The sequence below is a fragment of the Sceloporus occidentalis genome, unplaced genomic scaffold (genome assembly GCF_023333645.1).
Source record: "Sceloporus occidentalis isolate IW3139 unplaced genomic scaffold, rSceOcc1.0.p SCAF_10, whole genome shotgun sequence".
NCBI lineage: Eukaryota > Metazoa > Chordata > Lepidosauria > Squamata > Phrynosomatidae > Sceloporus > Sceloporus occidentalis.
This window is the reverse complement of record NW_028316990.1, coordinates 6,303,433-6,447,611: the sequence shown is the minus strand read 5'-3', so window position 1 is coordinate 6,447,611 and position 144,179 is coordinate 6,303,433. Positions and strand designations below refer to the sequence as shown.

At 42.0% G+C, this 144,179-nt stretch overlaps 3 protein-coding genes across 4 annotated transcripts; all 3 read right to left on the bottom strand.

Annotated features, from left to right (window-relative positions):
- Window positions 1-33,560: 33,560 nt before the first annotated feature.
- Window positions 33,561-79,002, bottom strand: LOC149305773 (cysteine-rich secretory protein LCCL domain-containing 2-like). Its single transcript, XM_089539814.1, has 15 exons — window positions 78,856-79,002; window positions 67,530-67,855; window positions 60,441-60,559; window positions 57,801-57,933; window positions 57,276-57,391; window positions 55,400-55,500; window positions 52,976-53,104; window positions 52,245-52,305; window positions 49,739-49,805; window positions 49,493-49,623; window positions 48,249-48,292; window positions 45,980-46,052; window positions 45,042-45,117; window positions 39,520-39,653; window positions 33,561-38,199 (listed from the first exon to the last, which is right to left on the bottom strand). The coding sequence occupies exons 2-15, from the start codon at window positions 67,776-67,778 to the stop codon at window positions 38,145-38,147; spliced, it is 1,488 nt and encodes a 495-aa protein (XP_089395940.1). The 5' UTR covers window positions 67,779-67,855; window positions 78,856-79,002; the 3' UTR covers window positions 33,561-38,144.
- A 10,668-nt stretch (window positions 79,003-89,670) lies between these two features.
- On the bottom strand, window positions 89,671-124,591 carry USP10 (ubiquitin specific peptidase 10). 2 transcript variants are annotated; one of them, XM_089539483.1, is made up of 14 exons: window positions 124,411-124,591; window positions 109,196-109,264; window positions 108,626-108,686; window positions 106,761-107,780; window positions 103,081-103,172; window positions 102,677-102,786; window positions 101,382-101,437; window positions 99,766-99,869; window positions 99,061-99,160; window positions 98,230-98,410; window positions 94,821-94,986; window positions 92,951-93,095; window positions 91,884-91,949; window positions 89,671-90,797 (listed from the first exon to the last, which is right to left on the bottom strand). In XM_089539483.1, exons 1-14 carry the CDS (start codon window positions 124,429-124,431, stop codon window positions 90,610-90,612), a joined length of 2,379 nt encoding a protein of 792 aa, XP_089395609.1. In that variant the 5' UTR covers window positions 124,432-124,591; the 3' UTR covers window positions 89,671-90,609. The 2 variants fall into 2 exon arrangements, with proteins under 2 accessions (XP_089395609.1, XP_089395608.1); XM_089539482.1 differs by lacking the exon at window positions 124,411-124,591 and adding an exon at window positions 116,346-116,381.
- A 1,673-nt stretch (window positions 124,592-126,264) lies between these two features.
- On the bottom strand, window positions 126,265-137,239 carry LOC149305771 (kelch-like protein 36). Its single transcript, XM_089540267.1, has 5 exons — window positions 137,169-137,239; window positions 134,919-134,991; window positions 132,369-133,442; window positions 130,473-130,630; window positions 126,265-128,646 (listed from the first exon to the last, which is right to left on the bottom strand). The coding sequence occupies exons 1-5, from the start codon at window positions 137,234-137,236 to the stop codon at window positions 128,091-128,093; spliced, it is 1,929 nt and encodes a 642-aa protein (XP_089396393.1). The 5' UTR covers window positions 137,237-137,239; the 3' UTR covers window positions 126,265-128,090.
- Between the last annotated feature and the right edge of the window lie 6,940 nt (window positions 137,240-144,179).

Genomic DNA, 144,179 nt, shown 5'->3' with positions numbered 1-144,179 from the left:
TGCTCCCTCCTCAATATGACATCTCTTCAAAAATTTAAACAGAGCTATCATATCACCTGTTAACTTTCTCTTCTCCAGGCTAAACATCCCCAGCTCTCTAAGTCTCTCCTCATAAGGCATGGTTTCCAGACCCTTCACCATTTTTGTTGCTCTCCTTTGGACACGCTCCAAAGTGTATCTACACTTAAATCATGAAACAAAGACCTGAATCTACAAACAGACAGATGGAGAGACAGACAGATAAACATAAAACTTCGAGCAAATTATTTGGACTAACAATTTGAATCCTTGGCCACGGCTAGAGAAGACCCATTTAAACCTATGGGATTAAAGTTTGCTATCTCTAATTTCCCCATTGCTTTGAAGAGATTCTGGTCATGGCTAAGTCTGGATCCAACCTATTAGGATTTTTTTCCTTTCTTTTTAAAATGTATCTTTAAAAACACATATAACAAAACAAACATTTAACATACTACACCTGAGACACAAAGCATCCAGTGCAAAAATGACTACCATTTACCTAACACTAATATACAAACAACAAAACAAGCATACAGACAATTTTGACATCCTTGTCTCTGTCCTCTTCCCGTTCTCTGTTTATACCCCAGATATGGTCATTTCTTATTTTGGCTCCATAAAGTACACCTTCCTAACATTCAAAAATGTATTTTAAAAACTTATTCCAAGCCAATTATAAAGTTTAAACCTATTAGTGTCTAAAATTTTCTGATCGTCTCATTTTAAAAAGCATTTACCATTTCTTAAATCGAAGACATTGGCTTGAATTCTGCTTTTAGTCCCAATTTTATTAAAAACTTAAATGTTTCAATAATCTTATTATGAAATTGTTGCTTTTTAATTGACTCTATCTAGAAGCTCTGAAAGAAAGCAACATACAAATGAAATAGATCAATAAATCACAACCTCATTTGATCAGTGAGATTTACTCAAGCATTGACTCGCCATCCATCCATCATTCAATGGGTCTACTCTCAATGGGCCACGGTTCTGCACATTTACGTTTCTCATAATCCTATTCAAAGGGGAGATTTAACAACCAAATATATGCTTCCAATATATCTGTTTTCTTGAAGATCGCCTTAATCGTAAACGTATAACAGGTGGCTGGGTGAAACGGAAAGATTAAGCATCGCCCCAGAAATGGCTTTCCCGTTGCATGAAAGGTAAACCGGCTCTCCGAAAACCATCTGGAAGGGATTTAGTCTTTTCTGAGCTCCTATTGTTGATCCCGAAGCCGTTGTAACTGTATCTACTTCTAATGTGGTTTAGGAAAGACTCCGGGCTCAGTAATGAAAAAGGAATTGTCCCCATAGTAACCACTTAGTATCATGAGACCCCCGGAACCAAGGGGATTTTTTTGGCAACGAACGCCATTTCCTTTGAAACCGTACTCTTTGGGTTGCGGCAAAAGCGTCTCGTTCCAAGGGGGCTTTCCAGAAGGATATAGCAGTCTCTGTACTAGTTGATCTGTGTGCTTTAAAGAGAAAGGTTGTGTTTGTGTGTGTGTGGTTTGCTTAGTAATGCATTTCCCAATAGTTTGAGCAACCACAATCCCATGTTTCCTAGAAATGCAATGTGCCATGCAGCAATAGACTAGCAAGGCTAAGAAAATTCTTCTGTTTTGGGGTGGTCTGTACTGCCCCATAGTTTATTTAGCCGCAGCATTGTTCCCAGTAGGAAATTCATCCAAATTTAGAAGAAAGAAAACTAGAAATCACATGCCATTGGTTACGTTGGGTTAAACATTTACCCCCGGTATATTCATTGGATGTTCAAGTATTACACCTAACATCTGTCTCTGTCCCTCGTGGTACCTATCAATCAAACCATTATCTATATGTTTGGTTTCACTGTCTTCAAACTGTTTATGCAGTACTTCCTTTTATTTGGGTTGGAATTATAAGTTAGGAGCCATTTCCAAATTGTTTACATCCCAAAACAGGTAATTTGTCATGACCTTGGCTCTCAATATTTTAGTACTATAATTTTCCAATTCCTGAGCATAGTAAAATTCCAATTTAAATCTACCCTCCACACCGCCAATGACATTTTCCTTCTAAATCTCTAGCATTGCAAAGAGCGAGACAATGAAAATCATGGACACCTAGGACTTTATCAGACGGGGGGGGGGGGGGGGGATCAGGGGTTTAAATGGTGAGAATTGCAATAAAATTGTGCAATTGCAATTAGTTTTCATACACATCGCGATTAAAGAGCCATTATCCCAAGATTAAAGAGGCAATAAACAGCAACAAATCATTTGCCCCTGAATGGGGTGTACCACACGCGACGGATGCAGAAACTGGATTTAAACTGAAAAAAACCCTGCAAAACAGGTTTTTCAGATGATGTTCATGGTTAACCTAAAGAGAAAGTGGAAAATACCTGCAAAAGCAGGTTGTTTTTCAGACAACGTTAGCGTTAATGAGAATTAAAGTGACATTAACCCGAACGGAAACCAGACAAAACCCGTTCCTTTTTTATCTTTGGAAAATCCCGAACGTAAAAAGGGGTGGGTTCTGTCTACTTTCTGTTTTGGTTAATGTCACATTAACCACGCCGTGTGTGAAAAACTACTCACTTTTGTGGGTTTTGTCTGGTTTTTAAATCCCATTTCTGCACTGGATTTTTGCAGTTTGCCCCCATGTGATAAACACCAATGATTTGTTGCTATTTATTGCCTGTTTATTCCCGGGATGATGGCACTTTAATCGTGACATCGTGTGAAAATGTTAATGCCAATTATGAGATTTTCACACAATTCTCACTGTTTAAACCCCTGATTTTCCCTTGTGATAAAGTCCCTAGAAGTCTTCTGTTTTGCTGTGTTTGCATTCCTTGGTATCTTTGGCTGTGTCTACACTGCAGAATGAATGCAGTTTGACACCGCTTTCATTGCTATGGTTGCATGCTATGGGATTCTGAGGTTTGTAGTTTGGTACCACAACAAACTACAAATCCTAGGAATGCATAGCATGGATCCATAGCAATTAAAGAGATGACGAGTTGCATTTATTCCGCAATGTGGCAGCATCCTTGGCCTGAGAGAACACCTCTCTAGGAAATTCTAGTTGTCCAGTGCAATTCTATGGCCAACATCCATTGGAAGCTGAAGATAACGTTGTACAGTCTGCCCTTCTCTTACACGGGGGATCTGTTCCAGACCCCTCTGCATAAGAGAAAAATGTAGATGCTCAAGCCCCATTCAAACAAATGGGGCTTGTGCCCGTGGCGGCGTGGCGGTGGCATGCAGGGTGTATGCCATGGGAGCGTGCCCCATTCATGTGAATGGGATGTGCTGCCCCTTGCGCCCCGTGCATTCCCATGCGGCTTTGAGCATATACTCAAAGCCATGTATAGCACACCCACATATAATGCAGGCGCACTGTACTGAAGGACCTACAAATGCTAGAGAAGTGTTCTCTCTAGGAATCTCTAGGTCTTCCAGTGCAACCACTGGCGAACGTCGGCGATAGAGTTACACTGGAGGACCTAGAGATTCCTAGAGATAACCTATGACTCCAATAACCAAATGTGCAAAAGTCAAAGCCACAAAGGTGGAGGGTTGTGGTGATTTTAATGGTTCCGTTGCTTCATTTGTTTTCAGTGGTTTTCAGTTAGCTGCCTTACATGATAGCTTTTAGCACAAAGGTGGAATAAAAATGCGATAAATAAATTCCATTGTGGAGATATATGCCTTCATATAAAGAAATTGACACACACAGTGTCATCTGTGACCTCTGTACACTATACACTTGTCCATTTACAACAAGAGCAGAGACATCTAGTGGTTGGAAAATACAATGTAAATGCATTGTCACATCCACAGTGTGATCCGTTGTGTGCCTTCAAGTCATTTCTGACTTATAGTGACCCTAAGGGGAACCTATTGTAGGGTTTTCTTGGCAAGACTAGTCCAAAGGAGGCTTGACTTGTGACTTCCCAAAAGTGAGTTTCCATGGCTAAGCAGGGATTTGAACCCTGGTCTCCAGAATCCTAGGCTAAAACCGCACTCCAGAAATAATGCAGTTTGGCCCTGCTTTAACCATCATGTCTCCATCCTATGGAATCCTGGGATTTGAAGTCTGCTATGGCACCAGAGTGCTCTGATAGGGAAGGCTAAATATCTCACCAAAAATCCCATGGAGCCATGGCAGTTAAAGTGGTGTCAAACTGAATTATTTTTGCAATGCAGATGCATTCCTAGTCCAACACTCAAACCGCTACACCATGCTGGCTCTCCACCTCAATCCTAGTGAACGCTATTTGGTATTGATGTAGAAGCTGACTGCTGGATTGCCACCTATATGGATATACAGGATTATATATAAGGTCAAGAGGTGACATGACAGCCCTGTTTAAATATTTCAAGGAATCCGTCCGTGATACCTTTATTGGCCAACCGAAATTCACAATATACTTGTTGCAAGCTTTCAAAGCTCCGTGGGCTTCTTCCTCCGGCAAGATGTTACATCTTGCCTGGTGAAGAAGTCCAAGGAGCTTCAAAAGCTTGCAACAAGTATATTGTGCATTTAGGTTGGCCAATAAAGGTATCACTGATAGATGATTGCTTGTATTTGTTAAATGGACAACACAGCTACCCTGAATGTTATTTGGAGGAATGTCCTATTGAGGATGAAGCAAGCTTGCTTTCTGCTGCTCCAAAGACTTGGGCATGGAGCAATGGATTCAAGCTACAGGAAAAGAGATTCCACCTAAATATTAGGAAGACGTTCCTGATGGTAAGAGCTGTTCAACAGTAGAAGACACTGCCTTAGAGTATGGTAGATCCTTCTCCTTTGGAGGTTTTTAAACAGAGGCTGGATGGCCATCTGTCATAGTGAGTGCTTGGATTGTGTCTTTTGCATGGCAGGAGGTTGGATTGGATGACACTTGGGGTCTGCGCCGACTCTAGGATTCTGTTATTCTGTCTATGATTCTATGAATTCTGGTAGCTGGGGCTGTTTTTTCACCTTGATTTTTCTTCTATGTTCTGCTGTGGCCCATTTTAGGACTATTGTATATACAACCAAAAAACCTGGGTCAATGTAAGTTATATACATACATACATACATACATACATGGAGCCATACACTTTCTCTGAATAGACTGGTAAAAGGCAAGAGCTTAGTCCATCCTTGGAACACCAAAAAGAAGCATGGATCCTCTCTTCTCTCTCATCCATCCAGCCTTTAGGATGAGCGCAAACAGTTATGTCTGCCAGAATTTTACAAGTGCTTTGGCAACATTTTTCTTTGCATCATCCTTTACCTCCTCTGCTACATGCTCCTAAGTTTTACTCTCGATTTATCCACTGGCCATATCAAAATCCATAATTTTGGCCCAAAACCTGCCCCTGACTTATACATGCGGTCGACTTATAGTCGGATATATACGGTAATCTGTGACCATACTAAAGTTGACTAGTTGAAAAATCTGTGGCCATTTTACGACTCTGGATTCCCCAGACGCTTTTGTTTTGCCTATGAAAGTGTTTGTTTGTGCTTGCCTCTTATAAAAGAAGAGCTTCCAGGACACCAGAGTTCCCTTTCTCTCCTCCAGTGATATGAGATGCAGTGAACCAGAAACTGCAGCTGAATCACACAAGGCCTCTTGTGTGATTGCCAGACAACCTCTTCTCTCGCGCCGTCTACAAATGTCCATTGGCTCGCTGTCAAGATTCATATCCTGGCTCTTTAGCACCAGTTATCCGCTCCTCACCTTTGCTTTGGGCGAGAAGAAAAAAAAAACATATACAGCTATGAAAATATTTTGGTTTGCATAAGATGACTTGCCGCCAACAATGGAATGATACAATCCATTTGTCTTCGAGGCCTTTTATCATTGTGTCAGCTTTGTGTTGCAACTCCTGGTTGGGTTGCTTCATGGAAGCCGCCTTGCTACCAACGAATGGCAAACGTGGGTGCTGCCATCTCTTGGGCATCGGAGGAATTATTGGCTGACTATAAGTCACAATATATATCACAATTGTATGTCACAATAAATCAAGACCTGGGATTGCGTCCAAATATTGCCAATGCTTTCTATAGCTCATACCTTTTCATGAGGTAAGCTGATTTAGGGCCTGAACAGACAGGCCAAAATAAAGCTGCTTTGGGTGACTTTGGAGGTATGCTGTTTAAATGATGCATGCATCCTAAGAGGCTGGAAACCGCACCAAAGCCATGCTCCAGTCCTAAGGACTGGAGCGCAACTTTGGCATAGTTTCCAGCCTCTTAGGATGCATGCATCATCTAAACAGTATACCTCCAAAGTGACCCGAAGCAGCTTTATTTTGGCCTGTCTGTTCAGGCCCATTATATGACATCTTGGCCGTATTCTGTCCCTTGAGTGTGGTCTCCGCATGCAGAAATTTCACCTGTTTTCACCACAAGAGACAAAATGAGACAAAATAGCTAATATATATGTGAAAACATTGAGAGGTAGCTGTGTTGGCCATTTAACAAATGCAAACAAAACTCCATCAGTGATACCTTTATTGGCCAACCAAGATGCAAAATATCCTTGTTGCAAGCCAACAAGGATATTGTGCATTTCATTTGGCCAATAAAGGTATCACTGATGGATTTTTGTTATGATATATGATATATGTAGTTGAAGAAGGTCTGAATTTCAGATTATAATACTGGCATGGGGATGTTATCATGGGATGAGATGTCTATCACTGTTAGGGGTGTACTTCTCTAAATTTCTTCTTGAAGGTGCAATTACCAATAATAATAATAATAATAATAATAATAATGATATCATGCCAAGAAAACCCTCTGATATAGTCACCTTAGGGTCACCATAAGTCACAAATGACTTGAAGGCACACAATGGCAGTGTTGCCAACAAGCCTTGAAGATATTCCCCAGAATGTTTTACCAAAATCCAAAATCCCCAGAATTCCCCAATATTTACCAGAATATTGAGTCAAAATCCCCAGAAAGAAATTAATTAAATCCCCCAGATTCCAGGGAATTCCCTGGAAATTGGCAACGCTGCACAATGGTTGCATCTGTACTGCAGAAATAATCTAGTTTGACACCATTTTGACTACTATACAATGCTATTATGGGAATTGTAGTTTGTTGCGGCACCAGAGGCCTTTGGCAGGGAAGGCTAAATCTCTGAAGATGGCAGCCACAGATGCTGGCGAAACGTCAGGAATAGACTCTTCTAGAACATGGCCACATAGCCTGAAAAACCCACAAAAAAACTATTTAGACGTCTTTCAAGGAGGAGGAAGAGACTTGAAAGGACTCAGTCCATTATTATAACTTACTGGACAGTTTCCAGTATGGCTGCAAGACAAAAAGATTCATGGAGCTAGGACAGCTGCGCAACGCTGCTTGCGCCTGGCAGCTCCATCCCTGGGCCATTTGTGCATTTGATTCTGGTTCTGCCTGGAGGTTCTTCAAGTTTCTGTACTTTTGTAACATAGGGCTGAGGATTAAGAGACTTCCGGATGTACTTCTCTTCAGTGAAAGAGCTGCAGGAATGACGCAGGCTGCTTCTCCTTTTATTTTTATGACTTGTCCTGCCAACCCATGGAAACAGATGCCAGGCTTCCTCCTTTGCTGAGTTCCTTTTGGGACTTTCCATGGGAAGGGCCCCACCAGAGTAGAGAATAGAAGATTGTTTTTTAAAAACACGTATCTCTGTTTCAAATCAACCAGCCTTTCTCTAATAGAAGTCTAATGTGTTAGTGATTCCACGCAAGGTGTGGAAACACAACTGGTGTTCCTGGCAAACAATGAAAGAGAAATCAGATGAGATCAAATAGATCAGGAAAGAGAAAATCACCAACATCCTGTAACTTGGGTTCCATAGTGCAAATCCCTGCATATATTCCGCACCACGATTGATCCCTGTGTTACTTGTGCTATGAAACCTTTGTATGGAATGGCACACACACACACACACCACTCTCTTCCATGCCAGCATTCTCTGAATGCTGGCATATATATATATATACTGTGCACACACATATATATACTGTGTAACCCCTTTCCAGATCCTTAGGAGTCACACTGTACACACACACACACACACACACACACACACACACACACCACTCTCTTCCATGCCAGCATTCTCTGAAGAGGCCAGCCACAGATCCTGCCAAAACACCAGTAATAAACTCTTCTAGAACATAGTCACATAGCCCCCAAACCCCACAAAAAAGATGGGTGTTGGCCATGAAAGCCTTTGACTTCATAGTGATACCTTTATTGGCCAACTGAAATGCACCAAATACTTGTTGCAAGTTTTCGAAGCTCCACTGGCTTCTTCATCAGGCAAGATATTACAAATCAAACAGGAGAAAAATTGGAGATGTTCGTAAGATGCCTGCATTCTGCTGTTTCTGCCCTTAGTTAAGATAGTATGGGGAGGGCATCTTTTGCAAGCCTTGACTTATTTATTGCCAAGGATGCTCCAGTATCCGGCAATCTTGGGACATTCCCCAGACCCATTTCAAGATGATGCTTTTGCTAACTAGTCAAAGCCAAGAAATTCATTTCCATGTACAAAATTTGACCGACCATGGAGCATTTCACAAGCCATGGCCACATCTGTTGTTTGACCTTTTGTTGCTGAGTCCAGCTTTCCTTTAGTATTAACAAAGCCATTGAGGAACAGGGTATTATATCAGGGGGAAAGGAAACATCATTTTGAGAGGAGGGAAAATACTGCATCAGATCTCACTTACAACGTTTCTCTGTTTAAAAACACAAAGAAATAAACACCTTTTTATTCAGTAAAACCACAGAGCCTCCAACACAATTGGTTCAGTTTTTCCGAGAGACTGGTTTCTTTTGTTAACTTGGAGAGCAATCAAAGGACAAGAGGCTGCTGACAAATTTGTATATGTCTCTCTTCTTCTTCTTCTCTCAATCCGTTATTCTTTCTTTTTCCATCCCTCACTTCTCTCTCCAGTTTTTAAAAGCTTGATTGTATCTTGGAATCTAAGTGGAGAGGATGCTTTCTCCCCCATTTTTATCATCTTTCCTCTTATAGAGTAGTGTTTCTACTCACTTTTCAGTTAAGCAACATAGGATGGTTTATATACATCTATATATGTTAAATTAGTTTAACCTAAGTATTTTATATTTTACATGATATTTTATATATGATATTTTATATATTATATATTTTATAGTTGTTTCTCCAGCATTTCATACATATATCCTAGTCATCTGGTATAAAATATCACCACTAATTCTCTGTAAGTCTATCTAGTTTTCCATGTCCAACAATGCTATATCATGGAATGACTGGTGGCTCTTTTATGCCCATTTCTTTTAATAATAATAACAATAATAATAATAATAATAATAATAATTGGAAAACAAAATAAAATAAGTGCCTAACATTCAAAGAGGATGTTTCCATATGATCCTCATGACTGGTGATTCTCAGATCCTAAGAAAATTCATAGCCAAGACTATGGGTGCATCTACACTGTAGAAATTATGCAGTTTGCCACCACTTTAACGGCCATGGTTCCATCTCACTGAATCTTGGGATTTGTAGTTTTGTGTGGCAGGCACCAGCACTCTTTGGCAAAGGAAGCAGAAGACCTTGTAAAACTGCAAACCCCAGGACTCCAGGGGATGGAGGTACAACACTTAAGTTGGTATCAAACTGCATTATTTCTGCGGTGTACTACTGGAGCACATCAGCAACTGAATCTGGGATCCTCTTCAGGGCAAAGTACATGAGCTTTTTCATAAATGAAATGCTGTATGTACTCATGTATAAGTCTAGAAATCTTAGTAAAAAAAAAATGACCCAAAAATCCGGAGTCGACTTATCAATGGGTCAGTGTAAGTATTGCATTTTAATTCATATTAAAAAATGAGCTATCCCCTGGTGAAAGGCAAGAGTGATATCTGTCCTGGAAGCACTGACCCTCCTCTACTTTCTCATCCATCCAAGTTTAGTGTGAGCTTGCTGGAATCTTGTAAATTCTTTGGCGTTCTTTTCCTTGCTCCATCCTTTAGATCCATTGTTACATGCCTTTAGGTTTTACCCTTGACTTATCCATGAGTCATATCAAAATCCATCATTTTGGGTCCCAAAGCCTGCTCTCGACTTATACATGAGGTTGACTTATAGTTGTGTATATATAGTACTAATAGGAAGAGGACTATCATTCCTAGCACTTTGGGCTGCTTCCACACTGGGCAGCAATGTGGAATAGCTGTGCACTTTTCAGTGCTGTTTAAGCACCCAGGGAAACATGATCTCCCTCAAACAGAAGGACCTCTTTGAGGGATGACATCTGGAACTCATGCAGTGAATTAGGGGAAAGAAACACCTTTGCATCTCTTGTGTTATAAAGGGACCATCTGGAGTGACCACAGGCTTTTACAAAATATAAGCTACATCCATTATGGCAGGAAACATCAACAGCTAGGTAACTTAAGAGAGACTCGTAAAGCATTATCTTCATTATTTTGCTGTTCCAAGTTAGAAGAACCAGAGACGGAGTGAACATTTATCTTCCCTTTAATCTCATCTCTAAGCATAAAGGTTCACGCTTTGGAGTGTTTCCGTCTCCAGACTTGGCTGAGCCAAGCACCTTACTCTCTTGAGCTTGGGAGGTTATTTTTTCATGCAAATGGATTAAAAATGCTATTGTTCCTTTTCCTGCTGGAACTTTTCCTGCGGAGGATTAAACCTCAACACGGATGTATTAAACCACGGATTCAGCTTTGAGGATTCTTTTATGGAGGTTGACATGAACAGAACGGAAAAGGACACTGATATCCGATTCTCATTCAGCAGATAAATATCCACCCCTGCTAAGTTGTGTTTTGGTCAACCTGTTATATGACGAATGGGTTGTTACAGGAATAACAAAGAGGTAGTGGCAGCTTAAGGCCTAACACATTGTAATTGGCAAAAGCATGGTTGGTTTTGTTTTCCTGTGTGGTTTGCAGCCCATTTTATCAGATGCGTGTTGCCTCACTTCACAAAACATAGCCCTGTGACTCTAACATCATCACTCTTCTTCTCCTGCATGAGTTTAAACATCTTTTCCTGCTAAAGAAGACATTGAAGCTTGGAAAGATTGCATGGTGTATTTTGTGCATTTGCTTGGCCAACAAAGGCCGTGCTGTTTTGCATTTGGATTTTGTTGCGTTTCACTCCCCAATATTTACACTTGAGTGGGAAGGGGATGTGGTGGGTTTGTAACAAAAAGGGTGCAAACATCTTAATAGTGATCATCGAACAGCCAGCCTTTGGGAAGTAACCTAAGCAGATTCACACATACATTGTGATGAAAAGCTTGGGTCTAATCCAAGCATCAGAGACAGAGTTTAAACTTTGCATGAACTTTTGTGGGATGGTAGTCCACAGGAACAGGCAGAATGTAAAAATAACAACGAAATTGTCTAAATCATAGTCATTTAGCAAAGAAAAAATGGTGTGCTATTCTGACATTCCTGAACAGATGAGCTGTCGTTTTTGTTCTTGTGTGCTTTCAAATCATTTCTGACTTATGACAACCCTAAGTCATGAGGTTTCTTTGGCAAGATTTGGTGAGAGAGGGTTTGTTCTTGCTTTTCTCGGAGGCTGAGAGAGTGTGACTTGCCCAAGGTAACCCAATGGGTTCCCATGACCAAGTAGAGACTCTAACCTTCCAAGACCTGCCAGTATCCCTGCTATCAACATCCTTGCTCAGGTCTTACAAAGTTAGGGTTCCTTCTTTGAGTCTATCCATCTGGAAGTTAATCTTCTGCTTTTCCTACTGCCTTCTCCTTTGCCTTTTTTAAAACGAGTCAAGTCTCTTCATGATACGTCCAAAATATGACCATCTCAGTTTAGTCATCTTGGCTTCGAGGGAGAGTTCAGGCTAGATTTGCGCTCATATGCATTGATGTTGGTCTTAGTGGAACTTCCCACCTGCACAACAGAAGAGCCAACCATAGATTTCACATGATCCAACGTCACTCCCTGTCTCCATTTTGTGAGGGACTACAGAGGAAAATGGAGATATTTGGGCTTGCTGGGGAAGGGCTGCAGAAGAATTGGCCTCTGGGCCCCATGCAGTTGCCCATCTGAGATGTAAAGGAACAACACTGCATGCCACATTGGCATGGCTCCTTTTCGGAGGCTCTCAACCTTTGATCCTCCAGCTGTTTTGAACTTCAGTACCCAGAAGTCTTTGCCAGCATGATCAATGATGAGGGAATCTGGGAGATGAAGCCAAAAGCATCTGGACGACCAGAGGTTGAGAACCACTGCTTTACATGGACATTCCCAGAGCAATGGGGAATCACACCACAGAGAAGTGGACTCCCCACACATCCAAGTCTGAGCATCAGTGTGGTTTTTGGAGAAGTTTAATGAGATCACTGCGATGGAAACTGAACTACTCATCCTTGGGAGAAACCATGTGCTGAGCAACCAGCTTAGTCTGCACCAGTCATCATGTGGGTTTAATCATCTAAAAGCAACGTTGAGCTCAAAAGGCCATAATCTTCCCCTAAGTGTTCTGAGTCATGCGGCTGAACATCATCCATGGTGAACTATGGGGCCTCTTTCTTGTAACGTAAGCAGTGGAGGCTCACAAGAGAATCCCAGGGAAAATGAGAGAAGCCTCTACAGACTAGGAATATTTCATTTAAATCATCTGTCATGTTTATGGAGAAATTATGACACCAAGGAATTATCGAATGCACATTTTCCAGGAGCGACGATGAGTTTTCCCCCCCTAGCAGTTTCTCAATACTTCTTGTTCAAGAACCATACTGTTTGGTGCCTTTAAAAAAAAGTAGTATATCTCTTTCTCTCTTCTCATTCTAGTTCTTTCTGGACTGTTCTCTCTTCTCTCCATTTCCCTCCTAGAAGACGGATTATTGTATAGAAGAGAGACAATACATCCAATCCATGAAGGCCGCAGGGTTCTGTGAGTTGCAGTATCATTTTTCCAGGATGTGACCTCAAATCATTTCTGACCTATGGAAACCCTAAGGTTTCCTATCATGGTGTTTTCTTGGCAGGATTTGTTCAGAGGGGGTTGTTTGCCTTCCTCTGAGAGAGTGTGACCTGCCCAAAGACACCCAATGGGTTTCCATGGTTTGAGTGGGGATTCGAACCCAGGTTTCATGGTGTTCTGGTCCAACACTCATGACACTGGCTCTCTTAACTGTATATCATGCAATTCTCCAAATGCTATAGCCAGTTCTTAGAAAGCTTGGTTTTCCCTGGAGACTATGGTGCTGAATGGACAGCTCAGCTTTGCCTTCAGTCTGGCAACTGCAACTCTTACATGAGTGAATAGTCATGTATTTTGTCATCTTCAGTGAGTCTTTTCAGCAGAAAAGAGAATATGAACAGTTTTGCAAAAAACTCAGCTCATACCAATGTGCAGCCCTGGCTAGCTGCTAATAACCCTGATGTTGTCATGTAACCAGTCTGACTTGGATATATGACGATTCTGACTCCGTATAAAATAAATCTAATTTAGAATGAGAGAAATGAGTCTTCAGGATTGGTCTTACTCTGAACCAGTTTCGGTTTGTCCTTCGAGGCATCATGATATAGTCAGACTGGCTACATAATACACTTGTCCCTCTATATTCACTAGGGTTAGGGGCATAAGACCACCGTGTATATGGAAAAACTGCAAATAACAAAAACACCATGTTTTTACCTGAGAGGACACCTCTCTAGGAATCTCTAGGTCCTCCAGGACAACTCTTCGGTCAACATCAGCCAGACATTGACCATAGAACTGCGCCAGAGGAGCTACAAAGGCCTAGTAGAGCATTCTCTCTAGGAATCTCTAGGTCTTTCAGTGCAACTTTTAGTTAAAGTTGACCACAGAGTTGCACTGGAGGACCTAGATATTCCTAGAGATAACATATTAATCAAATCCACGAATAATCAAATCCGCAAATACCAAATCTGCAAATACTGTTATTTCTCTAACTGAGCCAGCACAGTCTAGAGGTTTGAGCATCCGACTCCAACTCCGGACGGAGCAGGGTCTGATTCTCCATTTGGCGATGGAAGCCCACCAAATGGCCTTGGGCAAGTCACACACTCTCAGCCCCAGAAAACCCCATGACAGGTTTGCCTGAGGGTTGCCCTAAGTCAGAAACACACAACAACAACAACAACAACAATGCTGTCTTGCAGCCAAGATTCAGCTGCTAGTCTGGTCTGGTTTGAGCCATCCAGTGATAGCGGGTGCCATCTTGCTCTTTGCCTTAAAGAGAAAAATAACTTTCTCCTGAACACCCTCTTAAAAAATGTGATTTATGAATTTATACTGCAATAATTACCAATCTCTTGCAATCAGGCCATATTTTATGTAAATATACATCACAGTAGATCTTGAATACTTCTCTTTTTCTTTCTCTATTTCTCTATCTCTCTTTCTTTCTTTTGTTACTAATGTTGATGCAAGTATGTGGTTTGGGGTTTGGTCGGGTTTTTTTTTACCATGGTTGGAAGGTGGAAAAAATTAACTGAATCGCCCATATAGATTTCTAAGAAAAGATTCGGAAGGCTCCAAGATGCTGCCGTCAGAGTCCTCAAAAAGATCATTTCAGCTTCTGCCAGACCACCGTGAATAAAGTGCTATTGAAAGAACAGAATTCCCCAACCCACCTCTTGCATTCTGCCAGTTGGAGTGGATCAGATATTCCCGGAACATGTCTAGGATTCAAAGGAAATATAGAAATGTGTTTTTTAACCTCGGTGCTATTGCAGAGAGACATTTCTCCACATCATGGGTTTCCTTTCCAGCAGCTAGAAGAATTCAATTCAACAGCTGCTCCCCTGGAAACAAAGGACTTAACTGAAGCTGAGTTCACACATGCATGATCCATGTTTGCTAGCTTCAAGAAAGGATTTGCGTGTCTACAGTAGCCATGCCTGACCAAATTTTACAGAGCTTCCCTGATGTCTTTGAAAGCTGAGTCAAACCATTTGTCCATGTAGCCCAACATTGTCAACATACATAAGACACAGGTTGTCAGCCATGTTGCTCAAATGGTGCTGAGGATGCCAGCCACAGATGCTGGCGAAACATTAGCATGTCTATTTAGCCCAAAACCCTACCAAAAACCCTATGGATCCTGGCCATGAAAGCCTTTGACTTCACATAACCCATTAGTTTGTCTTCATGGCCATCCAACCTCAGCACACTTCTCCAGCACCGCATCTCAAACTCATAGGGTCGCCATAAGTCAAGGCTGACTTGAAGGCGGTTAGCATACACTCTTCATGCCAGAGACTTGGGCACAATAACAGGCATGGTGCTCCTGTCCTCCTTGTGGGATTCCTAGGGGCATCTAGCTGGCTACTGAGGAGAAGAGAATGCTGAACTAAACAGATCGGGTTGAAACGCCAACATGATCCCCAGGCTGCATATGGCCCTCAGGCTGTATTTGTAGCCTCCAGAGTCACTCACCAGCCTTTACCACTGAAATCAGTGGCAGATTTGCCCCAGAATTTGGCATCAAACAACCCTGGTGAAGAAGGAAGGGGGAAATATGTAGAAGCAAGCATTGCTTGTAGCAATCTGTCACCAAAAGTTGGCAACCTAGAGGAAAGTTCCATGGCTATTTTCAATGGCTTGTTGTGGTTTCTCTCCCTGCAGATAATGGTAATGGTGGGTGAATTTGGGGAGAGCAAATTAGCTCCCAGATTCATAACATTGCGCACCCCATGACAGATCTCTGGACTTCATCCAAGCAAGTTCTTTCATGATGTGAATTCCAGTGGCTGAGATGAGCCATGAATCATGAAAGGCCATTCACAAGGCTTCCATTTCTCCATCAGCAAGAGGCAATGTTATTCCAAATCATCCAAGCACATATCTGTCATGATTTATCAAGGGAGCAATGATGGTGGGGAGTTGTCCCATGGCCAAGACTTTTGAACTGGTTGATTCAAAGTCCTTGTCATAGGTTGGTGTCCTTCATCCTACAGGTGTTTGTGAGGATGCTACATATTTGCACTTCTGTGCTCTGTCATGAGAGGAGGACATTGTAAAACCACTTGGAAAAGAATATTCCCCCATGGAGACACTGGAAATGAAAAATCAACATGTTCCTCTTTACTTGCTAACAGCTGTGCTAACCATCTGCAGCATTATTGGGAAGGTTTAGAATTGCCATTCCAAACTGTGCACTCATGGAAAGAAGGGGGGCATTTTCTGCAAGTATTCATATATTTTGGTAATATTTTTTTTAAAAGTTGGAAAATAATAAATATTGCAAAGCAAAATAATTGCATTTGATTTTGCAAATAAATGTAGAAACCTCAGAGGGAGAAAGGAAGGGCATTTATCATCACTGCACAAAGCCTTTTGCAAAAAGTAATGTTGTTTCCTTTGCAGCACAGACATAGTACATCAGAGACAAAGCCTGGAAAAGTTACTTAAGGAGGATCTTGTCCTAGATCCTTTTGTTAGTCCTGACTAGAGTGAGTTGTTAACTGCCTTCAAGTCGACTTTGACAAACTGCGAACAGTGGGATAGGAAGCAGGAGAAAGAGAAGGAGTAGGAAAATCTATTGGTTAGTTCCAACTAGAGTAAATCTATTGAAGTAATTGCTGAATGGTGAGTCAACACATAGATAAATCCCATTGATCTAATAGGTCTACTTTAGTTGGGGCTAGCTAACAGGATGCCATTCATTATTATTATTATTATTATTATTAGTCTGCAAAAATTAAACTTGGCACAAAATTTTCAAAATATGAACAGCTAAAAAGAGATGCAGTATTTAAATATCCAAACAACATACAAATATTGCCAGATCAAGGCAGAAACCATTCTTGGCCATTTCATTCTATTCTAGAAACCATTATAAAAATCATTCTAGAGCAGAATGAAATGGAAAATAATTCTGTTGCCACTGAGATTCTTGTAGAAGGTATCCCTTTAACATCTGCCAAGATGTATTGAGAGAAGAAAGGTGTGCCTTACCTTTGAAAGTCCCATGAACAGCCATAGTTGTGGAAGTGGATGGGCACGTGCATGCAGTGCTTTTGCACATGGCTCTGCTGCTGCACATGGCAGCACCTAAACATTTGTTGGTGCATTTGTTTGCACATTGACATCTTGGTTCAGTTGTGCAACCTTACCATTCAACAGCACAAGAGTTGCATAGCACAAGTAACACTTAATTCCACATGTGGGGATATATGTTATAGCACCGGATGTAGGATCTCAGCCTATCTGTCTCAATCCGAAATGAGCAAAGCGTGGGAAAATAATTCAGGTAGGATTCTGAGAAATTCAACACAGTTAAGACTGAGAAATTTTTCTATCTCTAATCCAGAGTTTTGGCTGATTGGCATTTATTTGTTCAGGAGGTCCGCCTGGGCTGCATCTGCATTAGAATCAATGTACTTTGACACTGCTTTTACTGCCATGGAATCCTGAAATTTGTAGTTTGTTGTGGCACCAGAGCTGTCTGACTCTATATCTCACCAAACTACAGTTCCCAGAATTCCATAGCATTATGCCATGGTTGATAAAGCAATGTCAAGCTGCATCATTTCTGCAGTGCATATGCAGCCATAATCTTCCACCAACCTATTCCTGATCCACTCAGTTATCAAATGGGAAATGTATTTTGGTGTCTATCCATGCCACCAAGCATCCCGACCTTAGGTTTTAGTCAATCCAATTATTGATGCTTTATCAGGTTCCTAGCAGCCGTTTGTTTTCATCAGCAACGGATGGTTGTGTAATCCATCACAATCTGACACCGTCAAGCCTGCTGAGGCCCATTATTCAACTTTATGAACATAGTCCCTCTTAACATTTTGTTCACAAAAGCACGTGCATGACTTTCCTCTCCCTCCGCGCCCCACTCCTTTCCACACAAGAACAACATTCAGAAGAACAAAAAGAGAACTTTGAGCAGATGTTGAGGAGAAACGCTCGGAGCCAATAATACAGAAATTACGCAAATGCCATAAATCCAGCAAGAAACGAGGCATAAAATGCACTGTTAAGAAAACATCATTGAAGCTATAACCGACCTGAATTTATGGGTGGTTACTTCTGCAAATGATTAAATGCATGAATCTTACATCAAATGCTACCCAAAGCTGTATATCCATGCAGAGTGCGGCCGTAAAACCTCTCGCTCTGTGTATATATTTCACAGATTGAAAGAGTTTGCATGTGAAAACAAGGGATTTTTCCCCCCAGAACTGCCACAGAAAGAAATATACATGAGTGGAGAGGACATCTGAAAATGGGGGGAAAGGACACCCTGTAAAATAAATAAAGTGACAGAACATTTGCAAGGTTTCTGTGGAAGAGCTGCTAATGAAACCTCTGGCTGACTTGCACAGGCTGGAAGGCCGCATTGGTGTTTTATGGCAAATTAAACTCTATGGCCGAAATCCAAGCTGTGTGTACATACAAAACAGCCGGACCTGCGCATGGGTTTTGTTTGTTGTTGTGTGCCTTCAAGTTATTTCCGACTTACGGCGACCCTAAGGCGAACCTCTCATGGAGTTTTCTCTGCACTGTGGGTGCAGTGCTAAAATACTACCCAAAACCTTTTTAAAATTATTATTCAGAAGCATGTGAATACAGACACATAGGACATCTCCTCCACTGCTCTCTCCCCATATCTAATTGCAGAGAAAAAATGCTTTTTGTTAGGTCAGACTAGGTCCAGGTTGCTCTTCAAGATCTACAGCAGATACAGGGCAACCTCAGAAATAGGAACGTCAAGGTTTGATATATACAATCAGCCCTCCATATCTACGGATTCAACCATCCATGCCTTAAAAGTATTCCCATAAGACATAAATTCTGGAAAGCAAATCTTGATATTGCTATTTTATATAAGGATACCATTTCATTACACCATCGTATTTAATGGGACTTGGGCATCTACAAATTTTGGTATCCACAGGAGGTCCTGGAACTGAACCTCAGCAGATAGCAAGGGCCCACTGTAATAAGTGCCTCTTGGCTGCTTCTAAACTGTCATGAGCTGAACTACTTTGTGTCTTTTCTGCTGCTGTTACTCATTATTTCCTTTATTCCTGAAATTTATTATTTCCTTTATTCCTTTATTATTTCCTTTAGGTACATCCATTCCTCACCTGGAACACTGTATCCAGTTCTGGGCACCACTGTTCAAGAAGGATATCAACAAGCTGGAATGGGAAGTCGAAGGCTTTCATGGCCGGCAGCCATAGATTTTTGTGGGTTTTTCAGGCTATGTTGCCATGTTCTAGAAGAGTTTATTCCTGACGTTTCACCTGCATCTGTGGCTGGCATCCATCTCACAAAAAAACTAAGCTGCAATGTGTCCAGAGGAAGGAGACCAAGATGATCTGGACATTGCAGCCTTCTGAAGAACAAGTGAGGGAGCTGGATATGTTTAATTTGGAGAAATCTGAGAGATGGCGTGACAGCCTCCTTTTAATATTTGAAGGGATGATATGTAGAAGATGTAGTAAGCATGATTTCTTCTGCTCCAGAGACTAGAACATGGACTAATGGATGCAAAGTACTGTACAAGGGAGGAGATTTCACCTAAATTTTGTTGCTCAGTGCCTTCAAATAATTTCTGACTTATGGTGAACCTAAAGTGAACTTATCACAGGGTTGTCTTGGCTGAGAGCCTGTGACTTGCCCAAGGTTACCCAGTGCCTAAACATTGCCAAGAACCTTTTTACTGTAAGGGCTGTGTAACACTGAGATAAACTGCCTCAGAAGGTGGTGGACTGTCCCTCTTTGGAGATCTTTAAACTGAGATTGAATGGGCATTTTTCCAGAACGTTTTAGTTGTCTGTCCCTTCATGGAAGGGCTTCGACTTGACAGCCTTTGTGTCCGCTTCCATCTCTAAGGAAATTATCGGATGGGGGATGAAACGTCCTTGTCCCGTCCTTTTCCCGTTCTCGTAGCCTGATCGCAAGAAGGTTTTAATATGATGTCGCGCTCATGTGGGCTTTATCCCATCCAGAAAGCACATTTGACCACAACCGCATGAAAGACTTTGGAACGACATCGCATGGATCCCATCATTTTCCCATCACTGAAGCATTTTGCATTAACAGGAGTTTGCATGAATGCAATGCCACTTCACTGGCAGGACAATAGCACTACAATCTGAAAGCCTTTTGTAGATTGCAGTCAAAGATGGGATAAGGATGGGGGAGCAATCCTATCTGTATCCCATCCCCATGCGATAATCTCCTAAGATTCTGTGATTCTGTAAAGAAAAAGATGAAAATGTGCTCTCCCTTCTGTTCACTCCCGCCTCCAAAGATATAAAGAAGGAAGTCAAAGGCAAGAGAAAGAGAGAGGTGCCTGCTCTTCCAACAGTCTGCAAAAAGCAATCCCTCCTTTTCACTTCATAGTACAGTCGCCCTGCTCCATTTGATCTGTTATGGCCAGCATGGAAGCTTCTTCACAAAGTGGTCTCTTTTGCTTGATCAAACTCCGTGTGGCCTCCAGGCTTTATTTTTCATACAGCAGATAATAATAATAATAATCCTGCCATCCGTCATTTGCAATTGCTTTTACATGACAGATCTCTCCCTCGCTGGGCGTCAGTGGTTTGGCGCAAAGCCTTGCAGAACACATTCTTGTGCACAACCGCATTCCCACTGGAGCAATTCCTAATTTTAGCAGATGGACAGAATGTACCACTTTGCTGTCCAATTCAATATTTTGGGCAAAAACCGGTGCCCGAATTTTATCCTGAACTGAATGGAGGGAACCCCCTTTTCTCCTTCCCAACCCACTTTTCTCATTTTTAAAATTTTGGGCAAGAATGGGAATCTTTTCAGGTGCTGTTGGGCTGCACCTTCCAATGGCCTTATTCAAGATAGTGCAGGATGCTGGGAGCTGCAATCCAATGACATTAGGAAGGATGCATGGCTTCCACCTGAGCTTTACAGACATAGGAAACTGTCTTGAACATTCAGGATGAGCAGAGCTGACAAGAAAGGCTGCAGTGTGTAGCACACAAACCTTACAATGGTCTCCTCCAGTCTGTGTATATGTATCAGAAGGGTCCAGTATTTATTTGGCTCTGTAGTTCTTGGGAATTTTTTAAAAATATACCCAAATAAAATTGGATTGGACCTAGACTGTCTTCTGGAAATCCCCAGCACCAGCTGCAGCATTTCATTCCCACCATCAAGTGAGTTTCCTTTTTAATTCTGAGACTTATGACAACAATGAAAAGTCTCCTTCTCTTCCTCTCATTTCTTCTTTTTAATTTTTCTTAGAGTTGCAGCAGATGTTGCACAACTGTTCAGTTGCTACTTGCATTCACAAGTCCACTTACGAAGATCTAAGGGCTGCATATGCACTGCAGAAATAATCCAGTCTGACACCACTTCGACTGCCATGGCTCAATACTATGAAATTCTGGGAACTGCCAGTTTGCGAGACATTTAGCCTTCTCTGTCAGAGAGCTCTGACTCTACAAGAAACTACAAATCCCAGAATTCTATAGCATTGAGCCATGGCAATTAGAGTCGTGTCCAAATGGATTATTTCTGCAGTGCGGATGCAGCTTAAGTCCCATACTGCATTCCAGCTATTTTTGGTAATATTTGATGGGGATTTTGTTTTTTGCTTTTTAAATGTAAGTGATAGGAGAATAGCATAAAATATGGAAAATTCAGGTCAAAAGGATATACCTTTAAAAGTAACTTTAACAAGTAATGAAAAACACAATGGCTAGCAATGGATTATAGGTAGGATCTATTGCACCACTCAGGGTCAGCATCATGGTTCATCATAAATGGCCATTTTGTTCCTCTGTGCTTGTTTTCCATGACTTTTAAAGACAGAAGCAACATGTCCCTTGATGCTGTTTTTGTCCCTTGGCTTTTCTTTCCATCGACTGATCTTTCCAGATTCCTGTTGTGCAACTGGGTTTGATTTCAGAACATTATAAAACCAATTTCCTTCTTTTGGGGGACTTGCTCTTTGCTGTGTCAAGGCTCAGCCGTGACAAAGCAAATTGAAAACAAAGTTGTTGTTGACGGATTATTTGTTGTAAAAAAAAAAATGGGTGATGACTCTTTATTTATCTTAAAGTCATCTCTATGAAATGAGATGATACAACAGATGAGTGAAAGAAGGTCAGTGTTGTGCAAATAACTATCTTCTTTGTCATGAGTCACAGAAATCCAGCTAACAATACACCAAAACAAGTCGCTCTTCAGGACTGTAACAAAAGGATATATATATACTGTATTTCCTTTTATTGTAACCCACTTTAATCCATAGGGAAAGGCGGGCTAAAAATAAAGATGATGATGATGATGATGATGATGATGATGATGATGATGATGATGAATCATCATGGAATGAAACTTCAAGAGGTAACTGATATGGAAAACAATAATAAAATACTAAGAATATTCACCTCAGTTTTTAGAATCTGGGGTTCATCTTCATATGGCTCTTTGTTCCATGTGTCCTTCATGTTGTCATCTCTTTTATATAACTCTTCTCTGTCTTGTATCCAACGTCTTTTTATTCCTTCCTGGTCTTGAATTGTGTTACTGATATTGTCATAGACCATCCCTGATCTTGGTTTGAACTTTCCTTTAATTTCTCGGATCTTGTGGAATAGGTCTCTCGCTCTTCCCTTTTTGTTGTTGTCTTCTGTTTCTTTGCATTGGTTTTTGTAATGCTGAGGATCCCATGGATATCCAAAAAGACAAACAAATGGGTCCTAGAGCAGATCAAGCCAGAAATCTCCCTAGAAGCCAAGATGACAAAACTTAGACTGTCACACTTTGGACACATCATGAGAAGGCATGGAAAAAAACAATAATGTTGGGAAAGGTAGAAGGAAGTAAAAAGAGAGGAAGGCCACTTGCTAGATGGATGGACATTATGAAAGAGACCACGAATATGGGTTTACAGGAGTTGGGCAGAGAAGTAAAGGACAGGGGGTCCTGGAGATGTCTCATCCATAGGGTCACCATGGATTGAGATTGACCCGAAGGCAGTTAACAACAACAAATTTGGATGTTGGGAGACCAGAGTTTGAATCCCCTCTCAATCCTGGAATCCCACTTGGTGACCTTGGACAAGTCACATTCTCTCAGCTTCAGAGGAAGGCAAGGGCAAGCCGCTTCTGAACAAACTCTGCCAAGAAAATCCCACAATAGGTCTGCTTTAGGGTTGCCATAAATCAGAAATAATAATAATAATAATAATAATAATAATAATAATAATTTATATATGCCTTCAAGAAATGACTTGAAGACGCACAGCAAAAAACGAGGAGGGCCTATATTCCTAAATGTGGTTAAATGCACTCTTTTTTAACTTATTAAAGTGTGCTACTTTCTCAAAGATGGTTAAGTGTGCTGCCTCCTTAAATGTGATTAAGTGTGCTATATTGTTAGCCATGATTAAGTGTGCTACTTTCTTAAACCATGTCAAGTGCGTTACTTTCGTAAACCTAGTCAAGTGTGTTACTTTCTTAAACCTAGTTAGGTGTGCTTCATTCTTAAATGTGGGCATGGGACAGAACATCCAAAAAGGATGCCTGGCGCCTAGTTTTGGTCCGTGGGGAAGCCGCAGCCTCCAAACCGCAGGACTTCCCTGCGGACCAAAAAGAACCCGTGAAAAGCGGATTCTTCTTGCAACGCCATTATGACATTGCAGTGCGCCAATGGCACACCCGTGATGTCATAATGGTGCTGCAACATGTGGACGCTATGCATCCGGCACATAACGATGACGGCGTCCATCTGTACAGGGTGCTGCCATTTTGACGCCCTCGTCACGTGCGAGGGGTGAGGGGCATCTAGAAGCGCCGTCCTTCGCACGTGACCAGGGCATCCTTTCGCATCCATCTGTACTGGGCCGTGGTTAAGCGAGCTATATTCTTAACCATGATTGAGTGTGTTACATTCATATAACATACCATATATACTCGACTGTACCTCAATCTCATATATAAGTCGAGGGGAGGTTTTGGAGCCAAAATTATGGAATTTGATATGACCCATGGATAAGTTGAGGGTAAAATTTAGGAGCATGTGACAAAGGATCTAAAGGATGAAGCAAGGGAAACAATGCCAAACAACTTACAAAATTTCAGCAAGCACATGCTTCCAGGACAGATTATGGTCTTGCTTTTCACCAGGGCATGGTTCCTTTTTAAATAAGAATTAAAGTACAGTACTTGCATTGATCCATGGATAAGTCGAGTCAGGTTTTTGAGGTCAACTTTTTGACTAAAATTTCTAGACTTATGCATGAGTATATAAAGTAGTTACTACTTTCTTAAACATGGTTAAGTGTGCCACGTTCTTAACTATGGCTAAGTTTACTTCTTTCTTAAGGTTAAGCATGCTACATTCTTTGAAATGTTTAATGTGCCCTATTCCTTTACATACAAGCCATCCTGATCGCAGCTTGAACTCAGCTTTGACATTGACTCCTGGAAGCTGAAAGAGTATACATACAAACTAGAAGTAAAATAAATTAAAATACCCAATTATTCTATATGTGGACAAATAACCATGTGTCTCCCCTGGATGTGAACCCTCATGCTCCCTGCTTCTACTCTTTGTCCCTGCGAAATGTCAAGCTCCAAGCAATGCTCCCAACCTGTGGATTCCCGAACACCTGTTTGTCGGTATTAATCTGATCCCGGTTTTAAAGACATGCATTTTCTATGTGCCTTGGGCTATACACTGGCCTATGTTTCAGAGCTAGATGGCCCTGGCTTCGGAGGGACAATGCAACCAAAGCTGGCAGGTGCAAGAAAAAGACACCTGAGGGGGAAAAAAATAAGATTTCAGAAATATTGGAAAACAAATCCTTGGAGCTTAAACCCAGCTCTGCAGGCAGCTGGAAGGGAGCACAAAGGAAGCTGAAGAATCCAGAGATCTTAGCGGAGCAGCTGTGCAAAGAAAGGTGAGTGAGTGACTGAGCAGACCTTAAGGAAGAGTGTAAGTAGCAGAAGGATATACTTGACCTGAGAATATATGTGCCACATCATCCCGTATCTCGATAGGCTATTTCCATGCCTCCATCAGTGATTTGGAAAGCTATTTTCTAAATCACAAATCTCAGGATCCCCAGGCGTCATGGCCACTTGGCACACAGGTTTAGGATTTCTGGGACCTGGAATCCAGAAAAATAACTTTTTTGCAAATTCTACACCAACACTTTCTGTAGCAGAAAGTAATGCAAATAAGCCAAATTACATATCATTGAAATAGTCACATATTCTTCCGCTTACCCATGCTGCCTTCTATGCTTTCCCCCTTGAACAAATTGGCAGAATTTGTTCAATGGGGATTTGCCTTTGCCTTCTTCTGAGAGTGAGAGAGGGTGAATTGGTCACCCAATGGGTTTCTATGGCTGAGCAATGATTTGAACCCTGGTCTACCAGTGTCGTAATAATAATAATAATAATAATAATAATAATAATAATACAGTGGACCCTTACCTTACCTCATGCAGGGGATCCGTTCCAGAACACCTCCCCCCCGCGTAAGCTAAAAAACGTGTATGCTTGAGCCCCATTCAATATAATGGGGCTCGTCCTCACAGTGCAGCAGAGCGTGTGCACCAAGGGCACGTGTGCCATTCATTCCTTTGTTGCGTGGGTTCAGCGCAAGCTGAAAGCCACATATAGTGTGCCTGTGTATGGCGTGGGTGCACTGTAATATGTATTTATATCCTGCACCCCCAAGTGATCAAAGCGGCTTACACTAAAATAAACCAATAAAATACAATATCAATACAATATCATTGTAATAATATTATAACCCTACCCCTCCCTACCCCTCCCATCAGTAATAATAAAATACAATTAAATTATCAATTATTAAAATAAGCATTAATAATTAAATAATTAACAATTGTTGACAATAACCAGAGCAGAGGAAACTAGGTGTTCGTCAACAACCAGTCACAGATTGTTGGGGTATTGATCTTACACTTAGTCCAACGCTCAAACCCCTACATCAATTTGGCTCTGGAAAAGACAAGATTCATTAGAAAAGACAATATTACTTGTTAAGATGGAAGGCATCAGGAAAAGAGGAAGACTACATTCCAGATGAATAGATTCAATCGAGAAAGCCATGGCCCCAAATTTGCAAGGCCTGTTGATGACTGTATGACCTGGAAGTCTCTCATTCATGGGGCCAAAGTTGACTTGAGGGCAAATAACAACAATTATTACTATTACTATTACTATTACTATTATTTTCTTATATCCCGCCTTTCTCCCAGTATAGGGACTCAAGGTGACAAATGTGTCCAGCTATAGGAAAATAGCTTTACACTTTGCTGCTGTTCCACATTCTTCCACCAGCCAGGAATGGATGGGAGATTATTGTGAATATGTCTCTTAGCTACATCTCCTGGTGCAGGATCACAGTCTATGTTTAAGAAGCTACAGCTGTCTTCAACCAAAATATTAACAGAGAATCCTTTGGAGATATATATATATATATATATATATATATAATTTCTTCTGCCACAACTGGCCTGACTGTCAGTTTGCATACCAAACACAGCTTAGGAATTTGGTTGAAATGCAACTATTATTGAAAGCATCCCGTAACACGGCCCTGTGCCAAAAGCAATGCCACAAAATACTTTATAAGTTTTACACACGCACACATACACACATAAAGTAAACTGGGAGCAGAAGAAGGTTAGGCTTCTTTAGCCGGAATAATCAACAAAGCTGGTGTGATGTGAAGTCGAAGGCTTTCATGGCCGGCATCCATAGTTTTTTGTGGTTATGTGCCCATGTTCTAGAAGGGTTTGCTCCTGGTGTGACTCATTTGAGCGGAGCTGGGGGATTCCTCTTTAACTGGAAAAAAATAAACATGGTGGGAAATACTTTAAATATTAAAAAAGGGGGACTGCCAAATTATACGTAACCCTCCATGATATTTCACGCTTTGTCAGCTCTGCAAATAATATTTGCACCGGGGTTTTTTTATGGGTGTATTTCTAGAAGACACTAGCCAACTGAGGGAGACACACAAACACATCTCTTTTCTATTCAACTCCACAAAAATGTGGAACTCTTCTGTTATTGAACCCCTTTGCTGCCCTTTTAAGAAAAGAAAAAAAAAAGCACTGACCTTCTACAAATATCACCTAAGCTAATATTGGAAGTCAACATTCACTAACACGCACACACACACACAAACACAACCTTCAAAAAAAGATGTATGATGCCAGATCTAATTTGACAAACCTGGGGAAAAGATCATGTTCAGACATGTTCAGAAAAATCAGGGACAAAGCTATGATCAGTTATTTATTTTAATGATTTCATTTGAGTACACCTATTTATTGAATAGGACTTCTTAGTCACCCTTTACATCATTTCAATCCATTTTGGATAAATCTGCTCTAATTGAGGCTAAACTGGATTTAACACTATGGATCCATTCCCACTTACAGCTAAATCGGTGTGCAATCCGAATCGATGGATCGATTCAACAGCGGAGCGTAGTTCCCACCACTTTTGCCCCAATCTCTTTTCTTACCTTTAAAATAATCCATTTGTCGTTCCCATTCATGATTGAATCAATTCAAAATGATTCTGTTCCAGCCGGCCGAAATTTAAATCGATTCCGATCTGCATATGGTTCACGCTTGCGCTGATTCGATTTATCGAAAAAGAAGCGGGGGGGAATCAGCATCAAAAAGACGCGGGTTAAATGGGTCTAGCGCATGGCCCCCACTTTCCGAATCACTTCAGTGATTCAGTTTAAGTAGGCACCAGGGTTGTCTGAACCAGTTCAATCCAAGTCACGATCCAGTTTAAAAGGTAGTGGGAATGAGGCCTTAGGGTTTCGTTTTAACATTTACACATATCTGCAACTCTGGCTGTCAACCACGCATAAAACTTTAAATGGCTTGGATTCGGTTGTTTCCCCTAAAATGTGCAGTGGCATGGGCTGGACAGTGTGGTATAGTGGTTTGAGCATTGGGCTATGACCAGGGTTCGAACCCCAGCTCAGTCATGAAAACCCACTGGATGACATTTCATTTGTCAACAGTCTCTTCCTCCTTGTGTTCCAATGGAGACAATCCATTTCACCTGAACTCCATTGGCCTGCAAGGGTGACACAGAGAGCACACTATGTGCTCCAGAGTTCCCTGGTAGGGTTTATTTGTCTGGAAAGAAGAGATCTCTTTTAGCTGTCCAAACACAGTCACACCCTGGGCCTTGTCCCAGCGCACATTGGTTTATCATATACTGGAGGTAGAGGTCAGGAAACTTACAGATATGAAAGATTGGAGGAGATCGCTCGACAACCCACATTCATCTTTTCCCTAGCACTTCTTGTCCTCTTGAGATTTTGGGAAAGCAAAGAATTATCCTTCCAGAGCCAATATGCTGCAGCGGTTGATAACGTCAAAGACTGCAGACGAATACGCCCGTTCTTCATTTCTTAATCCTGTCCACTCTTTCAGGACAGAACATGCCACAAGAGGTTGTTCGTAGCCGGACAGGCGCATGGATGATGTATCATTCCACACCAGAGCTTTACGTCAATGTACTTTAAAAGGGGAAACCCCCGCCGGCTGGAATTTCATCCAGGAACTATTTCCAAGAATAGCATCTTTCTCGACATGTTTGACCATCTACTGTCCTGAAGTTGCTGTTCCAACCTCTGTGTCCCAACAGACTTTGGGATCATTAATCTGGCCTAGCAGAGAAATGAAAACTCACCAAGCTCCAAAAAAGGCTGATAACCACATCATTCTTGAATGGATCATATGTTTAAAAACCTAAAAAGCTTTTTAAGAGTGGGGAACTTATGTCAACCCAAGCAACCACAATTGCTAATTCCAACTAGTAGGCACACTGAACAAGTGGGATTTCCATATGAGTTGTCTTGCCATCCATCCAGCAATTGATTCAATAAGTCTACGCCAGTTGGGACAAGCAACTGGATGTAGGCCTTACACATCAAATGCCTTCTTCAAAAGGCAACAGTCCTCCATCTCAAATCCAGCACTGAAATCTGGTCATGGCCACCTATTGCCATAATGAAAGCAGGGATGGCAAACTGGCAAGTCGTCATCTGTTCTCAATAGTCACCCCATTTGTCCTGCTTGATTCCCACATTTCTAGTCCTAGAAATCCAGATGAGAGAACATTGAACTGAAGACATGGCATGGTGCCTTCGCCAGAAGCTCTACTGGTTCCTGTCCTCAATTCACTCCAACCCTTTTTTAATTTTCCGGAGCTCACTGACGTCAATGTCCATCCAGGATCATGCAGAACTGCCCTTCTCTTTGTCTACCTACCAACTATGCCCTTAGGATCTGTGACAAGGTCTGCCAAATTTGATAAATGCCTTTAGCAAAAGGGAAGAGGAAGAGAAGGAGGACCAGATGGATCCTTTTTTAAAAAATGGAGAGGCCCAGCCTTGGGCACTCTGTTGGAAAGGGCAAAAGAAGGTCAAGTTGTACTGGCTGGCAGTGGACTGTACTTGTCAAATGAGTTTTGAAGGAGCCAGAAGCTGCGTTATCATGAAAAGTCACGCAATAGATTTCTGCCTTGGTCTAAGAAGAGTTTATGGGGTCGTTCCAAAATGATGTTTTGGCAAGGAAAGCCTAATTGGAAAGCATAAGTAATAACTAATGTGTTGGCAGTGGATTCCATGAGGCTTTCTCCTTCTCCATCTGCCTCTCCCAAGCTCTTCTCCTCTTCCTCCTCTACCTCTTTCTTTCCCTCCTACTCTTTCTCTTATGTTGCTATGGCTAAGTAGGCAGTGTACTGGAAGTATCCTACTATGAATGTTAAAGTCTGGAATTCCCATTAAACCTAAAGATGATATAAGAAGGATCATGTTGGGTCAGATCAAGGGCTTACGTAGGTTTCTGTGGCTGGCATCTTCAGAGAATAAAGGATGATGCTGGCGCAATGTCAGGAATAAACTCTGCTAGAACATGGCCCCATAGTAAAAAAAAACAACCACTAAAAACTATGGATGCTGGCCATGAAAGCCTTCGATTTCACATTATTATTATTAACATTACCCTTCTGTTTATACATGGGCTAACAAGCTGTTTCTGGAAGATCTCCAGCAGAATGGGAGGTCAACTGCATCCTCCATATCATGCTCCTCAGGAACGGATAGAAACAGGTATCCTGCCTCTGAGAACTGATGGTGATTTGTAGTCATCTCGACTTGGAGACATTGACTCTATCCTCCAGGAATATATCCACTTTTCATTTATGGCCATCAGGGCTGGGAGAAGTGAAATCCACAGTTTAACTCTGTGCTATGTTGGTAGCCCAACGTTGTGCCATTCAACTCAAGGGACATGTTACATGCTCAGAGCATAGCTACACATGTGGAAATTTAGGGGGTGCGATCTTGGCCATGATAAGTTATGGAATCCTAGAATCCTAGAACTGGATTCTATTGCGGGGGTCATCTAGTTCAATTCCCTACCATGCAGGAATGCAAAGCTACAGCACTTCTGAAAGATGCCCATACAAATTCAGTTTAAAGACCTCCAAAGGAAATCAGAGGAACAGTTCTTAAAGTAAAGAAGTTTAGGTGGGATTTCTTTTCTTGTAATTTGCATCCATTGAATCCAGGTTAATTTTACATAACCTGTGCTACCATCATGATGAGGAAGAGTATGCATAAACTTCTTAGACGTTTCTTTACTGCATTTCATTTTATAAGCCAGATATTTGAGGGGGGGGGGGGAACGTACTTTTATTTAGAATCTGCCGTTTATGATTTGCTAATATTTAGCTTCAGGGAATCACACATTTAATTGGGAATGACCACTCCTCTACTGTATTTCATTTCATAAGTCAGATATTTAAAAAATGTATTCCTGTTTAGAATCCCCCATTTATTATTTGCTAATATTTAGCTTCGGGGAATCGCGTGTTTATTTGGGGATGACCTTTTTATAAACGTAGTCCTGTCTCCCCAGCGGCAGTCCTGAAGGCAGCTCTTTTCTGCCACAGTCAAGGGAACCCTCACTGGACAATCCTCCTTAGTTTCTCTTTAAACAGACCTTTTTTGAAGCCAACGCTTTAAATGGAGCAGCCTTCAAAACTGACAGCCCCATTTGCTCTGGGGTTCTGCTAGTGCTAATTTTAAAATCCTGGATCAAAATGCAAAAAGGGGGGCAGGAAAAAAAACCCAGAGGTTTTACCAGCAGGTCTGCCGTCCTTGAATGCCACCTTCTGAGAATACGGCCACACAAACACCTTTCCTTTATTTATAGAGATCGTATGTTATATAAACATTTTGGCACATTTTCCGTTTGATAAATAAAGCGATCTATACATCTGTTAAACTGGAAGATTTTGGATGATGAATTTTTTAGATGAGTGTAATGTTGGGATACAGGGGCTGCAAAAGGAACGGTAGGGGGCTGCCGTTTTATTAGGCTCCTTTGAGACCGACAACTCCTGCCGTTGCCAGTTTTAAAAGGCGTTGTGCGGCTATTCCATTTCTGTCTCCTTGACTGTGCATTTGTGTCAAGGAAAAGAAATATGAAAGAAGTATAGGAAGGTTAGGAATGGAAACAGCAGCAGCCAGACCTCTTGTAAAATTCCATGACTGAAGAAAGGCAATTGCACAATAAAAGTGTTGTCCGGAACACTTGTTAATGTTTGTTCCTATGCAATTATGAAACTTTCAAGCCATGCAAGATGCTTTGGTCAAGAGGAATCAAAAGTACTCCTGCTCCCAGAGCAAAATTGTATTATTAAGCCTCATCTGGAATCCTGCATTCAGTTCTAGTGAGGATGATAAGAGGTGCTGAATGTCTTCATTTGTCCAAATTGCCTTACAAGGATAACACCTTCTAGTTCTTCTAAGGAGAGATTGCCTTAGCTTACTTCCCACCTGGATCCTTCTGTCTTTCTCACTTTGCTTCCCTGCCCCAACAGGCCTGTTGCATACAATCGTGCTGCTGGAAGACAAAGAAGTAAAGGCAGAGGATAACACAGTGACTGCATGTATTCTTAACTAAGTCCTTCTTGGAATTTGAAACACAAATTAGGAGAAATGATCCCCTGAACTCCAGACAAGGTGCATGAGAAGAGAACATAGTGTCAGCGCTAGGCTGTTGCAATCTCAAAGGAAATGAATGCATGCCTTACACCTGTCATGCCTTCTGAAAATATGTTTGCAAAGGGTTATGATATCTCTGGGAAATTTGTGGATACATGAATAACCAGAGTGCTGTTACATGCTAATTTTCTTCTAGATCAGTGGTTCTCAACCTTTGGCCTTCCAGATGTTTTGGACATCAGTTCCCATAGGGCTCGGCAGATGAGCAGCTCCATGCTGGCCATCTTTGCCCCGCATCATTGCCATAGCTACCAAACAGCACAGCAATAATGCGCTGCAGGAAAGAAGCTGCCTAGAGTGGCTTCTTTTTTGCTGTGCCATAAGTGCCAAATGGCACCACCATGATGCCACTTTCTGCGAGTGACATGTGCACACTGCACGGCACATGCGTTATCATGGTGCCACCCATGTGGATGATGTTATGCCATGATGGCGGCGTCCTCGTGGACTAGGGCTGCTGGGCATGTAAATGCCCATCCTCATCTAGCCCTATTTCTCCGGGAGGATGCTGCTAATCACCTGTCTGTACCAGGGCCATAATTCCTGACTAATGGCCAAATTGGCTGAAGCTTCTGGAATCTGAAGTCCAAAGCAAATGGAGGACCGAAGGTAAAGAACCACTGTTCTATATGAAACACTCACAAACCCTGAAACTGCCCAAAGCCCTCCTACTACAAAAATCCCAGCCCCAAATAGCTTTGTTGTTTTTAACAGCTACCAAGTTGACTTTGGCCTATGGTGACCCTATGAACAAAGGACCTCCAAGCTGCCCTATCCTCAACCGCTTAGGTCTTGTAGACTCAGGGCCACATCCTCTTTGGTTATGTCTATCCATCTGTAATGTGGTCCTCCTCTCTTCCTACCTTTCCAAGCATTATCATCTTTTCTAAGTGAGTCCTGCCTTCTCATGATGTGGCCAAAGTACGATAGCCTCAATTTAGTCATCTTGGCTTCTAGAGCGATTTCATGCTTCATTTTTTCTAGGACCCATTTGTTTCTCTTTTTAGCAGTCCATGGTATTCGTAGAACTCTTCTCCATCACTGCATCTCAAATGACTTGATTTCCTTCCTATCAGCTTTCTTCACTGTCCAACTTTCACAACCATAGATAGAAATCGGGAACTACTATGGCTTGGACCGTCCTAACTTTAGTATTCGGTGATATATCTTTGTACTTCAAGATCTTGTCTCGTACCTTCATAGGTGCCTTTCCTCCAAGTCCTAGTCTTGTTCTGAAATCTTGACTGCAATCTCCGCTTTGATTCGTGATTTAACACAGAAAATCTTGAACTATTTCAGAAACCAAAATCAGAAGTGGCATCACATCCCTTGCTTACTGGTTTCGTGCAGAAGGCTTTTGACCCTTAAAGCCTTCTGAACAAAACCACTGAGGCAGATCTAGCCCAAGCCAACAAACAAACGAATGATAGGCTGAAAGTCAGGTTTCATTCTCAGAGTTTTTATTTCCACAAATGTCATAAATCAAAAATAGCAAGAAACTGGGCTTCTTGTTTTTGTTTTTGGTATTGCTATTTTGCCGGAGGGCGAAAGGAAAAATCAGATTGGAAACCCAGAAACCCAGCCAATGAAGGAAAATACGATCATGCAAAGCTAAAACAAAGCCATTTACAGTCAACTTTCTTTTTACAGAGCAAGTAGTAAAAAATACATCATTTTTCATAGAAAAAAAACAAAGCAAATATACAAAAACTGCAGGCTCTTGCTGCCCACACATAAGGTCTACGCAGTTTACTATAGGCTTAAGAAAGAGTAACCTGAAAGGAGAATGGCTGTTCTTGGCGCTAATGGTTTCATATTGGAATGCACCCACTAGGATATTCTTGATAAAATGATGGCTGTCTCTCCATTTACCCCTTTCCTATATATAATAAAAAAATGAAACAAAGGGATGTATTGTGGTTTTATATTAATTGGCTGGGGAGGTAATGACTTCTGCTAAGCCCAAATGCACTACTGGTGCCACAAAAGACTCTATGGAGTTTATCACACAGGACAGACCCCATGCAGAAATGGGATTTAAAAATCTGGGAAAAATCCGCAAAAATGGGTTGATTGTCAGACATGTCAGGCTTAATAAGCAACAACGCAACATTAACCCGGATGGAAACTTGGCAAAGCCCACTCCTTTTTACTTTTGGGGATTTTCCAAAAGTAAAAAGGAGTGGGTTTCATCTACTTTCTGTTCGGGTTAATGTTGCGTTAATGCTCATTAACCCTTATGTCATGTGAAAATCAACCCACTTTTGCAGGTTTTGTCCACCTTTTGTTTGGGTTTACCCTGACATCGTCTGAAAATCTACCCGCTTTTACATTTTCCCCCCCAGTTTAAGCATGGGATCTGTCCCGTGTGATAAACTACTATTTCATGTTTGTATTCCAAACAATTTAGGGATCCAGTTTCAAAAAAGAAATAAATACATCTGAAATCCTTTAGCACACCCTTAAAGGCCTCACTGTATACCACAATGGCACCATCACCATGGACCAAAGTTTGTTGACCCCTGGTCTTTGGTAAGGTCCTTCTGTGGCATCATACCACCCAGATGCATCCAATCGCATTTGGTTTTACAAGCTAAGCAGCATCAGGCCTGGTTGGTATTTGGATGAGAGACCACTGAGCAAGACCAGGGATGTGCAAATAGGCAAGGATCCTGCCTGAAACTCCGGAAAGCCATGGTACACCGTCCAACTTTTCCTGATTTGGTGGGGCAAGTCCCAATTAATCCTCTGCCATCCCACTTTTCCAGCTGCCTTTAAAATGTCCCAGTTTCTCTCTCCCCTTGCCCTCAGCTTACTACAATTGCTGCAAAAGTGCAAAAGTAGTTTGCACTCAACTAACTCAGTAGAAGGTAGAGAAGAGTAGGGGCCATTATCTTGCCCTTCCCAGTAGGCTCATGCAAAAGCAAACTTCTGCAGGATCTCCAACCTTATCTATCTTTCCTCATCAATAATTTTTCCCATCGGACCACACTCTGATGTTTCTCAGCCACATATATCCCACTCTTCATCTGTGAAGTGTTGGAGAGTATGCCATGGCTTCCAGTCAGAGCTGACCATACTAGGACTGAAGGTTTGATTCACTGTTAACACAACTTCCTGCATTTCTATGCTTAGCGACTTCCACTAAAAAGTCCAAGTTACTTAGGAAATGAATCAATTCCTTTGGGATAATTCCTTGAGCAAAATGAAGGTGGGCAGAAGACTGTCCATCCCAAAGTAGCACCATTGGAGCATGCAGCATGGCTGACAATTTGTCCCTTATGTCCATAACAAAACTTATCTCAGACAATTTGATCACTGGGATGGGAAAATGCATGTCTGGGTTTTTAAAAAAGACAAACCAACAATGACAACAACAACATTTTACACTGTAAAGCATCCATTTCAATAAATAGCAATTTCATGTTCAAATCCTAGCGTTTTGTCGTTTTGTAATGTGGCTTGAAATCAGAGTTTGGTATTGAACAAAAATATATCCAGACTTGCCCTGAAACAGATGCATACGCAAGCTCTTTGGATCTCAGTTATGGAAAGATTTCTCAAGGTTTCATAAGGAAAATGGAATGATAAAATTGTAGAAATCAAAAGCAGAGGTTGGTAAACTCCAGAGGTCCAGGGCCACAATGAGTCACACACAGACACACAAAACTGGAAGTTGCTGAGGGTACACATCTGGTCTTGAAAACAGGCTTGGAGGAAGAGGAAAAAACAAGGTACATGGGAAACCTGAGCCTTGCTTCTACAGCAAAATCATTGCTTCTCAAGGCTTCCAGGACTGGGAATATACCGTATATCAGTAATGGTGAACCTTTTAGAGGCCGAGTGCCCAAACTGCAACCCAAAACCCACTTATTTATTGCAAAGTGCTATGTCCCTCTGGCTTTCTAGTAGCAAACTCTGTGTTGGGGTGACAGCACATGTGCCCACAGAGAGGGCTCTGAGTGCCACCTCTGGCACACGTGCCATAGGTTTGCTATCACTGCCATATATCTACTCGTCTATAAGCTTAAAAATGTATGCCCCAAAATTGACCCCAAGATCCCAGGTCACCTTATTTATGGGTCACTATAGTAATGTGATAGCAGCTCTTTCAGATTTCCCCATGCAGTGCAGAGAGGAGTTTATTTCTCTCTGGAGCCAAGCAGAAAGAGTCCTGGGCGATTGATTGATATTACTGTTTGTTCAAAAGCCCATCGAAGCTGAAATGATGAAGCAAAAAGACTCAATGAGAGTTTCTCTTGCCATACACACACAAATACACACACTAAGGGAGCTTCCAAGTTTTACCCTTGACCTATCCACGGCTCATGGCAAAATCCATAATTTTGGCCGCAAAACCTGACCTCAACTTATACATGAGGTCGACTTATGGCTGAGTATATACGGTATATGTTTTAATTATATAGGTGACATCAATGTCTTGATGCCTAGAAGCATCTTTGGAGCTGTAAAAAAGCCTCAATGGGTTTTGTTTCACCCAGATCTGGACAAAACCCTGGAATAACTGGAGCAGGGGTTCACAGTTGGGGTGTAAAATATAATTTCAGGGGGTGCGACAAAGAGCGGCTTGTATCCTTGATAGATGACTTACAAGTGAAAACTCAGGTTTTTTCCTGAATATATTTATTTATTTATTATTTTCTTAATTTTATTGGAGTCCAATTGCTCAATTTAGATTTTGCATGTTACACTCTTGAGTTAAAAGCTTGTCTTTGTAAGTTGAATTTGTTCACCCAACGTATTGTATGTGGTTCAATTTGTGGTTCAAAAATGAGGAATCAGACTGCCTTTGAATGTGATATTACTTTTGTAATATGGGGGTGGGAACAATAATCAAATATTTCCTATGGTGCGGGCAATAGAAAAGGTTGAGAACCATTGAACAGGACTATTGGACATTGATCATTACAGAGGCACTTGGGACCTGCATTTCAGATAGACTACATCCAGGAAAACCAAGCCGCTTCAAGAGTTCTCTGTAACATGGATGCTGTGGTTAACTCCAACATAGATAGCCAGACAGATAAGCCCTAGTTCTGTACAAACAAAAAAGGCCAAGCAAAACACCTTTTACGTGTACAATAAAATAAAGACCAACATTTAAAGACCACTGCATAGCTAGGTTATGATCAGCTCCGCTGAATAAAATAAATTGCATTACATTGTAAGTTATATCAGGCTCTCTAATGTACTACTGAGCAAAATGTGCCCAAACAGAATCCCAGTTCCTCGATTTCTTGTGAACCAGATCCTCACCTTCCTAACTTTCTGCAGTTGTTTGGCCAGCAAACACAACCATCCCACATTTTCTGTTCAAGGTAAATCCCTTGTTTCCAGAGACGATGCCCTTTTATAAAATAGTTTCCTTTTCAACAACTTCCTAGTTAGTCCCTTTCTGAGGTCCACAAAATGTCTGCCCATATTGCTTCGGCATTACGCTCAATGGCCTAAACCCATCCAGCTGTGGACTTCCCAGAGCAACTTGGATTCACACAGAGAGACAAACAAAAAAGACATTTCTGAAATGCTGAGATGGTTTACTTTTCCAAAGGAGCTGCCTCGGAGTTGACTTTATCACTTACCTACCTACCTATCCCACCTAACACCATTCACATCTCTACCTTCAGAAACAATGCACTGCTATCTTTGGACAAATGTGAGAGACCTGTCTTTGGGAAATCATAGCTGTTTGCCAGGAGGAGGACAAGGACAAGGTGTCAAATGCCTCTCACGCACACACAGTGCGGACCAACAACCTTCGCCGAATGACCCCAAGCATTTGATAGCAAAAGAAAACCTAATAAAACATGATGCCAGTGACACATGGATAGTCCAAACACAATTCCTGCAGCCATCTTTTTTTCCCCTCCCTTGCTTTCAAGAGGTTTAACTAATAGGGCTTTGTCGTACTACATGCCAGGACAAAAGTCATCTGGTCCCGTCGCTTAGGTACAGTGCAGCATGTTCCTCCTGACAGAAGGGCTCATTTCTTCTTGGAGATCTATTGCTTCACAGCAAAGATTCGGAAGGCTTTCCCTTCTCTTGGAGTCTTTAAGCTGGAAAGGAAGAAGAAGGAAAAAAATATAAGTCATGGGAAAGAATGGTGACTTAAAATCATGGAGACGCTCTAGCTGGAGATCCTGCATTGAGCAGGAGGTTGGACTTGTTAGCCAACAGGATTCCTTCCAACTCTATAATTCGATGGGTGCATCTACACTGTAGGAATAATGCAGGTTGACACCACTCTAAGTGCTGTGTGGAATCCTGGGATTTGCAGTTTTACAAGGTTCTCTGCCAAAGTGTGCTGGTGTCTCACAAAACTACAGATCCCAGGATTCTGTAGGCTGGTGTCATGGCAGTTAAAGTGGTGTCAAACTTCATTGTGTCTACAGTGCCGATGCACCCTCTATGAGCAATTTCACCATCTATCTGGAAACGGATGCATTGAAAAGAGTCCTGTGTTTCAACGCATGGGATTTCTCCCTCTTCAGTAGTTGTCCTGCAAGATCCCTCTTCCTCCCATTTCTGTCTGCAGCAAAGCCAAGAACCAAAAATAAATAAATATATATATCTGCAATCCAGGGACTTTCTGTTCCTACAACAAAAAACCAGCTATCTTGGGATATTCCCAGCAGCTTTTTCCGCCTGAGAAAGGATGCAGGCAAGGTTCACATAGAACTGAAAAGAAAAGAGCAATACGGTACAGGCAATACTTTCACCAGAAGGTCTCATGGGACCAGTGTTTTTTTCAGCAGAGGTCTTGGGCAATGCTTAGTGGCACGATGAGAACGGACTCCAAGGGAAGTAGGGCTCACTTGCCACTTACTGAAGTCAGATGATGGGATTCGCATTCCCATCTAGAAGAGTGTCACCTGTAAGACCACTGCATCCAGGGTCTAATGGTGATTTAACTACACTACTGTGTGAGACGTTATGCCTGATATGTTAGAAATCCAAGGGACTCTTCAAAACTAACAGAGCATTATAGAGAATGTACACACCTACGAAGGTACATCTCATTCTATTGTAGGTATGTCAAAGCAGAAGAACCTGGTAATGTTTTGCAACTCCGTCAGGAATGGAATCCTAATGATGAAGAGGAAGGCATCACTTGGATTCCAGAGAACTGCCACTAACGCTGACGGAAATGTCCCCATGAGATGATCTATGCATCTACAAGTCCTTCGTCTCACCAACAATCTTCTCAGATGGAGCCACAGATGGAACGTGTCCCAATGACCCTACTTTCTCTACATTGGAAATCACCAAGATGGTGCACTCCAGACCTGCTGGACTACAACTTCCAAAAACTCAGAAACCACATCTGTTGTGACAGAGAAAATAAGAGGCAAAGAATCTTTTGAAGACCGTCCTACCTTTCAGATCGAATCCCATTCTTCAAAGAACCGCTGTAGTATTTCTTCTTGTCCACAGGCATCACATCCACATAACCCCCTTCAGTCTCTGTAAGGACCCCTGCATGCACAGCTGTTTTGCAAATACTGGAGTTCTGAAACAACGAAGAACAGTTGCCATTACCAAGGGTGCTAGAGGTTCCTACAACAATCCCATCTTCCCTTTCCAGATGTAGTGAACAAAAGGAAGTCTTTGCATGCTCAGAGGCCCATATTATGACTCTGTTATTGCTGGATGCAGCCCAAGGTTGAGGCCCAGCATTCAAAGCCAGCATCAGGCCCCAGTCCTGGTCCAAAATGATTGCCCAAGTCTGTTTGTATGAGAAATGACTGAACTTTTTGTAATGTACCAATCTGGCAAAGCATTTCTAAAGTGGATGACAAATCATCTCAAAGACAAAACCAGAATACTCTGTGGGTTCTTTCATCCCAGTTTATCCTAGATCCTATTAAATTTTCCTGAAATGACAAATCTGAGTTTACAGCTACACAACAGCCCTTGATGGATGACTCTGTCCCCAGACTATTCAGGAAACACACAATTGTCCAGAACACCAAGGCTGCAGAGAAACCCAGGCGTGGGTTCCTAGTGGCTTTATGGACACACAGTTTCAGAGAAACAAAGAAAAATGACACATCTACTCTATTTCCAAGCTACTTGCAAGAGAGAAGGGGAAAAACACCACCATTTCACTTTCCCCATCTTCAGATTCCCAAGGGCAGTAGCATTACAGAGGCAAGGTATTTAACCTGCCATCATAGTGTAAGGAGATAGATAGATAGATAGATAGATAGATAGATAGATAGATAGATAGATAGAGATAGATAGTGTAAGGATATATATACTGTATCATATATACCATATATACAGAGTAAGGATATATATATATACCTTGCCTCTATAATGCTACTGCCCTTGGAAATCTGAAGAAGGGGAAAGAGAAATGGTGGTGTTTTTTCCCCTTCTCTCTTGCAAGTAGCTTTCTACACACACACACACACACACTTACAAACAAGTGCATATTGTAGACCCTGTTCTCTCCTCTCTCTCCCACCCGAGCCATAAAAGGCAGGTTCTCCGTGGTTTCCTTTTTCATTTATCACTGCCTCTGTGTTGGCAGCTTGCACAATTTCAATTGCCAGTGTGATTTCTTGAGTTTCTATATATGGTCAAGGGAGCGACACTGCGAGCGAAGATATGCGCTGCATTTCCCGTAGTGTGCAACAGCAAAGCTTCTAGAAATTGGCTCATTAAAAAAAACAACAGCCTGCGCTCAAGGAACTCAAGACAAATCATGCTGTAACACCCCTTCCAGCCAAAAGAAAGCCTGCCTTTCCAACGTTTCTTCTAGACTACGCTACTCCTGCCGGGTGAAATCCATCAGCAGATGCTGCAGCAGTTTGCTTTTGCCTAAGCCTGCTGGGAAGGGTGAGATGTCTTCCCTCTCCCTCCTGCTAAGTAAACTAAGCGCAAAATATAGTTGTACTTTGGACTCAGTTTTCAGGGAATGAAGAAAGCTAAGGACAAAGTGGGAGGAGGAGAGAGAAACGCAGCTGAAAAAATGAGATGACAGAGGACTGCGCAGGATTATCCTCTCCGAATCGGGACAGTTGGAGGGTATGCATGGCTCGCCACAACCCTGCCGCAACCTCAGCCCATTTTATGTTCCCAGCCTCTCATTTTTTCCCCATCTTCCAGCAGAAGCCTCTTATCTTTGTTAGCAATTTGCAGAGCCATTTCGAGAGGATCAGCCCAGGAAAAAAGGAGCGGAAGGAATTTCCTCCCTCCACTTAAAAGGAGGGCAATTATACAACAGGACTGCCAAGCAGCAGATGTTCTTAACAACCAGGGTCACAATGCTTGGCCTTCCTCAACTGGATCCGAGGACATATTAAGATGGTCTCCAGGGCAGGATTCCCTTTGTGTGTATGTGTGTATAATTGTATAATTTTTGTGTTGCGGAGCCTGGAGCCTGGAGGTGTTTACTAGGCCAAGAGGATCCCTCCCTAGGTCCCAGAAGCATACTATTATTGCTCTTATTAATATATATTATTTCTACAGTGTAGATGCACTCCTAGACAAGCTAGACTCACTCTGCGCCTTCTCTGCCAAATAATGCTGGTGCATCACCAAACTATAAATCCCAGGACTCTGTAGGATGGAGCCATGGCAGTTAAAGTGGTGTCAAACTGCACTGTTTCTGCAGTGCAGATGCGGCCACAGTCCAGCTCTGTCCACATAAAAGCCAACTCAAGACAGCTCACTGGCTCCTTTCTGAAACGTTGACGGAAACCAGTAGCAGACGGAGTGCCAAAGGTTGTGCATTTGTTCCATTGCGAGGGCCAATAGATTGTGTCCTTCATTGCTGGCATTTGGAAAGACGCTGGTTAAGGCACAGAGGCAAAGAAGAGATTACTAGGACCACCAGAGCTGAGGTTTCCTCCCTTCGTAAGCAGATTCTGATGACTTTGTGCAGCTGCCCAAAAGAAAGTAAATAAGATTGCTAGGGATCCCTTATTTTATAAGAGATGTCTCCTCTTTAAGGCCAAAAAGCTTGTCCCTTCTGGAGCTGGTAGGTGTCATTTATTATGAGAGATGTCCCCTATTTGAGGGTTGGAAAACTCTTTCACACACACACACACACAGAGAGAGAGAGAGAGAGAGAGAGACTGAGAACAAGATGCCAAAAAATCCCATATTTGGTCTGTGGGTCAAGACAGAGACATGTGCATCATATAATTTAGGAATTTGCACACTGTATTAATATTACCAAGAAATACACGACACAGTGAACAAATGCTTTCATTTGATATTTCAGAAGAAAGCAGATTTCTTAATAGCTACTTCCTAATTGTCGATGCTGCATGTTATGTATTTTGTCAGTCCCTTAGGGATGCTTTGAAATCCTGGCAACACTAGGAGCAACTCACTGCAAATGTGTATCTTCAAATCACCTGCTGGTTTATGGCAACCCTATGAATTTCTGAGGGTTTTCTTATGCAAGGGATATGCAGAGGAGGTTTTGCCAATCCCTTCCTTTGAAATAAAGCCTACAGCACCAGATTTTCATTAGCTATCTCCCCTCCAAGTAACAAGCAAGGCTTCCAAGATCAAATGGGATCTGGTGCCTTTAGGGTCTTTAGGCCCATATATCATAGGAGGAGGTTAATTTGGCATTTGTTATTTCTTTTCGACAGAGAGAAAATGTAATGTTTGGTGTCTTCTGCAAAAAATCTGTTTTCTTCTGAAATATCAAATGAAAGCATTGAGCTTAGTTCACTGCGTCATGTATTTCTCTGTAATATTAACACAGTGTCCGCATTCATAAATTATATGATGCACATGCCTCTGTCTCGATGGGGGACCCACACACCAAATATGGGATTTTTTGGATCTCTCTCTCTCTCTCTCTCTCTATATATATATATATATATATATATACAGTATATATATATGCATGCGCACACACATACATACACAGGCCCAGTTCCAAAGGCTAGTCCTAACTGAAGTAGACCCATTGGATTAAAGGTGTTTATGTAAACCCTGGCTCACCATTCAGCATTTGATGTATCTGAGGAAGTAGACTGACATCTAGGAAAGCTCATGCTGCCAATTTCTTTCTTTCAGTTAGTCTCAAAGGTGCTACAAGATCTCTCTACCTACTGGGTCTAAGTACAAGGGTGGGAATCATATAGCCCTCCAGACGTTGACTGCATTTCTCAGCATTTCTCTTCATCTATGATGGTAGGGCTACTGGGACTTGTAGTTTTGTAGGGACTTGTAGGAAATTCTGAGATTTGTGAGATATTTAGCCTTCTCTGTCAGAGAGCACTGGTGCCACAACAAACTACAAATCCCAGACTCCCATAGCATTGAACCATGGCAGTTAAAGCGGTGTCAAACTGCATTATTTCTGCAATGCCGATGCAACCAGAGTTAGCACATACACAAATCTGTATCCTCTTCCTTTTCGGTGATGGATCACTGCCCACCACCAGAGCTCCTAAAATCTTCTTACCCTTCCACTAGATTTTAAAACGCTTCCTTACTTAATGGAAAACCGAGCCGGATAAGATCTCTAGCACACAAGGAAATAGGGTGTGTGCATTTATATATTTTAATAGGGATTTCTTTTCTTCCATCTCCTTCTCCCTGTCTATTTTAGAAACCATTGCCCACCACGCCTCATTCCCTGCGGGGCTTCCAGAATGATATTTCTATGCTGGAAACAACTTCTATGTTGCATTCTGGTCCATCTGGCTTTGATGATAAGCTTTTGCCGCTCTGAACTGTTTTGCTTCCTCAGTGCGCTCAGTGCTTTCCAAAGGTCTGAGAAGCAGCTCCGACATGTTTGCGGTCTCATTATTTTGCCATTGATTCCAAGCACCTTGGCGCTTGGGGTTTTTTTCGAGAGGGTTTGCAAAACTACCGTGACCTCATTCCTTGCAAACATACCTTTCCCAAGACCTCAATGTGGAAAGCACTAAAATAACCCTGGCGATTTCTATGGGATGAAAAGCGAGCTATTTTTTTTCCATACAAGCCCCACAGGCCAGAATTTGTAGGTCTCGATCTCTACGGATGAAAGCACAGCAAACTGGGTGCACTAACTAAAAAAACTCCTCCTCTTTACAGGGATTGAGGAATGGCTGATGCAAAACCAGCTCCTATTTTGTCTAGTCTTTGATCTTTATGCATTGTGATGGTATACCAGAAGTAGGCAACTGTGTTATGTCTCGGGGTCAATTTTCTGCCCCAGAGACCTTTCAGGGACCACATGGACTGGAACAATGCAAAACATGGGGAGAGAATCAAAACCAGCATTGGCTGGAAGTCCACTGCTGGTTTTGGCAATCTTTTAACTAAACTGCAGAAGGTTCTGCATTCTGCAATCTGGCCAAAAGGAGATATCCCTATAGTTTTTGGTGGGTTTTTCAGGCTATGTGGCCATGTTCTAGAAGAGTTTGTTTCTGACGTTACGCCAGCATCTTTCTCTGAAGATGCCAGCCAGGGATGCTGGCGAAATGTCAGAAACAAACTCTTCTAGTACATGGTCACATAGCCCCCCAAAAAACCACAAATAACTATGGATGCCAGCCATGAAAGCCTTGGATTTCACATTGGAGATATCACTCTTTACGGCAACAATTATAGGAATCGGGAGGGATCCAGAGCCACAAAGGCAGTTTTGGAGGACCACACATGGCTCCAGGGCTTCTATGCCCATCCCCTTGCTGTGTACTTTAGGAGAGCCACTGGCTTACATATTGGATACTATTTGTGCCATGAGCAATTTGGAAAAGCCCCTAATTTCTTGTCTAGAATATAATCCCCCAGCCAAATAGCATGGCCACTGCTCAGGTTTAAGCTGACTCTTCAGTTTCACAGTCTGCAGAAGGAACATGCCACAGTCTTGGAATAAGCAGGGAGTAACAACACCACAGCAGCCCTGCTGTTTCCAATTCCAAGAATTACTCACATCTGCATAAACATTGGTCCCATATACAGGCGCCCAGTAGGATGGCTCATCCTTGCAATAAGCTGGACAGTATGACCTAAAAGGCAAGAAACACAATGAAATGGATGTAGAATTCAAAGATATAGCCGTGTTAGTCTGTAGAATCAGTACGTAGGGAGTTCTTGCAGCACCTTTGAGACTAACTGTTACAAGATCTTGCTACATACTGAAATGGATCTGTTACACTGCTTCTCATGCAAACCCTGGCTACTCATGGTCCATAAAGGTAAGAACATCTTTCTTAGATCAGACCATGAGTCAATAACAGGTGATGATCTGACGGGACTCATTGGCCACTGAAGTGTATATATCCTTCCCGACAAAGGTGGCCAAGCACTTTGCTTTTAAGTGGGATGGCAGAGCCACTGTGGGTTTTAACTTGAACTCTAAAGGACCCCTGCAAGATGCTGAACCCTGTCCCAAAAATATGTGTATCTCCTCAGCTCGCTCCTCTTATGGTCGGACTAAAACCTGGAATGGATTCACCACCCCACTGACATGGAAGTCACTAACTACCACTGCTTCCTAGTAAACATATCGGAAACAATAGGAGTCAGAGTGGTTCAATCAGTCCTGTACAAACACTGCAGATGCTGGATCACTAGCAGCCCCAGCTGATGTTAATAGAGCTAGCCAATCATTTGTTAGCCAGTCAGCAACTGTATTCTTGTCCACTGTGGACTGAAACATCCCCTGTCTTCATTCTTGCATCCCAAGGGTTACCAGTAAAGGAGCAGCTGTGGTTGGTCATTCCCACTAGGGAACCACTTTTCTCACAAAATGTTGTTGTGTTTGTTGCTCAGCTATCCCATCCATCATCCTGTATGATTTCAAATGAGTTCCTTCCAGGAGGAATGCCAAGCAATTTCTTACCCGCCCAGTAAAACCCAATGCCATACCTTGGGCAATGAGTGGCTGGCTTCTTGAATGGACAGAGTTCCTCTACTGTCGTGTAGCAATCCAGTGTCTGCACTGTGGAAAGAAATGCATCAGAGTGAGCTGGGAAACCCATGGGATGGAAGAAGACACTCAAAACAGACTCCCTCTCCCCACCTTCACATAACCAGTGTGTTTAGCAGGGAACTGTACTCCAAAAAAAGTAATTTTTCCAAGCTCTGGTCTGGATATAGATGCTGGTTCGGCAGATTCACTCCAAAAACTAGCTAACCCTTCTCTTCCAAAGCTTTGCCCCAAAGAGACATTTCAAGACATTTCTTCCTCCCCTCCCAAAAAAAGATCTGTCAAATCACAAAATGATGTTTTCATTTAAAATGGGGCCGATTCCAGGCTTTTTGAGCTGGCCTCTCTCTGCCCTCCCAGTGTCCTTCCTGGCAGCTTTTAAATCAAATCCCAAATTTCAAAAGCTCTCCATGGCATGGCTTCTGAAACTTTCCGCTTTGACTTCCTAATGCCTTTTGTTCGAGCAAACAGAGGTCTGGCAAAGAAGCAGTGTTTTGCCTGGATCGCAGCAGAAATTAGATTGGAAATGGCTCCTTTTGGGGGACAATATCGGTCCTGTTTTATTTTTGGAGATGTCTTGCTTCGCTCCTCTTGTAAGCAGAAAGATTGTTTTTAGAAGCATATAAAAGCTCTCTGTGGATGAAAGGTGCTGGTGGGGGGCACAAGAAGAAGAAGTCATTTAACTTGAAACTAAATTGGAGGATACATTTTGGACCAACCTAAGTGAAAGTGTTTCTTTTTCTTTTTAAGACTGGGTTGTCTCTTTGAGCTTGATGGCTTTTTGGAAGGACAGACAAGGAGGAAGGAAACTCAAACTGTTTAGGTAACCTAAAACCCTGCTACTTTGATTTAGATGACAATTTTAACATACAACATTCAGGCAATGTTTATGGCATGCCTTTAAAACATCTCTCCAAGGAGTTTGTCACACTGGGGCTAATTCAGCATTAAAGAGAGGTTAAAGCACATTCGAAGCATCCCGCAAAGAAAGCAAAAATGGCAAGTATGATTATCACACGCAATTGTGCAAATAAAGTGATATTGAAAATGCATCGTCGTTGAAACCCCATAAGTAAAAAGATGTGCATTAATGCTTCTTTGTGAGCATTTTAATGGTGAGTTTTGTGTGACGTTGTGTGAAATCATTTCGCGTAATTACGCTATTTTTCCAGGATATTCACGGGATAAACTCCCAGTCTACTTCCTGTGATAAAGTCCCAAGACTGGACCTTCCTGAACCCATTTTACAGATGGAGAACTGACTCAGTCAGTCAGAAAAACATTAAATGGCGAAGGACTATATAAAACTGGTGTAACACTGCTAAAACCAGGTTCCTAGAGGAATAAGGTGGTTCAGAGTTGCCAGAGGTCTAGGAAAAGTGACCAGGCTTCCCAGCTCTTACAAAATTTGTGGTTAAAGGGAGGGAAAGTCTGAAGAAAGTAAGGTAAGCAGAGATTTGCTTCCTCCTTTCCTTAAGAACCAAGATAGGGAAACTTTCAGCAGTCTGGTGACCATATTTGCTCTCATGTTGGACCTGGAATGCCAATGGTGGAAGATGACCAAAGACAAAAGTGAAAACATCTAAGGCCACCTTCTTTACTTTCTCCTCCTCCCAACTTGCTCTATCTTCCATTCTTCCCCACCTCCTTCTAGTTTAGCCTCTTGTCTTTTCTTGCCTTCCTTCTCCCTCTCCTTCTCTCTCTCTCTCCACTTCCTAAAAACAAGAACTGTTTGACAGCAGAACAGACTGTGTGTGTTCTGGATGGAACCCAAGGAACTGATTCCATCATTACAATATATGTGTCCAAGAGGCCTGTCCATGCCGTAGGTTATGAAAGAGATCCTTTAAGTGATGCATTTCTTGAAGAGCAGGACAAAGGTCCTTTTTGTTCTTTTCACTACAGCACCCAGAAATTCCTAGGGTTTTTTGTGGGTTTTTCAGACTATGAAGCCATGTTCTAGAAGAGTTTATTCCTGACGTTTCACCAGCATCTCTGGCTGGCATCTTTGCCAGCCACAGATGCTGGTGAAACATCAGGAATAAACTTTTCTAGAACATGGCCTCATAGCCCGAAAAACCCACAAAAAACACTGGATCTTGGCTGTGAAAGCCTTCGACTTCACAACTCACAGAAGGTTTTTTGGAACTTCTCCAAACTGTTTTTTTTTCCAATTATTATTCAACTTGTGGGGCTGGAAGGACTTACCTGTGACTTTTGAAACAACGAAGGAATTGGAAGGCTTGAATTTACTGTGAAATATAAAACAAAGAAAGCATTAATTCTCTGTTTTAAATAAAGGACATGCAATCTGTCTATCTATCATCTATCTATCATCTGTCTATCTATCCATCCATCCATTCTCATGCACCAGAGTAGAATGAGGAACAGTATTTTAGAAACTGTCACAGGTAAGACAAAGGACTGAGAATATTTTCTTAATCCGTGCAACTTTTAATTGAAAGGGATTTTGTTGTTGTTTATTAATTATTTTATGAGTGTTCGTAAGTTGCTTTGTCTCAGTCTTTTGTTTCCAAAGTGGCTTAACAGGGCAAACGCCCACACTTTATAGTTATAAAAGTCTGATACCATGCCATGGCTCCTTCCTACAGAATCTGGGGATGTGTAGTTTGCTGTGGCATTCACATTTCTCTGCCACAGAGCTCTCATGCTGTCATTTGGAGGAGTGTACTTGGCAATTCTAAGTACCTCACCAAACTACAAATCCCAGGATTCTGTAGGGGGAAGCCATGGTATATAAAGTAATAGTTACAAGGAGTATGGGCATATCGACAGCCTCATTCCCACTACATTTTAAATCGGATCGTGAATCGGTTTGAACTGGTTCAAATGACCCTGGTTCCCATTTAATCCGAATCCCTGAAGCGATTCTGAGAGGGGGGCCATGCACTAGAACCATTTAACCCGCGTCTTTTTGACGCTGATTTTGTCCGCTTCTTTTTCAATAAATCAAATCTGTGCAAGTGAGAACCACATGAGGATTGGAATCAATTTAAATTTCTCTTTCGAACGGCTGGAACAGAATCATTTTGAATCAATTCATCCATGAATGGGAACCACAAATGGATTATTTTAGAGGGAAATAATGCGACCGGGGCAAATGTAGCGGGAACCATGCTCCGCTGTCAAATTGATCCATTGATTCAGATCGCCCACTGATTTATTTGTAAGTGGGAATGGGGCCCATACTGTTTGTGGATTTCCAAGAAACACCTTCCCAGTCAATTTTGAAAACACTGGATTAGAGGAACCTTTCATCTCACCCAGTGAGGTTCTTAAACTCTTGGTCAAAAAGTCTTCAAAGTAGGAAGCAAAACAAAAATCAAACGGACATCAATAGATCAACTGGGAGACCTGATCCTGGCCATTATCTGAATGCACATAAGACCAAATAACCCAAATAAATGCACCTTCCCAGGGGAGGAAATTACCTTAATGATTCGACTCCATTTCTTGTCGACTTGATAAAGAAATCCGATCTTCCCTTCCTAGTGATATCAACCAGGCCTCCTCGGTTATCCAGCACCCCAGAATGAATGGCAGCCCGACATATACTGGATGACTGTAAGGAACATGTTAAAAAAAAGTTTAATCCAGTTACTTCTAATTAAATTCCTTGCTAATAATTAATTTGTTTTGTTTCGATTTGTTATAAACAGTATGCTTTTATTACTTACACTCTCGTAGTTAAAGGTCCCAAACACTTTTGCCTTGTTGTTCAGACAGCCAGCAGGGCAGAGGTATCTAAGCAAAAGAAATATTTTTGTCGATTAGTGAGGTATTGGGATGGAAGATATTTGTGTGGTATTGACAGAGACTAGACCGATTCATCCTAAGTCTTTCCCTGGCTTATCACTCCAGCAAATGGATCTGAGGAAGTGGACATAAGACTACGAAAGTTCATGCTGCCAACTTCTTTCTTTCAGTTAGTCTCAAAGGTGCTACAATATAGTTTTTTGTGGGTTTTTCAGGCTATGTGGCCATGTTCTAGAAGAGTTTATTCCTGATGCTTCGCCAGCCTCTGTGGCTGGCATCTTCAGAGAATGTTCTCTGCATTCAGCATTCTCTGAGGATGCCAGCCACAGATGCTGGCAAAACGTCAGGAATAAACTCTTCTAGAACATGGCCACAGAGCCTGAAAAACCCACAAAAGACTATGGATGCCAGCCATGAAAGCCTTCTAATATTCTAAGCTATGCTTTCAACCAAACAGGTCAATGATTGTATACCATCCGGACTGCTGACCAAGTCAACGCCGCCTTAATTTCTATGACTTTGCAATACGAAAGGCACCAGATCACTCACAGAAATTCTTACATTACGTTAGTAAATGCCATGTTTTCCCCACAGATATGTCTGTTGGATTCTAGGACACAGTTTTGTTTGTGCATGTTACTTGTCATTAAGGCAACTATGTCCTTATGAACGAAAGAACCTCCAAAAGCCTTGGTTGTCAACTGCCCTGCTTAGGTCTTGCAGATTCATGCTTCTATGATTGAATAAATCCACCTTGTAGTATGGTCTTCCTCTTTTCCTATTGCTTTCCGCTTTACTGAACATCATTGCATTTTCCAATGAGGCATAGTCTTAAGGTGCACCAAAGGTGCATTCATCCTATTAAAGTAAAACAAGTCTGGTGCCTGGAAGGGAATCCTGGATATATCACCCTGAACCTCTATACTACCCCATATAAATGAAATATACACACTCGATCACAGATGTCCCCAGGCTTATGTTGGCTGGAGAAGATGGCTGTTGTAATCCAGTCGTTCCCGTACATTGGTCTTCCAAATGTTTTGGACTTTAGCTCCCAGAATTCCTGAATGCTGGTCAAGCTGGGTAGGGCTTCTGGGAGTTGAAGACCAAAAGACCTAGAGGACCAAAGTTTGGGAATCACTGCAATAACCCAACACCGATGGACGGCACCAGCTTGGGACTGGCTATTCTAGAACAAGAGTGGTGACCTTGAAGCCTGTAAGTGGTTCTTGGACTACATTTCCCATCATCCCTGACATAGGCCAAGCTGGCTGGTTCTGATGGGATGTTGAGCCCAAAAACACCTGGAATGGGAGACAGGTTCTCTGTCCCTGTTCAAGAACCTTCTGTACAGTAGACCCTTGAGTCAACTATCTGACACAGAGAAGGGCTAAATTATGGAAAATCACCCCGTTGGGTCATCAAACCCGGCAAAAGAGAGATGTTTTACAAGCATCTAAAGCACCACAGACTTGCTCGCCTCCTTTAAGCTGCCCACGTTTCATAAAAGAATTTTCTTTTTAGAAAAGCAACACAGTGGTAGAAAATTAAGAAAAACAAATACCACGCCTGCTCTGCATTTCCAAACAGCCTTCTCTTTAAGAAGCTGTCCAATGTTTGATTTGGGTTTGGCCGGCTTCTCTTCCTCCCCCTTAAGCACCCCACCACCAGCACCGCAAAGTGATCAACTGTACTCTTAATTTCAGCTAAAAAGCCATTGCACGCAGGCTGGGAGGAGGCATCCGATGGTCCAGCTGAGATGAGTAAACATTGGAGGAGTGGGATGCTGAAAGGTCATTGCCAGCCTTAGCCAAACATGGCCAGAACATTGTGGGTTATCATGGATGGTCACCCTTTGGGGCATAAATTCAGCTGGATCCCCACATACACAAACCTTCTATACCAAACCGGGGAGCATCATTTATAGAAAGGGGCCCCTGGGAAGGCTGGCTTCAAAACCAAGGGGCTTCTACTTGGCCATTGGATCCATAGAAACATAACAAAATTGGCCTGGCACTAGCAAATAGACAGAGATGTCACCAAAGCTGGGGCCTTCTATTTTCATAGGACCTTATCACACTAGATAAATCCCGCTCAGAAACGGGATTTAAAAGTAGAAAAGAAAACACCCGCAAACGCGGAAGGTTTTTCAGATGATGTTTCTTCCAAATAGCAATAACGCAAAAATAAAGCCAATGGGAAGTGGACAGAAATGATACCTTTTTACTTTCAGGAACTTCCCAAAAGTTTCCATTCGCTTTATTTTCGGGTTATTGATGTTTGGTGCAAACGTGTCTGAAAAACCTCCTGCATTTTGTGGGTTTTTTCCTGCTTTTAAAATCTCGTTCTGATTTGTCTAGTGTGATAAGTCTCATAGAGAATTAGGGGCAGGTGGGAAGAAGGAACCGAGGGAGCAAAATTACTTACCTGTTACATGTCGACCCTTTGCATTTATCCCTCATTTTGGTATCACACTTGATCACTTGTGCTAGAAAAAGGAGAAAAGGCAGAACCATGAGCGGAGGTTGGCCATGAAATGCATCAGGGGAAGGGGAAGATATGCTGTTCATGAAATCTGGAAACATTAAAACGTTTAGAACCTTTACGGTCCAGGTTTTATTCTGCAAGAAAAATATATGCGGATTTTTGAGTGCAGAAAATGGCATTTTCTGTGCAAAACAACAACAACAATGTAAAGAGATTTTGTAGCGCCTTTGAGACTAACTGAAAGAAAGCTGAAAGTCTGAAAGGCGCTACAAGCTCTTTACGTATTGATTCTACAGACTAACACGACTATGTCTTTGAAAAACGACCCTAGGGTAAGAAATGACATTTTTGTTCAGAAAATGGTGTTTTCTGCACAGGAAATTCATTTCCTTCATAGAAAAATACTTTTTTTCCATGCAAAAGAACACAGATCTTTTTTTGTAGACAGAAATCCCGACCTGCAAGCAGTCTTGAAAAACTGCACAGCGAAATGAAACGTACCAAGATTTCCATCCCTATTCTAAGCATTTTTAACTTGCATTTTCTACCCGACCACATTCTCGTGTCATTTCCCCATCACAAATGAAGAGAGCTACCCATGCCATAAAATTCCCCAACGTGTTAAAATTGAAACTGCTTTCAGTCTCAGGAGACAAAGTTGCTTTTCTTACTCATGTAAGTCGCTGTCGTTGGCTTCTTCTTTTCCTTCACAGGTTTCATGGGTTGAGGTTTCACCCGCTCTTGTGGCATTTCCACTTCGTTCGTCTCCTCTCTCTCAGGCTTCTGAACATTTGTGCCGTCTTCATATTTTTTCCAAAGGGTGACAAAGAAGAAGCATTTTAGTATTTCAGGTCAGTGGCAAGGAAGGTACAGTAAGTGGTGAAGGATGGATGGCATGCTTTCATTTGCTTTAGGGGGACTGGGCACACAAGTTCACTTCTAGTTTAAAGCTTAAAATACAAAGTCAACAGAGAGTGGGCCATTCTCAGCTCAGGTTGGCAATAGCAAACAAGACCTGAATGTGACAAATCTCAGAATTGCCCTCCTGAATTAGATCAAGGACTATAATCAAGTCCAATATTTGGTTTCTGGGGGCAGGATGTTAAATGCTCTTTTGAAAACGTATTACAGTAGGCACTTGTTATCCGCTGGGGGTTTGGTTTCAGGACCCCCGTGGATAACAAAATCCATGGATGCTCAAGTCTCATTAAATACAATGGCACAGTAAAATGGTGTCCCTTATATAAAATGGAGAATTTATACTTTTGGGGGGGAATATTTTCAAGCTGTGGATGCTTGAATCCATGGATAAAAATCCATGGATAAGGAGGGCCAACTGTACAATCCCCTTCCTTATTCTTTCTCTTCAGCATTTGTTACAAAGTGATATACTAACCCTGAACATGGAAGTTTCATTTAGCATTCATAGCTCATAACGTTTTTCTGATCCAGGAGCAACTAGGGCATGCCATGTCAGTGGCGCTGTGAATCCACTCTAGGTTTCAATGGCTGCATCTGCATTGTAGAAACAATCCAGGTTGACATCACTTTAATTGCCATGGCCCAGTGCTACAGAATTCTTGGAACTGTAGCATTGATGTGGCCATGGAAACCCAGATTCACAATGCAGTCTGCACTGCAGAAATAATGCAGTTTGACGCTACTTTAACTGCCATGGCTCAATGCTATGGGACTCTGGGAACTGTAGTTTTATGAGACATTTAGGCAGAGAGCTCTGGTGCCACATCAAACTACAATTCCCAGAATTCCATAGCATGGAGTCATGGCAGTTAAAGTGGTGTCAAACTGGATTATCTCAGCAGTGTGGTGCAGCCAATGAGGTCTTTAAAAGAGCTATCCAGCAGATTCTGAAACAGATTCATCACCCCAATGATAGCAAAGCCATCAGCTGCTGCGGAACCAATCTAACTATTTCCTAGTAGAAGAGTCCCTCAAAACACCCTTCATTCTTAGTATGGATGGTTCCTCCATAAATACCTAAAGATGGAGAAAACATTATATATATAATTACTGGGGGGGGGGGGGGGGAGGAATGGATTTCCTAAGTTGGGAAAACAATTTAGAATAGAAGGGAACATTTTGCAAAATTTTCTCCCAGTATTCAAACAGCCCAAATTGTTGTAGCAAAACTGTCCCGGGGAGAAAAAACACGTGCAAAACCTTGTTTTCTATGCAGAAAGTGGCTTTCCTACACAGAAAAAAACCCTGTTTTCTGCACAAGAAACCATTTCCTCCAAAGCATACAGGTTTGTTTTTTAAATTTTGTTTTGTTTTTGTAAGAATAGTTCCTCTGCAACATCTTGGGACTAGCAAGATTGCCAAAGTGACAACTGGAGAACACTCCAGTCCCTTTAAGGATTGCATAGAAGAGGAAATGTTAATCGTTGTTGTTGTTGTTATTTGTATCCTGCTATTTGGGATACAAAATTGGGACTCAAAGCAATGATGCAGCCAGGTAACAAGCAACAACTGTTGAAATTCCACCTACTACATGGCCATGAACGGGACATAAGCCCTCTTCAATTTTCACCCTGACAACCTTACAAAAGGATTATTGATTTTTCTCATTGCAGGACAAAAGAGTCAAGGGCCTCATTCCCACTTACAAAAAAAAGTGGTTTATGATCCGAATCGATGGATTGATTTGACAGCGGAGCGTGGTTCCCACTCCATTTGCCCCGATCACATTCCCTACCCCCGGTAAAATAACCCACTTGTGGTTCACATTCACGAATGAATCGGTTCAAGATGGACCCTCTCCAATCGGCTGAAGGGCAAATTTAAATCGATTCCGATCCACACTTGCGGTTCACACTTGTGCAGAATCAATTTATTCCAAAAGATGCAGAAAACATCAGCGTCAAAAAGACGTGGGTTAAATGGGTCTAGCGTGCGGCCCCCCTCTCCGAATCATTTCAGCAAATCAATTCAGGTAGGAACCAGGGTCATTTAAACCGGTCCAAAGCGATTTGAGATCCGGTTTAAAAGGTAGTAGGAATGAGGCCAAGGATTGACATCCTAAGTGTGCTCTCCAGTAAGGAAGAAGGCCTGGATCACAGGTTACTCAGACATACCTTTGTAACAGAGGTTGTTCTGGCAGCCTCCTCCATAGCTAGGCGGGCATTCGGAACAAGGCCTGCCATTCTTATACGGAGCTTCTCCAATCCAATTGCCTCTGAAAAATCGTGTAGGGAAAATGTTCTATATTTTGCTTCTGAAACATCCACTGTTCAGCGCATAACACAGAGTCACTTCACTGAACTGTTCTAGGCCCAGTGCCTGAATCGTCGCCCTCCAAGCAGAGCAAAGCTGAATATCCCTGCTATATTTACACTTTGATAAATTACTGTAAATATGGGAAAAGACGACTCGTGCCCCAAATGTATATTTCTGTAGCCTTCCAGCAATCGCTTGGTGGATGAAAGAAGCGAAGCAAACTTCTTCCCATTTTGGGATACTTTCATAGCCAAGTAGTTGCCTGGACTAGGTTTGGCCACCGGATCCTTCTGTCTGTCTGAAATATCAGCATGCAAAGGGATCTTGTAGCACCTTTGACTGTGTGGGAAAAAATGGTAGTATAAGCTTTCACAGACTTGGTCTAGTCCATGCATCTGAAGGAGTAGACTGAACCTATGAAAGCTTATGCTACAACTTCTTTTGTACAGTTAGTCTCAAAGGTGCTAGAAGATCCTTTTACTTAAAGTCATCCAGGTGGCTGGTTTTCTAGGTGTTTCCTTCTCAGCAACATGTTCCATTTTCCCAATCTGGAGAGATCCCAAAGAGTTTTCCAAAGAGATCCAGATATATTAGCCGTGATGTTTTGTCCAGAGAATTTGCCAGCATCTGGGAACATTCACCTCACACAGTGCTTTCCAGATGCTAACCACTCATTCTTAATGGGCACAAATCACTCGGCACCAAATTTATCTTCTCGGTCGAGGAGAGGCCTACGTTTTTGGCCTTAACTGACCGGGAACATGCTTGTTTTCAAAACATTCCCAAGTAGCAAAGGACCTGCCATTCTGAGACAAACATGTCTCAAACCTGCTCTGCCAAGCAAGACCTTTGAAAAACAAGACCACCAAAGTAGACCCATTGGATGAAGAAGTTTGAAATTTAGGGGAGGAAAGCACCAGTGGGATCCAAATCAGGATCTTTCCCCTATATGAAAAGTGCATCTTACTGGGGGCCACATTTCAGCGATGAGAGGACAAAAGTCAAATGGTTCATAAATACTGGTATATAGTCCATATTTGCAGGGGATATGTTCCCGAATTTACTGCAGAGAGTGAGAACCGTACATAATGGTGAATACTATATATCTGTTGGAAGGTACCATAGAGTCATGCTGGAGGACCTGCACATGCCTACAGAGACCTCACACTAGAAAACATCCACATGTCTAGAAAGATGGTCTTTCTAAACATATGGAGGTTCTCCAGTGCCACTCAATGGTCAACATCAATTGGAGGTTCCCCATAGGGTTGTGCTGGAGGACCTCCACATGCCTACAGAGACCATAGAGTCACACTGGAAAACCTCCACATGTCTAGAGAGATGGTCTTTCTAAGCCTATGGAGGTTCTCCAGTGCCACTCCATGGTCAACGTCTACTGGAGGTTCACCATAGGGTTGTACTGGAGGGCCTCCACATGCCTAGAGCAATCTTTTTTTCTGGACATGAATAAGTGAAACTACAGTTCTCAATCCTGCAGAAATGGCAGTTGAGCTGTATTTTGATTTAAAGCTCTTATTGTCAGTAACTATGAAGGGTACTCGTAATGGGTATGAAACACATATGGCTTATGGACCATGTGTCACCCACCTCATGCTTTAGATACCACCCACTTGGTCTTTGTGGCTATCACCACTAGTACAAACACAGCCTCTGCTGATAGCAGCTGAGACAGCAAGACACACAGATGACATCTTCTTGGCCTGGCATACTTACTTGGGAGAATAGTTGCAGACGAGATAAACAGCATTCTCCCAGATCTGTCCCCAGACATCCATCCTCTGGCAGACATTCACGGCACAGCCAACCTTATTTGTCGTGGCCCAGACTATCTGGAAAGGGCAACAATTAATTAATTCTCAAATGCACCAAAAAGACTCTTTACCTGCAGCAGAAGAAAACAGGTAGGAGGCCAGTCTAACCTCCCTTGGAAAGTAGTTCTGCAGCCACAGACCATCCACCAAAAAGAACTTCTCCTGTGTCTCCATCAAACCTGACTGATGAGACATAGAGGAACAGCTCCTTTGCAAATGTGAATGCCTGGACAGGCTCATATTGGAAGAGACCCTTTAAACTGCCTAGATCCAAAATGTACAAGCTTGCTTCCATGCAAGATCCATTTCCTTCCAAATCTATGATCGCTTCACAGCTGTTCACATCTAGCAGACATGTACAAAGACAGCAAGGCAGGTAACTGCAAAGTCTGCAACTCAAAACTCTGCAAACTAAGGTTTTCCTTACCTGTGTGTAATGTGTGCACATGGGTCCTGTGCATCTGTCTGGACACCAGGGGTTGCATTCATGAGGATACGGATAGGTATAGTCTTTCACTTCATCATACCAAGACTGGACATGGAAAGATGGAGGGCGATACCTAAGCAAAGCAGAGACATTGTCTGGTTCATGGCACAACTCTACAGTCAGCTTCCAGCAGATTTGTACTGGAAGATCTAGAGTTTCCTAGAGAAAACATATTGATCAAATCTGCAAATAATCAGATTTGCAGAAGGCAAAGCCACGAATGTGGAGGGATGAGTATCAGTAACCATAAAAAAGAAAGGTACTGACATTTCAGCTTTTACTTTTTGCTTTGAAAAATAAGCAAGTCCCTAGTCCTCATGAATCCCAAGGGCGACTTAAAAAACTAAGACTCAGGCCTCCTAAAATCTAAGCATTCATTTTTTGAAAAATTAAGTCCTAAATAACGTAAAGGTTTGTTCAAGTTGTGGAAGCAACACCTAGTCCTTCTAAACATAGAGATCTACTTATAAGTGTGCTGGCAAGGTCCTAGCCCTCATGAATGCAATATCTGCACCAAAGTGTGTGAGCAAAACCAGAGGAACGTAACTGAATGGAATTCCAAATCTGGAGAAAGAGAGATCTTGCTCTTCTCAGCCAAAACTTGAGTAAATTATGCAAATTATTTTAACACATGGTTGAAGCATTGTGCAAAATGGAAATAAAAAATCCATGCCAATGCACAGCATTCATATTCAACACAGAATCTGGTGGCTGTGCTACAACATTCTTTGAGCCCATCTTTTTCACATTAACTTAGGCATAACAAAGTTACCTAACAATAAAACAGGATTGCTACAGGGCTGTGTGCTTTCACTACTAAGATGTGTTTTCTACGCAAGGCCAGGAGCTTGTAACTTTCCCCTTTTAATTAAGAAACTAAAAGTAGCCATGCAGTTGCTTTGGAACAGGAAAGAAAAACAATAGATAAGTCTTACTTTCTTTCCTGTTCAGGAAGCAACTGAATAGCTACTTTTGGTTACTTATTAAGATAGTGACTAGGAATCCTAATCAACTATAATGCTGGTTAATAATTGGGGATTGTTGGATAACTAACCACAGCTAATTACTTTTTGAAAAATAACTTGCTGAGCTATGCTTATTCACCTTTGAGGTTGGCGAGGAATAAGCACTCTTTGCAAACTCAGAGGCTCTCGCTTTTCCAGCCAGCTCACAGGTGTAAAACAAAAAACAACAACGCTTGGGCACATTGTAGTGTTGGAGATATAAATCCTGGACTGAAAATGTGTATGGGACCTCGGCCAAAACTCCAATTAAGGCGCATGGGCAGCCAGTTCTTGCCATTGAGGGCTGGCAAAAACACCCAGCTGGATAAACAAGCATCATTTCTTACTCTGGCTAGAGAGTTCAGATGAAGCCTTCCCTTAAGATTATGTAAAGTAAACCCGTTCTTAACTCGCGTATGTGCTCCTAAATGGAGCTTGGGCGTCAGGCACTTTGTTTTGCGGGTGGCGAGGAAAATCTAACCATATGGAGAAAGACAGTAAGATATATGTGGAGGATTAAGGAGCAGAGTAACGTCGACATTGCATTTGGTAGCCAAATATGGGTTTTCGGCACCGTGCCAGAGCTTCTGTTTTATTACTAAGAATGCATACCCTTCCAATGTTTCGCAAATTAAAATGCGGGTGTCCAGGTGACATCAGAAAGTAGTCAACATGGCAAATGTTATTAAGAGGGAAGACCAGACAAGCTTGGAGATGTGGACGCAGTTTACTTTTGCTTGAGCCGACTGGGAAGAACAAGAGTCTGACCCCGCTCCTATCGTCTCTGAGTGAAGTGAATGCAAACTACATTTGCAGTTTGCGCTCAGTTTGCAGGAACTGAAGGATGCTGGAGACAAAAGGGAGGGAGTGGGAAGATGAGAGGGAAGCTAGGACATTTTAAAAGCAGCTGAAAAAAGTGGGATGACAGAGGATGAATTGGGACTGTCCTTGGTTGATCAGGACATTAGGAGGGCATGACGTTCTGCAGTCACATTGGGCAGGTGCATCTAAATAGCTTACTGTATAAACTCATGTATAGGTCTAGAAATTTTAGTCAAAAAAGTGACCCCAAAAATCTGAGTCGGACTATCCATGGGTCAATGTAAGTAATGTACTTTAACTCTCATATATATATATATATATATATATATATGAGAGAGAAAAAGAACCATCCCCTGGTGCAAGAGAATAATCCTGGAAGCACTGACTTCCCTCTATTGTCTCATCAGCCCAGCTTTTAATATGAGCACAAACTGTTGCTCCTCCTGTAATTCTGCAAGTTCTTTGGTATTGTTTTCCTTGGGTTCATCCTTTGCATCCTTTGTTACAGGGCCCTAAATTTTACCCTTGACTTATCCATGGGTCATATAAAAAATCCATAATGTTTGCCCTCGACTTGTACATGAGGTCGACTTATAGTCGAGTATATATGGTACCTTTCCAAGGTCTGGTTTTGATCAGGTATGTTTCAGGAAGAGCTCTATCACCCAACAATTTCTAAATCCAGATCCCATCCCAGAAAAAGATTCCCTGGAAGTCATGCTGGCTTCCACCACGTTGCTCCCCCAGCTCATACCTGCCCCAGTGAACCCCCAGGTTTTGGCCAATAGACATCAGAAGGCTTTGAGGTCCATGATCCCAAATGCATTGGTGGGCCCAGGACTCGGCCGATCTCTCCAGCTCATCGTCCCACGTCTGGAAGAGAAGAAAACGGAAGAGTTACAGTCCATGCCACTCCAACATCGCTGTGTCCACAGCGAAGAAAGCAAACCTTGATTTGGTTATTTTATATAAGGGATACCATTTTAACATGTCATTATATTTCATGGGACTTGAGCATCCATGCATTCTGGTATCCATGGGAAGTCCTGCAACCAAACCCCAAATGCCCACTGTACTAGATGATTGATTGATTGATTGATTGATTGATTTTAAAGTATTTGTACTCCAGCCTCTATCCAGAGATATTGTATTGGTACAACTGTTTGTTAATGCAATGTTTAATATAATTTTAATAGCGCTATGTTGTTATGTAGGGGACAGGGATATAATTCAGATTTATTGTTTTGTTTTGTGAATTTTTATGTATTTTGTTGTATCATCGTATTTTTATAATTGTTTGTTAATGCAATGTTTAATATAATTTTAATAGCGCTATGTTAATGGATGTAAGGGATAGGGAGAGGGATTTAATTCAGATTTATTGTATTGCTTTGTGAATTGTTATGTATTTCATTTTGTACTTATTGTAACCCGCCTTGATTCCTTTGGGAAAAGGCAGGATACAAATAAATAAATAAATAAATAAATAAATAAATAAATAAAATTATTTCAAGGCAGGGTATAATAAAACCAATCTGATAAATTGAAACCAGCATGCATAATACAAACGATTTCAAAAGGTTAAAAATGGATTAAGCAATTTAACAAAGCACAATCTGTGGGTGATTTTCATGCCATTCCCATCATACCAAAACTCTTCCAAATGCAAACATTTGCACAAAAATACTACCACACTTTTCTTTGTTGGGCATATCCATCCCCATCAAAATGACTAATGGACATTTTGGCTGTGATCTCGACGAAAGGAGGGTAGTTTCTCATGCTGTCTGGGGTGAGGAGAGCATCCCATGGCAGGATTGGAGGGAAAGTTAACCTTGACCATAATGGATTGTGGTCAGAGTGCTGAAGAATTGGAAGCATGTCTTGGGATTTTGCGCATTGGCTCAAGACTAGAGTTTTCCTTATAACGCAATATCACTCAAGAGCAAGGTTTTCCATGGTGTTGTGTAAACACCATGTGCTCTCAGCTCTGTATTGCCAGCGTCTGTCCATATGTGTGTTGGCAGTGTTGTTTAGTCGAGATGATTGTGATAATGATGATAAACCTGAGATCTTTCTGTTCATAAGCAAAGTATTATTACCATTATTATTATTATTATTATTATTAATATCCCGCCCTTCTCCCAAGACTGGGGCTCAGGGTGTCTTGCACCATTAAAAAACACAGAATACTGTTAAAAACATACAAGAGCAATACTTTAAAAGCATCTCGCAAAGTAGCCAAACTGATAGGGGGGGAAAATGAATATTGGGAAAAGGAGGAAGCAGGGAACAGATGAGAAGATTGTCTTCAAAAGAAGAAAAAAGGAAAGGCCCCCGAATCATAGGAGTTTATCATGCGAAGGAGATCGGGAGTTTTTCCTATGAATATCCTGGAAAAATCACATAATTACACGAAACAATTTCACACAACGTCGCACAAAACCTACTTTTGGGATTTCAGCAACAATGCATTTCTGATATCACTTTATTTGCGCAATTGCGTGGGATAATCATTTGTGCAATTGCTCTCCATTTTTGCTTTATTTGCAGCATGCTTTCAATGCACTTTAATCCCCCTTTAATGCCAAAATTAGCCCCAGTGTGATAAACTCCATAGAGAATTAATGGAAGAGTTCAGGGATTAGCAAGATATTTTTCCTAATGATGGTTGAGCAGAAACATCACAGCGAGTGTTTATTTTACAGAGTACAGACTTGGGCACCAACAAACTCAGACTGAGAGGAAACACCACAGACATAGGCATGTTTTCCCTTTCGACAAAAGTGCGTGTTTATTGTGCCTATTCACACAATGACATGTGTTAACATGCCGATAAAATTGGGGACGGAATTTGTCATGCATCCTTTTCAAACAGCTTTTAGTTGTTGCTGTATGTCTTCAAGTCATTTCAGATTTACAGACACTAGAAGATCAATAATAATAATAATAATAATAATAATAATAATAATAATAATTTATTTCTATCCCGCCTCTCCAGTAGGATCGAGGCGGCTTACAACAATAATAAAATTTATACAATATAAAATACATATAGATGAGCTATCAGAGGGGGTTCTGGGCAAGATTTCTCAGAGGAGGTTTGCCATTGCCTTCCTCTGAGGCAGAGAGAGTGTGCCTTATCCAAGGTAAACCAGTGGGTTTCCATGGCTTAATGGGAATTTGGACCCAGGCCTCCCAGAGTCCTAGCACAACACTCAAACCATTGCACTGAATCTTTTCCAACTGTTTTTAGACTGAACTTTAAATCAGGACAGAGCTGGCTCAAGGAGCCTATGAGTTATCATCCTTTTCCACATTCAGGTCTGTTGCGCGGCTTGACTGGCAACCTTGAGTGGAACGCAGGTCATCTAAGTCCACCCACGCTTGGGTGGCACAGCTCTGCATGCCCAAATCATAGCATGGAGCGAGAGGGAAAGTGCAAAACGGAGCCAAGAACACACGTTCTCGCAACTTGCTTCACATTAGCACCGGCTCCAGCTTGGAAACATTCAAGCAAAAGAAGAAAACCATTTTCTAATCGTCTCTCAAGAGCCATCCCTGATCTTAAAAGCATCCAACTCAGGGGATGCGAGGTGACCTCCCATGTCACACTGGAAAAAAGGAAACAAAAGGACCTCAGAGCACCATTTGTATCCGGAAGGTGTGCACGCCGTGATTTCCAAGCCCTATTAGGTAAATATGATCCGATGAAAGGCAGATTATGAGCCGTTCCCAGGAGAGCCGTTTAATGCTAGGTCTGTGAGGTTCTTTTATAAGTCCCACGGCTCCCCAAAAAAAGAAGACGAAGAAGAAAAGAAAAACACAGATGAGACAAGCGCATTGAGCAAAGCCAAACATGAAGCAGTAGCCATGCTGGACAAGTAAATAGACTTTGGCCAGGAGAGGCTCATGGCAGCTGCGGCGAGAGGCACAGGGGCACTGAAGGCCAAGGAAAATACATCCAGGTTCTTTGCTTAGGGTTGTGTTTACTTTCAAAGTACAAGAGGGCCATTTGCCACCCGGGCAAGTTTTTGGAACAGCTTGTCTGTCCGCCAGTTTCAGAAGATCTGATCCTCAGGAGCTAAGGAGGCAGGTCCTTACGAATAGGAGCTGCCCAAGATTTCAAGCAGCTGCCATTGGTGTTATTTGAAACTACAACTCCCACAGGTCCCTCGCTAGCATGGCCGGGGATTTGGAGCTGTAGTTCAAAGAGCCAGTGTAGTGCAATGGTTTGAGTGTTGGACCAGGACACTAGAGTCCAGGGTTCGATTCCCAGCTTGGTCATGAAACTCACTGGATGGTCTTGGGTAAATCACATACATGGGAGCGCATCACCATTATAACCAATGGGGCTTGAATAGCTGTGATATTTCTGATTCATGGAGGAGGGGGTCCAGAACAGATCCCCCACGAATCGGGAGGGACGAATGTAGTTTTTAATCTGTTGTTGTTTTGTGCCTTCCAGTCATTTCCGATAAGGCTTATGGTGATCATGGGGTGTCCTTGGCAAGTTTCTTCAGAAAGAGTTTGAGGCTGCCATCCTCTTAGGCTGAGAGAGTGTGACTTTCCCAAGGTCACCCAATGGGTTTCCATGGCCGAGCTGGGAATCGAACCCAGCTCTCTGCAGTCATAGTTGGTACTGTTATACCAATACTGTACTGCACTGTTATGTGTGTACATAATCTGTACTGATTTTAAATATGTGGTATGTCACCTTGAGTGCCATAACTGGCAGAAAATCAGGATATATTGTATATATTCATGTATCAGTCTAGAAATTTAGCTCAATTTATCCGCAGGTCTATGTATCTTAACTCTTCTTTAAAAGAAGGAACCATCCCCTGGTGTAAAGCAAGAGTATAATCTGTCCTGGAAGCACTGACACCTTCTGCTCTCTCATCCATCTTGCCTTAGGAGTAAGTACAAGTTATGTCTGCTGGAATTTTGTAAGTTCTTTGACACTGTTTCCCTTTGCTTCATCCTTAAGATCCTTTGCTATATGCCCCTACGTTTTGCCCTCAACTTATCCATGGGTCATGTCAAAATCCATAATTTTGGCCCCCAAACTTGTCCTCGACTTATACATGAGGTCAACTTATAGTCGAGTATATAGGATAAATGAACATCCTCATCATGCAAAATAACCAAGAACAGTCCCCCCCCCCCCCAAGCTTTACCACCCAAAATTGCTCCCCAGTATCCTTTCAAATGCATTTCTGTTTTGGTAGATAGGCATTGGCACCTAGGATAGCACGTCTCAGCTTCACACCAAAACCCAAAGTGGATTGATCGCTCCACCAACATGGGCACCAACACCACCTGTTCTTGCTAGGATCCATTCATGCAAGAAGATCATCCTCCGCACACTTTTTTTGGTCACCTTCTCACAGACGTTAGGCTTCACATTCACTGACCCTTAATTCGTATTTATTGGTCTGCAGAAAACTGGCCCTCAGTCAAGAGCACGTTCCATGAAAAGCCATGAGATTTCCACATAAATATGCTAGGATCTTTAAAAAGGGAAGGAAAAAAGAGAGAGCAGGGACAGCAAATGCTAACTTCTCAGAAAGGATTTATAAGTCCTTCTCTTGTTGACAGAACCAGGATGACAAATAGCAAAGGACTGGGAACAGTGAGAAGCTAGATATGTTTCTGTCCCCTCTTCTCCTTGCTTCTCTCTTTTAAGGTGCTGTTTTTCAGGAAAGTAAGGATTCTGGTTCTCCTTCTCCTACACCTCCAGTATATGGAGAAATAGTCTATAATATACCTTTTTTTCTTGCTCAGATTTCTCAAATCATAGCGATCAGTTTTGCCAACTTACCTCTCCAATTGTCTGATCAAAGCGAACAATGGCAACGCTTGGAAAGGTGACTTTGGGGGGCTGTAATTCCCAGAATCCCCGAGGCAGTATGGGGATTGTGGGGATTGTTGTCCCAAAGGTCACTTTTCCAAGCTCCAAGTGAACCTAAGTGGCAAAATAGTGCCTTTGATATGCACAAATACCCCATTTCAGGCCAACGGGATGCTTCCATCTCCATTGTTATGAGTTTTGCCTAGTAAGCTCAGTTCAGAGTCACGTTGGCTCCCAGTGACATGATAGTCATATTTAAATATTTGAAAGGATGTCATACGGAAGAAGGCAAAGTTTGTTTTCTGCTGCTCTAGAGACTAGGAGAGGGAGCAATGGATTCAAGCTACAGGAAAAGAGATTCCACCTAAATCCTAGGAAGAACGTCCTGATGGTAAGAAACATTGACAGTGCAATGAGATGCCTTGGAGAGTGGCAGAGTCTCCATCTTTGGAGGCTTTTAAACAGAGGCTGGATGGTCATCTGTCGGGGTGCTTTGATTATGTATTCCTGGTGGCAAAAAGGGGATGGACTGGATGACCCTTGGGGGTCTCTTCCAACTCTAGGATTCTAAGAAGTGAAAGAGAGGACTTTAGATGTGAATCCCAAGAGAGCCCTGCCTCCTTATCTACAAGTCCTTGCCCTTGCTTCCATGTTTGAGTTGTATGAGGTGGCAACAGAATCCCAGGAATGGACTGGTTTTGTGTGAGGGGTGTGTGTGTGTGTGTGTGTGTGTGTGTATATATATATATATATATATATATAGAGAGAGAGAGAGAGAGAGAGAGAGAGAGAGAGAGATGTGTTGAGTAAATAATTCAAATATGCAAAGGGCAGCCCTGGGCTGACCTGACCTACTAAGAGTTCCTTTCCAGCTGCCATGACTCAAGAAACTGCAACGTGAGCTGAATTTGCTGCAGGAAATCACTGAAAAGAACCACTGGAATTTGTCCTGGAATTTGTTATAAAGCTCATAAAGAAGGCAAAAGGAGGGCCATGTCTCAGGAGGGAATCCAGAGGGATGGCACCCAAAATGGAAGCCCCCATGCTATCTGCCCCCCCCCCCCCAACTTACAGGATGCAAAAAAATGTAGAAAGGTTCTGTTTCTATTGCTATGTATCTTCTCCAAGGGCCAATTGAGGTTGTATGGGACGTGAAAGAGATGTAAAGCCAACTGAGACCATGCGTGCATCTACATTGTCAAAATGATGTGGTTTGACATCACTTTCACTGTCAGGGCTAAATCCTACAGAATCCTGGGAGCTGTCATTTTGTGAGGCACCGCACATTTTGGCAGAGAAGGCTAAAGGGTTTGTAAGGATGGAGCTACAGCACTTAAAGTGGTGTCACACTGCATTATTTCTACAGTGTAGATGCAGGGTTTGATTCCCAGCTCAGCCATGAAACCCACTGGGTAATCTTGGGCATGTTTCCAATTTAGGGCAACCCTAGATCTGTTCAGAGGAGGTTTGCCATTGACTTCCCCTGAGGCTGAGAGAGTGTGACTTGCCCAGCCGTTTTGATGGCTGAGCTGAGAATCAAAGCCTAGTCTCCAGAGTCATAATCCAACACCCAAATCATGATACCATGCCTGCTCTGGTTTGATTGTTTTAACCATCCTTTGGAACGGCCTTTTCTCATTTTGACTGTACGTTTTAAATTGTTGCTGTTGGCAGTTCAGTTCCATTTTAACTTGGTCCTTTGAAGGTTTCAGCTTCGTTGTATCTTAATTTCTAAGCCGCCTTGAGCCCCAGTTTTGTGGGGAAATGGAAAGCAACTGAAGTGAATGACAATACAGTTAATAATAGATATCTAGATACAACAGGTTTCAGTATGTGGTCCAATCCGGGGGGGGGGGGGGGGGAATGCACAGGCCAAAGTTGGAAAAGTAAAATCACAGGGACATATTGCAAATTATAATACAACACAATGGCAGTGGAGGAATAAGTCAAAGGCCAAGCCAAAGACTTGACTCACTATTTTGGACTCACCATGTATTCCATGTTGGATGCTGATGGATAGACTTGGCCTCTCAGCTTGTTATGAAGGGCCAAGATCTCTTCTTTGTCCGATAGGGAAATAGCTCTCCTGGTCCTGGAGTGAGGTTGCTCATCTCGGTATCGGTTGAGGATTTTTTCCAAATGGGTGGCATTGGGCAACAAAAAGGAATGGATTCCCTGGATGAGAAACAGGAGCCCAAACGGTACAACAGTCCAAGCCAGAGTGGGATTTTGAGCCATTCTGTCCTCTGGTGAAATTGGATGAGAGCAAACACTCCGTTTTAAGGGATCTTCCTCTAAAGATTCGCTCTACAAATCTAGAGAATATAAAAAGAAAAAACATGGTTATCCTAAATCCCAGTCCTCTAAGCTCAGGTTGCATCTGCACTGCAGAACTAATGCAGTTTGGCACTGTTTTAACTGCCATGGCTCCATGCTATAAAACTCTGGGGTTTGTAGTATTGTGAGATTATTTAGCCTTCTCGGTCAGAGTTCTGGTGCCACAACAAACCACAAATCCCAGGGTCCCATAGCAGTGAGCCAAGTGGTGTCAAACTGCATTATTTCTGCAGTGCAGATGCAGTCCTACTGACAAATAAGTGCATTATATATAACTCTGTTTAAGTTCTGTCCCAGATGCTATAGACTATAAGACTCGATCTCTCAGAGAGGTGGAGGGAAAAAAACTATTATTATTATTATTATTATTATTATTATTATTATTATTATTAATAATTCCTGGGATTCCTAAACACTGCCTATGCTGGCTGAGCATTCTGGATGTTGGAGTCCATGAACATCTTCTGGAGATCCAAGGCAACTTCAGCCTTCAAAGATTTTGCAAAGGCCTGTAATATGAGATCCTCAAGGCTTTAAGTCACCCCAAACTCACTATGTTTCAAGCAGGTATGGATGGGAGACATGAAATTGCAAAGCACCACTATGGATGCAGCAGCAGGAGTTATTATTATATTTATTTGCATCGCACTTTCCCCCAAAAAAGTTGGAATTCAAAGTGACTCTAATACTAAAGAGTTCCCAGATTGCAAGGCTGAAAAGGTCAGCTATGAGCTGTTTCTGCCTGGCAGAAAACAGAAGCTTTGCTCCTTGCCAGCTCCCAAGAGCTTTTGCTGTTTATATAAAGCGTCACCAGAAATACTGCAGCAATTGGAACAAGGCTATTTATACGCCAGCTTTTCTGGGGAAAGCAGCCTAGTTAGAAAAGCACTGGACCGATTCCCTAATATTGCCAGTGGGGAGGCGAGGAAAAACTTGGTATTGGGTTTTACTTTAATTTTTTAAGTTGGCAATGGACATGAGAAACAGAGCCTTCTTGGTAATGGTTCCTTGCTTGCTGAATTATTTTGCAACATTATTAGGGCCCTAAAGATTTCCATGTTCACCTAGGCTTACGCTCAGGCTACGATTTTATCACTGTAGAAATAATGCCGTTTGACACCACTTTAAGTACTGTAACTCCATCCTACAGAATCCTGGGATTTGTAGTTTGGTGAAGCACCAGCACTCTTTGGCAGAGAAGGCTGAAGATCTTGGAAAACTACAGATTCCAGGATTCCATATGATGGAGCAACATCACTTAAAGTGGTGCCAAATTGCATTACTTCTACAGTGTAGACGCACCTATAGGGCAATATTGCAGGAATGGCCAAAGTGCTGTTCTATTGTTTTATATGTTTTATTGTTCAGATATACTCTACCTTTGGAAAGCCCATCTGGGGGGGAAAGCACTTTTAAACCTTTTAAATAAATACTAATAAAACAATGAATCACACAGTGTTTGAGATTTGTTCGGTTGATTCTTTGTTGAATATGTGGTCAGTCAAATATGGGGGATATAGAGGGGATGTTTAATACAAGGATGGGGTTCGGTACACATACATTTTTGTACTAGCAAGGCCATGCCTGGCGTTACACTCTAAAAAAAGGAATTTTCTCAAAACATTGGAGTGCATCACACAGTGGGTATATATAGACACGCATGCCAATAGCCATGCCAACCTGGGCCATGTTGGCAGCATTAGTCCAAAAAAAAGACATTTTCCAAAACTTGGGGTTTAATCTCACCATTTTCCAGTGAGCTGAATGAGCGAGGCACTTGTATCTATACAAGGCAAGCATTTGCAAGAAACATTACAGTCTCAAGGCAACAGAGAAAGATCACTTTTAGAGAGGAGCGCAGAACGGGAAAGGTGGAGAGGGCTTTTCATTGTTTGTCATTGAACCTTTCCAAGGGATGTGGCAATGTGAGGCATCCCCTCCATGCATCCTCTCCACATCCAACAGCCAAAGAGGAACCCAGGAGGGACCAATATGGCATCATCTATTCTTCCTTCTTTCTCTAAACTATGCATCCATCAGCTGCCTGGACGATGACCTCAGAATCCAGCAGACAAATATTGCCTTAACCTTGTTCTCGGCTCCCTTCCCCGGCCTTTCTCTCATGCTCAGGGGCCTCCATGCCACCGCCTTTCGAGCAAGAGGCCGCCTTGGTGTGGCTAACCTCAAGCTGTTACTTTTGTAGACTGTCTGACCCACTTGAAGGGGGAAACAATCCCGACTTTCAGAGGCTTCTCCGAAGGGGGTTATAAATAGATGCGCTTCTTCTCTCTGGCCTCCACAATGCGGCCCTTTTAGCCCATGCCATTTTTCCTAACTGTGGCCTGCTTTTCAGGGACGGTGCACATGGAAGCAGACGCTGCTTCTTCGCCTATAGACAGGCTCTCAGCCAGAGCTGCCCATGCGCGGGTTTTTGACTTGCTTTTTTGCCAATGGGGAAAACAGGCCTCTCTATGCTTCTTCCCTCCTTCCCTTTCTGGAAACAGTACAGATGCAGAGGAATCCATGCGCTAGTCTGATGCTGGCACTGAGAAGGCATGGAAGTGGTGGCAAAATGGGATTCCATCCCCAGATGCTCCAACTGTCCCAGTTTGGAAGGGACCGTCCCAGTGAAACCTCAATATCCTCACTTCTTCACCTGCTTTGAAAACATCCAGATTTCTCGGTCCTCCATCCGCTTTCTCCCGCTTCAGCTACAGACCCCAGATTTCTGTAGCATGGAGCCATGGCAGTTAAAGTGATGTCAAACTGGATTATTTCTGCAATGCAGATGCAACCTCTATTGCCAGATATTGAAGCTAGGGCAAAGATTAAGAAGGAAGTGGGAAGGGGATGGGGAAGGTGGCATATTTTTAAAGCAGCTGCAAAACTGGGATGACAGAGGATTTATCAGGGCTGCCCCTGCCAAACTGGGAGACAGTCGAAAAGGGTATGTGTCTTGGGAGCGCTGAGTGACTTGCAGTTTCCTGCATGAGCCATTGCCAAGATCCATGAAGTGCCTCCCTGAAAGAAGAGGCCTTCAATAAAAATCAGTGCAAGAGGAGATGTAAACATCAGGCTTGGCCAAAGCTGTCCAGAAGATTCCTCCTGATGCTCCATTCCCTCCCCACCTCCCCAAAAAACGATCCAGCTTCCTGTTACTGGATGTGGCCAAAGCCAGATGTTTTGGCCTCAAGATGATTTAAACGAATAAATGTGATGACACGCCAAAGCAAGCGCAGATACGGTCAGCCAGCCTCGCATTCTTTGGCAGAACGCTGCAGAATCCAAAGGATCAGGGGATCAAACTGAGGTTGCAGCCTGGTTCTTGGCCTTGCTAGCAAAGACCCCCCAATTTCTGCTGCAAAGTGAGAGGTGGGTTGTTACCAGCTGCTGGTCTGTTTCAAGGAACCGTTCAACGTGATGGCTATGACCTATAAACCCTCATGCGTTCCCAGTCCATGCTATCTGAAGGACTTCCCATACGGTCCTTCCCATATGATCCCAGAGAGATGTGCCTCCTCTATCTCATTGCGTTCATGGCAAATTTTGCTCCACAACAATTAAAATGAGATGAGTAATGATTTGCACCAAGGATTAATAAAATAACTATCATGTCCCCTCTCAACCTTCTCTTCTCCAGGCAAACCATACCCAACTCCCTAAGTCTCTCCTCATAAGGCATGGTTTCCAGACCCTTCACCATTTTGGTTGCCCTCCTCTAGACACACTTCAGCTTGTCAACATCCTTTTTGAATTGTGGTGCCCAGAACTGGATGCAGGATTCCATATATTCTGCTCTGAGAAAGTTGAAGAGAATGGAAGAAAAGCCTTTGGTAAGACCAAAGGTCTATTTGAGTCAGCATCTCTTCTGACCTAGTTGTAGAAAACAAGTATGCCATGACACAACATTCTCATTTTTGTTCCCCAGCAGCTGGTATTCACATGCTTCTGGTATATATTTGATGGCATATACAGTCATCCTAGCTAGTAGCCACTGATGGGCCCATCCTCCACCAATTTCTCCAAACTTATTTTAAAGTTATCTCCATTGGGGACTACTACAACATCCTTTGGCCATGAATTCCATAGGCACCATGGATTTCCTTTTGTCTCTCCTAACTCTCCCAACTACTCAGCTTTATTGGATGGACCCCTAAGTTCAATTATTATGAAGAAAAGCCAGTAGCGCCAATATCGCTGACAGTGAAACCGTGCCAGGTTTTACTCTGAATTTTACAAGAGCCATCCAATGCACCAAATCTATTCGGTGGGAGAGTTCCAACTTTAAAGGAGGTATGAAAAGGTGCAACTGTAGTGTAGAAATAATGCAGTCAGACATCAGTTTATCTGCAATGGAATCCTGAGATCTGTAGTTTGATGAGACACCAGCACACTTTGGCAGAGACAGCAAATCCCAGGATCCTAAAGGATGGAGCTGCAGCACTTTCTGGTGTTGACCTACATCATTACTACAGTGTATATTAGTGCTTCCCAAACTTTGATCCTATAAGTGTTTTGTACTTCAACTCCCAGAAGCCTCAGCTGGCTTGGCTAACAGTCAGGGATTCTGGGAGCTGAAGTCTAAAACATCCAGAGTACCAAAATGGAGCCCGAGAAGTCAAAGGTATATCCCTGTTAGTCTGTAGAATCAGTATGTAGAGGGATTTTGTAGCACCTTTGAGACTAACTGAAAGAAAGACGTTGGTAGCATGAAGTTGCGTAGACTTAAATCTACTTCCTCAGACGCATAAAGAATGCATCTGAGGAAGTAGACTTTAGTCTACGGAAGCTCGTGCTACCAACTTCTATCGTTCAGTTAGTCCCTAAGATATACATAATAGGTTCAGCCATCTTGGACAGGTTTTTTAAAATATGGATCCAAACCCAGAACAGATTCACCGTCTCCCACAGACATCACAGCCACTGCTGAGAGAGGGAACCAAGCCACCTTGAATCCTATTTTGGGAGAAAGGTGAGATACAAATCCAATAAATAAACCATGGATATAGATTCATATGTCTATAGTGTACCCCTCTATTTTCCTCCCCCAGACTAAAAGAGCTAAGAGTGAAATAAAGAGATCCATGCTTGCTCATGCTCCACTTCTTTTCCAGACCTGGGCACACATACAGATACTTAAACTATCTCCTTATCCCCATCTCCGGCACACAAGGAACCGTCTGCTCTTTACGCTGCCTAAGCTAACAACAGCGTCTAGCTTTTGCTTCCAGCTGGGAACTTGGCCACTACTTTTCCGTCTTGTGATAAAGCAGCAGATGACGCTGCTGGTCTCTCTCTCTCGGCTCAGACATTTCAAGATGCTCCAGTGCAGAGAAGAGGCAACCACAATGTCCCACTTTTTAGGCAGACTTTGGATCATTAAGGCCCAGCGGGGTGTCCTTTGAACAATACGGTGACACAGATAGACGCGCATGCATGCACACCCTGAGTCTATGTCTTTTCTTTCACAGCTGGATTCTCTCTCAAGGGCTTGAGGCACCAAGAAAGGTCCCTTCCTCCAAAAGTGGCTGATTTGCAAAGGGATTTATAGGCATCTGTAGTCCAAAATCCTCCTAAGATTTAGATGGTGTTGTAGCACTGACTGCGTGCCAATGACTGTCTGAAGAAATTCCTTCTGTAGGGAAGCCGTTCTGCTGTGCCTCTGCTATCTTCTACTGAGGGATCTTGTAGCACCTTTGAGATTAGCTGTTTGTTGTTATGTGTTGTCAAGTCGTTTCCAACTTATGGTGACCCTAAGGCAGAACTATCATAGGGTTTTCTGGGCAAGTTTCTTCAGAGTGGGTTTGCCATTGCCATCCTCGGAGGCTGAGAGAGTGTGACTTGCCCAAGATCACCCAGTGGGTTTACACGGCTGTGCCAGAATTTAAATCCTGGTCTCCAGAGACATAGTTTAATGCCCCATGCTGAGATCGATTCCCTTATCTCTGAGACTAACAGTGTAGACACATCCTAGGACTCTGGGAGACCAGAGTTTGAATCCCCACTCCACCATGCACCTTGGACAAGTCACACTCTCTCAGCCTCAGAGGAAGACAACGGCAAACCCCCTCTAAACAAACTTTGCCAAGAAAACTCTGTAACAGGGTTATACTGTAAATCAGAAATTATTGGAACAAGAAGCCCCAAAAGTAACTTTTCCTCGCTCAAGTTATTACTTTTAGGGTAGTCAAATGCAATAGGATGCGGCGTGGTATGAGCCAGCACTCAAACCATGTGATATGCCCCCTCTGCCACTTTATGTAGAAAAGCAACTAGTAAGCAACTAATAAGCTACAAAATGAAAAATGCAAATCCTCAGCAAATTATAACTGCTGTATAATTTGGGTTATATAGTTGTTGGGAGGGAAGGGAATACATTGCAAACAACCTCTTATCTGTCACTTTCCAACACTCAGCCTAAACTCTGATTTTTAGTCCTGACTAAAGGCAACCTATTGAATCAATAGGTCTAGAGTAGTCCTCTTGAATCAATGGCAACTTAAGAAGGCCAGTCTTTTCTCGTTGGGACTAACAACCGATTCTGGGCCGTAGCCCTTGAGATGCCGTCCAAAAATCCCAACGAAGATTGTATTTGAGTTGGAAGGGAGTTCTTGGGATGTGCCTTCAGCTGCTTTGAAAGGAACTTGCTGTCATCTGGGCAGCTGAGTAAACTTTGCTTTTGTTTCAGGCAAGAGGGAGGGAGAGGGGAGGAAGGGAGAGTGACCTCCTTTTGAATCTGGCTTGTGTGCTACAGATGCTGCTTAAACACCTGGGATGGCTCAGAAATCCATGAGTCCACAGAAAGAGGGCTTTGGGGAGGGGGGGAAATCCTCCTGGTGCAGACACAGGAGAAGATGCGGAAAAATCTGGAGGGGTGGAACAAAAGGGAAATCCTTTGGAGGTCCAGCCGATGTTGGAGTTAGTTTTCGGTTTGGAAAGAGGACACCAGAATAGACATCTGGGAGCACGAGAGAAAGACTGGGCAACCAAACAGCTCTGACAAACAGCCTTGTATCAAGTTGCATGTACAGTTCTGGTTAAGCCTCAGTCCGCAAGACCAAAATCAGGCTCATTGCAAGCAAGAAAAGTTTGCAATGAGCCATCAATCTGTGGATAGGCGCAGCACATTCAATGTGTGAAGGGTTTGCTAAGTTGCACAGCCATCAAAATGGCACATTGGGGAGGGTCATGAGTAGAGTTTGGAAACTTTTGTAAAATGGTATCTCCCAGCATCCATCCCCAGCACAGCCAGACATGTCCAGCAACTTGAATTCACTAGATTGCCCAGAAATATGTGGCCCTGGAGATGCATATGGTCCATGGGCTGTTTTTGTGGCCCTCAGATTTCCCCCCTTGCACTTTTTAATCCTGGAAAACAATTCAGGTTCAGGTCTGGAAGTGCACAGTACTTCCTACCACTTCTGGATGGTGGTGATGGTGGGCAGCCATTGTAGGGGAACCAGGGGGCATCCCAGGGGCACCAAATTCTTCACAAACATCCCAGATATGCTGAATTATCCCACCCCATTTGCTTTGACTCTAAAAGCCTGGCTTTGCATAGGGCAACTTCTTCTTTTACTAGGCTGCATTTATATTGCAGAATTAATAGAGTTTGACAGTGCTTTAACTGTTATGGCTTCATCCTCTAGATCTGTAGCTTGTTGTGGCACCAGAGTTCTCTGCCAGAGTAGGCTAAACAGCACACTAAACTACAAATCCCAGAATTCCACAGCATCACGCCCTGGCAGTATCAAATGGCATTAATTCTGCAATGTCTCGGAAAAGGGAATGCCACCCTGTACAAAGCCAGATCTGTAGATGCAGCCATAGTATTATCCATACAAGTCAAATGCAACCATGAAGAAAGGAACTGATTCTTATCTATGCCCACTTTCTTGGCATGCTTCAACACCTACCAATTATTCGCCCTGCTGCTCAAGAGGGAAGGGTTCGGCTGCACTTGCAATCCAAAAGTGTGATGAGTTAATCCCACAGACATCACGCGGCACATGATGTGCTCCGATCTCAGCCTTCAGTCTTGTTTCATGTTAATCGGCCCATATAATCTAATAATAATCTTTGAAATGGAAGTTGATCATCCATTTTACTAATGGCTTAAACTAAAGGCATGCATTATCTCCCAAGTGCAGAGTGGGACTTAAGTGTGCATGAGATACCGCAAGGAAGGACTGATTTCACAATATTATGTCTGCCTTTGCCTTTAGCAATCGCACAGTTCGGATGTCGAACAATGTGTTCTCCAGCTGCTCCGTAGTGTTAACCATGCTCCTGCCACAGATGTTTCACACAGATGTCATGAAAGCTGCTATTTCCTCAGGAGTTTGTCCCATTGAACTTTTATGACTGGAGTTAAACCTGGAGAGGACTGGAGAGCACTCCTATGCATCTCTACTAAAAAATTAATCCCTAGTAAATTAAATGGTAGTCCTTCTTAAGAGCAGGAGGGACTGTGGCCCTTAAACCACAGCCATTAACAGAAGGGCTGAGTAAACTGGGGAGTGTTAATACATGCCCCCATTCACAGAATGAACCCAAAGGGTGCAAGAGAAATACATTTGAACTAGGCTCCCTGCCAGAGATCATGGACTATGCACCCCATCAGCCCCAGACAGCTTGCTGAGTGGTCTGGGGATTATGGGACTTGTTTATTTTTTAGACACATCTGGAGCGATCAATGCCGAGAACACTGTTGGGTAATTTCAGCTGCTCTTCACCCACCTTTTTGGGCATGTTTTCTATTGCATTTATCCAGCAATGTGGCCCTGCTAAGTGACCATTTGAAATTTCGTCCCATATTTTTGCAGCACTACTTGATGTCTCTGCTACAGTCTGGTATTTGAACAGTTCCCATCCCATTTCATTTCCCTATTCGGCTACAGTGCTCTCTTATTTCAGAAAACATTGCTCCTTGTCAAGATTGTGGTGCGCGCACACACCCCTTCTCTCTCTTTTTCTTGGAAAAGGAACGCAAGTGCCATTGCATCTACAAATGATGAACTCTAAGGGATGCAAGATTGCTTCTTAGGACATATTCAAGAAGTTTGTGAAGGAGCTGGGAGTGATCAGGTCAGAAACAACCTTGCCCTCTAGCTACGAAACAGGCATTTGCAGGAGAAATTGTCAAGGTGTCTGGGATGAACAGTTGAAACTGTGCAAAGGACTACGAAAGGAGGAGAAGAGAAGTCCTAGACCGAGACAATGAAGTGGAAAACAGATGAACGCTGCACAAGTGCAAAGTCAGCTTGTAAAAGTGGAGTTAGGAAAAGAGGTGGAATGATCATTAATGGGAGAAACAGAGCAAGACCAGCTTACCCTCCAGTTGTCCGGATTTAACCAAGATGGTTCTGATTAAACCTCTATCCTTCCACTTTTCCAGCTGCTTTTAAAAAGTCCCAGTTTCTCTCTCCTCCTCTCACTTCTCCCCTTTTGTTCTCAGATTACTTCCATTCCTGCAAACTATGTTCAAAAGTAGTTTGCACTTGGTTAACTCAGCGAGGGAGGAGATGAGAGGAAGGAGGTCAAATCTTGCTCTTCCCAGTAGCCTCAGGCAAAAGCAAACTGCTGCAGCTTCTCCTAGTTTGTATTCCCCCCCCCCCTTTCATTACTAACTTAATCACTACTAATGATGTTCATTACTAACATCGACATCTTCTTCACACTCTGATGTTGTTTGGCTCTAAGTGTGCCAGTATTCGTCTGTGAAATATTGGATAGTATGGGCAAAGTCAGTAAGTAAGAGTAAGATCATTAGTGCCAAGTTTTCAGGCATTCCCATGGAAAGCAAACAGCGATCAAAGACAAGCAAGAGAAGCAGAACGAGAGCAACAACAACAACAAAAATATTGTGACACTTTAAAAGACTAACAAGTTTTGTTCAGAATAAGGCTGTGATGCATCTGCTCTGAAACAGGCTGAAGTCCACAATAGCTGGTGCCAAGGAAAACTGGTCAGCCTTCAAGGATGCCACAAGACACTTGGACAGTTTGCTCCAACAAGGCTAATTGCCCGCCTGCAAGCCGTCTCACAATTTCTACTTTTCAGAACAAATTAGACAATAAAAACAATATAGCTCCGATATGGACAAGAGCCAAACTTGGGATAGGGATCTTGTATCAGATGGAATGGGTTAGATTCCTCATCCTTTTGCAACTTGATGCTATGCAATTGGGCAAGTTGGCCATGCTCCTGTTCACACAGAGCTTGCATTTGCAGGGTGAGGAGTAAGGGGACAGCCCTACTTTTAATCAAAGCAAATCAATCAATAACCAAATCAATCAATCAATCAATAATGAGGCCACTTTGTCATTTAGAAAAAAACATACACGCAAATACTGTAGACAGAAAGTGGCGCGGCAGAAATGTATCGTTCACACTGCTGGTCATTATGCGCTTTGACATCAACTTGACATCCAATTGTGCAATTATTGGAAGTGATAATTATTCATGCAATTATTCCTGCCTTATTTGTGGAATGCTTTCAATGTGCTTTAATCTCACTTTAATGCCAAAATTAGCCCCAGTGTGATAAACTCCCTCATCTGTTCCTCAATTCGAACCACTAAACCATGCTGGCTTTGTGCTTCCAAATACTGTAGTTAATTCAGTCTCAGGGTCATTGCTGGGCCATTTGATTCTAGCATGATATCTAGACCAGCTGTATCTATGTATTCCTCAAGAAAGAAAGAAAGAAAGAAAGAAAGAAAGAAAGAAAGAAAAAGACAGGTCAAATAGTATGGCTTCATCTAAAATAAATCTCTCCTATCTCTTCAGGTTGATGAGAGTCAATGAGTTTCCTTTCCAGAGGGAAAACAAATGCCAAAAAGAACCCTTTCCTATAGGATAGGAAAGTCATCTTGCAAAATGGGTGGGAAGCAGTTGGAATCTCTCTCTTTCTATATTACATCCAGATATATATCCCCATCTCTCACCTAAAGATAGACCAAGACAGTGCACTTACCCTTGCCAAGGGATGGGAGAGAGATCCTGGTGCTGCACTCCTTTGAATGCTCCTGGTATCGAAGAAAGAAAGATCTGTCCTGAATTTCAAAACTGGGAAGCAGGAGAAGAGAGAAAGAGAAGGGGAAGGAAAAAGGATCTGCCTCCTTCTCCCCAGATTCTCAGAGCAGCTATGGCAGAACAGTATCTGGTCTGTTGCCTTTATAGCATCCTCTCTCCTCCCCTTTGCTTGCTTGCCCAGCCCTTTGGAGTAGATTGGAGGAGCTCCTTGCATGAAATTTCCCTGGAAGCTGCCTTTTATTTAACCACTATTGATGCTTGGGTTTGGGATGGGTTTATTTCCAAGAAGAGAAGAGAGAGAGAAAAGTTGATCTGGAGTCGTAGTTAAAGAGTTTGAATGCAATACTCTGCCACACTTTTCTTTAACAAAACATTGAAATGTGGAAGAAGAATCAGATTTCTTAGTGGCTGGCAGCCTTCTTGCCTTTCCCTCCAAAGGTGTCAGTTGCCATCATCATCATCATCATCATCATCATCATCATCATCATCATCATCATCATCATCATCATACCTCTCTGTCCATGACAATCGAGGCGGCTTACAGATTAAAAGATGCATAAAACCCTCATATCCCAGTAGTTACTACCTTCCCCATAAACATCAAATTAAACCATTAACTGTTAAAACATACATTAAAATAAACAACACCATCATATTTAAAGAAACTATATGGCAGCAAATCAATGGAAGTAGACTAACATTGGGAGTCCTGGGAAACTGAACAGGGTCCAAAACACATTGCCAAAATAATCCAGTTCGAGACCACTTTAACTGCCCTGACTCAGTGCTAAGGAATACTGGGAGCTATAGTTTATTGTAGCACCAGAGCTCTCTCTGACAGAGAAGGCTCAATGTCTCACAAAACTGCAGCTCCCAGAATCCCCTAGGATTGAGCCAGGACAATTAAAGCGGTCTCAAACTGGATTATTTCTGCAGTGTGCTTTGGATGTTGGGGAAATGATGGAAGGAAGAAGAATGACAAAGGAGACCATCGTCCTCTTAAAAAAAAAAATGTTGTTGCCCCGTCATGCAATTTTCTTTCAGCCCTCACCAAACTTTGTCGCTTCACCAAACTACAAACTACAAATCCCAGGATTCTGTAGGATGGAGCCACGGCGGTTGAAATGGTGTCAAACTGCTTTATTTCTACAGTGTGGTAGCCACCCAAGCGATCAGCAAAATGCTCCCAGAATCCCTAGCATCTTGGTTAATATTCTAGTTTGTTGTGGCACCAATGCTCTCAGAGGCGGCTAAATATCTCAACAAAACTACAGATCCCAGGATTCTGTTGGAGAGAGAGTCATGGCTATCAAAGCAGTGTCAAAACTGCATTAATTCTGCAGCACTGATGCAGCCTTGCAGAGCGAATGCTTGTTGCCTTTATTTGCTACACCTTTTGCTGCTTGTTGTTATTATTGTAGGATGTTTTGCTTTTGGGACAGTGTTGCAGGACTGAGCTGCAACAAAACTGAGCAGGTTGTTCTTATTGGAAAGGTGGTATATCAATGCTTTTAAAAAGAACAGAAGAACAGAATAAGCAGATAGATTTGTATACCCACTCTCTTGTCTGGATCCCTTTTTCTCCTGGATCATGATCCATTTGTTACAATGCAATGACACAATTCTGCAAGCTCCCCCTTCCAGAAATGGGCCAATATTATAATGAATCGTGAAAGAAATGAATCACGAAAGAGGGGCATGATGAAATAATTCCGAAAACAGGCACTGAGGGTTTATTGCATGCCCAGCAGCTGTTCCTGTTGAAAGTGCAAATATAATGCTCAGCCAATGTACTATATAGAAGAACATTAGAGGGAGCTCTGATTCTACACCAAAGGGCTATCCGGCTTCAGCTCCGGATGAGTGAGGATTTCATTTCCTTTTCCGTTTTTTATTAGTATTTATGGAAATTCAAACGTGTGCGAGAGAGAGAGAGAGAGAGAGAGAGAGAGAGAGAGCAACGAGGACAGACTTACTCATCCCTAACTTAAAACATACATTTATAATGCCGGCGATCCTCGTGGCGATTTATGCATGCAGAGGTTGCCCTGTGTGCAAATGGCTGGGCATGCAGTCCAATGTAAAATGTTTGCATTCAGTTCAGGGTTGCAATTGTGCCTGTTGTGCCTCTGGATACGCAGATGTGGCTACGCATCCAGTTGCACAGTATTGCTACTGAACACAAGGTTTGTGTGGTACAGTTACTCTGCATGGAGAGATTTCAACAATCCTGATTTGGCAAACAGTAACTATTGTGAAGTCGAAGGCTTTCACAGCTGGCATCCATAGTTTTTGTGGTTTTTTGGGGGGCTATGTGGCTATGTTCTAGAAGAGTTTATTCCTGACGTTTTGCCAGCATCTGTGGCTGGCATCTTCAGAAAAAAAACATAAAAAAGGATTAACTATTGTATATGGTCTTGGCCAAGAATGTAATTTTATCATTATCTATGCAACTAGGTAACACTGCATTGGAGCTAAGATTTTGAAGAGTTGTGTAGTCATTCGACACTGTCTACAAACTCCATGCATTCTAGACTTTATGAGAACTGGTTACAGTAAACTTAGGGAAATACCGCATGGCCAGGAATATTAAAAGCAAAGGAAGTTCATCATGGATGGGATTTTCTAAAAAGTGAAATACTAAAGACACAATTTCAAATGCATCACTTGGACTACAGTATCCAGTTCTGGGCATCCCAATTCAAGAAGCATGTTAGACGCTGGAGCGTGTCCAAGGAGGGCGACTAAAATGGTGAAGGGTTTAGAAACCATGCTTTATGAGGAGAGACTTAGGGAGCTGGGGATGTTTAGCCTGGGGAAGAAAAGGTTAAGAGGAGATATGATAGACCTGTTTAAGTATTTGAAGGGAAGTCATATTGAGGAGGGAGCAAGCTTGTTTTCTGCTGCTTCAGAGACTAGGACCTGGAGCAATGGATGCAAACTAATGGAAAAGAGATTCCACCTCAACATTAGGAGGAACTTCCTAATGGTGAGAGCTGCTTGACAAAGGAAGGCCCTCTGTCAAAGAATTGTGATGTCTCTTTCTTTGGAGGTCTTTAAACAGAGGCTGGATGGCCATCTGTCGGGTGTGCTTGGATTGTGTCTTCCAACTCCATGATTCTATTATTCTGGATTCTATGTGATTCTATGATATTTTTCAACCTATCTGTTCAATTTGTATGCCGAACATATTATAAGAAAAACAGAAGAAGACGCAGTGAAAATAGAAGGAAGAAATATCAACAATCTAAGATATGCAGATGACACCATAATACTAGCAGAAAACCTCAAAGACTTGGAACCACTACTAAGAAAGATCAAAGAAGAAAGCGCAAAGGCAGGCTGAATGTTGAACATAAAGAAAACAAAAATACTGACCACCGAGGACCTTCACAAGTTCAACCTAGACAAGGAAGAAATAGAAATAGTAAAGGAGTTCTCCTACCTGGGATCAAACATGGATAGAAATGAGGACTGCAGTTAGGAAATCAGAAGACTAAGAATGGGGCTATGAAAGAACCAGAAAAGATTCTAAAATGCAAAGACTTACAACTGAGCACAGAAGGTAGAATCATACAAGCCACTGTATTTCCTATTACCATGGATGGATGTGAGAGCTGGAGAGTCAAGAAAGAAGATAGGAGGAAAACCAACTCCTTGGAGAGAAGAGTGCTGAGGATCCCATGGACAGCCAAAAGGACAAACAAATGGGTCCTAGAGCAGATCAAGCCAGAAACCTCCCTGGAAGAAGCCAAGATGACCAAACTGAGGCTGTCATACTTCGGACCCATCATGAGGAGGAAGGACTCCTTGGAAAAGACAATAATGCAGGGAAAGGTGTAGGGAAGGAGGCAGAGAAGCCACAAGCCAGATGGATGGACTCTGTTAAGGAGGTCACTATGGGTTTTATGGGGTTGCAAGAATTAAGCAGAGCAGTGGAGGACAGTGGGTCTTGGAGATGTCTCATCCATAGGGGCACCATGAGTCGAGGTCGACTTGAGGGCAGTTAACAACAAATGATATTCTAAAGCAATGCTGCTCCCCATATGAACCCGCACATGCTTTGAGATGTTCAGGAGGGGCCCTTTTTTCTGGGAGAACCCACCAAGCAGACCTTCTCCTGTGTTCCTACTGCATGCATTTGTAAGAGTGATAGGATCAAGAGAAGGGTTTCCCTTAAAGATCTCAAAGTTCAGACAGAGGCTGCATGATGACTGCAGAAATAGCCCAGTTTGACATCACTTCAACTCCATGGCTCAATGCTATGGAGTTCTGGGAATTGTAGTTTGGGCACCAGAGCTGTCTGACAGAGAAGCTCTGAGGAAAAACAACAAATCTCAGAATCCCATAGCCATATTGAGTCATATCAATGGAACTGGGTTATCTCCGCAGCGTGGATGCTGTCAGAGACAACTGAGAGGAAGATATTCATCAGATAATCTTGACCTAAGCCATGTAGGGCTTTATAGGCCATAAAAATGAGGAAAACAGACAAGCCTTCAGAGAACTCTGGCCTCCTAAACATGAGCCATTGAACTTGAATGACTGTCAGAGGATTTCAAAGAAGACAGCAGTGGATTTTTTCCCCCAGCAAAGGAGCTGAGTCAGAAGATGGTTGGCCCTGAAAATAATTTCAGGACGCCTATTTTTAAGAAATTAAAAAATTGGAATAAAATAAATAGGCTACTAGCAGACCCTGTAATTAATGCACTGTAAAATGTGCTCCATAATCTGCTTTTTGGACAGAGCTCTGAAGCCACACCAAGCTTTGATGTGAGACCTTAGCAAAGGGACACAGAGAAATCTGGGTTGGAAGGGTGTGTCTCTATGAAAGCAGATCCAAGGGACAGAACAAGCCAAGGACATTATATGAATCCAAGAAAAATCTCCCTCTCTTGAACTTCAGGATGGGGAAAAATAAGAACAGTGTTATTAACACAGGAAGAGACAGTCAGGAATCCAGAGCCATGAACAGAAGTGAATAAAACCATAGACTGCTAAAATGATGGCACCAATGATGTCCATCATGAGGAACAAAACCTGAGATCTAATAGTCATTCATGATGATGCCGATTGATTTGGGGTGACCAGATACCATAACCACAAAGGAGGACAAGATAAATGTAGCACATTTAAAAAAAATGTAGGGCATCACAAAATAAGGCTAAAGACACTCTTTGGTCCAAGACACACTGCAGAAATAATCCAGTTTGAGGCCACTTTAACTGCCCTGGCTTAGTGCTAAGGAATCCTGGGAACGGTGGTTTATTGTGGCACCAGATGTCTCTGACTGAGAAGACTAACAAAACTATGTTTCCCCGAATTTACTAGCCTTAAGCCAGGGCAGTTAAAGTGGTCTCAGACTGGATTGTTTCTGCAGTGTGTTTGGGACAATAGAAATATAAATTCTTGCATCTTAGGCTCAGAATGGAGGACATTTTGCAATTCCTCCTGGACAGAAGGCTGAAAGAGAGGATGTCTGGTCAACCTGAATTGATCTCAGTTTGCATTTTGTGTTGCACATTTCCCTTCCTTGTGTTACATGAAGTGGATCCTTTCACAAAAGGGGGATCTCACTGCATGCTGGAAGCAAACATGAGAGAAAGAGAAACACTCTCTGGCTCAGGGTCCTCCTATTTCCAACAGCTGAGCTTCCAGGAGTGCTTCAAACCAGTTGTTATCAGCCCAAACCCCAATGTGTGCATATCTGTAATGTTTGGCTGACATCCGGACAGACCGTTACGGCCATGTTCTCTAAAGGCAACACGCAGTTTGTTCCTTGTCGTGGAATGTGGTGCTGTGGAGCCCACGCAAGAGAAACTACAACTGTGGTTAGGTTATAATGATAGGATGTTGCTCAACTGAGTTGGCTAAGCCCTGGCAGGGACCAAAATGGATGCTTGGCAATCAGCTGGCACATTGCACATCCCTGTGGTGTGAAAACAACACTGAAAATTGAACCAATTTAAGTCACTCACACACTCAAGTTATCCTAAAAGCATTTCGACATTTGTTTCCAAAACCATAATTAAATCCCAGCGGCATTCTTTTACAAAGAGAGTGTTTTAAAACAAAAATCTTAATATCATGCCAATGTGATGTCCAGTTGCACGGTGGCGAACCCGTCCAATTAGTTAAGGAGCGTCAATTCACAGAAGTTTGTTGTGAAGTTTTCTCTTTTAGGCAGGATGTTTCATTTCTAAACACGTAACTCCTTTCCTCTTTCACAATTTCCTCCTAATTTAACACATCTCCAAAGAACTGAGTAACACCTCTTTCACAGGCAGGGAAGGGGCGCCTTGTAAAAACAAAACCAGCAATTAAAATGCAGAGGGCTAATGGAAACCAGGTTGGCAATGAAGAGGACAGGGCTTGCACAAATGATTTAAAAGCCATAACTTGCCGTTTCTTAACTTTGCTCATCACGAGAAGAAAAGCTTTCAGAGAATCCTTAATGAATGTATTCCAGAAACAGCTGTGCTTTGGACAGATGCTTTTCAGCAGTGGCTATAAAACACAAGATCAAAGATGCAGTCCAAAAATGGAGTCCAAGATTGTTGTCAAGGCCGGATTATCAATGGGACAATTATCGCAGTTGCTCCAGGGCCTCAAGTAGCCAAGGACCCCATACAGATGTTGCATGCATGCATCCCCAAGCATCTTGTGTTGTGATGTTGACAAGAGAGAATTGCTCCTCAGAAGAGGACTCAGACCTCTCTTGCCCTGCCTTTCCGAAAGGTTAGCAACACTTTGTTGTTGTGTGCCTTCAAGTCATTTCTGACGTATGGCAACCCTAAGGCAAACCTATCATTTCTGAAGTTTCTTCAGAAGGGGGTTGCCACTGTCATCTTCTGAGGCTGAGAGAGTGTGGCTCACCCAAGCTCGCCCAGTGAGCTTCATGGCCAAGTGGGAAGTGAACTCTGGATTCCAGAATCATATAGTCCAACACTCAAACCATTAAGCCATGCTGGCTCTCTTGGTAACATTACCCAACATCAAAAGTGTATTTGCTCCCCAGATGGAAAATAGGTACAGGTTGGTGCCCATTGTCCAGCTGGGGAGCAAATGAACTTTGGTGTCACTGAGATACTGGCTTTGGTCAAAGGGTGTCAGGAGCTGCATCACTCAGCTTGTCTGCCATGGTGTGAAATGTTAACTTAAAAGGGTATAGCTTTGTTGTTGCTAGCTTGAGTCGATTTCAACTCATGGCGACCCTGTGGATGAGACATTTCCAAGATCCCCTATCTTCCATTACTCTGCTTAGGTCCTGCAAACCCATGCCCATGATCCCTCTGATCCATCCATCCGGCACATATTTTCCCCTCCTCCTTCTCCCCTCTACCTTTCTTAGTATTATTGTTTTTTCCTAGAGGTCCATGTCTTCTCATTATGTGGCCAAAGTACAACAGCCTCAATGTGATAATCTTGGCTTCCAAGGAGAGCTCTGATCGGTCCAAGGACTCATTGGTTTGTCTTTTTGGCTGTCCATGGTATCCTAAACACTCTTCTTCAGCACAAAAGTTTTCTCCGGTCTGCTTCCTTCACTGTCCAGCTCTCACATCCATACACAGCAATAGGGAATACAATGGCCTGAATGATTCTGACTTTAGTGCTCAGTTGTATGCCTTTACTCTTCAGGATCTTTTCTAGTTCTTTCATAGCTGCCCTTCCCATTCCTCATCTTATTTGACTGCAGCCACCTCACTCACTTTACCTGCTTGATACTTGCTGGTGCAGGGAGCTATTGGTATCCGTTGCCATTTGATACAAGGGATATCATTTCATTATGCCATTGCATCTAATGGGACTTGGGTTTCCACAGATTTTGGTGTCTGCAGGGGGTCCTGGAATCAAACCCTAGCAGATACCAAGTGCCCACTGTATTGGCACCCTGTTTCTGTAGTTCTCTACCAACCAGGTGGATTCAGGAATGGTAGTCCACTTGGCCAACGCATAGTTTTCTCTTTGTGGTCCTTAGCTGAGGACACTAAAATCTCACTTCATCTTTTTCTTTTCAACACCAGCTGACAAACTATACGGCATGCTCAGTCCACTCCACTCTTTAATCATCTCTTATTTTATTGCTCTGTCCTACATATTGTGATCCAGAATGTCAAAACTGTAGCTCTGTGGTTTTATTATGAGATGATTCCTGAAGACCATCAGCCTCTAAATAGTGGTGGGTAGAACACAGGTCTTCAGATATACTGCTGAACTGCAGTTCCTATTGTCTCTGGACATCACAGTCAATGATGGGCCGTTCTGGGAGAAGAAGTTTGACCACATTTGTTCTAAATATTCCAAAGATGTTGTCCTCTGTGGATCTGGAACACCCTTGCTCTAGAAATGTAAGCAAGCTAAAAAGAATACCTTCTTTCAGCAGCTGTTAAGACATTTCAACATGGGCCTTTGAGATAAACAGAGACTTTAAGTGGATTTAAAACATCTTGATCTGAAGCATTGTTTACCCACATCCCAAGCTTTAAAAGGACAGAATGAGCTAAACTTAAAAGCAAAACAAAACACACACATACCACCAAAGGGATTGTGTGCTCTGTCCCCAGAGAACAAAATCTCAACAGGAAGATGGGGAAAAGCTACGGACCACAAAGCAGAAACTATATGTTGGCCAAGTGGACTACCACTCCTGAATCCATCTGGCTGGCAGATTCTGGTAACTGTAGTCTAAGGAACAATTTGGCCTAGGATTAATCTAGCTAAGACTAAACCTGCCTACATTCTAAATCTTCACATTAAAAAATCCCAAAATTTCTCCAAGGATACCGTCCGTAACTCCAGATGGGAATCATGAGGTCATTCAGACTGCAACTCCCATCATCTTAAAATAACTTAATGAAGTTAAGACACTAAACCCTAGGGAGGATTCACTGACCCTCTGAAACCAGAACAAGCCCCAAATGTCGCAATATGGCAGGACTCAATGAAGCCATGCTACACCCACCTTATAAATAAAACTAGAGATTATTTTCATTCAAGTTGTGTTATATTGTAATATAAACCCAGAAGCTAGAAAAATGGTTCCTTCTGGATTACATCCCCAGAATCCCCAATAGCCATGCTGACTGGGGAATTCTGAGAGCCATAGTCCAAAAAAGTAAATTTCCAAAGCACTAGGCAAACATCTGTATCCCATGATACACTGTTATGATTTTTAAAACATTGAACATGACAGAGGTAAAGGGAAAATGGTAAGAAGCCTTTTCAAAGCACTGCATAGCTACAGTCAATGGCTACTCGGGTTCATGGATTTAGGGACCCTTCCTTGGCACTGGGATTTGGGATAGCAAGACAAAACAAAAAAAACCAAAAAGTGTCAACGCAGCTCAGATGTGTAAGAATCTTGACGTGGCCCTCGCTCAATGATACTGTATACCTGTCAATTATCTCACTTGTGGACTAGAATCATCCTAGTTACACGCCAAATGATGCTTTAAGCAGAAGGAAGGTGGGATGTGGCTCACAGAAAAGTGCATGTGTGGAATCCTAAGAGATGCCAGCTTGGCACTGAGTGGCAAATCCTTTCCCCTCCCCTGTCAAAAAACACAGGGATCTACAGGATCATATAACTATTTTAGAATATACTTAGGCTCATGAAAGCACTGAGAGAGATGTGGCAACTTTATAAACTCTTTCCAGAAGTTACTGCACTACACTATACATGCATACACACTCACAGCAGCAGTGTTCCTTTATGGCACATAGACAAAAGAACAAAAAGACCAACTTTCTTGGTATGCAAATACCTTGTTTGCCCTGACTGGATTTCATTTATACAGCTGTCTCTCCACAATTGTGGCTTTAATATATTATTCTCTAGGAATCTCTGAGTCCTCCAGCACAATTCTGCTGGAAGTTGACCATAGGAGTTGTGCTGAAGAATCTAAACATTGCCAAAGAAAACATCTCTCCAAGCTTTTGTAAGTCCTCCAGTATGATTCTATCATCAACACCAGGCAGATGTTGACCAGAGTTGCACTGGAGGACCTAGAGAGGTGTACTCTTAGGTAATAATAGTGTTTTTTATTTATGGTATTTCCACATTCATAGAGGTCTTTCACCCCTAACCCACTATACTTGCCACAAGTGATCATGTACAAGTCCTGTTGAATCAAACCAAAGGTCCACACAATGTCCAGTATCCTGTTGCTCTCTGTGACTACCTTAAGACTTCTGGAGAAATCCACAAAGCCCCTCTCTCCCCATTGTGTTCCCCAGGACTTAAAACTCAGCAGCCTAGTATCTCTTAACAGATTCACTATTTTTACTAGATGTGTTTCTGCCTACCCATTTTCCCATTCCAGTAAGAAGTAGAAAAGTCATTTCTCTATACCTTTCATGGATCTTAGCCTCAATGTCTAACCTTCATAGTGGTGGAGTCTCCAACCCTTCTCTTGTTCATGACTCTCCCTAAATAGTTTGGGATCTTGACTTTTGAAGGAGTGCCTTGCTCTACAATCTTTGCCTGATCAAGACCTGCAGGGAAAGACGTTTCGGCGTTTCATGAGGCTGGACTAGTGTCAGCATTGCCCTTATTTTGAAACCATGTTTAAACTGTTTGCTCACATGAGTATTTGGGGCCTATAGTGCAATCAACATCTTGATTTTCCATTTCTCAAGACTGCAGGTTTATTTTAAAACACTCCCACTTGAGATTGCTGATATGGATTTAGAAATGTTTTAATAACTGTTAAGTATGAACCGACCTAACCAAAGAATACTCTCAGAGCTTTAAAACCAACTTTGTGACTTTTTTTTTATTGATGGGCGACAACTTTATACTCCTAGATATCACTAGACTGTGTACACTTAGGAACTCAACATTATAGGAGAGCAGACAGCAAAATTAAACAAAGCAGACTGAAAGAAATATCAACCTTCATCATTTTGCCCATATTTTTTTTGTTTTAAAATCCCATGTACACAGAAGCATAAATGCAGTTTTGAAATCTCTTAATAGCAATAAAGTTACAATCACCCATCTATATAGACTAACATTTTAACTCCAAGTATTTTGATCTGCAATGTGTACTTAAGCAGTTTCTCATCGCACAATTATTAAAATGTGTATCTCTTCCTATCAGGAACCAGCAACTCTGTATATTATACTTTTTTGTAGAGTATTTTTTTTTAAATGAGGACCATTTTTCCTTGATAGACAGTGGCTCATTTTTACCATTTATCCAAAAAAAAGAAAGTAAAAAGGGAAAAACTAACGGGGAAGTTAGGTAGAGGGATTTTTTTTAGTTTTTTCATTTAAGTAAAATCTACAGAAATCTACAATTCTGTTGCTGGTGCAGGGCTGTTTCTACTATGCAATTAGAAAGTGGGAATCAGCTGTAAATCCTATTTTAATCTCTTAGGATTCAGCATTAGCACAAAAAAAAAAGAAAAAAAAAGAAATTACTCTCTGTGTGTATGTGTGTGTGATTTGTGAGACCAAGTCTTTCAAACCCAAAAGACTTCATTCAGCAAAGTCAATAAGCCAACACAACCCGGGCTGCTTACAAACCCCAAAAAGAAAGCCATCCCTTTCACTCTATCCCACAGTTGCAAGAAGGAGGGGGAGGATTCACTCGGAAGAGCATGGAGGGAAGGAGAGTTAAGGGTTAGAGAGAGTTGGCGTTCTAGAAAGCAGGTAATCTGGCAAACACAGCAGAAAAAAAAAGAGGAGGTTTCAAAGCAGGTCAACTCGGCGGTAGTACAGGAGGTAGGCTGTGCGCTCGGCAGACGGCTTCACCACCTGGTACTGCGTGATCACTTTGACAGCTTGGTCATCTATGCGCAGCCAGCCATTGAGGCCAATCTGGAAGACGTCTGTAGTGTAATGTCCACCAGTCGCACTGTTTCCATGATGATAGACAACTGCCAAGACACACAGAGAAAAAGGAATGGACTGATGAACAGGAAAGCAAAACCAGAGCAGCAAGTTCGGACAGAGGATGGGTTTGCCCAAAGCATGGACTTCAGGCAGAGGAGGTGAAAAAAGTCACATTTGTGCTGCAATATGGAGAAAGAAACAGCAGGAGAAGTTCCTGATTTAAATCCAGCTCAAGTAAGAGAAATTCCCATCTCTTCCTCAGAATCTGCACTTGCAAGGACTTGAGTAAAGAGTGGTGTCTCCTCTTTCTTATGCAGCTTTAGAAAATGCCAGATCTCTGCTGGATTCTCCCACCCACCAAGCCAGACTTCATTATACAGTGGTGCCTCGGGTTACGAAATTAATTCGTTCCGCTGTCAATTTCGTAACCCGAAAAGCCTTCGTAAGCCGAATTGCCATAGGCGCTAATGGGGAAAAGCCGCGATTCCGTGTAAAATAGCGCCGAAAAGCACCAAAAGTTTTTTCGTAACCCGAAAAAACTTTCGTAACCCGGAACAATGTTTTCCAATGGGATTTTTTCGTATCCCGAAAATTTCGTAACCTGGGTATTTCGTATCCCGAGGTACCACTGTAACTAAGTTAGTCTGGACAGCTTGAATAGGAAATGGATGCTGGCATTTATATAGAATTTATTTAATCACATTTGTGAAGGGACTGACATGCAACTGTATGCTCTATAAATAGAGACCCTACTTTTCTCCATCACCCCAATATTTTCTAAGCCATTGTCCAACATGACCATTAATAATGTCATTCCTGAGACAAATTCTGAATTCCACAAGGCTGATTCCTTATTTTGCTACCATCACTGTGGAGTTTTGTGTTGTCTGGGAATGACTCTGGAGAGGATGGAATTCTTGGAATCATTGTTCCATAGATGATAGCTTACACCAGAGAAGGCAATGGTTCCCCAAACCCTTTGAAGCACCGCAGCTGTACATCCCTGGCTTATACAATAAGGGACCACTTTTATATTTTTGCTATATATGATGGATTTGAAGGAAATTGAAGTGTTTTAAGAATAGTAGGTGCTTTTAAACCCATGTATCCGAGATGAAGGGAGCACATACCTGCAAAGAGCCGGTAGGTTCTTTGGCCTTTAAAAATTTTACTTTTGACACCCGCAGACAACAACTCTGAAAAAAGACATAACATTTTAATGAATTATTTCTTTTAGTATTACCATGTTACTTCCTCTCCACTATAAATGTAAGCAACCAAAGAAAAAGCACCCAGTAGAAGGAACAAGAGAACTATTGAAAGCTGAATCTGCTGACAATATTCTATGCTTCTGAAATGGCTCAGGATGTATAGCCACCATTCCTGGGGATGCATGGGCTTGTCTTTGATCTCTGTCCATGTCTAAGCTTGGACTGAATCCTTGCCCAAGATTTGGGTGTTACAGGTATAAGAGTAACATTTGTTGTTTTTGCGTGCCTTCAAGACATTTCTGACTTATGGCAACCCTAAGGAGTTGTGTCCATAATATCATGGGGGTTTTCTTGGCAGGATTTATTCAGAGGAGGTTTGCCATTGTCTTCCCCTGAGGCTGAGAGCATGTGACTTGCCCAAGGTCATTCAGTGGGTTTTATGGTCAAACTGGGAATCAAATTCATGTCCCCAGAATTGTAGTCCAACCCTCAAACCACTGCACTATGCTGACTCTCCACCACAAGAGTAATAGTACACAGTAACTTTGATACTACACACTTGGGATAAAAGAATTTAGATCTGTTTGTTTTTTAAAAAAAATACCAATTATGTCAAAATATTGAAAAAAATCAATATCCATGATTTCAGGATGGGCATTTTTTTAAAAAAAGATGTCAGACTTGTCAAAATGGCAAGGCTGACCACAAAACATTTAGTGACATTCCAGTGAAGAACTGTATAAATTCTGATTTAAGACTAACTGTGGAACTAAGTGTGGAAATCCTTTTGTGAGAAATATGCTGAGAGAGACTAATCATGTGATGAGAGTTGGTAGTTACCAACTTTTAAAAATGTATTTTATGTCATTGTGCGTTACCTGACTAGCCCTGCAAGCGTACACAGATCTCAACGTAAGATCTCTTTTAAACAGAACCCCTGTGACATAAAGCACTATTAAAGGCAATGCTTTGTTCAGAAGATTCACCTTTACTTATTTCCAGGTCAACAGGATATTCAATATTTTTAATGAGTTTCTGGCACCCCCCAGTTTTCTCATAGACGAATCGCTTGAGGTGTAGGACAAGAACTGGAGGGAGTTCTTCTAGTGTCACTCTTCGGCTGATCTCCACCTAACAGAGAGAAAGCAGAATTTTAAACTGAACCACCATCTCTACTAGACTTCAACTAGTACTGAATGAGTCTGACTGGCAGATATCCATCTTCCATTCTTAACTACTGCAGAGTTAACAAATGCTGGAACTCCACCACAAAAGGGAAAGAAATTATGTTAAGCCAATACATGCAATAACATCTTGAATATCCATCCATCCATCATAGTAATGAATATTTTCAGTATCTCTGGTTTCATAGTAATGACAGTTTTCAGTATATTGATCACTGTACCGATGCCATTTCTTCCTAACCTTGGTCCAAAACTGGCCTTCAATTCAGTCTTGAACTCTGGTTCTGTACTATACCTAGGAAATTATGTACATGAGCTAAGGATACATACTAATGGATGTTCCGAAGTATAAGAGATCAAGGACTACGTTCATAATCATTTTAGGGCAAACTTTTAAAAATGAAGTTTGAGATGTCTGTACTCTTCCCAGACTAGACACTGAAATATAAACCAGACCAGACTAGCACCTCAAGTGAACACCCATTTCTTCTAGAAGCCATAATTGAACATTTGGGTTGTCAAGTAAAGAGGAGACTAAAACCTTATATGTACCCAAAACCAAAAGTGAGTGGCTAGCCAAACAAAATCCATGTGGTGAAGCCAGGGAGTTTGTACTGCAAGTTTTCCTCCCATACAAGGACGCTTCTCAGACAACCAAAAAGCATATTCTACCACCTTCACTCCCACACAATGTATCAGACATAAAATCCAGACGGGCTAAGTTTGCCTACACATAATTTTTCATGGCAACACATTCTTAGTCTTTCCTCCAGGTTGCACTCCCCACTCCCACTTATAAATATCTAAGCCATCTCTTTTCTATCATATGGTACACCACTGTTTACAAAGATTTCTTGTACTTCCTGCATTATGAGTGGTTATAATTTGATTTTTGATTATATCTATGGACGAACTGATGATTACTACTGGCAATATATTCAAGTCTTTTAACCCTTGTGAAACAAGCACTGCCCTGATTTGCATTACATGAAGTTTAAGAATCAGTTTTCAATACAACAATATGCTAAGGCAATGAGCCCCATTGATGAAAATATCTTATTAGGGTGATTTTTTTTTTGGGGGGGGGGAATACTTTGAGTCAACTGAATCAGCAACATTTAAAATAAAACCATGAGGACAGAAAAATTGCTACAACACCAAAACCTCTACTCTCCTATCAAAGCTGCCAGGTAAAGGGAGCAGAAACGTATTAGAAAGGATAAACAGCCTGTTTTCCAACTCTCTAAGGCACACTGCCCCATAAATTGTCCTGATTAGGAATACTTTCAACTGGTGATGAGGTTAGAGATGGAATTCCTTAAATGTGAAATTTCAGGTTCTCTATAGACAGTGAACAAATGCTGTTTTTGTATCATGCGTGTTTTGTGGGGCTGCAGTGCAGTCAGTGCAGGAACATGTTTTGTTTGCAGAAAGTCCAAAGCCCAATACCTGGCACTTCGAGTTTAAAGTAACTCAACTAACACGGCTAAGAATCTTCTCCCTGATGTTTTGAAGAGCTGCTGCTAGACAAAGTAGAAAATACAGAGCCAGTAGGACCAAAGGAACAAGGCAGCCTCATAGATCTGAGTCTGTTGCTTGACAAAACACCCACACCATAGTTAGGTGTAGCATCTGACTGCATAAGTTTATAACCAGCTAGAAAAGAACATACCTCTTGCTTAGTCTTTGTGGTATAACCCTGGACCGACTCTCTCGCCACCAAGCTTTCCAGTGCATCCTGAACTGTGCGTATCTTATCAGACTGGATATCCAACTGCAGAGTGAAAAATGGCTGCAGAGTTGCAGATTCCTTTGAACTCTGTTGGTAAACCACCGATCTAAAGAAATGAGGAAGAGTTAAAAATTGTGTTTGTGAAAACTGTTCAATAATGTGACTCCAGCAAGGACCGTCGGCCAGCACACTTTCACACACCTCACAGTGCAGCCCCATAAAAAGCATGCCTCGTGGTCAAAGTGAGCAGCAAAGTTGCAACTGGATATGTCTAGGCACAACAATTTACCTTTTAAATAGGTGGTAAGGCTTTCGCATTTAACATCAAAATTATCATTTTTTTGGAAACCAGGAGTAGATTTCTAGCAGCTTTTTTTGTTTTACTTTTCAATGTGGTACCTAGTTGCCCAGCCTACTTTTAACCGTAATTAGGAGGGAATGGAAACTATCTACACACACAAATCTGTCTCTCACATCTAATTGATTTTCTGTTTTATTGTCCATTAGAAGATTTCAGCATATTCAGATCCTTAGCAAAGCTTGTGCTGAACTTGTTGAGGTTTTCCATTAAATGTTCAAAGTGAAATGAGGAATAAAAAACTAGTTTCCTTGAAGTTTAATGGCCTTGACATTCGGCTTCTCCTCAAGATTCTCTCTCTCTCACACACAAACACATACACACCTCTTTACACAGTAGCATCTTTATTTCAGCGTAAGAATTGGCTCTTTCTTGAGTTATATGAAGCCTCCATAATGGCAAGATTGATGGTTGCAAGGTACAAGCTGCTCCACCCACTCTGTTACATTACTGCCATGTCTGCCACAGTTTCCCCACAGAGAACTGGCAAGGGACTTATCCAGATGAAGTACTCTTTTACTGTACTTGAACAGCAGTAGGAGTGACTGTTCTGAGTCAGTAACCACTCTTGACACAGCTAATGTTTCAGATTAGCATTCTGCAGGGGCATTTTCCTCAACAGTCAAATGAGGGAGAAGAAGGGAGAGGGAATCAGAAGTACATTATCCACTTTCTCTTCACCATGCATGATGCCATAAACCTCTCCTCCCTCTCTTTCACTCTATATGAAAAACTAAAAACAACACACATATCCATCACAGCAGAACCCAAAACTGTCTTCTTAGGGCAGCCTTTCCCATTCTGCTGCACCCCAGAAGTTTTGGGCTAAAACTCTTATCAACTCTCAGCTAGTATGGCCAGTGGCCATGAATGCGGAAGGTTCTTTCATAATATCTGAAGAACAGTAGGTTGGGGAATTCCACCTTGATGATAATCTCCACAGGAACAGTATTAAGCACAAAAATGTTGGACACGTTCTGGCATGAAAAATTCACATACATTCATGCTTACATTTTAGAAGTTTTGCATTTGTTTCTCTTTGCAAGGCACAAGTGAGCCAGAAATCATGAATGAAGACCAAAACACTCAACATAACAATATCTAAAGATGCCAACAACTTCAATGGGAGGGAGAAAGAGTTAAACCAGCTATTTCTAAGGCTTGGTTAGCTACTACTAGACAATTCCTATCTCTGACAGTGGCCTCACAAGAGAAAGCTACCCAACGTGGGATCTTGTTTCTGCGGTGACCTACTTTGTACAGTGAGTAGGACAGGCGTGGCAGAAAGCAGACAACACATGTGGGACTAGAGCTTTGTGGTTCTTGCATTCAGCAGGACATTCTGGGTTTTGTTCAAAAAGAAAACAGGAATCCCTCAGTATCATCTTGCTTCCTTTGGATGTCAAGAGAGAATGCTACACTCGACATGAATAATTGCTACCAGATTAAACATACAAAGTGGAGGTCTCAAAATATATCAAACTGGTTCTTTTGAGGCCCATCAGCTCCCAAATATCCAGACACACAATACTTCAAAGGCAATGAAGGCACTAGCTGATATTTATCTTACAGCAATCTCCTTATATCAGCTTTATGGAAGTACTTTTACAATCAACAAAACGCTACAACTGAACGTTCACTTCCTTCAACACTGCATTATGGTTTATCAAATAGAATCTGTTTCTTTTCTTACTCTGGGGAAAGAGGCATGTCTCTAAAAACAAAAATCAGTTCCTGCTCCATGTGGCCCAGCCATGACCCAAATTACAAGAAAGTTTCAAGTTTAACTGCTATAGTTCAGCAGCTGTGGTTCTGTGCATTTTTGTTTGGAATTTATTTTCTACGCCACATATTTTATTTTGTTGAATTCTATATAAAGTGCCCAGAGCATAAGCCTGAAGGGTGGTTCAATTTTGTTAAAAAATAAGTGTTTGTCTATGTATAAATTGATCAAGTCACAGTTGGAAGCCCAACATAGCTCTGCTTGAGTGTGGCCCAAGAAATTGCAACTTGGGGACAGAAGATTCCTAGATCTCTTAAATAAAACACAACTACAGTCTGTATGCGGTCATTAGCACCAGCTAAAGCAGACACACTGAATCAATGGGAGTTCACATCAGTGCTGACTCACCAAGTTTCCACCAATTCAACAAGTTAGTTGTAGTTAATAATTCGATTTCCGGCTTGTTTTCATTTATATTAACATGGACTCAGCCTGTGTTATCCCTTATCAGAAATTCCAAAATCCAAAACTACTTTAAATAAAGTTGAACCACTCTTCAGGCTTAAGCTACAACACAAGTAGCACAGAGCACATCTGTACTGTATTTGCATGGCTGGAGACATGAGGATCTGTGAAATGGTAGGAATCCACGTCTCCCATCATTTCACATATTCTGTTTGTCTCTATCTTCCTTGTGTCCCATTATGTATAAGCAGATATTCCAAAATCCCATAAAATCCAAAACACAAAACAAGCATGACAGATAAGGGATCCTCTGTAGTTATAACCACTCAAGCACTGCTTAAAAATACAACTTAAGAGTTTTACTAAGAATAGTGGAACAGTTCAACAGCTTGCTTTTACAGCAGACAGTTCTAACAATTCACATTCTAATAATGGGTCAAACTCATCAGTTGTTTATTTTAAGCCCTATAGTGTAGTGGTCTGAGCATCGGACTATGACTCTCGAGACCTGGGTTTGAACCCACCATTCAGCCATGGAAACCCACTGGGTGACCTTAGGCAAGCCACATTCTCTCTGCAAAGCCAAATCCCCTCTGCATACATCTTTCCAAGAAAATCCTACTAGTTACCGTAAGGAAGGCAAACAACAATATTAACCTGGCTTTCCAATTCTACTGAACTAGTTAAGGAGGTAAGATAGGAAACGGAAATAAAAACTAAGAAAAATGCATGTCTGTCCATTTCCCTCCCACTTAAATATCCCCACTTCACGTTCTACTAAATATAATTAAAATGTAGTATACCTTATGTGACCACCAAATATATCTGTAATTGGAGTCTGGACAAAATCCGCCTGCCGAGTAACAGAGGACTTGTTGCGTGGTCCCACTTGCTCCCATTCATCCTCACTGCCTTCACCTTGCTTCTCCTGTTCCTCCTCTTCATTTAAAGGCTGAGTCTCTGGGCCATTGGAAACTGCAAGTTCTTAGAAGAGGAAAGCATACATTTGTTCACACTTGCACATGGTCTCTATAAGATATTGGGGATGGGTTGTTTTTGTGTTGACAGCAATCTAAATGGTCAGGAAGCATTTCCTGAAAAAAGGAAGCACTGAAAAAAGGAAGCCTATCATTAAAGTCAGCTGTCAATATTTCTACCTAGCTCTCAGGCCACTATTCTTTCCTACCTTAATGCTAAAATATACACTTAACAACAGCCATAGTACTTAAACATTGCTTGCCACTAGTCATAGTTTGTTCCTCAACTCAGACATGGAAACTATGTTTTATCTTAACCAAGTAGTGGAGCTAAGGAACACTAATGAAAACCATTTGCAAGTTTTGCAAAAGCAAACAAATAAACAAAAAAGGGTGAAGAAGGGGGAGCTTGTCTTAATTAAAATTTGTAGTACAAACAGTGCTTAAATACAGTTAATGCAAACCACAATTTGCAAACCTATGCCGAACTATTATTTTACAAGATGGCTCAAAGCCAAATTATTAACCTTCATTTGTTCACTGAGACATAATAAACCATAATGATTGGAAAGAACAAACCATGCTTAAGTATCCTGCCTATTCAGGGTCTATACTTAAATAGATTTAAGCTCTTTAATTTGTTTTTTAAGAACTTACTTTCACCGTGTGGAGACAGCAATTTCTTTAGGATCAGCATTTCCTCATGTAGGCCATTTAGAATAAATCCCAAATATTCTTCAGCATCTTCTTGTCTCCCCTGAATAAATAGCAAGCTGTTATTATTCATGATCTGAAGAGTGATTCAAAGGCACACAGCACAACAAAGTTCAATTAAGTTTACAATTCAGCTTTGTATTCTTTTTTAATAACCTCTGTGAGACCTTAGTACAAGATCACTCCTATGGGAGCATCCTGTTGAACATGTGAAATTAAGCTAGAAAGAGGACAGGCACCTAGCCCCTTCCCCTTCATCCTGCAAAGCTCCTGCACACACAAGCTCCACTTCTGACCTGTGTATGTTCAGCGTACTGGTTAGCAGTGCAATTCTGTACAGTTTAGTTAACCTTTAAAATCTTCCCTAAAACTACAGCCCTAGAAAGATAGGGCTCTCTGCCAAGGAGAAGCCTGAAAACACATGCAGTTGAACATCCTCAGAATCTCCCTTTGGAGCTTCACATTAAACAAATTAGGTCTTAAATTTTCTCTTGCAAGGATAGGAATGAAGGGTGAAGGGCTAATGAGTACAGTTTACCCGCTCATCCCCCCAAGTATGCCTATTTTGAATGTCTGCAGAGGGTTCTTGTACAGGGCTGCTTCCATCCTATACCAAGGAACAAGTGTCTTAATACAGCTGTACCTCACCTTTTCGGAAAGACTTGACTTGATAACTGTCAACAATCTATAAATATACGTAGGTTCAAATGCAGCTCCTGGCCTGATGTCTCTTGCAATTTTATCACCTAAAGCTGCAAGAAAAATAAACAAAAAGTTGGACCAAAGGAATTAGTTTAAGCAAAATCAATTTTTAAAACTTTTGAAGCTTCCTTTCTGAGTTAATGACTAGAAAAATGTAGTGTTCGTATTCCGAGTAGCCATTGTTTTATTTCCTTTACCAAACCTAAAAAGCGGGAATAGAGGTGTGAAGGTCAAGGAGGGGGACAGAATTTTCCCAATTTTTTTAAGTTTAAAAGAAATATATTGCTTTCATTTTGTTCATAATTTGTTTTTTGTTGTTGTTTTTTTTTTGGGGGGGGGGGCTTTTAAAAAGCTGTTATAACAAGATGTTCATGCTACCGGGTATTTACTCCCAGCAAATGATTTCTAAGCATAGTGAGGATGCCATCTTGGAATGGAATTTTCTAATGCTACAGAATACAGAACACATTCAGGAATGCAGTGTGGGAATTCTGCCAAGGACAGCAATTTCTACAATGAGGTCTTTTACACAATAGATATCTGACTCCTCTCATCTGTCACCAGATTCCTCCATTTTCTGCAGCGGAAACTGGTCAGTATTTGAAATAGTCAGACCCAATCACAAATTAAACTGCTATGTGAAACAGTAGAGAAGTGTGTTCAATCTGGGCAAACCTTCAGCTTTTGAGACATTCACAGAAATGACAATAGTGAAGTATTAAAAGCAGAAGAAACTGCTGCTGATGATAGGTCAGCAATTGAGATCAATCTTAGTTTATTATGAAACTGAGGGCCTGTACAGACAGACCAAAATAAAGCTGCTTTAGGTCACTTTGGAGGTATGCTGTTTAAATGATGCATGCGTCCTAAGAGGCTAGAAGCCGTGCCAAAGCTGTGCTCCAGTCCTTAGGATTGGAGCGTGGCTTTTGCATGGCTTTTGGCCTCTTAGGACGCATGCATCATTTAAACAGCATACCTTCAAAGTGACCTGAAGTAGCTTTATTTTGGCCTGTCTGTATGGGTCCTAAGTTAATACTCAATGAACCTTGGATACTCCTTTGTTTAGCTTTGGACACTCCTTTGTTTAAAAAGGGCTGAAAGTATTTTGTCTGATGGATACTATAGAAGAAATTAAATTTAGAATGCAAATAGATAATCCGTGAACAGAGCATGAGTGATTACCCTACCATATGAAGACACATGAAATCAACAAAATACAACAGAATAAACATTTACGTCTCTCTGTGCCTCCAAAATTGACAGAGACGACTGGTGAAGGAGCTGGGCCTCTTCCTGCTCTTAAAAAAATAGGATGCAGGTAAACTTACAAACTGTTAAACTTATAAGAGTTTATAAGTGTAACAGGGAGGAGTGCCCCAGGAGATGCTGAGTGGCTTTTAAAGAGAAATAGAAAAGCTCTTTGTATTTTATGTTTCTTGATGTGAGCCCATTTGTACTGCAGGAGCACTAGAACCTGGGCTGCATCATACAAAGGCTACATTGAGCTCCTCCACACAACCCATATGTGATCAGACAGTTAACAGCTAGTATTTTCTACCCACCTTGTTTTGCCTTAGGAGGGACTGGCATGTTTGTAAACTCATTCATTAGGCGGACACTAAAGCAGAACAAAAAGAAACTGGTGTCAGCTAAAGGGACAGCAAATATTAACAGGTAAAGCTTTCCAGCCAAAATAAACAGAACAAAACAAAACAAAACGTACTTGATGAGGAACATGCTGAAACTGACAAGCTTCAAGTAAGACAAGCTGCATCCAGTGAGTATTCTTCAGTAGTATATTTCAAGACCAAAACTGCTAATTTATTGCTCCTTATTTAAGGGAATTTTCACTTAAGGGAGACAATATACACCTGTTTTACTAATCATCTTTTTCAGGGAATGGAACCTTAGATATGTTTTCTTCCCTTGGCCAAAACTGGAAGACAGTAATTTCTTAACTTCCAAAATTGCTCCAGGTAAGGTACATGAAATGACCTGGGCACAATTCTTAAAGGACAAGGAAAGGTGGCAGAAGTCAAATTCTTACAGGCAATGTTCTGTACACAAATGCACAGAGCTCATAACAAACAATGGGATGAAGTGCTCCTTTCTCATCCTCTCCAGGTTTGTATTAAAACAAAGTTTCCCGTTACTTTCAAATTGTGAAATTTTGGCTTAATGTCAAGTCAACAGAGTAAGACAACAGGCCAGGATCTAATTTTAGTTATTAACAAAGATTAGTAGTGAGAAAGATAACCAAATCCTAGCCATTCAAGTAAGAAGCTACAGCTTTCTTACAACTGTGGGGGGAAATAATGTGTTTCACCTTTGTATTAATGTAAGTATATTCTCAAATTACTGGAGGAGTAAGAGTAATACAGATGGGAGTTGGAACTGTTTCAGTGGCAAATGAAGACATAACAAGATGGCAGTTAGAGGTTAACTTAGCTCCATGCCACGTCCTAGACACTGTTCTGTAACAGAACAACTACTGGATTCAACACAAATAAAGCCAGGTGATGTCTATAAAAGGTAAATTTCAAATTCATATTCATGGATTCTGCATCCAAGGATTCAACCACGCACAGCTTGAAATATATATCCAAAAAGCAAACCTTGATTTTCCCACTTTCTATAAGGGACATTATTTTACTACGTCATTGTTCATAATTGGCACTTGAGCATCCATGGATTTTGTTATCCACAGGGGACTCCTGGAACCAAACACCAGTGGATACCAAGGGCCTACTGTGTAACTTGAATGTTTTATTAATTTTCAAAAAGCGGGAGACCACCAAAAGGCATACTGATGTAAAACCCCATTTCAGTCATCATGACTGTCTTGCAAGTTACTTACAAGCTGTCTATCATTGGTGTTGATGTACATGGCCGCTGTGATTTCGAATACATTGGAATGGACTTCATGAGGTGAAACATTGGAGGGCAAGCCACCAAAGCTTGCAGTGTCTACAGAACTGCATTAAGGAGTCAGTTAATAAAGATAGCCAGAAGGAGTTCTCTCACATTCTCTCATGCACCCACCCATCAATCTTGGGCAAAATAAACTTACAACTCACTATGGTACAAGGAAGCAATTTAACAGTCTTAATAATATCCAGTGGCTCTTTGTACCTTTTCCCATTCACAGGATGAAATTGAGTTTTTAAATTTAACAGAACAAGAGTCAGCTATATGTATTGATGACATCTGATAACAAGAACCACAATAAAAATGGAAAGCATTTCACCAAAGTAAGGATACAGCGTTGATATAACACCAGTTTCCTTTATTGATCAGCCCTCGTGGTTGCAAGGATACTGGTTTATGTATTAGTTTTACATTTTCCAGTAATTCTGTTGAATGAAGAACACATTCAAACATATCAACAAAAGCCAATCTGTTTTTAACTGAACACAGACCTTGACTATTACACAAAACAGAGGAAGGAAAACCAGAATTTGAGCATCCCCTTGTGGCCAAATAAAGAAGTTTAGACGCACAAATTGCTTGCAGCAAGGTCCTCATTATGCTTTATCACAACTTACCATTACTCATTTTTAGATGGATTTAGAGGTGAGGTAAACTTCACTGTACAGCTTTACCTGGAAGTACTCCCGGGTATCTCAAGTTGTCTATTTGTTATTTATACTATTTGTACAATTGTTTTTTTTTTAATGATACCACCTACCCAGTTGAGCTCTGTGGCTCAGTATGTGTATACTTGGAAGTATTTTTCTCCTGGAGAGAAGAACTAGGTAGCAGCTTTCTTTCCATTCTAACCACACACATGTTCAGCAACATACCGGAACACCTGCTTTGCTTTTACAAGGGCTGAGTGTGTTGTAAAGGAATGACACCAGAGTGTAAAATGCAGTAGACGGCTGAATTACTCTAAGCCAATATTCAAGTCTGTTCTGAAATGTCTGACCTCACCTGTATTAGGAAATAAGCAGGACTAGGCTTACTCAGCAGCATGAAGCTCCACACGCTAGATCCTGATTGACATCCAAGCAACTCTGTTTTATATAATCAACATTACCAAGAGCTGTCATAGAATATTCTGTCACATTCTTAAAAGTTATTGTAGGGAAGTATTTTTTCTTCCTTTGTAGATATAGTCACTTTTGATTGAACTGCATGAGGATAGCCTAACAACTGTTCTGCTCTGAAAATGCTACACACGGGGGGACATTTATGCACAGGCCTTCCACAGTCCTCCTGTTTTCAGATTACTGGAATAGTATAATGCGGCTATGACTGCCACCATTTGATGAAAATACAGTGAAAGTTCATATAAATGATCTTGTGAACTTATAGAATACAGACTGAGTATCCCTTATCTAAAATTCTTGGGACAAGCATTTCGGATTTTGGAACATTTGCATACATGAAATGAGGTGTCTTGGAGATGGGACTCCAGTCTAAACATGAAATTCATTTTTTTCGTATACACTTTATACACACAGCTTGAAGGTAACGTTATACAATATATTTTAATAATTTTGTGCATGAAACAAAGTTTGTGTACATTAAACAGAAAGGAAAGGTAGCTACTCTCTCAACCTCCCATGAGTGTGTTCTGGATTTTCAGATAAGGGATATTCAACCTGTTTCTTACAAACACATATGGAGTACAGGTATACCTCAGCTAACAAGCAGATGTGTACCTGAGCATTACTTCTTTAGCAGAAATTTTGATGCCAGAGGCAGAAATAACATAGAAAGGACAGAGGTAGACTCCTACACCACAAAACAGAAGAGCAGTATATTTCAGCAATCTGTTAATTCAACATGCCCAAGTGAAATGAAATGACTATGTATTTGCTTACTAAGGGATTCTGAGGACTGCTGCTGTTTACTTTGCCTGTCATAGGCAGACACATACAGCTATAGCAAGATCACCTATAGTAGAAACCTATTCTTTCCCAGCCCTAACTTTATTGCAGTAATGTAGACTTGATACTGTAATAACAAGTAGTTGTTTCACACACACAGTATGTGTTTCTCCAGCCTTTGTTGGCCATCCTTCCACATGCTGATGCTACTAAAAAGATTCCTGCTAGGCAGAAGATTAGGAAAAGAAGGTCTGGGCAGACATAAAAAGATGTTTCTTTATCAAAGGTTTTGATAACCGAGGTATGCCTGTCTATCATTAGAAGCACATCATTCTTATATGTAATTTACTCTTTCAAACCTTCTACCGAATTGTAGATAAAAAGATTACTAAACTTAGACTTCAGAATCAAATGTGACCAAGTATGACTGTTTTAGGGAACTAGACATTAATGCTAGAAAGGAAAAAGCATCTCCTATTTAGTAATAAAGGAATACAGCAGGAACACCACTATAAAGAAATAAGAAGAAAGTATAAAGGAATTACATGGCACAGAAAAAGACAAGTTTTGGAATTCATTTTTGACAAGTAATTCTAGAATCCAAGAATACCCACAGCCTGAAATTTCCTGAATCGTAAGGAAAACTGTTCTAGCCAGAAGAGTTAATTTCACACATCAGACAGAAGAATAAATAACTTTCAGTATCATTCTCTGTCCCGTTTTCATGACACAGGAAACTTCTCTGTTATACAGAACACCTCATTAGACACAATGAGCAAAATGCCAAGCTAAACATGTCTACTTTGTCACGGTGACTGACTGTAAAGCAATATTTGGCAGGCTGGCTTGGGTGCTGGCTTACAGCCCCAGGTTCATTTAAGTGAATGCTACCTAGTTAATTTTACCCACTCACTTAATGGGAAATACAAAGGAGGAAGGAGCAAACTGGGTGCATAAATGCTAATTCATAATAAACTGGGGAGGGGGGAAGATAGGCAGCCTGGTTTGCATTTATGTGTAAATGAAGCCAGTGTTTGACTTCTGGCTTACTGAGCAATAAAATGTTTTCCTTTCGTGATTAGACAGATGGTAAAGAAAGTAGACAGCTCTATTCAATGTTTCCCCCAATAGCACTCAGCTCTCCCAATGGAGAGGATAAATCTCCCTCACTCTCAGTTGTAGGTTGAAAGTAAAGACCCTCTGACACAGCAAACTTTCAGTGCTGAGTTGGCAAGGCTTATGAAATGGAGGCTGACCTACCACAACACCAGGAGTAAGAGGCTGGCTATAGAAGAAAGAACTAAATTCTTCCAGCCTAGACAAACTCCGCCTTTCACTAATGCAATGGTACTCAAAGCTTGTTACCCTTGGGATCCCCTTTTGCATCTACGTCGCACTCCCCCCTCCACTCAGAGTAGCAGATGAATAAAAATATTTTATTTAGTGTGTGTATTTTGATTCGCACAATCATCTATATTCATGTTTTAACACTTTATAAGGAAATAACATTGTTCAAATTAGAACAGTTTTGATTAAGTAAATTCAGTATTTGCTTAATGTGCAAATTTTACACATAAAAAAGTTTGGGAATAGGAGGAGGAATCAGGGTCTTCAAGTCTCGCCATCCCTCCTTGAGCACTCTCATGTCCCCCAGGGGTCCCAGGCCACGGTTTGAGTACCACTGCACTAATGTATGTGTATGGAAGAGCCAAGCATCCTTCACCACAAACATGCTGAAAGAGATATATGCATCCATCTGTACAAGATGCTTACAAGATGCTAATTATTCCGCTAATGGGGAACATGTATCCTTCCAGATGTTGTGGAACTGCATCTCTCATCCCTCAGCACTGACTATGCTGGCAAGAGTACACAAGGAGTACAGTTCAATAACATCTAGATGTCTACACATTTCCAAACTGTGCTCTAAGCAAAGTCAAGAGATGTTGCTGTAACACCCAGTTAATCATTTTCTGATTGCTACGCTACTGAAGTCAGCAATAGTGCCATGTGAAAGTGTTACGACATTTTGAGCCAGGCATTCCAAGCTTTCTAGGATAGCCCTGCTTATCCTTCCAGCTTAAACCTGCAGTGTGTTAATGATACCTGCAATCTTTATGGCTACAGGATCCTCAGAAACTGGAACAGGCCCCTCTTTCACTTCAACCTGTTTCTCCGGGACCACAGGAGATGTGGCAGGAGGGGTATACTTAGTCTCCACATAAGCCATAGGTGTGGAAACAGAGGGCTTGGAATTGTGAAAGAGACTTGCCCACGATTTCGCAGGCTGATTAACCACAGCAGATCCTGAAACAGGGGTGGCTGCCTCAGTAGTAGATGAAGCATCCTCAGGCTTCACTTGGTCTGAGTCAGTGCTCTCCACAGTATGCAAGTCTACCCCATTGGCAGCTGTGCCCTCATTAGAGGATTCAAGTGTTTGACCATTGGTAACGCCAATGGTTTCAGTAGTATCAGTACCAGCGTAAGGCTGTACAGCTGTCCTTAAGGGGCTATCCCTCCCAGTCTCGGAAGGGACGCATGACTGTTCTAAATTAGCAATGCTGCACACTTCAGGCTGCCCTGCAGTCCTTGTAGCATCTACAGCATTAGAAACCAAATCTTCAGAAGCGGCTTCACTAGCAAAATCCACAGAATTTTCAGGGCTATCACAAGTCCTTGGAGTGACCGACGGGGCATCACCTGAAAGTTCTACATCGTCTGTGCTTAAGCTATTAAGTCCTGTTGAATTTGCATGTCCGTTCACCAAAGCCTCAGCAGGAACAATGCCATCACTGGCATCTTCCAGGTAACTGTAATATCCAGGAGGTCTTTTTTTCTTCTTTTTTCGTTCCCGTTGCCCAAGGCTCCCAGGTAAACTATCATTCTCAGCATTAGAACCACTATCCAAAGCGAGAGTAGGGTCAGTGAACTGGCAGTCAATGGAGTTGTAGTTGGTTTCGTTGAGTACATCACTTGACGTTTTCTGGGTAGGTGTGCAACCAAGAATGAATTCTGGTGCCTGTGGATTCAGAGTACTTGAAATACTGTAATCACTGTTATTCAGCACAGAGGAATCTGTCTCAATAACTTCATCAACACCAAATTCAATTCTCTGATATTCTTCCCCTGGAAAAGGGGAAAAAATATTAGTATATTTGAGGGGTGAGCAATGAAAGAGAAAAGAATACCAGGAAAAATTCCCACTACTGTTTGTATACATAGAAGAAAAGCTTGCAAACATCTCAGATCCCTTTCAAAGATTATGGCTTCTGATTAAGAAATGTCTAGCATGGAAAACTGAAAATAGATGGATTATTACAGTGATGGTGAACCTTTTAGAGGCCGAGTGCCCAAACTGCAACCCAAAACCCACTTATTTATTGCAAGGTGCTGTGTCCCTCTGGCTTTCTAGTAACAAACTCTGGCAAACTCTGTGCTGGGGCAATGGCACATGTGCCCACAGAGAAGGCTCTGAGTGCCCCCTCTGGCACGCGTGCCATTGGTTTGCCATCACTGGATTATTATCTGTAACCCTTATAGTGTTACAATGTCAACAATGTTTGTGATGTAAAAGGAATTGGAACAGGTCATCTAACATTTTATTTCATATGTCTGATACTATGCAAGAATTAAGTGACTGCTGCTAACAGACATCTCCTGTAAAACAAATAAAAATACCAGTGTCATTCTTCAGAGGCTGGGGAATTTGAAAGCACTGGGCCACCTAGAGATCCCACTATCTGATGGAGACATTCAAAAATGGCTACTTCAATTAAAGCCAGGAGCACTTTAAATAAGTATCCTGAAAGCAGCCAGCTTTAAAAAAATATCTAGTCATTAAAAGGTATTCACTGTGCTACATTTAAGCATTAAACTGATCCAAATCTCCAAAGCTGAACTCAAATAAACTTGTAATATATATTGAATTTCAAAAAGGTTGGAGAAACAGTTGTGAAGGAATGGCTTCTTACCATCACGGAGGTCTCCTGTGGACTTAAGGCCACATGAAATTGTTTCATTGTAGGGAGGCAGCTGTACAGAAAATAAATTAAATGGGAGTTGAAAAATTATTTAAACACAAGTAACGTATTGGACTCCAGACTCTTATTGGAGAAGACTGATAAAGGAAATCACAGATCTGATTTATCGAGAAGAAAAATTATATTGTTAGCTACAGGATGACTATAACAACACACAACGTAAGTTAAGAAAAATTGTGTGGCAACGCTATAGGGGCAATTTTAGAAGAGATGGCTGTGCTATTATATTTCATTATAAAAAAAGTTATGGCACCTTTCAGTTGCTTATACTTATTTTTATTTATTGTACTTATACAATATAGAAAAGGGAGACTAGCTGGTTCATTTCAGTACAAACTTTCAGATGCATCTGAAGAAGCAGATGGGAATCAATGAAGGCTATGCTGAAATAAATTAGTCTTAAAAGTGCCCCAGGATGCCCTTCCAACATTATGAAATACTTGCTACTCTGAGCAATAGTGAAAACGTTCTTCACAATGAGAAATTTAAAGTAGTTCATACCTCAACGGAGCAACGGGGCGTCACAAAGAAGTCATTAAATTCAGCAGGGCTGAATTCTCCAAAAATGTACTGAAAAGCAAAACACATTGCAAATAGTTAGATTAACTGTAGTAGTTAATGCGGTCAACTTTCTGGGAATTCTCATATTATTTGTTTAAAATTACGTTTATTTGACAAGTCCCTTCACTTACAATCAGAAGAATAAAATTAACTAATAGCCATATAGATAACCTCTGCTTTCTAAAGTTGCAGATAATTCGAAGTTCTTAAACAATCAGCTCTTGAAGAACAGTTTTGTCTTCAATGCAACAACTACTTCCTCAGTTTCATTACTATCTTGTCTCTTGTCTGTCTCTCCATTAACTATCTGCTGTTGCTAACATTATTCTATCAAATGACACAAGAAAATTCATAAGGCAGGGCAGGTTTTCTAAAGAAATTTCTGAATACGTAATTAAGCAGGAAGCCTTTTGCAAATCTCCTTCTCATTGCTTGTTCTAAGCAAACTCACGTACATTCATCATCTCCCCATTCACAATTTCTCATTCTTTGCTGCTGTCTAATCCTAAATGCTCTTCTTTCTTCGTTCAAGTTGCCCTTCTTCCCTCTTTACATTTGTTCCAATGCCCATTTCTTCTGCCAAATCTTTTCCTGGCTCAAATTTTCTGTGCACTCTGGGAAAAGTTAATGGTCAGTCAGCACAATATCAGCAGCCTTTCAGCACAGCTTCCCTTTTGTTTTGTCCACTTTAAGCTTTATTCGCAATGATCATACTAAATGGACAATTAGCACCAAGAGTTGTAGTCAAGCCTGGATACCTCAAAGAATCAAAGCTAGGAAACTGTTTTAGAGCTGTAGCACCAGAGCAAACCCTAATGCAAGGACTACACAAAACCCAGATTATAGAAATATTCTGAGCCTGTGGTCTGTGGTAGAATTCAAAGATATAGCCATGTTGGTCTGTAGAATCAGTATGTAGAGAGATCTGGTAGCACCTTTGAGACTAAATGAAGAAATAAGTTGGCAGCATGAGCTTTTGTAGATTTAAATCTACTTCCTCAGATGCATCCAAATGAGCAACAAGATCTCTCTACACTAGGCCTGTGGTAAACAGTGTTCCTTACAGAGTAGAATCTGGAGATTAAAAGGCTACAAAGGTTTAGATATGGTTATATCCCTCCCCCAAAAGCTCTTACTTCAACTAAGATTGTTCCCCAATTGTGTAAAGCTGACTTTCAATTGTGGGCATCGCATCTTTTCCCCCACCAGTGAAGCAAAATTGCATCCTAATTTTTAACAAGGGAATGGGGATTCCAGTAACCACAGGATCGTTGGATTAATTTCCCATACCAGAAAAAGTGATGCTCAAAATTCTGCAATGAGGACTTTTACCATATATGAAGTGAATACTGTCCTAGCTAGGGTTCAGGAAAGGAAAAAGACAGATAATGGAGCACACTGAATAATTTCAGAAATCACACTGTGTCTTATGGATTATAGCAAAGCCTTTGTTTGTATAGACCATGAAAAACTATAGATCACTTTTAAAGAAAAGAAGTGCAATGGTTTCCAACACCTGGCAAAGGTAAAGGTGCATTTTATCACTCCATCCGTTTAACTTGTAGAATGAATGTATCATATGTAGAGATTGATTAGACTGCTAAAAACTGGAAGAAGGAACATCATCAATTTAAGATACACAGATGACACCATACTACTAGCAGAAAATAGCAAAGATGTGGAACGATTAGTGAAGAAAGTCAAGGAAGAAAGTACAAAGGGAGGTTTATAGTGAAACATTAAGAAAACCTTGGCTTAGTCATTATTCAAAGTGGAAGCTGCGGTCAAGAAATCCGAAGACTAGGTCTTGAAAGGGCACCTAGGAAGCAACTCGACAAGATCCTGAACACTGAATACAAAAGTTAGGATTGTCAATGCCATTGTATTTCCCATTTCTTTGTATCGCTGTGAAAGCTAGACAGTGAAAAAAGCAGACAGGAAGACAATAAACTCATTTGAAATGTGCTGGAAGAGAAGTCTACAAATACTGTGTAATGACAAAAAGACAAACAAATGGGTCCTAAAGGAAATCAATCTAGAGCTCTCTCTAGAAACCAATAAATGTATATATACAGATGCCAAAATACTTTCTAACCACCCTTCACTTAGTACATAAATCTTCATATGTGGTCCTGTCCTGGAAATAAATTTAAATTTACAGCGCTTTATAAATAAAGGTTAATAATAATAATAATAAATACCAATGGTTTCCAGAAGTTAAGCTTTTTAAAGCTTGAAACTTAAAACACAACTATTTTTTAAGAAGCTCTATCCTCTAATGCCTACACTACTTTACAGATGTAGAGCCATTATCAAACAGATTGGAAATGACAAAATGAACACATTCAAGTACTTTTTTTCTGAAGTCAAATATAGGCCAATGAAGGAAAATTGCTTCTGAAACTTTTAAAAAGTATTGTTAATCTGTTAAGGACCATCTAAGCAGCTGGCAGATGTCAGCTATGCAACACCTCAGAGTAAGCAGGCAACTGAAGCATGTGGAAACCATTCTCATATTTCAATAGCCTTCTCAGCAACTCTAATCGAGAAGGAAAGCTTGCACAGCACACACAAATACATTCAAAAAGCAGTTTATACTAACAAAATATCTGTTTGCACAAAAAACGTAATGAATCATAATTTATTTTGGATGAAGGCATGCAAAGCACGAAACGCAATCATGCAGTTTCAAATTCTGTTATACAAATAAAACCCATTCCCACACACATTACTCTGAGTCTTAAATCAATACGTTGAGCGCTTAATATACCACCCAACCAAATCTTGGCTGATTTTTTTTTAGGATGCAAACCGCAGCCAATGGCACATCAGTGCTGGCTATTTTTTGCTACCAACGCACAGTGACCGTGGTACAAATTAAAACCCAGCAATGAATGTTTTTCTGCAGTTGTATTTTTCACCTAAGGTTTGAAATTGTTGAACTAATTGGTCATTTCTATACAGGTGTGCTTTAGTTAATGGAGTAGATGTGTTCCTGGCGTTTATTTTTGGTACCAGAGATAGAAAACACACAGAAGGAGCCGGGACAGCTTCCTACTCCACAAGAAAGATGAATACACTCATCCCTCCATATTTGAGGCTTTGACTATTCATGGATTTGATTAATATGTTCTCTCTAGGAATATCTAGGTCCTCCAGTGCAACTCGATGGTCAACTTTAAAAAAAGGTTGCACTGAAAGACCTAGAGATTCCTAGACAGATTACTCTACTAGCCCTTTGTAGCTCCTCCGGTGCAGTTCTATGGTCAGTGTCTGTTGGACGTTGATCACAGAGTTGCCCTGAAGGACCTAGAGATTCCTAGAGAGGATACTCCACTAGACCTTTGTAGCTCCTATATTGGAGTTCTATGGTCAGTGTCTGTCGGACGTTGACCACAGAGTTCCACTGGAGGACCTAGAGGTTCCTAGAGAGGTGTCCACTCAGGTAAAAACATGGTGTTTTTGTTATTTGCGTTTTTTCCATATTCACAGGGGTCTTGTGCCCCTAACCCTAGCAAATATGGAGGGACAAGTGTAGTTCCAAGATGTTTCAACAAACAATTTATTCAAAACTAACATCAGGTGCATGTGAAATGAAGCAACCAAGCCAGATAAGCCTTGCATAAGCAAACACATTCTGAATCTTGTAGAGGTCACCTGAAAACGTCTTCCAAAATGCATCCAGGGATGATTTCTTTTTCTTTCACCAGTCTCCACTTGGTGACAAAATTTATAAATGACGCTTTTTCAAGAGTAGCTGGTGAGGCAGGCTATTCTGCTTTCCCCTTTTCTTTCTTTTGCTCAGCCCACACACTCTCAAAGTGATTTTGGAAGCTGCTGTTTAACTTGCCTGTTGTATGTAAGCAAAGCAGCAACAGTACAATCACCTGGAGCAGAAGAGCACTCTTTCCCAGGTCGAGCTTTACAGTATTGACTGTAGGCATGTTGTTGCAACCTGACATTGGATGTCAATCTTTCTCCAGACCTCATTCTCCATTTTACTAATGCCAATGCTGCAATAAAAAAAACCTTTCAGCTAGACAGGAGAAAACTGGAGAGTTGTGCTGGAATTGCGCTCCCTAAACAGACTTTGTAAAAAAGGAGCTTCGTTGTTAAAGGCTTTAACTGAGGACATAGGCATCATTCAAACCAATTTATTACGCGCATCAGCCTAACTCTCTTGCTCTTTACACCACCTAGAACGCTTAGTTCCATTTTGGATACTCTCCAGCTTCCAGACTAGTCCCTTCTACTCATGAATATATGAATTTGTACTAAATTATATTCTAGTTTGGAAGATCCTAAAATGGTATCCATACCTACAAGCGTTTTATAGCTATCTGCATTAAAGCCTCCATTATTATGAAAAGGTCTGTCTTGACATGATGTATACCTAAGTACATTATAAGGGCAGGGAGACACACAAACTATCATCTAACTGAATTTACCTGGAATGTGTTCCCATCACAAACCAAACATATCTGTAATGTGACAATTTCAAAACTCATACGTATTATCTAAGGGGGACATAACAGGATAATCGGAGGGCGACGGGACAAAATAAGGCAATGGGATGAGTCTGTTTGTCCCATGAAGCTTCACTCCAGGCAGATAGCATCTACAATATTGCATTCCAAAACCTGCAAATCCTGCAAGGCAAGTAGTCAGGATAATGGAGACGGTTTGGGGCAGCTGCTGCAAGAACAAGTTAAAATGCCTTTTACCTATTTGGTTTGACAGCTACCTGGGGAAAGGGTCAAAGCGTTGGTGGTTTCTGGAGGGTAATAAGGGCTTTCCATGAAGTAATTACCAGCTGAAATAAGCTCGCAGCAATATTAGCTCATTTATAACTGCAGTATGATGCAAGAAAATGCTAAAGGATATAAATTAGTCCCAGTGGGTTGTATCTATGACACTCCTCAAACCTTCATTTGGAAATGTGGACCTCGTAGAACAGCGCATTGACAATTTGGTTTAGCTTGGAATGTAAAAAGCCCTCCCTGGGCATGCAACCCTTCCAGCCCATCTTTTGATTCTTGTTCTATCTAGATCAAACATAGGCCACCTTCAACTTAATCAGCTACTAAATGACCTAATAATCCTCTTATCTCACAAAAGAAGTAGCAGTTTCTAATGTGCAGGGCCTTTCTAACTTCAGAGAAACAATATGCAAGCTTTTATTTATAGCCTGGGTCCCATCCCATTCCAAAAAGGAAAAAGCAAGATTATTGCAACAGGTAAACATGTCCTGGATGTTTCCACAGCTGGAACAAAAACCGAATATTAAGGATTAGCTGCTGGCATTTTACGCTGCTGAAACTGAAGAACTGTTGTGTTGTATATGATTTTTTTTTGGGGGGGGGGGGAAATGGAAGAATTAATATTCTAGTTCTCTCTGGATTTCCTTCTTCAGCCTGCACTTCTGCCACCCAGTCTATACCTTTTAAAAACGCTGCTTCATTTGAAGAACATGTACAGGAAAAGCAGGAATTTCTGGCCCCAATTATAAGCACAGTTTAGAACTGCAAGAGGCTCTCCTGCCATCATGACACACTATTGTTCCATACAAAGTTCCTTAATCCTTAGTGGTATGTCAAATGGTCATATATAAAGCATTTCAACTGAACAGGGGAAAAAAAAGAAATGCAGCTCTAGCAATGTGGTTCTTTCAGACTCAATATCTACTTTGCTGAAACAGCATTAAAGTGACAAATGACCATAATCCCGTGGATCAAAGCCAGCAAGTTCTACTACAAACAGACCTGTGCAACACTGACAACAGCGCACAGAATGTATACAGGAGTAAACTGAAACAGAACCATAAAGATTTACCTGCTAAAGACACAATCTTTGCTTTTAACTTGTACTAAGGTTCATTCGAATCATTCTGTCCAACTGATTTGCACAGAACAGAACACAGATATTGCTCCTCCTGCCTTCAGTCTTTTCCTTACAGATCTCACAACTGCATTCTAGTCTATCATTGTTTGCTGAGCAATACTGCTTCCCCATTTAAATACATATTTTGAATACAATGCATTATACAGATGAAGTATTACATTGGTGGATGCTTGTAATGAGAATGTAAAGCTTTAATAAAAAAACTGCATTAAATTAAAAAAGAAATCTCACTTGAAGCATGACATACTTCTGCACTTTCTAACATTTCTTTGGTGCAAAAATGGAGACAATTAAATTGCTAACTGACAGATCTATCATAATCTGCAAGGCTGTGTCACTAAAACTGCAGCAACGTTTAGAATCGAAACAAGGGCCTAACTGTTAAAAGTAAAGCCACAGACACTTTAACTCCTGTGTTGCAGTCAATGAAACAAAACCCAAGACTTGCCTATACACGCAGCAGAACGCAGAGGCAGAATTAACTGTGCCACAGTCGAATGCAGGTAAGAAACCATGTTGCTGAAAGCTCCCTTGGCATCAAGAGTTCCTAGAAAATAAAAAGCTAATACAGCAAGCAGTGGGTTGGGTTAGGATTGGTTTCTATGAAGTGCTGAACCCAACTGCAACTACTGAGGCTATAGCCCCAGTTATAATGCAGTGTACTTGGAGAGCAAGGCTGGTGTAGAGGTTTGAATGTTGGACTATGACTGTTGATCAGGGTTCGAATCTCCACTTGGTCATGGAAAAACACTGACTTTAGGCAAGTGACACTGTCTCAGCCTCAGAGGGAGACCAAGACAAATCCCACTCTGAACAAATTTTGGGAAGAAAATCCCATGACAGCTTTGCCTTAGGGTCACTTATAAGTCTGAAATGGCTTGAAGGTACACAACAACATGGAGACCACTAAGCCATGCAATGAAAGAAGTCATTGCCATGAGCAATGGAGGTCAAAACACTGCTCCCTCCTCATAGTTGAAGCCATTTTAATTTAAACAAGGCTTGATGTGTTCCTTCTCAGAGTGGTATGAGAAGCTGCATCCAAGACTTTAATTTGTCCACAACAGGTAAGCGACAAGGGATTTGTGGCCTTTTCAACTCCGGCTGCAATCTTAACACACCTCTTTGAGAGTTAAGCTCCAGTGAAACCAAAGGGTCTTATTTCCAAGTCTTAAAAATAGACACTCACCTGCAAAGAGTAACAGCACATAACTGGAAGAATGTAATCTGCAGGCTGCTGACTTGCAAAAATGTTTTGAATAGGTAGGATAGGAAATTGTGGACAAGTCCCCTTTGCTAACATATTTGAAGATGGTAACAGCCTGACTCCAAATGATAACAATTTGACTGCTTTGCAGATCAAAGCACAATGCAAAATTCTGCGTCGATTTCAGACTGCAACTATTATTCTCTAATCATTTTGTATGTTTGAACTGCTGCAAAAGCATGAACCGGACAGTCTTTCTCAATCTGTCACCAGGTTTTCTGTACCTGTCAAGGAATGAGACAACAGATTTTCAAGGGCACTGACCTAAATTCAATTTGTGACTTTGTGCTTTAACATCTCCATCTCGACTTCACTTTAAAATGCCAAAAATTATTACTTCTTTTGCACATAAAAGCGTCTTGCAGTTAATTCTAACAATGCTGCTATTAATATTTTGCTTCATTTAATTGTGCTGTAAGAACGTTACAAACAGACCTTCCTATGTTGGTCATTGATGGAATGAGAACTTCTGCACATGTGACAATTTCCAGAGGTCTCAAGTCCAGCCTTATTTGAATACTGAGAATGCATATTATTATTATTATTATTATTATTATTAATTTAATGAAAAATTCTGACTGTTTGCAAGGAATAGAATAAGAGTGACTTCTGATACACATTACTCAATATAGTTTTCCTTTTTAAAACAACCTATTGCATTAATACTATTTGGACAGAAAAGCTAAGTTCGATAAATATCTATGCTGATGTTTCAACACTGGCCGCATCTGCAATGCAGAAATAATGCAGTTTGACACCACTTTAACTGCCATGGCTCAGTGCTATGGAATTCTGGGAACTGTAGTTTTGTGATACATGTAGCCTTCTCAGCCAGAGAGCTCTGGAGCCAAAACAAACTATAGTTCCCAGAATTCCATGGCACTGAGCCACGGCAGTTAAAGTGGTGTCAAAATGGATCACTTCTGAAATGTGGATGGAGCCACTGAAGGGTTTGTAGAGAAAACTGTAAAATTGGAGGGAAGACAAATTAAAAACAAAACATTGCACTGAAATAAAGAACTGTTAAGCAAAACATCCAGCTTTGCCAAATCTGAAAATTAGTTTATTAAAAGGGACATCTGTCACTTACTTTTTCAAAAAGGCAATCTTACTCACTGCATATAGTTAGTAGGAAAAGCATGCTGATGTTTCTAGCAATATGATCTGAAGAAATATGCAAGGTAACAGATGAAACTCTACAGAACAGCAACCACCATTTTGTAATGTCATTTATTGTTTACTGGTATTAAGCTATTTACACTTGAAGATTTCAAAGCAATATACGACAACAAAACAAACACATAAAATCAGCTGATAGAATCCAGATGGCTCACAAGAGATAAACACATAGTAAGCTCAACTCTACCTGAAACCTTTTTTGAAAAATAGGTATATCTTCAACATAGCCTAAAAACAAGAATTGTCAGAACAGATCTAATACCAGGGGAAAGACTATTCAATATAATTAGTACCAATATGTTAGTTTGGTACAGGAACCACATATTCAATACGCAAGGACTAATGTGCAGCAGCCCTCTAGATGTGCTGAACTACAACTCACATCATCCCCATATAATTTGGCTGAGGCTCATGTAAGGCACACCGTTAGCCGACAGATTGAGTTGCATGTAAGCTGGCCCTCTGTTCGTTCAAATATCACTTGCTAGATAGCCATGCACTTTCAACTGCATATTGAAAGAGTAGCAATTGACTTCACAAGGTTGTTGTTTGGAATAAGGTAATGTATGTGGCAAACTTTGGACAAGTACTGTATTATCTGCACCACAGAGAGAAGTTGCACCCTCCAGCTATACATAAAAGAAGCACAGACATTTCTGGAACTAAGGCTACAAATACTAAATAACACACACAGGAGGCCTATCTCCTTCACATTGGAAACTCCCCTTCCTTCTTTTACTATTTGACTCTTAACAAGGTACACCCAATAATGACATCTCCAAACACCAGTTACTCATGCAAGCTAAAAACAACTTGTCCATAGCACTGACATAACTAAGAAGTTTTAAAAAGCAACTGATTTTAAATTATAATTATTCCTTGGAGCGGCAGAGATCTGCAAATTCGTCAGTCAGTTTTGCTACCATCAGGCCCACATGCGGCATCTCTCCCTGAACATTTCTTTACCTGTATTACAAAATCCAAACCACAAAGCTGCATATTTACCCAAACCAAAAAACCCCAAATACCTAACAACCATACGAAAGAGATCAGGGTGAGAGAATGAATCTTATCTAAAGCAGTCAGGGAAGCCTAATAGCTGGGCAAGGAGGCGAGCTTTAGCTATGGCTATCAAAAGCCATCATTCAGGCCACTACATTATTTAGGTGATGTACAGAAAACCACCACAGGGTTTGTCTGGAGTAATAATAATGAACACACTGTCACTCTCCATCCTTGGTGGCCTATCTGTAAAAGGGGACCCTCTTATATACTTCACAAACCACTGAAGAGGGCAAAACCTAAGGCTGAAAACATATTTTTAGAAGCTGAAATAGAGAAATTACGCAGCAGCAACAACAGTAAAACACTGAGTAACCTAATCATGAACCGGATTCAGTTTTTAAAACCATTTTACTATACTGTTCAAGGCTAATATACTCCACGGTTTTATTGAAGACGCGAACAAAAGAACCAATTTTACCAAAATGGCAAGCGTAAAAATACAATCCGGATTTCCAGACCAAATAAACAAGCCAAGATTACACAGGATTCCAGTTTTGGCATAGGTTCTCAGCATGCACATCCATGTGCGTATCCAAAATGCTCTCTGTGTGCCATTTCCCTCCTATTCCACCTCAAGGATCCTACCTCCTTTCCTTGAAAATACTAATTTCCTAGGAAAGTTTCACTCAGGCATTTGCAACCTTTGCTATTTGATGCTACCTATCAGACTTGCAGAATGCAAAGCAAATACCTTTCCATTCTCAACCCCAAAGCAAGACATCAACAACTTTCATAAAGGCAAATGCAGTAGGAGACAGGTTACAGTGGCATAATAAGCACTTTCAAAAGGAGATAACTTGGTTCGAGTCCTTACAGTCAGGGTCCACAGGCTTACTACTATTCCATTAGTAAGATTTTCTTCCTACTACTCGGTTCTGAATGGAAAATATCACCTTCCTCCATAGAGTGTGATGTAACTGCTTCTGCAAACCATACAATTTCAGTTTGGTGAAGCTCCTGGCTCTTCCAGCACATAATGCTCAATGAGGATGACTGCGGGCTGAATTCCTCCATTGAAATATCCTCAGAAGAATCTGAGCTGCACAATCCTGCCCTAACACATTTATTTATTAAATCATTATCTTCACTATTATTAACACAATCACAACCACATTAAAATACACAACCTTTAAAACCAAATTCAATGACCAACAGGTATCTTCCCAATTACTTGTTCGTAATTGTACATATCCTAGGTATTCTATGAAGTACGAAACAAAGGGGGCATTCACACTAGGTTTTTGTCCTGAGAGATGCGGATCACCGCACCAATGCATATTGGGAATGTTGTTCCCATTACATTTTGTGTTCCTGAATCTCTTTGAGTCATTTTAAACATGCAATTGTTTTGTGATAGAACGGAGTTGCCTCCATTCCCTTGAATGATACAGAGCAATCTGAACTGATTCGGTAGTGCATTCACACTGCTGAAGATGTGGATCGATGCGGTTCTTTAAAAAAGACATGGGAGGAAAAAAACCATGGGTATCGAATATCCCAGACTGAGTGGGGTTTTAGGTAGCCCACCCCGCAAAGTGCATTCAGGGCGAATGTGAATGGCAAGGATATAACCCAGTTTCACGCTGGGTTACTTCCATAGTGTGAATGCCCGCAAAGTATTACTGTGTACAGCTTCTTACTTTTGTTCTTATTAAAAGCAAATCAGATGGGGCTGTGTGCTTCTCAGATATTATTATTATTATTATTATTATCATCCTTTATTTATAAAGCGCTGTAAATTTACACAGCGCTGTACATACAATCTTTTTAATTAGATGGTTCCCTGCCCTCAGGCTTACAATCTAAAAAGACATGACATAAAAGGAGAAGGGAAAGGTGGTGGGGGTAGTAAATCAAAACTTTAAACCACCCGATATTATTAAAAAAAGCATTGTCGCATTGTTAAAATAAAATATTTAAACAACTCCTTCCTCTAAAAAGATGCCTGACAACTTATAACTGTGAGCAAGGAAAAGCTATCTAAGGTGACCACATGAAGGAATGAATGAATGAATGAATGAAAGTCAACCACAACACTGCCTAGCTCAGCAAATGCAGAAAAGTTGTTGCTTTGTGCAATGCTTAGCTTCCTCTCCCTGTACCTTGTCTAGAGAATGCATTTTGTACCTGTTGCTGTGTGCTTTCAAACACATTTCTAACTTAGGGCAATCCTATTATGGGAGTTTCTTGGCAAGATTTGTTCAGAGGAGGTTTGCCATCGGCTTCCCAAGGGTGAGAGCATGTCACTTGCCCATGGTCCCCCAGCATGATTAATGACTGAGAGGGAACTCGAACCCAGGACACTCCAACCACTACACCGCACTAGCTCTCTTCACCTACTTCCTATGCACCTACTTCCAGGATTTCCTCAACCTTTACATTTTTGTTGGCCAGATCATCTGCCAGATATTACTTCTTTCCTTCTAAATTAATCTGATGGGGAGGGGATGTGTCAGCCTTCGCTATTCTGATAAAGACCAAGGCTGCACCAGTATGTACGCTTACCTGGGAGCCCCATAAAGGAACACAACCAATCTGCTCAAGGATCTGGTTGTAAAGCTGCAGCAGCCACAGAGATAGACTTATCTGAGAGTAAAGGTCTATGACTGAGGCAAGGAGCTTCACTCCCCAGTAAGGAGCATAGCAGGCTGAAAAGCTGCCATGACTCTACACATACTTACCTGACATACTTATCCCTAAGTAAACCTTCAGCAATCCTAGGCATGCACTTACGTGAGAGTAAAACACAAGTGTTTTTAAAGTTTACTCTCAGTAGAGAAAACAATCAAGCAGTAGAAGTTGCAAAAATGTTACTGGGAGAGATCAAAGCTTACTTACTACTTCCCTAAAGAGGGAAAACTGCAATACTGTACAACCATTCTGCATGTAGACAGTTTACTTCTGCTTTAAAACTAAGTATCATAAAACAAAAAACCACTGTATTTCAACACCAGGAGGACTGAAACCCTCAAGGGATCTATAGCTTAGGTAAACCACCTCAGAGAACAGCCGAAGTTTCTAAAGCTGCCGCAAAATAAAAAACCTCCAAGGAAGAAATGAACCCAATACTGTCTAATTTTACAGTTCTCCCCCTCGGTCTCTTATATATATATATATATATATATATGGAGTTAGGGGCTCTACATCCTACTGTTGGTCGCAATGAAGCAGCTGACAAAAAGCAGCACACTGAATCAATGAAGTTTCCATAAGTGTTGACTTTCCTTCAGCAACTGATTCAAGGAGGCCTAACTCCGTTTGGAACTAGCAACTAGACCGAGGCCAGAGATTTCTTCCTCAGCTTAAGGCCAAAATCCAACTAACAGTCCTAGCAAGAACAGACCCGCTGAATCAATGGGATTCAATACCAACAACGTATTCAGGAGACCTAACCCTAGTCACCTTGGATCAAATATCGATCAGGAAGGAGGCTGCAGTCAAGACATAAGAGGGCTAGGAATGGGAAGGGCAGCCGTGAAAGAACTAGTCAAGCTCCTTAGGAGTAAAGACATACAATTGAGTACTAAAGTTAAGATCATACGAGGAATTGTATTTCCCACCGCCGTGTACGAATGTAGGAGCTGGGCAGTGAAAAAAACAGATCAAAAGAAAATCAATTCATTTGAACTGTAAGAGCAGGGTTAGATTCAGAAGGAAAAGGAGTGAAGAGAGGAGGAAGGACCATCAACCATGTTAGATATGCATAAGACACCATACTAACAGCGAGGAAAAATCAAAGACCTAGAGCAACTACTGAGGAAGGTCAACAAAGGTCCCATACAGACAGGCCAAAATAAAGCTGCTTCCAGTCACTTTGGAGGTATGCTGTTTAAATGATGCATGTGTCCTAAGTTGTGCTTCAGTCCTTAGGACTGGAGCATGGCTTTGGCGCAGCTTCCGGCCTCTTAGGATGCACGCATCATTTAAACAGCATGCCTCCAAAGTGACCCAAAGCAGCTTTATTTTGGCCTGTCTGTATGAGGCCAAAGAAAGTGCAAAGGCAGGCTTACAGTTGAACATAAAGAAAACAAAATGACAACTAGGGAAGAAATACATAATTCAACCTAGACAATGAAGAAAGTGAAATAGTAAAAAGGGAGAGATGAGGAAGTCAGATGAAGGGAAAGCAATTGGGAAGGGGAGAAATCAACTTAGAGAGCTGGGGATGTTTAGCCTGGAGAAGAGAAGGTGAAGAGGTGATATGATAGCCCTGTTTAAATACTTGAAGGGAGGTCATATTGAGGAGGGAGCAAGCTTGTTTTCTGCTGCTCCAGAGACTAGGACCCAGAGCAATAGATGCAAGCTACAGCAAAAGAGATTCCAGCTCAACATTAGGAGGAACTTCCTGAGAGTAAGGGCTGTTCAACAGTGGAAGACACTTCCTAGGAGTGTAGTGGAGTCTCCCTCCTTGGAGGTCTTTAAGCAGAGGCTGGATGGCCATCTGTCTCAGGGGAGGCTTTGACTGAGAGTTCCTGCATGGCAGAAGGGGGTTGGACTGGATGGTCCTTGAGGTTTCTTCCAACTCTATGATTCTATGAGTTGAAGGAATAGAAGGAGCGAGAGAGTTGAAGGTCACCACTGCTAGTATATCACATCACTATAGGGTTGCACAGACAGAACTAAAGGTACTGTGGATCAAGAGAAGAGTGTGTGTGTGTATGTATGTTTGTATGTGGCTATGTGTTATGTACTACGATGGAACCTTTTGGCAACGGACAGTGTGTGGAATTAGGTTTTTGTGGTGTATATGTATGATTCTTAGCAGAGATTGCAGAGGAGAAACAAGGAGGCAGCTAGGAAGAGGAAGGGAGCGCTTGAAGGCCTAGGCAGGATCCTCAAGAGTAAAGACCTGCAACTGAGGACTAAAGCTGGACTCCTCCAAGCCATTGTCTCCCCATCACTGTGGATGGAGGAGAGTCATAAGGAAAAGAGGCAGAAGGACAACCAAGAGGGATGAAGGGGCTGCGGATGGCCAAAGAGAGAGACAAATGGGTCCTTGAGCTCCTCCTGGAAGCCAAGATGGTGAAGCCGAGGAGGCCCTGGTACTTTGGAGGCATCGGGAGGAGGAGGAGGAGGAGGAGGCAGGGCTGACTGGGAAAGGCAGAAGTGCTGCCAAAGAAGAAGAGGGGCCCTGGGGCCAAAACGAAGCTGCTTCAGGTCACTTTGGAGGGACGCTGTTTCCATGATGCACTTCGGAGGCTGGAAGCAGCGCAAAGCCCCGCTCTTCTTCTCTTAGGGCTGGAGCATGGCTCTTAGGGCGCATGCATCGTTGAAGCAGCATCCCTCCAAAGCGACCCGAAGCAGCTTGACTTTGGCTTCTCTGGGCGGCTTCTGGCAGAGTTGCGCCGGAGGCCCTGGAGACCCCGAGAGAGGGGCAGCGCCACCGGATGCCTCTCTAGGGCCCTAGGCCCAGCCTCTGGCGGAACTGCGCCCAAGGAGCAGCAAGAGATCCCTGGGGAGAAAGTGCGGCTGCTTCCCGCTGGGCTCCCTCCGGAAGAAGGGCCTGGCTCAGAGCTTCCAAAGGCGCGTTCTCCAGGGCGGCTCTGAGGCCAACCTCCGCCAGAGGTCCCTGGATCTGCATCTCGGGGCCCTTCCTCCTCCTCCTCCTCTTCCTCCGGCGAATGAATGAGGCCGAGGGAGGCCCAGGCCTTGCCCGAAGGAAGCCAGGCAACGTGTTCCCGCCCCGCGGAGAAGGAAGAAGCCAGGCCTGGCCTTCACAGGCGAAGCCTGGCCTGCCTTTTACCTGAGCTCTATGGACCGCCATGGCGCTCCGCGGAGGCTCCTCTCCCGAGGAGGAGGAGGAGGAGGCGGCGGCGCAGTCGGCCTTTCACCTCGGCGCCTCCTCACGATGCAGGACCCGCCGCCGCCGCCATCTTGTGTCTCCTTTTTCGCGCACAGACAGACAGGCGGCGGCGGGGCGGGGCCCGTGCGCATGCGCGAAACAGGCCTCGCCCCCTTTCCGTCTCACCGCCACGCCTCCCCAACCTCGGGCGTTGAGTACATTACGCATGCGCGGCTGCCTTCGGCCCTTTTTCTGCCTCACTCTCGCGCCCCAGCCACGCCCCCAAGCTCGGGCGTTGATGATCCTGCGCATGCGCGGCCGCCCTCAGCCTTTTTTCTGGCTCACGCCACGCCCCGATGCGTATATTGCGCATGCGCGGCTCCCTTCAGCTGCAGTTGCTTAGGCTCCTGGAGTGGAGGGGAGAAAGAGAGGAGAGCTCGTTTGCGCATGTCCGTTTTCCGGAGCTGTAACTGAGATAGATCATTGTGTGCTGAAAGGGAATGGCTGGGAGTGGAAAGGGACGATGTGTGACTGCGCAGGCGCGTCTTCGGGCTTACTGCGCAGGCGTAAAAAAATAGGCGGCTTCCCTCCAACCGCGTGAGGCCTCCCGCGCATGCGCACACGGTTAGGGGCGGATTTAAAAAAAGCAGCATGGAAGGAATATTTTTGCGCGTGCGCAAAGGGCACCTTCTCGGCTTCTCCTTTTGCGCAGGCGCAGTAGAAATGCAGTAGGCATGCTTTGGAAGAATCAATGGACGAGTTTATTTTTCTTGTTTTAAATCATCATCTTTTAAATAGAGAGAGATTTCTGTCCAGTGATTTTAGCCATCAATAAATCTGATTGCATTTTTATTTTAACCCTGTCATCCTTGCAGTATTGAGGATTGTGGATTGTAATTTAGATTAAATTAAATGATGGGATTCTAAATAAAATAGACGTGGATTGCTTTTTTTTAATATGTATGGATCTTATTTTTCCCTTTAAACTGCTTTGTGTCTTTTAATGATGTCTTTATGCCAGTGTCTCTCTGAAATAGAAACAATAATAATAATAATAATAATAATAATAATAAATATTATTAATTATTATCATTAATAATAACAGGGAAGATATAAAGCAGAAGTTCCATTAGGAGCAGCAGGCAAATACAAACGTATTAAGCACAGGCATCAAGGTCATCAGACGCTTTTGCTAAAAGCCGTTTCCTTGCAAATGCTTCATTGGTTAAACCCCAAAGACTCAAAGAAGGGCCCTGATCCAGTCCAAACCCCTTCTTCTGCCGTGCAGGAACTCTCAATCCAAGCCTCCCCATTGACAGATGGCCATCCAGCCTCTGCTTGAAGGCCTCCAAGGAAGGAGACTCCATTACACTCCAAGGCAGCAGCGTCTTCTGCCATCTCTAACCATCAGGAAGTTCCTCCTAATGTTGAGGAGGAATCTCTTTCCCTGCAGTTTTCATCCATTGCTCCATTGTGTCCTAGTCTCTGGAGCAGCAGAAAACAAGCTTGCTCCCTCCTCAATATGGCATCCCTTCAAGCATTTAAACAGGGCTATCACCATATCACCTCTTCACCTTCTCTTCTCCAGGCTGAACATCCCCAGCTCCCTGAGCCCTTCCTCATAGGGCTTCATGGTTCCCAGACCCTTCTCCATTTTGTTCTCCCTCCTTTGGACACATGGCTCCAGTTTCTCAACGTCCTTTTTGAACTGAATTTGAATTTCGAATATCCGACCGGAGAGTATTTCCCAAACAGAACGAAGGAGGAAAATTAAAAAAACAGCCATAGGCTCATGTTAGTAAGGAAACCCAGTTTATAAAAGCAGTCAACTCCAGCTGTGTTAAAACAATAAAAATGCATCATTCTACATGAAATCAACAGGCAAAGAATATGGATCCTAATGAATTCCCTGTTATTGCATGCCTTCGAGTCGTTTCTAACTTATGGGGACCCGAAGGAAAAGCGACAACGGGGTTTTTCATGGCAAGTTTCTTCAGAGGGGGTTTCCCATTGCCTTCCTCTGAGGCTGAGAGAGTGTGACTTGCCCAATGTCCAGCCAATGGGTTTGCATGGAGGAGACAGGATTCGAACCCTGGTCTCCAGAGTCCTAGTCCGACGCTCAAACCACTGCACCACACTACCTTCCCCTAAACTGCAAATGCCTACTGACTGATAACAGCTGCAGAATTAATGCGGTTGGACACCGCTTTAACAACCATGGCTCAAAGCTCTGGAATCCTGGGAATTATAGTTTGCCACAACAAACTACAAATCCCAAGATTTCACCGGACGGCGCCAGGGCGGTTAAAAGCGGCGTCAAACTGCGTTAATTGTGGAGTGTGGCAATGTTAAAGGAGCGTAAAGATTTCACAACAAAGCTACACAAACAGGTTGGAGAACGAACACACACACACACAGCCCTTAACAAACCCTTAGACGGAAAGGGCAGGGCTATCATTACGCAGCCATAGAGACATGAAAGAGTAAATAACACACTGTAAAAGACAAGTTTCGAGCTCTCGGTATTAGCAAAAATAGGTCATAAAAATGGTACAAAACCTTTCCAAAACTTGTTAAAAACACACACACACATCGACACTTTTGTCTGGAGGCAAAGGTCCACGTCTTGCAATTTAGACTCCCATCAAAATGCCATTTAAAGTCTTGGTAAAGATGAAGTAGGAGGTAATATCCAATAGTCACAAGCAGGGAATGTGGGTTGAAAAAAGGAGCAAGGACTCCAAAATAGTGGAAGAGGCTGTTGGTGGTAGAAAAGGAAGAATGAAGACTTAAGGCTCCTAGTTCTAGGTAACAGACTTTGGGGTTTATCACATGAAGGAGAAAATTGCATAATTACGCACAATGATTTCACACAACGTTGCACAAAACTCGCCATTAAAGCGGCCACAAAGAAGCATTAACGCGCATCTTTTTACTTTTGGGATTTCAGTGGCAATGCGTTCCCGATATCACTTTATTTGCGCAATTGCATGTGATAATTATTAGTGCAATAACTTGCCATTTTCGCTTCATTTACAGTATGCAAATGCACTTTAATATCTCTCTAATATCTGAAATTAGCCCCAGTGTGATAAACCCCTTAGTAATTACTCACCACTTTCGCTTTATTTGCAGGATGAATTAAATGCGCTTTAATCTCTCTTTAGTGCTGAAATTAGCCCCAGTGTGATAAACTCCATAGTAACTTAAAATGAAGACCAGCTTAAATTTAATCCCATTGCAGGTTTGAGCATAACTTCCCTCTTTCTACTCTCTCAGCTTATCCCTTTGCCTTCAAAACAAGTTGTCTTTATCTTCTGCAGCCACCTTTTGTGCTGATGTTTCACGATTTCTCCTAACAGTCATTGTCCTACAACACAGCAATGATGGAAACAACCAAAGAAATCACATCTGGAGGCTGTAAGCGGATACGGGTAACATCCAAATACCTCTCCCTTGATCAGAGAAGTTGGGGAAAAGTGACCAGGAGGAAATTCCCGCGCCCAAATGGTGGAAAAAATAGCTTTATTGACGTTTCCAAAAATGTTCTCCAAGAAGAAGGTATGATGTCAATATGATGTCAAAGACGACATTTGGTATGCATACTCGGTTTTTCCAAGGTTGAGGTTGTACCCGGTTTGTCACCTTCCCTGATCCTGATGCCGTTTTGGTTTCGACCTTTTCTTCCTGTCCTCGGATCTGGGCTTTAAGGCGCACACGCAAGCCGAAACCCCGGCGATGGCTTTGGGTAGGTCTGCCCCTTTGTGCCACTTGTTCTTCTCTTTGTCGTACACCTGGACGGTTCTGGAGAAGACCGTGTCCTCCCAGCTGTAGCCCCCAAGGATGTAGATCTTGCCTTCCCATGCGGCCACTCCGGATTCGCTGTTGGCTTGCAGCAAAGGGGACACTCTCGTCCACTGGTTACACTGAGGACTGTAGGACTCCACGCCCAAAATGTCAAAGCGGGTCATGGTTTCGAGGTAGTCGTCGCTACCGCCGATGGAGTAGATGCTGTCGCCCAGGGTGCACATGCTGTGCCAGCCGCGAGCGGTGATCATCGGCCGCTTCTCTTCCCAGACGTCCGTACGGTGATCGTAGCAGAGCAGGTTCTTGCGATAGGGACCAATCTGGTAATCGTGGCCTCCGGAGATATAGACAAATTCGTTGTGGACAGCACCGGCGTGGCCATAGGTAAACCTAGGACACGAAGCAGAAGAAAAGGACATCGTCAATCAAGGTGGGAAACTTGGAAAAGTCCAATTTGGAGATGCACCACAACCAACTATGGGCCACACTACCTACCCTCTTGTGTCGAAACTGAAAACAACCGAAAGTCTACTTGTGGTTTCAAAAATACAATCAGCGCTCAGTAGCCACAGATTTTTTAATCCGGAGATTCAACTGTCCACAGCTTGAAAATATTCAGTCTTTTAAAATATAAATTCCAAAAAGCAAAATGACTTTAGGTAAGTCCATGAGGCCATAATGAGCTACTAGTCAGAATGGCAGCACCGTTGGCTTTTCATATCCATGGATTCTGCATCTATGGATTCAGCCATCCATGCATGGCTTGAAATTATGTGATTTTTCTTTTTTAAAAAAAATCCAAAATGCAAACCTTGAATTTGCCATTTTTTAAAAATAAGGGACACGATTTTACTACACCGCTGTATTTAATGGGACTTGAACATCCATGAATTTTGGAGTCCTGGAACCAAACCCCAGTGGATATTAATGGCTCACTGTAACACTCCACATTTTTTAAAAAGTCAAAGGAGAATTGCTCATCCTAGAACATGATTCAATGCTCACAGCTATGGGTATGTAGAGGTGGGTCATGTACTTTGCACATGTTGATTTTCTTTGCTTCTGCACTATAAACACCTTCGGAGCCCGCCTTCCTTTGCCCTCATTCAGTCTACAGTGAGGAACTGAATTGCCAGCAAGGGATAGTCTGGGTAGAATTGGGTTTTTTAAGATCACACTTCTACCAATAGCCTTGGAGGAAGGCTGAAAAGGCTAGAATGCTTCTCTTCTATATACCAACTGGTGCATTTTTGCCACATGTAAAGCTTATCTCAAGCTGCACCTGCTCTGCAGAGATAACTCAGGTTGGCATTGCTTTAACTTTTCATGGCTCTGTGCTATGGAGTCCTGGGATTTGTTGTTTGGTGGGCACCAGAGCTCTCTGACAATGAAGGCTAAACATCTCACAAAACTAGAAATCCCAGATTTCCACAGCATTGTACCATTGCGCTTACAAGTGGTGTCGACCTGGATTATTTCTGCAGTGCAGAAATAATTACAGAATTGATAATAAATAGGTCTTTCTCGGTAGCAGCATCCCAATTATGGAACTACCCAAGGAAGTTGTTTTGAGCTTCCAGCAGCCAACTAAAGTAGTACTGTTCCTCGTGGCTTTCAGTGTTTGAAATTGTTCTCTGTTGACTGTATTTTAGGATTTTAAAATAATTTTTAAAGCAGTATTGCAATTTTAATTTCTTTTTAATATTTGTACTGCTTTATTTACTTTTCCTCGTTCATCACCTTGGGGGCCCTTGTGGAGGCAATCCAGAAATATCTTAAATACACATGTATACAAACGTCATGAAATACTAAATCATTTTAAGCAAGCAGGCAAAGACTACATGCAATGCACCAGTGTTAACATGGTCCCTCCTTTTATGCATGTATGCTTTCAATGCATTTTCCTTGATCATTTTAAAGACTTCAACTAACTGTGCATTACCAGAAGGGCACAAAAACAGCTCTAGTGCTTCATGGACTGCAAAGACTGCCCTTTGCCCATCCATGCCATGGGGCAAGGTTGAGCAGCATATTACTCCATGCAGCCTTTGGCTTAATTTCAAAAGACTCTTGGCAAAACATCAATTGTAACCATGGATGAGTGTGAGAGTTCACAGGCAAAATCCTGAATGTTACAACTTTTAATAGGAAGATGAAATTGTGTTCTTTTACAACAACAATGTTGGATGTTTTCCCCCAATATACATCCTGTTCACCTGGGTAAGCCTGCAACAAAGGACCATGTATCTTTTTCAGGACTGTAGATTTCGACAGACGAAAGTGCCCCATTTTCGTTCCTTCCGCCAACAGCCACTAGCATTGTCTCAATGGCTGCTAGATAGAAATCCACACGACGCTGCCTCATGGAAGCAAGCTGAAAAAGGAAAAACACATTAAAGCACGCAAATCAATATCTTTGGGTAGCCATCTATCACATAAACCAAAAGCCTATTTGTTATAACTTAAGTCAGAGGTGGCCAACTAGCAACCCTTGGGCCAAAATCAGGCTTTGAAACTACAGTCGCTCCTCCGTTTTCACAGGGGATCTGCTTCCAACCTCCTTGTGTGAAAGCAGAAAATGGGCGATATTTAAGCCCCATTGGCTTGAATGGCAACCCATGCCCCATTTTGTACCCCTCTGTTTGCCGCCCACAAATGGGCGATGGATGCAGATTCCAAGACGACAAAAATAGAGCAGCGACTGTTTCACTTGACCCTTAGCAAATTTTAAACCATACAATAAAGGAAAAGAGGACTACACACACACACACACACACACACACACACACACACACACCAAATTTATTGAGCAGGGTAGATTATAATTTGCAAGTCTTGGAGGTCTCTCAGTCATAGGGTCATTCTGTCAAAGGGTCAAAACAGACCAGCAAAAAACGCTGGCTTCGGGGTAGCATAGGGGCTTGGTGTACACACGGTGCATGCCCCAATGCCACCCCTGAGCCAGTGTCATACCACCCCAATGACCACACAGCAGGCGGTGTTATGGCATTTCTGTGGCATAGTGTTTACATGTGCTGTGCCGTGCCGTGCCTCAGAAATGCAGAAAAGCCACGGCGGTGGCGGAAAGGGTGACTTTTTTCTGCACCAAAAAGGAGTGGCATTTTCTTTTGGGGCTGGAAAAATGCTGGATCTGGGTTGCAGTGTGCAGTTGTTGCGGCCCTGATTCAGCACTCAAAGGGGCACCATAGGGCTGGCCTTTCATGGCCGTCTGTTTCGGCCCAAAGTCAACTTGATGGCAAAGAAGAACAGGAACAGTGATCCCAATAAAGATCGTACAAAACACTGAATGCTGTGTCCATCCGGAACTGCTATCTATGTGATGGCAAAAGCTCAACATTTGGAAGTTGCATATCTCTAGATAAGAGCAATGCGAAAACCTCTCAAGTTTGGATTTTGCAAAACTTCTGTGAATCTCAGCTGCTATCTATATGGTTTCAGGAGCAGAAAATCAATCCCTGAACCATCCTCAGTTGTCTGCCCTTCAACTACCTGTTTATAACTCAGCCACCAACACAAAGGTTGGTTTGGATGACAACTTCCCATGCTGGAAAGCAGAATGGCAACACAACAGGACAGACTACAAAAGCTGGGTTAAGTTATTCTTTTTTTATCAATATAAGTCAGAGGAAAGGAAACACAAAGACAGACATCAATGAAGAGATCAATAAAAGGTGAAATGCTTCTCTTTAAAAGGTTGAAACTCTTGGTTCACTTTTCACTTTTCTCTCAGTGAAAGGAGGGATTGAAGGGGTCAGTAAACCTGAAGTTGCTTGAGAACACATGCCATTTCTTGACCTCTTTGAAGACACTGCCAGTTTTTCTCCATTACACTTTGCTACACTATCATGAACCCCCAAAAACAATTTTACCTCCATGACTTTTGGTTTCCCTGGATTCCAAGTGAGGCAATATATTACATGCTGGGAGATAGCGTCCATGGTTCATGGCATCTCCATTACTATATGTGTAATGCCTTAACTCTCTAAAGTATTTTGAGGACACACACATTGCCATTGACACATAAAAGGGCAAAGAGATATATACACAAAAGGACAGAGGTATGTATACATATACTACAGCTCAAGGCTCACCTTGATCCACTGGTTACACCGAGGGTCATACCTATATAGAAGATTGGATGCCGCGTCCCCCCCATTGTCTCGTGAAAAACTGCCTCCGGCGATGAAGATGAACCCTCCAAGGACTGCAACACAATGGTGGCTCCTCCTTGCTGGGAGAGGCGTCTCTCTCACCCATTGCCCTGTCTTGGCATCCAGAAAACAGGTGTCATCGCTTAGCTCCAAGCAATGCTCCGATACCTCCCCACCGACGAAGAGGAGCTTCTCTTCGTATGTACGGAGGACAGTCCGCTTGTTTTGAAGGACCGGTTGAGCTGTGACGTTGTTGTGATAGTTGACCGCCTCTTCGACAAAGCCTTCGCAGTTGGTTTCCTTCGGGAGGAGGGAGCAGATGGCAGGCTTGACCCGGTGCAGAAGGTCGTTCTTTGGTATCAAGGGGAAGTGGATATTTTCTAAGACCCGGAAGGCCTCGCTTTCCCGTTCCGGATATTGCGTCAGCCACTGCAGCGCGGCCTGGAGCAAGTCATGCTCGCATTCTTGCTGGACATCGCTACTACTAAGGTATTGGCACAGCTTCTGGAGGGAAACGCTCTGCAAGAAATCCGGTGTGAAGGACAGCGTGCCAAAGTTCCTCAAGATGAAGGAGTCAATATATGCATCCAAGCGCTTGAGGTTATAGATAGAGGCCAGCTCTTGGAGGTACAAGTAGTTCTCCTCGTTGACTTCATTCTCCAGGTAGTCACAACAGAAGTCAACCACCTTCCAGATCTGCAACAAGTGGGCTGTCTCCAAAATGTAGTCAATATTTCCACCATCAAGGGACAGGTCGCACCCATAAAGGAAGTCCACTATGGCTTTGAGGCCACTGTAGGAGGATCCAAAGAGCTCAACTTCTTTCTGGTAGGCCTCTCTCATGCCAATGGTGAACATGGAGTTGAAATAGTCACTGCAGACAGCTAAAATGTTCCGATGGGCAGGGACTCTTTGCTCATCCACAACCAGGACAATGTCGCAAAATAGGCCACAATGCCTTTGTTCGTTCAAGCTCCGCAGAACCAGACTAGAATGATCAGCACATTTGTACACCTGCAATAAAGAACAGAGGTCAAAGCACCTGCATAGTTCAAAAGAGACTTCTAAGCAAGTAGGTGCAAAGCCCTACAATCGAAGATCAGCCATTCTCTAGTGCAGAGTTTATCACAGTAGCATGATCCCATGGGAAAAACAGGAGTTGAACATGATTTAAAGCAAAGAAAACCTGGAAATGCCTGAAATTTATCACGCGACGTCACAGTTAACGTGAAATAATGCAAAGTTAAACCACAGTTAAAGTGGAGAAAGATGGCAGCTTTTTACCTTTGGAACATCCTGGAAGTAAAATGCTGTCGCGTTTCTCCGCTTTAACTGCGGTTTAACTTCACATTATTTTGTTTTAGAAGCAATTCGGTGTGATAAACTCCCCGAATTTGCAAGTTCTGTTTAAATTCGAATGTACTTTAAATCGCGTTTAACTCCCGTTTTCCCGTGGGATTACCTTGAAGTTTGAAATGAAATCCCAAAGACATACCATATATTCTTGACTATAAGTCAAGGGCAGGTTTTGGGCACAAAATTATGGATTTTGATGTGACCCGTGGATAAGACGAGGGTAAAGCTTAGGGGCATGCAACAAAGGACCTAAAGGATGAGGCAAAGGAAATAATGGCAAAGGACTAACAAAGTTCCAGCAGTCATAACTGTTTGTGTTAAGACTAAGGGCTGGATGGATGAGAGAGTAGAGAGGGTTCAATGCTTCCAAGACAGATCATGTTCTTGCTTTTCACCAAGGCATGGTTCCTTTTTAAATAAGAGTTAAAGTACAGTACTTGCATTGCTCCGTAGATAAGTCGACCCAGGTCTTTTGGGTCAATTTTTTGACTAAGATTTCTAGACTTATACATGAGTGTATTCAGTAGTTCACATTTGTACGTTCAGAGAAGAAAACCCACAATTTTTCATGTGGGTCTTGGGAATGCCTCTAATGGACAGGGGTCTATTTTGGAGAAAGAGACAAAGGAAATCAGGGGCTGATATGAGCAAAATGTTGGCTTCTGAATAGCAGTGGTTTGGGAATGCAAGATGAAGAGGCAGTTGTGTGCATGTCTTGCATTTGTATTTGCATTTGTATTTTAATATGTTGTACCTTGCCTTGAGGAGAGGCAGGAAGGAAATAAATAATAATAATAATAATAATAATTATTATTATTATTATTATTATTTGGGCCTCTCATAGGTAACTGTTCAGCAATGTGTGCATCAAACACCAGCAAAGCCTTTGAAATGATCTTTTAATTACCATTTCGCGCACAATACTTTTCCTGGGTGCTGCGATAAGTGTTCCTTTTTTTGCTGTCGTTTAGAAACCATGAAATGTCACAAGTGACGTAGCTGTTCATTCCAAGTTACTAAGAAGAGACATGATAAACCCCCTAAGTAATGAAGAAGGATTTCAGCTTAGCAAACGTATGAAACAAGCAAACATAAAAAAATGTGCAAAAATGTGATATAATAATAACTACGCACCTTTGAGGATTCGCTTATTTTATGCGGGCGAGAAATTCTTGCTTGTTTCGTTCCCTCCATCATTGTGCAGGTCCTTGAACGAGAACAAAGAAGCAAACATCAGCAGCAACATATTAGCCAAAGAACAGAAATGCTCTGATCTGGAGGCCAAATAAATAGTTTCGTGTTGGGGTTGAAGCATTGGATTAAGACTTGGGAGATCAGGTTCTACCCGTGAAACTCATTGAGATGCTCTGTTCTACTTCAGAGGACTGTTTTCCGCTGTTGGACAAGATAACAAAAGTTCTGCAGTTTTTGAGGATTTTTCACATTTCAAGACTTCTATTTTATTTTATTTTATTGCAAAATCCTTTCATGTGTTCTTTGCGTGTGCAAAATGTCTGCATCGGAGAGATTCCACCGACAGTAAAGGTTAGGAAGAACGTCTTTATTGTAAGAACTCTCTGACAGCAGAATAGACTGTCTGAGGTTAGAAGGCCATCTAAGACGCTGGAAAGCCATCTCTCAGGAGTGCTGTAGTTGCATATTGCATATTACAAGGGGTTGGAAACCCTTTAGGAGTCTAAGACTGTATAGATTCTAAGGATAACAGCAAATGGTGGTGGGGAGAGCCATGTAGTTCCCAGAATTCCATAGCACTAAGCCATGGCAGTTAAAGTGGTGTCAACCTGGATTATTTCTGCAACGCGGATACAGCGTAATAAGCGAAAAGTGTCCCCTGATGGTATTAAAAGCTTGGGAAGACTCATACAGGGGAAGCCAAGGACTTCAAATAGCCTAGACCCAAGTTGGAAAGGCCTGAGAGGTCATAATTCGCACCTTGCACTGTACAAGTGTTTTTCCTGCTGTTTCAGCAGGAAAGTTTTGTGTTTTCTGCGCACAGAAGGAAATGGGTAGATTGGTTAGAAAGTTCATGCAGGGACACCAAGAGAATCAGAAGCAGATCAGGAAATCTGCAAACTTTGCAAACTGGTTTTTGAAAGCAACATTCCATAAGAAGGAGGAAAACAACCAAATAACCCAAACCAGGGCATCCTCTCTAACTCTAAGGAGTTTATCACACTGGGGCTAATTTCAGCATTAAAGAGAGATCCCGCAAATAAAGTGGAAATGGCAAGCAATTGCACGAATGGTTATCACACCCAGTTGCGCACATAAAGAGATATCGGAAATGCATTGTTGCTGAAGTCCTGAAAGTAAAAAGATGCATGTTAATGCTTCTTTGTGACGACTTTAATGGCGAGTTTTGTGCGATGTCATGTGAAATAGTTTTGCGTAATTACGCAATTTTCCCCTGGGATATTCATGGCATAAACTCCTGATCTCCTTCGTGTGATAAACTCCTAAGTGTACAAGTATCCCTTATCCAGAGTTCTGATATACTCTCAAATCCAATATTGTCCACACAGGTGTCTGAGATAGTGATACCTTTGCTTTCTGATAGTTCAACGTTGCGTGCCTTGAAATTGTTTCTGACTTACGGAGAACCTAAGGCAAATCTATTGTAGGAAAGTTTCTTCAGAGGGAGTTTGCTATTGCCATCTTCTGAGGCTGAGAGAGTGTGACTTGCACATGGGTTTCTGCGCCTGAGCCAGAATTCGAGCCCTGGCCTCCCAGCGTCCTAGTCCAATGCCCAAAGCCTTACACCACGCCGGCCCATCGGAAAGCAAAGGAGATAGGTGAAACCTTTGCTTTCTGGTGGTTCAATGTACACCAACTTCATTTCATGCACAAAATTCATGCTTTTAGTTTTTTCAGCAGAAAGCTAAACAGGAATACATAGCTATGGAGGCAGAAAGTAAAGGAGTAAATTGTAAGCTTTCTGCAGAAAGCTAAGCAAAAACATATAGCTATGGAGGCAGAAAGAAAGGGGGGAATTAAAACCTTGGAGCGGAAAACTAAGCCGGAATACCTGGCGATGAAAGCTTTCAGCAGAACCTTAAGCAAGAAGCCATGGCTAGGGAGGCCCAGGGAGGAGGCAGAAAAAGCAGGGATAAATACAAAATGTTTAAATGAAAACATAACCAAACAAGGATAAATGTGTTGCTTTGGGCGCAACATTGCCTGGTGCAAAAGAAAAAATAAACTGATAAATGAATATATAAATGAAACAACCGGAGAGGAAAGGCTATGGGGGGATTGAAGTAAGATGCTACAGAGGGGCTGAGGATGTGGGAGTTTCCCACCATGCTCCAGCAGAGCATCCCTAGGCATCAAGAGCCAACAGGTGAGCCAAAGGAGGTGCCTTACCAAAGGGCTCCAAGTGGAGAGTGATGCTGCCAAGGCAGCGGCAGGAGCCCTTTCCAGGAGCATTGCATGCCTCTCCTCCTCCAGCTGCAGCAGCCATGTCTTTTAAAAAGCCAGGAACTGCAGGCTGGATGGAAAGGAGAGAGGGCCAATGAGCGGCAAAGAGGAGGGCATAAAGAAAGCAGATGGGGGTGGGACTAGCATGGTTTGTGTATCTGTGTGTGTGTGTTTTCTTGTTAGCCCAGCTGCCAGTGCAAGCCAAAATAAAAAAAGCTCCTGTTGGAAAAGCTGCAACAGGACAAGAGGGGTCTTCGAGAGCCATCTGTGGTTGCATTAAAATTCTGCTCAGGGCTACTTAGAGGAGGAAAAGCAAGAAGGGGCCTTGCAAGGGAAAGGCTACTCTGGTTGGAAAGTTGAGAGGTATACACATGTGGATTGCAATACAGATTTATGTCTATGTTTTTAATGAGTTTTTCAGTCTGTGTGGCCATGATCTAGGAGAGTTTGGCAATGCCAGCCACAGATGCTGGTGAAATGTCAGGAACAAACTCTCCTAGATCATGGCCACATAGACCAAAAAACCCACAAAAAAGTATGGACGCTGGCTGTGAAAGCCTTCGACTTCACATCTTTGTTAATCTGTTGTTTGAAGTGCACTGAGCTTTATTTATTGCTCAGAGATATGAGCCATTGCAATTCTGTATACTTTGAATCCAAGCCGAGCGGCAGAGAGACTTGAAAATTTGGCACCAAATACAAAATAGAAAGGATACAACCCCCCACCCCCAATTGCCAAAAAATGTAACAGATTTAAGAGATTGTTCTGACAAACCAGCACAATAAAATTATTTCCCATTAAAAGCAATGCTTTTGATACTTAGTTATTGCTTATATGAAAGCTTTGTTTTATTCAGTGGATATGTGCAGATGTGTTTCGAGTGGGAGCCCTTCTTCAGCAGCTGTTGCTTCTTCGTATCACTTTCTTGTGTCGGAGCCAAGCTTCTGAGTTTTGTTATGAACAGCAGCTTAACCAATATAAAGAGACATTTCTGTTGCAATAATAACACTGGAGTATACCTCTCATCTCCATCTCCCGGCATTTTACTGTGCTTTTTTCTCTTCATTTTCTCATGCATCTGGTTGGAAAGGCCAAGAGGGAAAATGGAAAAATAAATAATTGAGACACCTTGAAAAGGCTGAGACAGGGTGCTTGCTGAGCCAACTTTCTAAGGCAGAATTGCAGCTGCTCCTCTGCCTTCAAGTCCCCTGTCGACTTATGGAAACCTATGAATTTTTCTTAGGGTTTCCTTAGACCAGGAATCCTCAGAGCTACTTTTGCCAGTTCCTTCTTTTGGTTTATAACCTACAGCACCTGGTATTCTTCGGCGGTCTCCCATCCAAGTACTAAGAAGGTCTGACCCTGCTAAGCTTCCAAGATCAGACAGAATCTGTTGCCTTTAGGGAAATCTGATTGTTGCATGCTTTCAAGTCTTTTCTGACTTGTAGCGATCCTAAAGTGAACCTATCGTGGGGTTTTCTTGGCAAGGTTTGTTCAGAGGAGGTTTGCCTTTGACTTACCCAGGGTTCAGTTCCCAGCAAGTCACACACTCTCAGCCTCAGGGAATGGCAATAGCATAGTGTAGCATAGCGGTTTGAGTGTTGGACCACAACTTGAGAGACCAGGGTTTGATTGCCAGCTTGGCCATGAAACCCACTGGGGGACCTTGGGCAAGTCACACACTCTCAGCCTCAAGGGAAGGCAATGGCAAACTTCCTCTGAACAAATCTTGCCAAGAAAACCCCATGCGCCTTAGGGCTGCCATACATTGGAAACAACTTCAAGGCACACAACAACAAGTACTACTACATTGATAAGGTGTTTATGAAACATAAATGGATTTCATATTTAGACTTGGGTCCGATCTGCAAGATCATCATCATGCAAATATTGCAAAACGTTTCTGTTCCCAAGCATTTTGGATAAGGGAGACTCAACCTGTTTCTGTCTTTTTTTCGCAACCCAGCACCACATTTGAAATGAGTGGATCCTCTTTCTATCAGCTTTCTTCACTGTTCAACTTTCACAACTATATCTAGAAACTGGAAATGTTATGGTCTGGGTGATTCTGAATTTTGTATTTTTAATCATCCATTCATTCTTGGTTTACTACAGCGGTTAGATACTTTCCACGCCAGCAGAGGGAGACAGCTGTCTCTGAAACAGGATTTTAAGTCTTTCATTCAAATAAGTTTCAAAATAGCCCTATTAGTCTCTTGCAACATAAAAAGGAAGGAGAGAAAAATAATAAACATGGCAGTGCCTTAAAACCCAACTGGTTTTTATTTTAGTATGAGCTTTCATGCATATATAAATTCATCTTTTCAGATGCAAAACCAAATGGTATTAAGGCTCCAAGTATAAAGCATATTTATAGAGTTGTGGGGGTGAGATAGTATATAAGAGGATCCAGAAAGTTGCAAATCACGTCTCTTGCCCTAAATTTTCTTAAAGCTGGGTGAGATGATAACAGGTTTTTCATATGTTTACAATGGTCAGCTGGTGCTGACGTGTAAAAGCAATAAGCCTCCTTTCCAAAAGTCAAGCTTCCCTGGGCTCCGTACTCTCTGAGAAGATTCCTTTTGTTATATGCGCAATAGTCAGGGCTCTTGTGTCAGCATATTTAGTGTATCCGTAATATATGTAGTGTGCTGTGAGGACGTTATCTTTGTTCATACCTCTTGCTAATAGATTGGCATGTGAATATTAACCAATTCAGCTGTTTCTCTTCTGAGTCTTTCTAGCTCAAAGCATTGCAAGTCACGGCATGATGCTGACGCATGCCAGGAATTCCGGTTGTGATCCATGACTGTGAAGATCCGTGCGTTCACTTCTATTCCAAGTTCCCTTAGGGGTTATAATTTTCAAAGAGGTAACTATGACAGCTGGTGGCATCTTCCAATTGTAGCTCGGAAATAGGTTGCCGTTGCACAACAGGTTGCAAGCCATGCAACGTGCTGTGTTGATGTTCAGTTGTGGCGCTGCATAACTCCCCTATTCCTCTGACAGATATTTACACTATGCTGATGTGATGCAAGATCTTGACCCTCATCTGAAAAATAACTCTTCCAGCCTCTGCTGTAACCACTACACCACTGAGACAATGTTGCTTCTGTGTGAGTTGGAGGAGAAGATGGGAGCCGCGCCAAAGGTCAGACCCCATTTCATTCCAGTGCCAACAGAGAAAGAAAGAGAGACACAAAGCCTTAGATTCTAAATAGTTGCAATAAGAGAGAGATGGGTTGTGTAAGGTTTAATTGCTCCAGAGGAAGACAATGAATTGCAACACGTCGGACCTATTACACATCCAGATACCTCTGAGTGAATGTCACACAGCTGTAAAATGCAGGAGTGGCGCAGATCACACAAGTGTTTAACCAGATTGACATCTCCCAAGCACCATGATGTGCAACTAGGGTAGCCAGTGACCTCAAGGGGTTCATCTACCATGCAGATATTATTGCAGTTTTGACACCATTTTAACCGTGATGGCTCCATCCTACACAATCTTGGCATTTGTGGTTTGTGAAGCACCAGCACCCTTCAGCGGAGAAGGCTAAAGATCTTGTAAAACTGTGTATCCCAAGATTCCATAGGATAGCACTACAACAAAATGGTATCAAATTGCATTATTTCAGCAGCCTACACAAGAGTGAAAGGGCTCTGTGCAAATCTCCTGCTCAGCTAGTAAAGCAGTCACTTGCTACAGTTTGCAAGGCTCAAATGATTTGTTGCAGTAGTCTGTAAAGACTGTTCGGGGAGTGGTCTATATGTATACTTAGGCCTGGTACATACCTGTGGGAAAGTCCGGGCTGGCAGCGGCCTGTTTTCCCGCGAAGGGATGCCGCAGCAGCCAAACTGTGCGGCATCCCTCCGAACCAAAAAGAAGCCGGAAAAACTGGGGTCTTTTTGGAGCACGGGAACGACATCATCAGTGCACCATTGGTGCACTGTGACACGTCCACGCCACAAGCGCAGTGCCCGGAGGTGCAGACGTGGCACTACGCTTGCATCATGCATGCATGCCATGTATAGACAGCACCACATAAAGATGGCGCTGTCCATATGTGTTCGGGTTCTAGAGCGTGCGGATGCTGCACGCTCTGGAACCCTAAAATTGGCCCCAGGCTGCCGCAAACCAGAAGTCTGTTGTGGGCCTCTGTTAGCTTCTTCTTTCTTGCTCATCGTGGTGCCAGAGCTCACCCTCTACTCTGCATCTGTCTTCTAAATAGGTGGAAAAGAATAATGCCTTTATTTTACCTTAATCTGGAAAGAGCCTCTTTAGCTAAGATTTTGCTCTTCTTTTCCAAACAGGGAAATATGTGGTGTCTGTCTATGTTTTTGTTTGAATTACAGCTGTGAGTAACTTTGGTTGATGCTTAATGCACTGTGCTTACCGACATCTCCCAAGCCGCCTCTAGGGCTGCATCCACACTGCAGAAATAATCCATGTTGATACCACTTTAACTGCAATGGCTCAGTGCTGTGGAATTCTGGGAATTTTTGTGTGGCATCAGCACTCTCTGATAGGTCTCACAAAACTACATTTCTCAGAATTCCATAGCATTGAGCCATGGCAGTTAAAGTCGTGCCAACCCGGGTTATTTCTGCAGTGCAGATGCAGCCTAGGTCTCACATTTCGGCCCGGAAAACTTTGGGAAGATCCTAAACTGGTAACCCTGTGTGCAATACAAAGAGAAAATTCCTGAATGCGTTTCTTACGATGCACACTGGCAAATACTTCCGGTGAAAGACCCAGCCTTCTCAGTTTAGACGGCAGTTAATCCCAAATTACTTTGTCGGACTACAATAAAGAGCTATACTGCCTGGAAATACATGGAGGCAGGGCCAGCATGACAGCCATGCTGGCCAGAGTATTCTGGAAGTCATAGTCCATAAAAGCAAATTTCTCAAGATCGGGACTTACCTGAAAACTGGCCCAAATAATCTCCGTTGCGATCTGCATCTGAGCAAACATATGGATTGGGTTGGGCAGTTGGACTTTGGACATTCCAGAACCTGCTGCAGATAATTTCCCCAACTGCTGCCTTAGAATGAATGTATAATAAATCCAGCTCTTGATAAAGACCTTTGTTCATAGGCACTGGGTGCTTTTTTCTCTTCCTCGGACAATCAACCTTTTATAGCACCTTCCGCCTTTTGTTCTTTTCGTCCCTGTTCCAAACATGGTTAAGATTTTGTTGTCTATGGATAGGCTGTGCAAAGGTCCGTGCTCAGAGACTGTGAAAGTGAAAATGGCAAGTAATTGCACAAATGATTATCCCACACAGTTGCATAAATAAAGTGATATCGGAAATGCGTTGTCGCTGGAATCCTGAAAGTAAAAAGATGCGCATTAATGCTTCTTTGTGACCACTTTAAGGGCAAGTTTTGTGCAACGTCGTGTGAAATGGTTTCGCGTAAATACACGATTTTTCCGGGGTATTCATGGGATAAACTCCCGGTCTCCTTCGTATGATAAACTCCTACGTTAGTTAAAGAAAGAAGGACAGAAAGAAACTCTGAACTTCGAACACATTTCTTCACATTTCAAAATATAGTTACAAGATAAGGGTGGATCTAAACAATCTTCCAGGGTTCATATCTTTCCATCTCTGTGATTCTTGCTTCTGAATGTGTCTTCTGAATGTGTCTTCACTGGTAGAAGATTCGATTCATTGGTTTTACAACTACAGTACTTGCAATTACCCAGGCGATCCAATGGCAGTTCATAGTGAGGCAAGTAGTTGCAAAAACAGTGATTCGAATCATCTATCTATCTATCTATCTATCTATCTATCTATCTATCATCTATCTATCTATCTCCCAAGCTGGGCTGCCCGGGCTGCTGCTTACATCACTGGTGCTGCACAGATGATTGACATGCATTTTGAAGTGGTGCAAACTAGTGGGGACGACAAATGTGCCCAAAAAGAAGCGATTACAAGGGGATAATGAAAAGATCCGCTTTCATAGTAAGAATGACGGACCTTTTGGAATCGATTCGCCTACACAGAGCGAAGGCGAATCGCAAACTGGTTTAAATGTAAGTGGGAATGAGCCCCAAGAGAGTTGCACAGTTGATTTGGGCCTTTGACCCTTGTAGAAGCATTCCTCAGTGCACGACCCATGATGCAAAAACCACAGGAAGGCAATGTAGTGTAAGACTGGGCTTCCAGGGTTGCTGTATATACAAAGGACTCCCCCACTTTTGTGAGTTTGCTTGCAAAAGAGCAGAGTGCCCTCCCGAAAGCCATGCCTCATTTGGCCAGCAGCTGGGAAGTTGTCATAGTTACTTCTCCACTCCAGCCAAAGAACCGCTGAGAAAAATCAGGCAAAAATCCAAGTTGATACCCACATCTCACACACACACACACACACACACACACCAGTATGGAGTATGGAACTGACATAATGCAAACAAAAGGCAGCAGGGCTGACACAGGAGTATAAAAAACCCGACACTCCCCAAGTGGCTGATATTTAACCTTTGTGAAGGTCACAGAGTAGAAATATTACTTCTAAAAACTGCAACACCCAGAATTCCTCACAGTCTAGGGATTCTGGGAATTCTGACTCCCCAAAGTCACACCTCCCAGTTCCAATTAGGAACCAACCCCAAATCCACACTTGTGTTGCTTTTGGCTGTATCCTGAAATATTAACCATCATCTATCTATATCTATCAACCATCTGTCTATATCATCATCATCATCATCATCATCATCATCATCTATCCTGTCTGTCTGTCTGTCTGTCTGTCTGTCTCTGTCATCTGTCTATCTATTGGCCTATCAACCATTTATCGATATAAGATCTATCTATCTATCTATCTATCTATCTATCTATCTATCTATCTATCTACCATCTGTATCATTTATCATTTATCTATGATCTATCAACCATTTATGATTTGTCATCTATCTATATCTATCAACTATCTATAATCTATCTATC

What these genes read in the sequence shown, in the direction of transcription:
- LOC149305773 (XM_089539814.1), bottom strand. Translation starts at nt 67,778, where the DNA reads ATGGCTCAAAATCCCACTCTGGCTTGGACTGTTGTACCGTTTGGGCTC. An exon ending in CATCCAACATGGAATACATG is followed by an intron (nt 60,560 to 67,529) that starts GTGAGTCCAAAA and finishes CTTCTCTTCCAG; the next exon opens with ACGTGGGACGATGAGCTGGA. An exon ending in AACGACAGCGACTTACATGA is followed by an intron (nt 52,306 to 52,975) that starts GTAAGAAAAGCA and finishes TCCTTTTTCTAG; the next exon opens with CACAAGTGATCAAGTGTGAT.
- USP10 (XM_089539483.1), bottom strand. Translation starts at nt 124,431, where the DNA reads ATGGCGGTCCATAGAGCTCAG. An exon ending in TGTAGCCATAAAGATTGCAG is followed by an intron (nt 103,173 to 106,760) that starts GTATCATTAACA and finishes TTCATTCAACAG; the next exon opens with AATTACTGGAAAATGTAAAA. An exon ending in ACTGGTGTTATATCAACGCT is followed by an intron (nt 102,787 to 103,080) that starts GTATCCTTACTT and finishes GCAGTTCTGTAG; the next exon opens with ACACTGCAAGCTTTGGTGGC.
- LOC149305771 (XM_089540267.1), bottom strand. Translation starts at nt 137,236, where the DNA reads ATGCAATGCTCCTGGAAAGGGCTCCTGCCGCTGCCTTGGCAGCATCAC. An exon ending in AAATAAGCGAATCCTCAAAG is followed by an intron (nt 133,443 to 134,918) that starts GTGCGTAGTTAT and finishes TCTTTATTGCAG; the next exon opens with GTGTACAAATGTGCTGATCA. An exon ending in GGTGTAACCAGTGGATCAAG is followed by an intron (nt 130,631 to 132,368) that starts GTGAGCCTTGAG and finishes TTCCTTTTTCAG; the next exon opens with CTTGCTTCCATGAGGCAGCG.